The 144,179-nt window shown below is 34.0% G+C and overlaps 1 pseudogene; it reads left to right on the plus strand.

The window, feature by feature from the left end:
• Window positions 1-24,840: 24,840 nt before the first annotated feature.
• Window positions 24,841-97,451, plus strand: LOC149553898 (uncharacterized; annotated as a pseudogene).
• Window positions 97,452-144,179: the final 46,728 nt, after the last annotated feature.

Raw genomic sequence — 144,179 nt, forward strand, 5'->3', positions numbered from 1 at the left:
TACTTACAAGAAGAGTGCAGAGATAAATGTGAAAATGGCAATACAATCATTAGGATGAATAAATTTACCAATTTTCCTTTAGTAAAGGATAATACTATGAATGGGATTGAGGAAGACTAAGTCATTTTAAGAGAGATGCCCTTCCCATCCACTATCATGTTTGCTAACTAATTTGCTTCTTTCTTTCCCTCTTGATATATGTGTTGTATTCTTATTTCCTTGAAACTGTCTAAGAGAGTGAGGGAATTTTTGACCTTAGAATTAATATTCCAATTTAGAGTGTTGTGTTTCCTAATCACATTTAAGATTATTTGGGAATCCCCTTCAATGACTATTTTTCATACCTAGGTCTAAGCTTTGATTAAGTCCCTCCATTAGAGCTTCTAATTCTGCTATATTATTCAAAATAACAACTAATGGTTTAGCTCATTTTTTAATCCAATCTCCTATTTCCAAGTGGATGATACAACCTATCCCTACCTGACCAGAGTTTATGCTTTGTCAAACACTAGTAAATTTGGACCTACTTTTCAATATGGTGGTGGTCAAAATTTTAACACTTCAACATCGAAAGTCAACATCACTAGAATTGTGTCAAAAGTTTGATGCACTCCATGTTCGTCAACTTATCGATAAGAAGATCCATCAAAAATCATCCCCATCTATGTCACATGTCAACACTAGACAACTATTTCAAAACATCAAACTATTGATGCCAGCTCGAGATGATTCAACTGCTATGTTATACCATCAATGACAAATCCCATCAAACTATCGATGCTAGCCAAATATGATTTGACCAGTTTGTCATACCATCGACAACAGACTACATCAAAATTTTGACAATAGCTAGAGTTTTAAGAAAAATGAAATAGTCTCATTGTATATCATACTAATAATAGGCTAACAAGAATGATTAGAAAAATCTCAAAATGATTGATTTGGTTGGAATCAACACACTAAAATAACCTGGATTTTTACATGCAAGGACCAAGAGAAGCTAACCTGATGATTTTATGGATTCTTCTTACAAGATTGCAAAAAATATCAATTATAATGAAGATGAAGTCCTACCATTAGATCTTGAATTGTGTTTGTCCACATAGAAATATCTTGGTCAAAAGAGTAGAGAAGATTGTACTTTCATGAATAACATCTTAAAGAATAGAGTACACAAGTTTCTGATGTCCTCAAAAAAGTCCATGGGAATAAATAAGTTTCTATAGCCATGACAAATGTGAAGGAGATTCATTATTTATCACTGAAATTCAACGAACACTAATCAATTTCATTTTTTACTCATTGAAAAGATTGATCAAAGAATATTATGGTCATTATTCATTTGTATGTTATATTTGCTGACAATAGAATACTATTTAGGAGATCATTAATGACACATATTCATTCTATGAAACTTGTGAGGATCATCATTTTTTCAATCGACATCGTCAACACCCCCATTGATGTATAATTGTGTTATAAATTTAGTACATTGGGGCTATATTTTTTAGATTTATGGTGCATTTGAATCTGGTATGTTAAAATTTGGCTATAAATATTGGAGATACGAGACTCTTTAGAAGATTCCATTATTTGTGATAAACATAGTGGGGATGTAGAAGTTTCTTGTAATTTGTAGGGGGCAATAAAATTTCATGTAATTTGTAGGGGAGCAATGAAAGTGGATCATTTACATGTTGGAGTGAGTTAGGATAGAGGATTATAGAGGAATCAATGAAAATATGGGCTATTACATGGCTTGCCATATTCAGTCACCTAGCTCTGAATGGAACAAGTGTTGCAACTTAGGCTTTTGTAGGACATCCAGGAGAATTAGAATTGGTTGTCATTGCCATACCCACTATTTCATTTTTGGGATTCAATTTAGGACTCTTTGTAAGTATATGAATCTGAATGTAAAATTTTATACTATTCCATTTTACTTTACTCATGGCACACCATGTGTATTGGTCATTTTATGAATTAGTAGTTGTAATCATCTAATTTTTGACATAACAATTTTGACTTAATTATTCATTACTTCTTCCTTTCTTTTGTATGTTTATATAGTCCAATAAACAGTTCATGCAAGTAAATTGGTGTCTTATTTTTGAAGAATAAATGAAATAGATAGCTTCCTTTAGGCCATTTATTTTGTCAATACTGGTCCAATTATTAATATTAAATCTTAATTTTGGATATTATTAGAAAGGAATGAGGACTTTAGGCATGGAAAGTGCTCTGGAGAGCCCATGTGGCCAGATAATATCACATGTTAGGATTGTATATGCAGAGAGTGTGGATTAATTCTTCTTGCCAATGTATTTATTTGCAACCCCAATCTTAAAGATCCTTGGATAGTCAAAATGTTGTAGAATAAATAGGAAGAATTTCAATCTAGCTCATTTTGCAACATTTTGCATATATTTTCTACTTTCTAGTTCAAAGATTTTTGTAGTCCCAGTTGAGAAACATGGTATATGTTTGGATCTTTGTAGCCCACAATTGGTCTTGTCCTTTATGCCACCTATGGGTTTTGACTAGTGACATTGACATGGACTGGGATGTCCAAAACTTATATGCATTTTTCATAAAATCCAATATCCCTATTTTGACACACAATCTTTCACTGTGTCAAGTAACAACTTTGAACTAGCAATAGTTGTTGTTGTTGTTGCAAGTTTTTGTATAGATTCTGAGGAAGCCCTAGCTACAACTATTGGACCTTTAATTGAGGTTCTATTTTTGCTTTTATTGGTACATGTAATAATTTCTTTTAGAAGATATTGGTTTCGAGAAGCTGCTACCAAGTCTAAAAATATTTGACATTGGTTGTGATTGCAAGAGATGCTTCTGCGACTGGCATGTATACAACACTATTAGTGTTTGTTTTATTAAAATTATTTCATACCTGTTACTTAGAAAATGCATGTTGAGCCATGAGGCTAAAAATATATGTCTTTAATAATTTAAATTTATTATTTTGATAGCATTGTTGGTCTTGATTTGCTAAACTTATTATTATCATGTGTATTATTTGTACTGTTTGTTATGTATTATCTTTTAAATGTGGTTGGGTTAAAATGTTTAGATTGACCTACTTGTAACATACTTTCATCTTGTGAACATTTTAGAGAATTGGTATTACAAAATACCGATTTCATTAATAGCAAATTTGCTAGATTAGGTAGCAATTGATTCTTTTTCTGTCTAGTAAAAATAGAGAAACATTTTTTTGTTGAGAAGAAATATGACAATTAAAAAATTGGATTAAAATGTATCTTTGATGTCCTATGACATGTATTTAGGCATTGACTATTTGATGTGATGACCTAAATTTACAAATCAAAGATTGAAGATAGCCATTCTATACAAAACAAACTTCAGGGATTCTTCCAGCTTGCTTGAAATGTTACACAACTTTTAAAATATTTTTAGTGATTCAATTGCTTGAATACATGGGCATGCTCTTTTGTTTATGTTTTGAAGCATATTATTATAAATCAATTATTGAAATGGTCCATCAATCAAATAGGACTTCATGGCAGAGTCAAATGTTCAAACCCGACCAAATCTATTGGCTATACACTTGCACCCTACCTTGGTGCAAGCACTAATTACATGAATTGAAATAACTATTTCACTAACCTATCATGACTCAAAACATAAATAAAATACTTTGATTATTCAACATACCAATTACCAAAAATCATGGCTTCATCCAATTCAACAACTTTAACCTTACTGTTTTCACTTAATTTTTTTGCACTTCAATTGTGTTTATTGTCCATGGACAACTCATTTTGTCTACATTAAGAGACTCCAATTCTATACTGTATATGGTCTTACATTGACCCATCACCATCTTCTTATCATCTTGAACCTCGTCTTGCATGGGGGTTAGCTCTGCAACTTCATTCCTTTGATTGCATTATGTACAATTCCAATATTCCAATGATGCATCCTTTATATAATTAGTTCTTCAAGTGATGTATCTGCATATGCAATTTTATCACCTTGTAAAATTGTATTTGATCCTGCTAGCTAGGAAGATTTGATTGCTCATTTTATTTTACCTAATCTAATGATAATTCTACAAGAATCTATAATCAACCCAGCTAATCAACAAATAGACCAATTTAACTAGGTTATGGCTCGAGCATGTGCTATTCCCATTTATCATATGGTTGCAATGTTGGAGGCAACATTTTTTACTTCTACAAGATATGGAGGAAGAGTAATGGGGTTGGCAAACATGAAAATTCAATAATGCAAAGTCAACTTGAGGAACTTGTGTATGCTCTTGGCAAACGTGTCATAAAAAATGTTCATCGTGATCCTTTTTGCTTCTACATATTTTTGCATGGAGCCTTCACACACCTAGTGCTCACAAATGTCTACTTAACAATGTACGTGAACCTACAATGCACTGTAATGTGGTGAAATATGTAGAAAATCATATAATCCTTCATCATACAAGGTCTTTCACTTGGTATGCTAATTCATTAAGTTAAGCACCCAAGTTTTCATTTCAAATCATGATTTATCTATTTTGGGCTTAAGAACTGGTATGACAGCCTAGAACATTCATCCTTTAACATTCATTAATAGTAGCACATAAGAAAATAACATGTGAAATGAGGTATTTAAACACACGTCAACCATTTATGATTTGATTTTGGATCACCTAGCTGATTAGTTTGGCACTATTAAGTAGAGAATTAATACATACATACATACATACATGGTTAAGTGCTACCTAACTATGTCCAAGGTGTCTACACACTGGAGGCATACTCTGCCTACCAAGCTGCCTACATACTCGTATACATAGGAACAAGACCCTTGAACTACTCACTCTAATAAATATGTAGTGTTGGTTTCTAATTGTTTTGATGTATTTGTATTCCTATAACCATTGGTGTGCTTTACTCACCTAATATAACTCTTCACCATCATACACCCACTCATGTGAATCAGGCAATTTTCTATAATTACAATCCTATAATACCCTAGTGCAACCTTTGTGTTATAGTTTATAATTAATGTAAGGTTAACCTATATATGTCCTAAATCACTCCTTATATAGTTATGTTTAAAGCTTGTGACAATAATCAATGGGTATAAATAGACCAATCAAGTTAATGCTAGCTGGGAAAAGCTGATTGTTCATTTTATTGTACCTAATTTGATGATAGTTCTACAAGAATTTGTAATCAACCTAGATAATCAACAACTAGATCAATTGAACTAGGTTATGACTTGTCACTTAGCATGAGCTGAGTGAGTATTATTGTTTTATTATTTGGATTCTGGAATATGTATGCAACTAGAACAATACTTCTATGGTGCTCATATGTAATAAGCAACTTAAAAAAGATTTCTATGTATATATAAAGACTACAAGTTGTGCATTTTTTCATGTATTGCATCTGCATTCACTTTGCCATTTCTTAAGTTATAAGAGTGTTTCAAGGTTGGGAACCACTTCAACATCCTTTGCATGGTTTAGAGGTGATGTCATTGTGGTAAGGAGAATAACTTTAGTGAGGAGTTGAGTGTAAGGAGTTAATACCTTGAAAATTCAAGAAACATTCAATAACTTATGAAATAATGTATTGAAACATGCCTCAACCAATTATGATTTAATTTTGGATCACCTACCTAATTAGTTTGAAATTTTTTTCTCACCAAAAATCATAAAATGTAAGAAAAACTATGCCAAAAAGAACATAAAAAGATGATTATCGTGCATAATCATTTTTTTTTAGCTCTTTTCGCACAATCGTTCTTACAATTTTTTGGCTCAATCTCCAACTAGCCAGTATGTGTTTTGAAAAATTATTCTTAGACTATGAGTCATGAAAAAGAGAAATATCAAACTTGAAAAAATGTACATAATTGCAATTTTAATTTTTAAACTTCAATTCTATAAACTTACAAAGAGAACCATAGAATTATAAGAAACTATTGTGGTTTGTACTATTTGAAAATTATAGTTACAAGTGATATGTAATGCCTCGCTAGGGAACCCAAAAGAAATTAACCTAACATTTCACTAAGTTTGTCAAATATTTTTAAAAAAAAGATAATAACTTAACAACAATAGAAATAATATAGTGGAAGCAATAACATACACATAAATACATACCATAAAACAAATTACAATTCTTAAGGGTCCCACAATGTTGAATCACATTTGAGTTTAATTCATATTAAAACCAATATATAACACATCCACATTAAAGAATAACTACAAGTATGGATCCATTTAAATAATATACAATTATCTCGAATGCCACTTGGCAATAATCAGAATGCACAATCATCCACTATATAGGTCACAGGGTATGAAAGGCTGAAAGAATATATATAATAAAGATTACATCATCTCTTAAGATCCATGAAATAAAATACAATACAATAGGTATAACCATCCATCATAGTACACAAGAATAGAATGAAAGGAAATACAAAACAAGAAACTCCAGCCACGACATCAAATTGTCAGATCTCAATGGTAAAAGTAAAAAGCACTACCACCTGACCTCATGGTAACCCAAAAAGGGTCCACTCCCACCACTATGAGGAGATAGTCTCAAGTCCCAAATAGGATAACAATCCCAAAATTAAAAATCAACATCTAGGTCAAGGAAATCCTAAAAGAAATCTAACTCAAGGTACCAAGACACAAATGACATCTAAACCTAGAGGCAACAATGACACACAGGGAATCTACTATGTAAGTGGGAAAGTGTCATTACATAAGCCAACACTAAGGTTACCCTAGTAGCCTGATTGGACTGTGACCCCCTAGTGACTCTATGGTACACTAGTATCCTTTCATATTGACAAGGCATACTAACGAAGCAAGGTCACAACCAAGCATCCTCTCTACTATCATACTAGTGTTGGAATGTCCAAAATGGGAAGAGTACTTCTGGGGGGTGGGGGAGGGGGGTGTGAATTAGAAGTACCACACTTTTAACTCTTTTCAACAATTTAAACATATAACTAAAAATAAAATTGCATGCAAGTAAACATATAAAGAAACATGAAGTAAATCACATGCAATAATAATACATAACACTAGATTTGGTAACCCAGAAACCCTCCAGGAATAAGTAGGTAAAACTAAGGTGGGGATGATACCCACAAAAATCACTATAGCAATAAATGTTCAACCACTTTTGATGGTCTGCCCTATGAAAGGCTTGCCCTATTAAAGGGTTTACATTGAGTCAATAGTGACTTGATTAGAGGATTTAAAAACACTTTACATGAGGTGTCACCCTGTTAAAAGATTTACAATAGGCTATTAAACCCACCTAATACATATGATTTTCAATCACCTTCTCCAAAGGTTATCCTACCTAGCTATTAAGCTAACCTATCAATATGGGATTTTCATCTTCTAATACAATGACAAGAAAGTATTAGAACAATTAACCTGATAGTATGCAATCTTTTATTGCTAGATTCAGGTACTTAATCTATTCTTTGATGTGATCCTTGCTTGATCTGATCTCTATTCTTATCCCTTGTACTATTCTAATCAATTGGATGTATAATTGTTGCTCTATTCCTCTAAGTCTTGCTTCCTTCACACTAAATTTTGCTATAATCTCCCCATACACTGTTTTGATCCACATATGCAATGGGTTTTCGATCTCCTTTTAAAGTGTCATGCTCAAAATTTATAGGCAAAAAGCACAATTTTTTATTTTTTTTTAAAGACTATGATTTAGTAAGATAATACGGTCGATAAAGTTTAAATGTTTAATTACAATTTTAATCATTTACTTTAGACTTCATGACATTAATTAACTTCTTTCAACATACTATGTTATATCATAGTATACTAATAGTATATTATAGTAAAGTTAATCATACTATATTATAATATTATATACTATTATATACTATGATAGTATATATTTAGTATGTTAGTATATATTAATTAATCATTTACTTTAGACTTCATGACATTAATTAACCTAAATTATATTCTAAACTATCATGAGATTTAAGTCCAATGTTACAATGCCAATATTACGTTAATTCTAGCTAATTCACAATAGTATCAAAACTAATTAATAAAATGTTAAAATTATTTTAATTGAAGCATTCAAATTTCTAGTTAAAACTTTTCAAATTAAAACTACTTTAATACTCTAACATCTAAAACACTATTATATACTAACATCCATGCCAACATAAAACATTATATCTCTCCTAATGTTATCTAATATCTACAATTCTAACTAAGTTTTAATACCACCCCTATTCAAAATTAAATATAAATTTAAATCCTAACTATCATCTAATAAGCTATCCTAAAAAAAAACTACTTACTATATACTTTACAACCTACAGTAATATTAAAATTAACTCTCATAACAAAAATAAATTAAAGCCACTACATATCGATACAACTAAATTAAACCTAGCACTGATTAATTATGATAAATTATCACTACACATCATATAACTAACTACCCTATACTACTCATCCTACATACTAACCTATACCTAAGCTAGCCCAAAATGTGGGCCATACTCCAAGGGAGTGCATTGTCCCAAGCCTGCGCACTGCAGACTTGGTCCCCACTTCCCTCCACCTTGTGTGTCTTTCAAACCATAGGTAGTGCTTGGAATGGAATGGGAGAGGGGCGGTTGAAAGGTAAGTTTTAAATTTTATTGTTTTGTTTTTGCACACATTACTTTGCCCCCCCAACTTAAATGACATGACATGTCATAAGTGGCGTGGGGATTCTTGCTGACAGAAGATGAAATATCCACGCTTGGCCCTTAAATGGGTAGATAAAACAAGCAAGAAATGGGGAAAGGAAGATTAAGTGGGTGGGATTTTGATATCTTTTTTATTATTAATTGAATAGACTTAATGACCTAAGTCCTTTGCCCCTTGGAGTTAATGCAAAAGTTTTATAGGTGAGAGGTGTCCTCATGATATGCATCTAAATGCTTTAGTTTTAAATGAATTTAATTTCTACTCTTTCTTTTTGGTTTAATAATGTTTTTATTTGTTGCAATATAAAAGTATAATTCAAAGAATATTCTCTGTGGCTTGGGGGGGGGGGGAATTAAAAATGTTCCCATACATTTTCCAAAGAGGTTTTTCACTCCTGGAGATGTGCATTTTTGTTTTGGAGCCAATTTTGTCTAAGTGTTGGCATGGTTCTCATTGCTATATACATATCTATACAAGGAGTAATTTTTAACCCAATAACAACATTGATTTCCATTAACAAGCATACTAGTCCAAGGAAGTGCAAAGGTTATATTTTCTTTTGTCTTAGGAAGTCCTACAATTCATATTTTATCAATCATCATAAACAAAGTGTGTGTCCCATTTATCCAGAATTCAAGTGATGCATATTTCTTAATCAAATATGATTGAGTCAATTATAAAATTTGACAATGAGGGAGTTAACCTTGTGATTACTATGTAGGATTTTTATCTCTTCTTAATACTTAAACATCAAATTGAATCTTTAACATATCAAATTGCTTTTCATTAACATAATTGAAAACTTGAAAACTCATAATTCAAAGTCATTATCTACCAAACTATTTTCTCACTACATATGCAAAATTTGAAATCACATGGGAGCAATACAAGAAGGTTTTTATAATCTCTTTTCTTTTCTCTATTATTCATCCTGGTTCAAGGCTCCATCGGGAAAGAACCAGTAAGAAAACCTAATGTCTTTGCCAATACATCAACATTCAAATACAATTTACATAATATTACAATTCAATTGAATTTTCTTCAAGGGATTTCACAAGGGAACTTTTTCAATGTCTTCATTGCATCAAGGGAACCATGGGAGAGACAAGAACCAACATGGAGGTAAAACAACATAATGAAGCGAACAATTCAAGCATGCATTCCCAACCCGGTTTGCACAATAGGTTCAACAATGAACCAAAATAGGGGGGAGGTGGATTTTCTCAATAGGAGATGTCAATCACCATACCATAACATAGCCCTTTCGGAGCTAAAACTTCAAGAACTTCCATTCTTTTACAAGGCCCTTTTGAGGCTATTTCCTCAAGAATTTTCATTCCTTTCCATATTCAAGAATTTTCAATAACAACAAGGTATGGGATGACAAGTAGGGGTCCATACACCCTACCCTTTTTCCCTCCTCTCACCATGAGAGGAGACTCTACACTATTGAGGTCCAACTAAGGCCCTTCCTCCAAACATGACCACTTCTTCCCTATCCAAGGGTGAGTGATGCCCAAACAATCCCCATGAAATCCTTTCAAAACACAAAACATCAAGCAAGCATGGGAATAACACCAAAAGAAAACAAGTTAAGATCCCTCCCAAATCAACCCCCAACACACAAGCAAGAAATACAAGACTACACAATGCCTTATGCATGATTCAAGCAAGATTCAAACATGAACACATGAAGAAACAATTTCAAGGAGTGAAGAACTCCTACCTTCATAAAAGAGTTATAGCAAATGGTGGTTTGAGAAGAGCTTTCCTTTTTCTTCCTTTAATCTTCAAACTTCCTTCAAAACTATAGGTTGGGTGACAAAGCCAAAACTACTCCAAAATGCCTCTAAGTATGATCCTTAACTCAACTAGACTTCAAGTAAACTCAAGATGGAGTTTTGGGTCACCAACTCAAGTAAAGAGACAATCCATTTTCGCAATCAACCAAAAATAGGGTTTTTGAGTGACCCTAAAAGTCAACCAGGGAGGCTAAAGGGTTGGAAAGTACTCCCCACCCATACCCTTACCCATAGGGTACTTAAATTTAATGTTTTTAGGCCTTAAAGACTAATAGGAACAATTAAAAGCTAGGAGAATAGTAAGACCAAATAACAATATTTAAAGAATTACAATACAAGATAGCACAAAATTAACAAGTGATTTAGTTCCGCCTTTCCATTGAGGTTTCTCGGCTAATTTTTTTTTCCCCTACACACTCATTGCACACATCAGTAGATCAAGAAATCACATGCATTATGTAAATCACATATCAGAAAAAAAACATATAACTTAAAGCATCCATTTTCTAATAATCAATTGTTTATCTAATTCTACTCATATTTTCGGTCATTAGACTTGCATAATCAATATGTTAGTTTTGCATTCATTTACTTCATCATTACACATGTTCATAAAGCATTAAATTATGAAATCAAATAACTGAAGTAAAGCATCACACAATGTAAAATAGCATAATAATGTTCAGTGCATCAAATAATGTTCTGACATATCGAGTCATGAGTATCAAAATAGTAATGTATCATTGATGTTAGGATGGGTCAGGGTGAGGCCTCAAGTAAAGATTTGTGAAGACTTAGGGTTAGGTATGGATCTATGATCCATATTGAATCTTAAGTTCCCACTCATTCCTTGCATGTTTATCATTGGTTGCATGCCTTCTCCATTTTTTTGATTGGTTGCATGCTGATCGCATAGGGAATGTAAAAGATTCATTCTTATCCTTTTTCTCCTTTGAAATCCTTCTATGTTGGCTCCAAAAATGGTTTACATATGAGTTTGTGGGGGCACAAACTCATATGTTGATTCTATGTTACTTGACACATACTGGACTACTGGTGCTCAACATATACTATCTTGGATTTCTTGGCACCTATTACACTCTGTCTTGCTCGGCACATATATGATTCTAGTTCACTCGGCATATGAAACATTATGGTTTTCTCGAAATCAACTATTACTTGACACCTATATGTTACTTGGCACTTATATATTGCTTGGCACCTAAAGTCACTCAGCACCTATTGAAATACTGACTCGGTTCACACTGTGGCTCGACATACATAGTGTACTCGACTTCAATGTAGAAAGTGATTAAGTGTGTTGAAACTCAAATGTGAGAACTATCTAAGAACCAAAAATCTTCCCCTTTGATATAAGTGTCAAAAACACTTAACTAAACATCACTAATCTGTCCTTATGAATACCTTATCCACAAAATTTCAAAATTTGTTCAAAATTTGTTCAAAAATACCTTAACTCCTCTTGAGCTATTTGTACCTTGTCATTCTTACAAACAAAATTTTGTGCTGATGTGCTTGATAATCTTTTGCCTTTTCCCTATGCTTGTATTCTATACATGTGTGTTGTATCTAATCTATCAGAGCTTATGGAATATCTGCATTTTGTATCAGAGAAACTTTCCATATGATTGCCAAAATTTTGTATCTCCCCCTCTTGGATATCAAAATTGTATTCTCCCCTTCTATTATACCTTTAAAGCATATATCTCCCTCTTTCCTTATTATTATTTCTCCCCCTATCTTATTATCTCCCCCTTTTTGACACTTATGTCAAAGGGTTCTAAGGAGTAATACCATAATTAGCCAAAAAATTACTATTTGCCTCCATTATTGTTTTCAGAGCTGCATCCCAATTCTCCAAAGCTATGTCAAGTGACTTGTGCTAGATGGTAGTCTCTACAGCAAGGTGTACAAGTCCATCAAGTTTAGAAAGATTTGGAACTTTCTTCAAAAATGTTTTAGCATACACTTGCTCCTTGTGGAGGACTTCTAGATGAGGGGTTATGGAGGACTAGATCTGCATCAATTTAGCTTTAATATTTGCTTCCTCTGCTGTTAGTATAGGTAACTCCCTTTGTGTGTGAAGCGATTGTGTAAAATTCTTCTCACTTTGAGCTAGATCTCTAGGTAATTTCATGCTAGAGATTTTCAATTTTCTTTCCAAGCTCATTATTCTTTGATTAGTTTCTTTTGTGAAATTGGAAAAATCACACAACTTCCTATACAATGAAAAAATGTTTTCAAGGATAATTTTGACCTTATCTATTTTCTTGGCCAATTCAACTTGTTCAAGTGCAATTCCACTTGATATCTTCTCATTCACTTTTCCTTGAAACTTTCTCTCTGACCATTCCATGAGTTTGACATTGGTATCATGGTCTTCATTTATCACCCGGTCAATTATGTCTGATAGTTCCTCAATTATTAGCTTGGCTTCATCTGGTGACTGCAAGTTGAAGGAATCCATGAAGATGTCCTTGATGTCATGAAGTGCTTGCTTATGTTTAAACTCTTTCCTTAGTATTTCCTGCCTCATCCTTCTGTCTAATGCATTTTGCATTTTAGTCATTTGCCATTGTTATAGTCTTGGAATCATAGGAAGGAATCAAAATATCTTCATCTAATTCAGGGTCTCCATAGTGGAGTACCCTAGCCACTTTGGTTGAGTTTGAGCCTAGAGTTGAAAATTGCTAGGGGATGGCTTCAATGCTCAACTTCTGAATGGTCTTAGTAGGAGTTCCAGTCTTTGGTAATTCTACTAGTGTCTGAATAGTGGCCTACTCCTTTTCTTTTTTGGTATCCTCCTTCTCATCTAATTTCCTTTCTTCTGCACTCGACATCTAATCAATATTACTTGTTGCACTTGGTGGAGGTGGTGGTGGAAGCATCATAATTTTAGTCCTAGTAGCTATGTATGTGAAAGGTGGATCCTTTGGTTTCACCTTTTCCTTTTGTGGTGCAACTACAAATTTTTGTAACTCATCAACACTCACCAATATAGGGCTTGTACACAATTGTGCCTGTAGAGTAGATTGGTGAATGATCTTTGAGAGATCCTCTATAGTTAGTAGATTGATGTTCTAAGCTCACTTGTCAGTAACATCCTTTATGATTATTGTCTCTGCAGGCATAGTGGTTACATGAGGTGGCAATTATGTGTCTTGCACACTCTGTTCTTCTTCTTGCTGCTGATTAGCTGTTGCCATAGTTTCTTCTCCCTTAGCTAATTCTTCTTTTTCTTTCTCCTTATTTTCTTCCTCGTTTTTCTTTTCCTCCTCTTTCTTTTCTTCTTCCTTCTTCTCTATTTCCTTTGCTTCTACCTCTCCTTTCTACTCTTCTTCCTTCTTTTCCTCTACCTTCTATTTGGCACTAGTTTCTGCCTTATTGTTTCCTTCTACTTTATCAGTAGTAATTTTATAAATTATTTTCCACAATTGTGTGGATTTATTTACAACATACTCAATCTTATTCTGAAGGATGCAGAAGGCTCTGTACTTGGTTGCAAACTTGCCACTATATTTCTTATTTGTCTTGGTTATTTGAGCCTTTTTCATGTCAGGCTTCACTTGATCTAGGGTAGATTCTTTGATCTCCCTCTCCATCTTTAGACAATAATGCCATTTATTCTCAACTATCTCATATATTTTTTTGGCATAGTATTGTCAAGCTCTAGAGGTGTGTTTTTAAATTTTGCGATCATGGCATACACAGATTCCTCTACTTTATTATGGTCTTCCCTACCAAGCTTATTGAAATTAAGAGACTTTAAATCATTCAAATATGCATTTTTAATCTTATTGCAAAGTTTATCAATTGTAGATTTTGAAGGGTGGCTTACCACTTTGAATTGGCCGATGTTCTCAAATTATATTCTCTCTTCATCATTTGTATCTGGCTATGCCACATACCTTCTTCTCTTCTTAGGCTCTTTACTAGGTTGATTAGTGACTTTCTTCTTCTCCTTTGATGCTTCTTTGGCCTTTTGAGTGGTTTCCCTTGTAGTGGCTCTTATTGCTGGAGCTGGTTTGGTTTGAGTTGTTTTAGTACCCATTTTAGGCTTCGGCTAAGCTATAGGTTGAGTTTCTACCTTTCTCTTCTTTTTCTTGGAAGGTGTAGGTGCTTCCTTGGCTTCTTCTCCCTCAGAACCTTCCTCCTTGTCTTCTCCTTGGCCTTGTGTCAGCTCAACTGGGCCTTGCCCTTGCTCACCTTCTTCCTCACTATCTCCTTCTACTTCTTCTACTTCTTCTTCTTCTTCTTCTTTGCCTACTTCTCCTTCAATGTATACTCCAAATATCTTCTTTATCTTCCTTACCATTCTATCTTTCTTCTTGATGATAGAAGCTATTTTTAATTCAGTCTCAACTTTAGACTTAACAACATCATATGTCCCAAAGTGAGGAGATGCGTTATCAATTTCTTCTACAAGCAACGTTGTGATTGTTGCTGAGGCTTCATCTATATTAAGCTCATATCCTAATGACCTTAGCCATCTTACTCTTGGTATCATTGCTTGGATGTAGGTGTAGTCAATATCAACCAAGAAGCATATGTCATTGACATGTTTCTCTACTAGTGAAATTGGTATTCTCATTCTTTGCTTCATAGACTTCTTAAAGTATTCAAAATAACTTATCATATGAGCCTCAAAATTGTCACCCATCTGATCAATGAACTCATTGATTTGTGTAATAGTAGTTTTCTTGGGGTTCCAATTTATCTTTCCTATAGAAGGAAATTCTTCCATCACATAAAAGAATATACACATAAGAACTAAGCCAAATTTACATTGAGCACCTTTTGATCTCCTTGTTACTCCTAGGTTCTCATTAATTTGCTGCAACATGAGTTCTGCCAGGTCATAGGTATGATCTTTCTTCACCAATTTGTAGGCTACATCAACTGCTAGACATGGCACACTATTTATTCTATTGGATTGGTAGAATTTGTGAGATATAATTCTCACAACAAAATCTAGAAGGGGATCAATTATAGTATCAATGGTCATTCCCCTATTGTTCCACTTTGCACCTGTTTTCTTCTCAATGACCTCCTTTATGTCACTTCTCAAGGTCTTTGGCCGATCTAGGGTTGGGAATCCCATAACCCTATGAACTATTATCTTGGTAATCTTGACAAGTCCTGTCTCCAACCATAGACATCCATCATGAATTTGACTCAAGACAATGCAAATCCATTCAATTTTGAATCCTATAGCGTAGACTAGGGCATTGGTCAAACCCTTTTTCTCAATTATCTCAAAATCCTTCTTCAGAATCTTGTTCTCACATAGTTTGTCATAAGCTTGGAATATTTCAATGTCACCTATGGCATCAATTTTGCAGTTGTAGCACTTTCTCTATCTTGAACCGTGACTACTTTAGGTGGAATGATAAATAATGCACTAGCTGGGTCATTTCTGTAGGCAACTTTGGGGATAGGCCTAAATTCAGGTTGTTTTACTTCATTACTAACTAACTAAATCTCATGACTCTCTTTTGCTTTGGGGTTTCTTGAGCTAGAGGCCATTTTATCAAACTAGGGTTTAAACGTTCTGAAATTTTAACTTCTATATAGTTTAGTACTTGATAAATACCTTTAAATCGATGAGTTCATGCTATATTACTATTGAAATCTTTGCAAATGGCTGCTAGGCTGTTGCTTGATCACTTCTTCATTCTTCTCATCTTTGCTCTGCATTTGAATGGCTTGAAAATGAACAAAATTCAACCTTATACTTGTCAAAGACCTAGCATTAAATGCTTCATGCATACATCTATAAACTCAGCACTTGAAAGATTCAACATGACTCAGCTCCCATTCTATTACATTTACTCAGCTTCCACTAGACTTCTACTTCACTCAGCTTCAACTATCAGCTCAGTCACTATTAGAAACTTGGCATCCACTGGTGCTTCACTCAGCATCTAAGGGTAACATGGTAGCATTGTTAAAAACTTTGGATTTTTACCTGGCATCTTTACTTATGCAGATTTCTTCCTTGTAGTACTCTTTTTTTCTTTGGAACTAATGTATAATTTGACTTTGTATATTAGTCCCATACACCTTTCTTTTGCTTCGTTGGATGAAGTGTGATCAATTGATCTCTTTGGTGAAGTGATCTATCCATTTGATGTGCTGCATTCACCTTTCTTTTTCCAAGTCTTGTTCATTTTCCCTCTTATTTGCTCAACATCAACCTTCTCTTTTCCTTTTTTGACTTCTATCTTGGGTGCTTTTGACCTTGTAGGGCAGTTCTTGCTGATATGACTAGTCTTCAAGTAACTAAAACATGTAGTTTGACTTAACCTTTTGCTGTAACTTCCTTTAAAATGTGTCCTTATGCAATTTTTAGGAATGCGTCCATACTCCTAACAATAGTGATAGCTATACCTAGTATTGTAATCCTAGTTGTAGTAATGTGCATGGTTGGTTCCTCTTGCAGGTTGATGAGGTGTCCACATAGGCTTTGATCTGCATTCAAATGCTCTATGTCCATACTTTTTACTGTTGTAACAGTGACCTTCAAATTTTGATGTCCTCATGGTCTTGGTTCTACATTCATGTGCTTGATGTCCTTGCTTTTTTCACTTGTGACAAAAGCTTGCATTTGTAGGCTTATCATGTTGATGACTGTTCTTGCTCCTCCACACATTAGAGGTATGTCCCTTTTTACCATAGAAATGACAAGTAGGTTTAGTCTTCTTACCTTTGTTAGTCCTTTCTTCTATAGTCTTGGATGATTCTCCTTGTCCAGTGCTGGTGTACCGAAGTCCTAAAGTATCATTACTAGCCCTTGGTGATTTCAGTAGTTGCTCAAAGTACTTGATAGCCTCATTAGGTTTGTTGTAGCTTTCTACTATCTCCTTTTCTCTCTTCAATTCATTTTGCAATTGTTCATTTTGCATCTTCAAGGTGGAGATCTCAATGTCCTTCATGTTTAGCTCATGATGAGCATTCGTCATCTAACTTAAGGTGTCTAGCTGCATGTTTGAGATCTTTTCAAATTCAATTGTCTTCTCCTCTAGTCTATTGGTAAGATTTCTCTTGTCATCTTCTATCATGGCTTTGTCTTCAATGGCTCTCTTCTTTTGTTCAGTCACTTCACAAAGCATTATGGCTTGTGATTCTTATTCAAGCTGAAGTAATCTAGTTTCTTCAGATTATGCTCTATTTTTCTCCATTAGTTCTGCTATTGTTGCATCAAATTCCTTAGAATCTCCATTGGAAAACACTTGTGTGGTATCAATCTCCTTGTAGTGTATGTCATTTTTAGCTATGGCTATCTTCTTTCTTCTCTTAAAGGACTTTCTCAATTCTTCTTTGGCTTCTTCCACTTTGTGTAGAGCTAGGTGCACATCAATCACCTGATTGTCTATGATCTTCCCAAGTTTGAAGACTTCCATCTTCAAATCTTTTCTCTAAGCTATTAGGCTTCTCCTTGTGAGAACCAATAGCTCTGATACCAATTGTTGGAATGTCCAAAATGGGAAGAGTACTTTTGAGAAAGGTGGGGGGGGGGGGGAGGGTGAATTAGAAGTACCCAACCCCCATTGCAAGCCACTTCTCAACACTACACATAGATAACCTACCCTAGGCTCATGAAATCACAAATCACAAAATCATAGTAAAATAACATCAGTCCTCTACGAGCAACTGTAAAGCAACAAAGATAAGTCACAATAACCATCGGTTCTGAATGAGCAACTGGAAAGTGACAAAGATAAATCATAGTATCCATTAGTTCTCAATGAGCAACCGAAAAGTATCCCAACAATACTAATCAATGACTCAGAATGGTTAAATTAGGTATCTCATAGCATATAACCCACTATCCCACAAAGACACTGAAACATAGTAACCAACAATAAAAACATACTCATCATAAGCATACCATCACATACATGGTTAAGCAATAATAATCAAGATTGAGTCAACATGATACCACACTCACAAAACCCCCGAGCCTCTGGTAGACGTCCTATAATTGGTCAACAAACTAGTCAACCTAGAAACCCCAAAACACTGATAACATGAAGATAAACAAGATACACATACATGCTTGGGTTTGCTTTTACAATAACATGTTTAAGTCAAATATGAGGTTTCAGTTTCATTTCAGAGTTGTTATCAAGTAAGATATATCCTCTATTATCTTATAATTAACTCAAGTATTTGTTTAAGCAAAATAAAGATTTACCCCACAATTTGAAAATCAATTTTCTAAATTTACTAAGGGTAAATATTATATCTGTAGACACTTAAAATCGTCCCTAAAAGACTATATTAATTTATTAATATTGCCCATGCCATTGTAATTAATTATTGATTAATTAATTACATTGCTCACATTCTTCTACTTATTTAGTTATATTAATTAATTAAATAAGTTCATTCTCTTAAGTATTTAAATTTAATTTAAATACTCCTAGCTCTAATGTGTTAAATTAATTTAACACATGATCCTCCATCTTTCCCCCCTTTTTAAAATAAATTTTATTTATTTAAATTCCCCACATCCTATTAATTTCTCTAAACACATGATTAAATTAAGTTTCATTTAATTTAGTCTTAAGCCTAACCTAGAGCCTAGTCTACACCTATCATTTTCATCCTCTTAAGCCTATTTCTTCTCTAATCCCACTTAATCATTCCTAATCATCTTCCTAATCCCCCTCATTAGCCTAAGAGTGTGCTCAAACATGTGTGAGATGGCATGCCTACACACTCTTCTCTCTCACTCTTATTCTCAAGTTTGCTCACACATGTGTGAGAAAACTTTGAATTCTTGACCATTTGCATGGCTTGCATGTCACCTTATGTGGTACCTACTTGGATGCCACCTCACCAAGCCCTCCCTCAAACCTATAAATAGAGGGCTTGTCTCAAGCATTTGCATCTCATTTTTATTGCATTGTTATCATGTTGGTTTGATATTTGAGTTTGCATTCATAGTTTGAGCTTTCATGGTAGTTTGAGCTTGCATTGGTAGAGTTCTCATAGTGATTTTGTAGGTTCATACTAACAATTTGGTAGCTGATTTAGTTTACATCATGCATTGTTAATCTAGTTTTTACATGCATTTGTAGCTTCATTTTAGCTTGCACTTTTATCATAGTTTTCATATCTAGTTAGTTCTTTCATTGCATATCATCTTCATATTTGATTGCCTTCAAGAATGGCTCTCTCCATAGCCATTTCTTGAGGTATTCTTCATCTCATTTAGTCTTGATTCATATCTTATTTGCATACACACTTGCACCCACACACTCAAGAGATTCGTTTATTGTTGTGTTTGGGAGAGCACATCAAACACCCCGCCATCTTAACACACCAACAAGGCCTCTCATGGGTGCCTTTGTTGAGCTGTAGAGGTGGCTGGAAGGTTGGATTTGTTGGTTGCTTAGGGTTGCAAAACCCAAGCAAGCATTAGTTGGTATTTATTCCTTGCGTTTTGATGAATGTTTGATGCATTTTGAAGGTTTTAAACTAGTGTTTGTTTGTTAGCCCATGCTTTTTGTAGGTCACATTTTCTAGCACACATTTTGGCACACTCGGTGGGACTCGAACCCACAATCACTTGATTAGAAGTCAGAATTGCAGAAGAGGATCAACATAAAATGGCATTCACCACCCCATGGGGAACCTTTTGTTATCAAGTCATGCCTTTTGGCTTGAAAAATGCTAGCGCCACTTATCAATGCACAATGACTACCATATTCCATGATCTTCTACATGTCATAATGGAGGACTATGTTGATGATATTCTAGGAAAATCCAAGACAAGAGAATCCCAGATTGATGTCCTTACCATTATTTTTGATAGGTTGGAAAAATATAAAGTGCACCTTAATCCTAAGAAATGTGTATTTGGGGTCAAATCAGGCAAACTTTTAGGCTACATTGTGTCAAGAAGAGGTATTGAGGTAGATCCAGCAAAAGTGAAGGCCATCATGGATATGCCTCCACCTACCACATTGAAACAACTCTGTAGTTTTCAAGGAAAGTTACAATCTATTAGGAGATTTGTGTCACAACTAGCAGATAAAGTCCATCCACTTCAGCATTTGCTTTGCAAGGGAAACAAGTTTCAATGGGATTGCCTATGCCAAAAAGCATTTGAACAAATTAAGACATATTTGGCTAATCCTCTAGTTTTAGTACCTCTAGTTGTAGGATGACCATTGATTCTATATTTTTCAGCTACTTCAGTTTCCTTAGGAGCACTTTTGGCACAATTAGATGATAAGGGGAATGAGCAAGCCATATATTACCTCAGTCAAACACTAGTTGGCTATGAGTTAAACTACACTGCTATTGAGAGAGCATGTTTGGCTGTAGTCTTTTGTACGCAAAAACTATGTCACTATATGCTTAATCATACTACATATCTCATTGCCAAGATAGATCCACTCAAGTATTTGTTATCAAAAGCTTCCCTCACTATCTGAGTAGCAAAATGGGTCTTAATTTTGAGTGAATTTGACATTGTTTATAAGGTTTAGTCATAGGACTATGTCAAGCTATCAGATGGAATATCACAAACCTTCTTGTCTTTGGAGACTCACAATTGGTCATTAAACAAGTCACAGATGAATACCACACAAAGGATGAGAAATTGTTGCCCTACCATAGAATAGTTAAGGATCTCAAGCAACATTTTACAGAGATTATTTTTTAGTAGATTCCATGGGCTAATAATAAAGTAGCAAATTCCATGGCTACTATTTCCTCTATGATTGCCATTCTAGAATATAGTCCTAAATGTGAGTTTCTCGTTGAGAATCTTTTTACTCCTGTTTATGAGCAAACTGATTCAGAGTTGGTGTGTTAGATTGTTGGTCCTGAGTCTTCATGGTACGCTGACATATTTTCCTATTTACATCACAAAACCATTCCCATAGCCCTCACCCCAAACCAAAGCAAAACCTTTGTCTGCCGAACTGCCCGCTTTACCATTCTAGGTGATACACTTTTTCGAAAACACTTTGATGGAACCCTCCTTTGATGTCTCAGTTCAGATGAAGCTCGAACAATGTTGGAAGAGGTTCAACAAGGGATTTGTGGTGCCCACTCTAGCGACCTTATGTTAGCAAAAAAGCTTCTTAGGACAGGTTACTATTGGCCTAGTATGGAAGTAGATGCATATCAATTTGTGAAAAGATGTGTTCCATGTCAGTAGCATGGTGATTTGATACACGCTCCTGCCCAAGGCCTTCAGCCCACCATCACTCCATGGCCCTTTTCCTGTTGGGGATTCGATCTTGTTGGTCAAGTATACCCAAATTCCTCAAATGGCCACAAGTACATTATTGCCACCACTGAGTACTTCACAAAGTGTGTCGAGGCTATTCCATTAACCTACATTACCAAAAAAAAATTTTCAAAGTTTATCCTGAATTACATTATTTGTCATTTCGGTATACCTCAAGATATCATGACTGATAACGGAACCCCTTTCAAAAATCAAGAGGTTGCCACACTATGTAGGAAATTTGAAATCACCTAGCATTTTTCCACCAGATACTGCCCCCAAGGCAATGGCCAAGCTGAAGCTACCAATAAAACCATTTTGAAAATCCTAAAGAAAATCGCTGATGCAGCTGGACGTGATTGGCACATCCAAATTTCTCCTGCCCTTTGCGCCTACCGTACTTCCATCTGCACCCCCACAGGAGCCACCCCATTTTTCCTTATTTATGGTTCCGAAGTCATCTTGCCCATCAAAATTGAGCTCCCTTCCCTCAGAATCTCTCTCAAGAATCTGATATCAGAAGGAGACTACCGAGTTGCTTGCTTGCAAGAGCTGGCACTCCTTGATGAGAGATGGCTGAATGCCCTAAACCACTTTCGCATGTATCAAAATTGCCTTCAGCTTCAGTATCATAAGAAAGTCAAGCCACGGGAATTTGAAGTGGGTGACTTAGTGTTGCAACATAATATGAAGAACCTCTAGAACCGTGAAAAGAAAGGAAAATTTGAGGCAAATTGGCTAGGTTCGTTTATAATTACAACCAAATATGGTTCTGGGGCATATCAGATTGCTACTCCAGAGGGAGATCCACTCCCTGAGTCTGTAAATATCCAACATCTCAAGCGATTCTATGCTTGAGCCTTTGTAGCACCTGTACAGTGTTTATAGTCCCGCAAAAATCCAAAAAAATTAGAAAATCAGAAAATCCAAAAAAATTCATAAAATGTTCCAAAAAAAAGTATGGTTTGATCCATTGTCTATAAGGTTTGTTTTGCTCCATTCTACCCTTCTAATTCCCTTGTGCAAAGTCTTATCTAGCCTTTTGCATTTCATGCATTCAATAAAAGACCTCTTGTCTGTGAGGCTTCATTTCACTTCCATCTTTTGAAAGACCTCTAGTCCGTGAGGCATTTTTTGTCGAGTGATTGTCATCCCATTACGCTGAGTTTTTTCACAATAGTGACCACCCTTGGACTTACACAAAATCACCATTTGAGACTTAATGCTTCAAGAAACTTGTTCGCTTCATAGCCCTTACCGAAAACACACAATTTTATGATCATTTGACATTTCAACTTGACACACTTTCATAGGATGAATCCTCCCTATAGGTGACGTTGTGACATTCACTTATGGACCTAAGGTTCGTGGCAGGAACTGTGGACTGAATGACTACTTGGTCATGAGGTCTCTTTTTGGTTAATTTTATTTGTGTGTTAGTGATAGCCTTTTATGGTGCACCTTGATCTTCCATATTTTCATCGTACCAGAATAGCTATCATTAACTACACATGTTTTTGTGGTATGATCTATTTTTGAGGCTTTATTTCATGTGTGTCAGTTTCAGGTTATGATAATGTGTTGCATAATGGAGGCAACGGGTTAGCACACATCCAACCAAAGATTCCTAAAAGACTTTGGGTGTGACCAGACCTCTCCATTGCGTATATGACATTTGATCCATCATGACTATGCAAACTACACCTATTGTCCTAAAGTCTCTATGGTTTTGTATGTCTAGTCCACACAAAAGAGTCATGCCATTTATGCTTCTATAGCATATAATGCATAAACTCATTTTTGCAAAATCAACTTAAGGTGTGCTCTCCATATGAACACAACAGAATCTCTTGATATCATGTAGTTAGGATGCATGTAGTCTAGGGTTTAATTTGAGTCGTGCTTGAGACAAGGTCCTATTTATTTCCCCCCTCCTATGCTAGGCTACTCGATTTCTATGAGTGATAGTTATGACAGATATTCATTTATTAGTTCATTTCCATTAAGTTGCATTAACTTCTCATTATTGCATTCATTCATTCTCCATTACATTAGTGTTCATTTGATTCATCTCATTTAGTGTTCCTTAGACTTTCTTAGTTCATTTTATTAGATTGCATTAGTTCATTAATTACATACACTTTAGTCATCACATCTAGGGGCATATACATCATCTCACATATATATAGTGCATCCATGAATACATCTCATAAATCTGCATCACACACATGTTAGACATCATATATATATGTATACATCATAGGAAACATTACATAGCATCACATCCTACATCACAAATGTTAATATCCGCATCATAAATCCATACATATGCATCACATACATCCATACACATAGAATCATCAAATCATGTCATATATATATCTCAAAAAATAATGTCTGTACAGTCCATATACACATCACGTAGAATCATGTAGTACAAATGCATCATCAAAAAATCATTGCATCTGCACATATCTGTCAAAAACACTGATCACTCTATAAAATTAGGTTGCTGGCTGTGAGGGCCCTGCGCCCCCTATATCCCCCCTCGAGGAGGTCTCTGATGTCCTACAAACTACTCTGAGCTAGCTCTGCCACCTGAGATCCATGAGCTGGCTCCCCTCTCAAAATCTGGTTGCTGCTGGTCACCAAGCACGACCTCCCCATAAAGTGACCTATAATAGGCTGCCTCTCATATGGCCCATGTCTCTGCTTGACTAGCTGTGAGGGCCTCTTGCATCACTGCGACATCTGCCCCAAGCTGTACTATCTGTATGGCTATATCTCGCTGCTTGCAATATCCATCCAGTTGCGCCTGATGGGTGGCCCACTCGGCCTGTAGGGTGGCTACCTCTACTCGGAGCCTCTCTACCTCTACTTGATCCCCCACCTCTGTATGGGTGCCCATCCCTACAAACTCCCCTGCATCCACCCATGCTTGTAGGGCTGCTAAGGCCTCCTATGCACTATCTCATATGGCCCTCTGTACCTGCAACTCTGCTTGGATGGTCCCCATGGCCTGCTCTAAGCTGTCTTCTCATGCCTGTTGCACCTATGCTACCCCTTGTAGTCGAGCTACCTCTATCCGCAGGCTGTCCCTCTCGGCCCTGACCATGTTTGGGTCCTCTCCCTATACCTGTCCCTGTGGTAGTGCTTGTGGTGGTGCCTTCGAAGGTGCCTACGGTGGTGCTTGGGGTTGTACCAGTGCCTGTGCTGGTGCTTGTGCCTGTGCCTGTGCTTGGGATGCTCTCTATGGTGGCCCCTGTGCTAGTGTTGACCCTGGCCCTCTCCTCACTCGGATTCTATGCCTGTGTAGTCCCTCTTGTGCCCCCTATGCTGGTGGTGGCATCATAGCTTCCTGTCCATCATCTCCTGCTCCATCTCCCTCCCCCTATGCCTACTCTACTGAAGGAGGTGCCCCTGGCACTGTAAGCCTAACCGGCTAGTGGGTTGCCCACCACTATGTGTATGCCGGTGTCATACCTATGTCTCTCTGTCCTGACCATGCACCCATGGCACTACTGCCATCCCCATCCAAGATGCTCGGGCCAATCGTACAGTGGTCCCGTGTCCCCATAGATAACCATACTCTCGCGACACCATAGGGTATAAGAATCTATCTGGTACTGTATCCTGTACCCTGCCAAACTATCATCACACTTGAGAAGGCGTATAGCACATAATCACATGTAGAGATCGACCAATGATCCAATAGTTAGTCTATGTGTACAGGAGGTACATCTGATCCTCTGTGTCATCCTCACCACTCACTGCTAATGTCTACCCCCACCGCTCTACCCTATCATAGGGAGTCCACTCGAACATAATGATCTCATCTATATATCGACACCAAAACTCGATAGACTTTGTAGATGTATACTAGATAGGAGACCAGTATCTACAAGCATATGGCTTCGTAGGCTGCTTGGTCTCTCACTGAGTGATCGACCGTGTGACTCCAATTTGCTCCCATGACTAGACCATCAGTAGCGTCACTCCTGGTCCCACAGTACGCTGGGTCCAATATGTACACATGTGCAAATCATGATATAACTCAGCCAGGATAGTCTATCCCCAGTAGTAGAGTGCTCCCTCCTCCTGTAGCAAAGTGCTCAACACTCGCGCCCACCTGATTGGCCACCCGTGTCCTGCATGATCTGGTAGCATCCACCATATCAATGAGGCTAGGTATACTGCCAGCCTTGATAGCCTCTGCTCTAGTGCACCCCTTGATGACAACCACGATTGTTGGATGGGTAATCTCTATTGCCGCCTACCAAAGCACTCCCTCAAGCATGGATCTAAACCGTCTAGTACATACTCTGGTGATCGATACTCACAGAATCTACCACACATTTAGGAGTGTGACTGTAGTCTCCCTCGTCAGTAGATGAAAACTCCCAGTAGGCATGTTCCATCACTCTATGAGAGTCGATAGTTGCGCTAAATGGCCCCTCAGATCTGGCCACTCATGAACATGCTCTAGCCTACATAGTCACACATGCCCCCAATCTACGTCCGTCAGCCTCTTCTGTATCGTCATGGTTGGAGGATAGTGCTCCCTCAACCTAAACACCACCATGTCCTCCTACATCATAGACATGTAGAGCATCAATTTTGCTAGCCTGTGATGTCCCTATAGTGGGGCATCTTTCCTTGCCTCTCTCTATTCTACCCTAATTGGTGTGGATATTTTTCGGCGCAGACGCCGATATGCGTAGACACCAATCAGTGGAGATGCCGATCTACGGAGCCACTGATCAGCGCAGATGCCAATTTTCCCTAGATGACAACATTCTGTCATCTACGGAGATAATGATGTATTTTTTGTCATCTTCGTCACCCTTGGTCATCCACGCAAATGATAGGTTAAATCCTGTTGTCTCCGCGATCCCTTCTCCCCCTTTTGGCATCTGCACAGACAATAGGATGTATCCTGTCATCTTTGTGGATGCCGAGGTCGTCGATTTGTCATCTGCATAGACGACATAGTAGAGATTGTTGTCTCCACTCGGACCTCTTTTTTAGTGCATTTATGGCCTAATAAATGCTCTTAGTCTAGCCTAACCTACCAAAACACAAAGAGGATCAGATGACTTACTAGTGGGCCCATCTCGACTGCTCGCTGGTACTCTTGCACATGCTCACCAAGCTGCAATCGATCAATGGAGTCCATATGGCTCTATATGCTTTGCTCGTGATGTGACAATGACCTTCTTTGGGCCCCTCAGAGGCTTATATAGGCCCCCTGTGGACCCCGTTTGAGCCTCGCTCTTCCCTAAGCCGTATCTGTCCCTTGTTTACCCGCAAGTCATGTAAATGTTGTCATTTATTCCCTTTTTCTTCTTTTCTTTCTTTCTTAAGACCTTTTTCGCAAGAATTGCCAAAAATTTATTTTTTGTGCAATTTTTGCGAGGGGGTACCCTCCTCCTCTGTCGTCGCCATAGGACTCCTTCCTTCTCTCGGGCAACCTATATTTTCTTTTCTTTGACATGATGTTGTTCCAACATCACATCAAAGAGGGGCAAAATGTAGACGCTTAAAATCGTCTCTAAAAAACTATATTAATTTATTAATATTGCCCGTGGCATTGTAATTAATTATTGATTAATTAATTATATTGCTCACATTCTTCTACTTATTTAATTATATTAATTAATTAAATAAGTTCATTCTCCTAAGTATTTAAATTTAATTTAAATACTCCTAGCTCTAATGTGTTAAATTAATTTAACACATCATCCTCCATCTTTCCCCTCTTTTAAATTTTTTATTTATTTATTTAAATTCTCCACATCCTATTAATTTCTCTAAACACATGATTAAATTAAATTTTATTTAATTTAGTCTTAAGCCTAACTTAGAGCCTAGTCTACACCTATCATTTTTATCCTTTTAAGCCTATTTCTTCTCTAATCCCACTTAATCATTCCTAATCATCTCCCTAATCTCCCTTATTAGCCTAAGAGTGTGCTCACACATGTGTGAGATGGCATGCCTACACACTCTTGTCTCCCACTAACTTTGAATTTTTGACCATTTGCATGGCTTGCATGTCACCTTATGTGGCACCTACTTGGATGCCACCTCACCAAGCCCTCCCTCAAGCCTATAAATAGAGGGTTTGTCTCAAGCATTTGCATCTTATTTTTATTGCATTGTTATCATGTTAGTTTGAGATTTGAGTTTGCATTCATAGTTTGAGCTTTCATGGTAGTTTGAGCTTGCATTGGTAGAGTTCTCATAGTGATTTTGTAAGTTCATACTAACAATTTGGTAGCTGATTTAGTTTACATCATGCATTGTTAATCTAGTTTCTATATGCATTTGTAGCTTCATTTTAGCTTGCACTTTTATCATAGTTTTCATATCTACTTAGTTCTTTCATTGCATATCATCTTCATCCTTGAATGCCTTCAAGAATGGCTCTCTCCATAACTATTTCTTGAGGTATTCTTCATCTCATTTAGTCTTGATTCATATCTTATTTGCATACACACTTGCACCCACACACTCAAAAGATTCGTTTATTGTTGTGTTTGAGAGAGCACATCAACAAGGCCTCTCATGGGTGCCTTTGTTGAGCTGTAGAGGTGGCTAGAAGGTTGGATTTGTTGGTTGCTTAGGGTTGCAAAACTCAAGCAAGCATTAGTTGGTATTTATTCCTTGAGTTTTGATGAATGTTTGATGCATTTTGAAGGTTTTAAACTAGTGTTTTTTTGTTAACCCATGCTTCTTGTAGGTCACATTTTCTAGCACACAATATCTGTTTCGAGTTGGCTAAGGTAAGATTCCTATTGAATCATAGTTCTACTGAAGTCGAATTAATCATCTTAAAAGATTTCATATTTTGCTAATTAATACCCATATTAATTAAACTAAATTTTATTTTAAATAAACTAATGTCTATTTAACATTATTTAATTAATATTTATAAATTAATTTTAAGTAAGTCAATAACTATATAATATGTCATTTATTAGTTTTATAAAATAAAAAACTTTTAATAACATTATTAAATTAATATTTAAAATATATGATAATTATATATATATATAACTTTATTTAAATTAAATTAATAAAATTTAAAAAAACTTATAATAAAAGTCAAATATCACTTGGGTGCCTGTGTTTTAAAATAAAACAGGCACTGTTATTAATAACAGTCACGCCCTTTAAAAAGGTTGTAGCCCTACCACGGTAGTGGCTTGGCGCACAACCTTTAAGGCTACTGACAGTCCACTGTCGTGGACAGTGCCTGCGACAAGGGGTGGGATGTGATTGCCCACCTCCCCATACAATATAATATCTATATATTTTTATTTTTTATTTTTTATAAAATGATTTTAATATAAAAAAATTCCTTGTTCAAAATTTAAATTCATCTCATTTATAAATTGAAATAACTAATTTTTGGTAAAACCAGATTTATTTTGAATGAATATATATTTACTATTATTCATTTTATTTTATTTTTATCATCAAAACTCAGAATAAATCTGACAGATGAATACAATGTACCCATTTTTTCCCCCTTTATTCCTATATTTATTTATTTTCTCTAGGAAGATTTCCCATTTAAAATTCAAACCCTTCCTAGTAAATTTCTCTATCTAGAATCTACTAGAAGTAAAAATTATATTGAACGAATAAAAAAATGTTCCATGTATAGAATAATTTCCAAATATCCAGAATCCACAACATGATATATTCTTCACAAGAATTATCCAGACAATCATCTAACAAACACGAAGAAGACAAGAAAGAAAAGAGTGTATTTAAACTATGCAAAATTCACAAGCATCTACTTGGACACTGATGCTAATTCGCTACACCATAAAAAATCTATAGAGAACAATTCCCCTTTTAGAACCTTCTCCTTTCTAAAAATTTCTTCCTTCCCAAAATTCAAGGTCTCTTGAAAATGAACCCCCAAATTGTGATAAGGAGTTCTCTCCCTAAAATCGAGGCACTAATTGTGCATTCACCCCAGAGAACTCTTTGCTCACACCCTTTTAACTCTTTATTAACTTTTATTTGTCTTTCTTTTATCTTTTCCATGCACGTACAATAATTAATTAAATTACTTTATTTACTTTTTACTTGACCTCTTTTAAATTGATTTATTTAATTTAGTCTCACTCATGTATCATGCAATCATGAAACTTTTAATAAATTAATTTTCTTTTCCCACTTCTAAATTTATTTTTGAATATTAATTTTGATAACTATCTATTAATTTAAATAATATTATTATTTAGCATTTATTTAAAAGTGCACTCTAAATATATTATTATTAAATTAACTAAATATTATCACGTTCCAAATTTAATCTTATAAATTTATCCTCAAATTTAATTCTTTTTATTTGATTAATTTCTCAATTAATTTAAATAAAATAAAATATTAACATATCATATAAATTTTCCACTAAATTAAATCTTTTAATTAGACTTAATTAGTAGAAAATTCACCAAAAACTCATAAAGTAAAATATGAAAATCCATAATAGTAAAACACATACAAAATCAAACTAAGGGGTTACAATCATGAATTAACGTCATCTGATGCATGCAGAAGGTACATGACTCAAATACTTGTCCTAATTTTCAATTAGGATGAATGGCTCAAAGGTTTAGGATTTGGACTTAAGAATTTATCTCCCCTCTCTTACCATTGAGATAATGTGATAGGGTACACTCATCCTACCAATTTAGGGAAGTCGATACTCGGTATGTACAACCTGCATAAAATTCACACATGTACATACACAATATATACTAAGCTAAACAAGCAATGGAAGGGAGTGGTGCATCGTGTAGATCTTGACTAGCAGGTGACTACGACTCCCTTCCTTAACCACATCATAAATGCCATAGATAAAGAAAATAAACACACACACCATACACATGTAGTATGGGGTAAGTATCTATAAGAAAACACATATGATAATCCATCTAGCTAAACATAATCAATAATTTAATAGCATTGTAATAATCATCATGCACACATGAAGTATAGAGTACCAAATAATCTCATCATATATCAACTGAATCTGAAACAATATCTAATAATCTCAAGATAATGCTACTAATCATCAAACATAAAACTGGCCTAAAAGAGTTTGACAATAATAGTAGAAATGTAAACTAGGAAAATGTAGACTAGGGGTAGGCACTACATCCACCCCCCTAGGATTAGGCTTACTCTTGGAAGCCTATAAACAAGTAGGGATATAAATCATGTAATCTAGATGCATCCTCCCATGTAGTTGAAGAGTCATCAATAGGGTCCCATTGGACCCTTCCCTACTCTATGGTTTGACCCCTAAGGGTCAGCTCCTACTGCTCCAGAATGCAAACCGACTCCAAAGCTAGCTACCCATCCTCTACCTACAACACATTCCAATCAAGAATATGCACAACATTAGGGATATACTGCCTAAATATTGAAGCATGGAAAACATCATGAATGCAAACTAGGCTGGGCAATAAAGCAAGACGATAAGCAATTGGACCAATCCTCTCAAGAATCTCAAATGGTCCCACAAAGCAAGGTGCTAGCTTTGAGCCCTTTCCATAACAGATCAGACTCTTTCATGGTCACACTCTCAAGAAAACCTTCTCTCCCAAAACAAACTACTTATCTGTCCTATGTGCATCATTATACACTTTTTACCTATCTTGTGCCATTGTCAAGTGCTCTCAGATATGCAGTACCTATTGCTCCATGTCACGAAGGATCTTAGGACCCAACATGATGTTATCCTCAAGACTGTCCCAACTCAAAGGTGTATGACAAGGATGTCTATATAAAGCCTGGAAAGTTGTCATGCCAATAGAACTGTGATACCTATTGTTGTAAGAAAATTCCACAAGGTAGAGGTAATCCTCCCAATGAGTCTGCCTATCCATCACATACATCCTCAACATATCCTCCAGAACCTAATTCACTCTCTTTGTCTATCCATCTATCTCTGGGTGATATGGTGAACTAAAATTCAACTACACTCCAAGATCATGCTATAGTGATGTCCAAAATACAGAAGTGAAAATAGGATCCCTATTCAAAATGATTTTTCAGGGAATACCATGTATTCTCACAATGTCGTGCATGAAGAGATTAGCTACAAAAGCTTTAGTTTAGGAAGACTTGATTGGAAAAAAATGTGCCACCTTAGTCAACTGATCAACGATGACCATGATAGCATCATGATGATGAGCGGTCATAGGTAATCCTACTATGAAGTCCATAGAGATGATGTCCCACTTCCATGAAGGGATGAGATTCAACTACAAAAGTCCTATTGGATGTTGGTGTTCTACCTTGACTCTCTGACACTCAAGACATCTAGCCACAAAATTATCAATGTCGGGCTTCATCCTAGACCAATATAATAAACATTGTAAATCTACATGCATCTTCTTGACACATGGATGTGCTGAGTAAGGTGCACAATGGGCCTCTGATAGGATCAAGGTGCGAAGCTCATCTAGTAGCGGCCCATAAATCCTTCCCGAATGTCTCAAAAGGACATCTGACTCTAGGACATAGTCTAAAAACTTACCCTCCAAAGGTCATCCTAAATCTATCTCTCTACACACCTCCTAATACCAAGAATTGATAGGAAGTGCTTGAAGTATCTAACTTCTCAAATCAACACCAAGAGTCATAGATGATATCACATGTTTCCTGTGACTCAAAGCATTTGCCACTATGTTCTCCTTCCCTTGGATATACTTCACCTTGAAGTCATACTTGCATAAAAACTCCATCCAACGCCTTTGCCTAGCATTCATATTAGGTTGCATGAATATGTACTAAAGACTATAATGATCACTATGAAGTTCAAATTTGTGTCCCAGCAAGAAATGTCTCCATCTTACTAAGGCATAAACTACCACTGTTAACTCAAGATCATGCATAGGATAATTCAACTCATGATCCTTGAGTTCGCATGATTCATATGCAATCACCTATCCATTCTACATCAAAACCACTCCAATCCCTTCAAGGGAAGCATCTATACACACCATGAAATTACCTACTAGATCATGTACTGCTATGATTGGTGCACTAGTCAAATGCTCCTTGAGCTTCTAGAATGCTTCCTCACATTTCTCCTTCTATAAAAACTTATTTCCTTTCCTCTAAAGGGAAGTGATAGGATGTGCTATTCTGGAGAAGTTTTGGACAAATCTGTGACAATAACCAGCTAGACCCATGAAACTATGAATCTCTGACATAGTAGTGGGTGCAGACCAATCTACTATTGCTTGGATCTTCATAGGGTCTACAGAGATACCTTCACCTAATATGATGTGCCCTAAATATTGTATCTCTAATTGAAAGAATCACACTTCACCACATTGGCATAAAGTTGATTATCTCTCAAGCACTGCAAAACCAAATGCAAATGTTCCTCATGCTCCTTCTCAGACTTAGAATATATTAGTATATCATCAAAGACCACAAGTAAAAATCTATCAAGATAGGAATAGAACACTCCATTCATCAAGCTCATGAAAACTAATAGAGCATTCATTAGCCCAAAGGGTATCACTATGAACTCATAATGCCCATAGCGAGTTCAGAAAGAAATCTTATGAATGTCAACTTCCTTGATGCGAAGCTGATGGTATCCTGACTTAAAGTTGATCTTGGAGAACATTGTAGCTCCCTTGATCTGATCAAATAAATTGTCAATCCTTGGTAGAGGATACCTATTCTTTATTGTCACCTTGTTCAGCTATCTATAATCAATGCAAAAGTGCAAAGAACTATCCTTCTTCTTCATGAAGAGCATGGGAGCTCCCCATGGTGATACACTAGGTTGGATACTACCCTTGGCCAAAAGTTCCTCTAGCTGTAGGCATAACTCACTCAATTCCTGAGTGGTCATATGATAAGGAGCTCTAGAGATGGGCTCCACTCCTGGAGTGAGCTCAATGCTAAAATCAATGTCTCTCTTCAGGGGCATGCCTGGAATCTCACTCGAAAAGACATCCGCATACTCTTGTAAAATAGGATGATCTAGAGTCTTCCTCACAAGATCTTCTTCATCTAGATCATTTACCATAACAACAAATACCTAACATCCCTTACGAAAGCTCTGCTTCAATTGCATAGCAAAAATCATCAGTAGAGATATAGGCCTCGGTATCCCCACAATCTCTACAACCTTCCCTTGGTCATCCTGACACATAATGGTCTTCTTCCTGCAGTCTATACTAGCTCTATGAGAGCTAAGCCAATCCATACCTAAGACCACATCGTAGGGGAATAACTTGAAGGTCAACTAATGTCTCAATCCCTCCTATACTAAGCCCACACTTATGAACTACAGAATTTGTGGAAACTTTAGTCCTTGAGGCTAGTTCCACTTGCCAACCATGATCTTGCTTAACCGCTTCTAGCTTACACTTAACAACTAGAGATGGTGAAATAAAAGAATCTGTGGTACTTGAATCAAATAATATAGAGAGAGGTGTACCTCAAATAGCTCCTATAGTCTCAACTACTATCCCCTAATGGTCTACCAGATGGCGATCTACCACTGCAAATACTCTATGAGCTCTACCTGCATCTCTGATTGTAGGCTCAAATGTTGCTAGCCTAGGCCTTGAATACTGAGGTGCTCACTATGGATAGTGAGCTGCAATGTGACCAATCTGTCCACATGAATAACATCTCGTGCCTCTGCCAGATCCTCTCCCTATAGGTGGTCCATTCAACTACTAGTGGCTATCTCTACTAGCAAAAGACTGGTTTCTCTGTGCAAGCTGAGTGTGTTGAAATTGTTTAATGTGTTGAGCATTGTAATTGTTCTTGAAGTTAGAACCACCACTACCACTCTGTGCCTGAAGGTAAGATCCCTTATGCTACTGTAACTGCTATTGAGACTAATTACCCTTAGGAAAAGGAGGCTTTTTTTTCCCACCTGAGTTGTGGTTGCCCTTAGATCCTACTGTTGTAGGCGCACCCACAAAACCCCCATGTCCAAGGTTGACACTCTGCTCTACAAGGATGTCTCAATGTACCACATCCTTGGGGGTTTTAGGCTCAAATACCTTAACACCCTCAACTAAATAGCTGTTCAAGCCTCTAATGAAATGCTATGCCAACTGTGTTGGGTTGTCACTAAATCCTAAAAAGGGCATGAGCTCAAAGAACTTGCGCTCATACTCTATAACGGTCATAGTGTACCGTCTCAGGTTATGGAACTCATCTGCTCTATGCTGCTTCCATTCCTTTGGTAGGAATCGCTCACAAAAGCTCTCCAAGAATAAATCCCATGTGACATTGTTCATGGTTAAGCCCAACTTCTTCTCTTCAATTGTCCATCAAGTGGCCCCAAAGAACTCTAGGTTGGTAATAGAAAACCTCGCTTTGACATTATTGTCAAAGTCCTGCATAGCAAAAATCTTGTCAAGAACAATAAGCCACTGCTCAGCTACATAACCAAAACCTTTCCTATTAAAGGGCTTGATCTTGGACCTCTGAAGGTCCTTCATCTGAGAAGATACAATGGATCTATGTCGATCCCTCAGAGGGGTCCTAGACTTGGGTCTATGCTCATGTCCTGTCCGATGTGCTCTATCCTGATCATGAATAGGAGGTAGACGATCAATGACAGTTCACATCATTTGCCTCAGATCAACCTCCTTAGAGTTAGCATGCTCCTCCCTATGGTTCTCTTCCTAATGCTCATTGACATGATCTTCCCTATTCCCTTCTTGATGCTCACTACTATGCTCTTCCATATTCTCTTCCTGAATGGGGCTCTCATGGACAGACACATGTACACTGATAGCTCTGCCTCATCCACAACCTCTACCATGGCCAAGGCTATGGCCTCTAATGGAAGATCTCATCACAGATACCATCCTACAATAATATCCAAGATATAGAATACTATAACAACCATAATGCATAATAGTGTAAGGCATATATATAAAAGACACACATCTTGAAAACAATAAAAGTGTCATTTTCAGTTTGAAGTCTAAGTGTTAAAGTATGAAAACTATACAACTAATAGTTTAAGTTTTGTTTCAGTTTAACTAGTTCAACACTAATGGCTTTCCAATATACCTAGAGCTCCCAATGTAGAAACTCAGGTTTTGATACCAGATGTAACGCCTTGCCAAGGGATCAAAAAGAAATAACCTAAAGTTTTACTAAGTTTGGTAGCATTTTTTTTTTCTAAACATGAAAGATAAACTATTCACATCAAACACATAGTAACAGAAGCAATAACATACATTCAACTAAAAGCATACATAATAGGTTACATTTGTAAAGGATCTCATGATGTTGAATCACACTTAAATCTAATCTAAAACTAAGTCCATCAAATACCACATCCATATGAAATAATAATGAAAAGTCCAATGTCCATTTAATATACTTTTTTTTTGAATGCCTCTTGGAAAATTAATTCAGAATGCTCATTCATCCACTATACATGTCATAGGGTATGAAAGGCTTAAGAGAATATACATATGTAAAAATAGAAATACATCATCCTCTTTGGATCCATGATATGAACAATAAAATAAATGAAATCATCCACCATACATAATACATCCATACATCAAAATATATAACATCCATCGTAAAATATAACCATCCATCATGAAATATAACCATACATCATAATGATCCATGAATAGAATGAAGGTAAATGCCAATAAGGAATGCTCTAGAAATGGTGACTACAGATAGATCTCAATGGTAAGAGTGAAAAAGCACTACCACCCGACCGCGTGGAACCTAAATGGCCCACTCCCACCGTGCTGAGGAGATAGACTCAAGTCCCAAATAGGATATCAAATCACATAACACATATACTCTCTAAGTCCAGGAATCCTAAAGTAATCTAACTCAAAGGTTCCAACATAGATCGACATCTAGACCCAGAGGCACACAAAGACAAATAGGAAACCTACTATGTAAGTAGGCAAGTGTCATTGCACATATCATGTTGGAAGTTACCCTAGCGATCCCCTAGGAATCCTGGGTCCCTAGTGATCTTGTGGCCACTAGTATCCTCTCATACTGACAAGGCATACTATGGAATGCAAGGTCATAACCAAGCATTCTCTCTACTCCCATCCTAGTCTGTACTAGCACTCATGGCATGGGCAAGAACATACAATTATCTTGTTAGGTTCATTTGAGTCTATATTTAGGTGAGATGTTTTCACTTATTAATCAACTTACAATGGGTTTACCTTGGCAACCTCTTAGAGCCCCAACCCCCATTGCAAGCCACTTCTCAACACTACACATAGATAACCTACCCTAGGCTCATGAAATCAAAGATCACAAAATCATAGTAAAATCACCTCAGTCCTCTATGAGCAACTGGAAAGCAACAAAGATAAGTCACAATAACCACCAGTTCTCAACGAGCAACCAGAAAGTGACAAAGATAAATAATAGTATCCATTGATTCTTAATGAGCAACTGGAAAGTATCCCAACAATACTGATCAATGACTCAAAATGGTTAAATCAGGTATCTCATAGCATATATCCCACTATCCCACAAAGACACTGAAACATAGTAACCAACAATAAAAAACATACTCATCATAAGCATACCATCACATACATGGTTGAGCAATAATGATCGAGATTGAGTCAACATGATACCACACTCACAAAATCCTTGAGCCTCTGGTAGACATCCTATAACTCGTCAACAAACTAGTCAACCCCAAAACTGCAAAACACAGATAGCATGAAGATAAAAAAGATTCAAATACATGCTTGGGTTTACTTTTACAATAACATGGTTAAGTCAAATATGAGGTTTTAGTTTCGTTTCAGAGTTGTTATCAAGTAAGATATATCCTTCGTTATCTTATAATTAACTCAAGTATTTGTTTAAGTAAAATAAAGATTTATCCCACAATTTGAAAATCAATTTTCTAAATTTACTAAGGGTAAATATCATATCTGTTTCAAGTTGGCTAAGGTAAGATTCCTATTGAATCATAGTTCTACTGAAGTCAAATTAATCATCTTAAAAGATTTCCTATTTTGCTAATTAATACCCATATTAATTAAACTAAATTTTATTTAAAATAAACTATTATCTATTTAACATTATTTAATTAATATTTATAAATTAATTTTAAATAAGTCAATAACTATATATTATGTCATTTATTAGTTTTATAAAATAAAAACTTTTAATAACATTATTAAATTAATATTATATATATAAAACTTTAATTTAATTAAATTAATAAAAAATTTAAAAACTTATAATAAAAGTCGAATATCACTTGGGTGCCTACATTTTAAAATAAAATAGGCATTGTTATTAATAATAGTCGTCGTCCTTTAAAAGGGTTGCGACCCTACCACAGCAATGGCCTGCCGCGCAGCCTTTAAGGCTGTCGGCAGTCCACTGTCATGGACATTGCCTATGACAAGGGGGTGGGATGTGACTACCCACCTCCCCATACAATATAATATATATTTTTTTAAATTATAAAACAATTTTAATAAAAATGTTTTCCTTGTCAAAAATTTAAATTCATCTCATTTATAAATTGAAATAACTAATTTTTGCTAAAACTAGCTTTATTTTGAATAAATATATATTTACTATTATTCGTTTTATTTTATTTTATGTTTATTATCAAAACTCAGAATAAATCTGACAGATGAATACAATGTACCCATTTTTTCCCCTTTATTCCTCTATTTATTTATTTTCTCTAGGAAGATTTTCCATTTAAAATTCAAACCCTTCCCTGTAAATTTCTCAATCTAGAATCTACTGGAAGTAAAAATTACATTGAACAAATAAAAAAAATTCCATGTACAGAATAATTTTCAAATATCCAGAATCCACAACATGATATATTCTTCACAAGAATTATCCAGACAATCATCTAACAAACACAAAGAAGACAGGAAAGAAAAGAGTGTATTTAAACTATGCGAAATTCACAAGCATTTACATGGACACTGATGCTAATTCGCTACACCCCAGAAAATCTATAGAGAACAATTCCCTTTTTAGAACCTTCTCCTTTCCAAAAATTTCTTCCTTCCCAAAAATTTGCGGTCCCTTGAAAATGAACCCCCAAATTGTGATAAGGAGTTCTCTCCCTAAAATCGGGGCACTAATTGTGCGTTCACCCCAAAGAACTCTTTGCTCACACCCTTTTAACTCTTTATTAACTTTTATTTGTCTTTCTTTTATCTTTTCCATGCACGTACAATAATTAATTAAATTACTTTATTTACTTTTTACTTGACCTCTTTTAAATTGATTTATTTAATTTAGTCTCATGCACATATCATGCAATCATGAAACTTTTAATAAATTAATTTTCTTTTCCCACTTCTAAATTTATTTTTGAATATTAATTTTGATAACTATCTATTAATTTAAATAATAATATTATTTAGCATTTATTTAAAAATGCACTCTAAATAGATTATTGTTAAATTAACTAAATATTATCACGTTCCAAATTTAAACTTATAAATTTATCCTCATATTTAATTCTTTTTTATTTAATTAATTTCTCAATTAATTTAAATAAAATAAAATATTAACATAGCATATAAAATTTTCATTAAATTAAATCTTTTAATTAGACTTAATTAGCAGAAAATTCACCAGAAACTCATAAAGTAAAATACGAAAACCCATCATAGTAAAACACATACAAAATCAAACTAAGGGGTTAAAATCATAAATTAATGTCATTTGACACATTCTGAAGGTAGACAACTTAGATACTTGTCCTAATATTCAATTAGGATGAATGGCTCAAAGGTTTAGGATTTGGACTTAAGAATTTATCTCCCCTCTCTTACCATTGAGATAATGCAATAAGGTACACTCATCCTTGCAATTCAGGGAAGTCGATACCCGATACTTGTAACCTGCATAAAATCTACGCATGTACATACACAATATATACTAAGCTAAATAGGCAATGGTAGGAAGTGGTGTATCGTGTAGATCCTGACTAGCAGGTGACTATGACTCCCTTCCTTAACCACATCATAAACATCATACATAAAGAAAACAAACACGCACACCATACACATGCAGTATGGGGTAAGTATCCATAAGAAAATACATATGATAATCCATCTAGCTAAACATCATCAATAATTTAACAACATTGTAATAATCATCATGCACACATGAAGTATAGAGTACCAAGTAATCTCATCATATATCAACTGAATCTAAAACAATATCTAATAATCTCAAGATAATGCTACTAATCATCAAACATAAAACTAGCCTAAAAGAGTTCGGCAATAATGGTAGAAATGTAAACTAGGAAAATGTATACTAGGGGTAGGCACTACACTTTTCTTAAAGCCCGTAGGCTGTAGTGTTGTCATGGCAACTTTGTTGATGCAACAATAGAGTATACTACCTATGGTAGTACTTGCTATCATGGAAGTAGAGTCTATTGTACAGTAGCCATGGTGGCCATCGACAACACTCTCACCATCGTGCTGGGGGAGGGGGAGGGGGGGGAAGGGTGAAAGATAAGGGGTGGGTGTGGGTTGGTGGCCCTGCCCACTAATATATATATATATATATACATATATATATACATATATATATATATATGTATATATATATACATATATATATATATATGTATATATATATACATATATATATATATGTATATATATATATATGTATATATATATGTATATATATATATGTATATATATATATGTATATATATATATATATATATATATATATATATGAGTTTATAAAAAGAAACTACTTGCCCTCCCCCTTTTTCATTTTTTTATTATAAAAATTGTGAAATTAGATCTGATAGGGGAAACATCACTAACCATTCAAATTTTGCATTTAAAAAAAGCAATTTCTCTTCCCAAACCCTACCTGATTAAAAACATTTTATTAAATTAATAAAATGAGGGTTTCTAAATTCTCAAAAGAAGAACAATTAGAATATATGACAAGAGTTTCAATTTAATTAATTTGTTTATAGACATGATCAAGAACAAAAAACACTAAATTTCAACATGAGGGTTTCAACAAAATCTAAAAATTCCAAAAATAGATTTATCTGGACACAAAGAAGACATGAATTTGAAGAACGAAAAACCACTGTACAAATAAACTCACAAGATCCTACTTGAATTTGATGCTAAGATAACAAACACATAGAGCACGCAAACAATTCCCTTTTTATTCTACGAAATTGCTCCTCCAAAACTTGGTTATTGAGAAATGAACTCTAAATTGCTAATAAAGAGTTTTTCCCCAAATTTAGGGCTTTGATTGTGCAATCACGCAAAAAATCCTTTACATTTATTATTTAATTATATCTTAATTTTCATGCACAATCTTTTTTTGCCATTTAATTAAAATATCTTTATTAAATAATTTTCTTTCTCTCTTTAATTAATTCTTGAGACATTTTTTAATAAAGATATTTATTAACTTAAGTGATAATAATATTTAGTATTTGGATTGATGATTATGATTACTAGTGTGGGCTGCCGGCTAGGCTAGGGTTTTTCCCCTAGCCTGTTCTTGGTGTTTGATCTTTACTATTTTTCTGTTCTATTTGGATTGCTAGCTATTGGACATAATTTGCGTCGGTGTTTTTGGAAATTTTTTGCAGTCAATTTTGGATTGGGGTTTTATTGTTTGCATGGTAGGGCCTAGGATTTCTTCTCTGTTGGTGAGAACAGATGGTTCTTCTCCAACTATACATGCAATGCGATCTAAATCATTTTATTTAGGGGAGAGCTCCAAGCTAAAAAAAGTTAATGGTTGTTTTCCATGTAGCCATGATCGCCCTATTCTAGTTATTCCTCCAATGGCTGTAATGGAGGACATTGATTATTGGACCAAGCATGCTTTGATATGAAAATTTCTTGGAATCTAGATTTCCCTATCCGCTCTTGAGGCATGGATCTGTCACTCTTGGCAGGTGGAAGGCGATATGGAGATTATGTTGGTAGGGAATAGTTTTTTTTTTGTTGTATTCTCTTGCATGTCTGATCGTGATCGTGTTTTTGAAGGAGGCCCTTATTTCTACAGCCATGTGGGGTTATTTGTCAAACCTTGGCATTCAGGTTTTAATTCTGCCGAGGATCTCCCTTCAACAGTGCCAGTTTGGGTTCGCTTGCCTCGTCTTCCCTTGGAATTTTGGCGTGAAGACATCCTTCAACAAATTGCTGCTTTGTTGGGGAATTCGGCTACGATCGCACATCAATCCCTTGATAAAAAGGTTATTTCTTATGTTAGAATTTATGTTGAAATTAATTTGAATAACCCATCACCAGATTCTTTGGAAATTTTTCTGGGGGATTCTTCTTAGGTGCAGCAGTTAGATTATGAATCCCTCCCATTTCGTTGCTGGATTTGTCATGAGTATGGTCATTTATAGTGTCAGTGCCCCCGTAACTCGAGTTTCAAAGGAGTGGATGGTTCTACAGCTGGCAATGCTAGTGGTTTGGCAGATACTACAGGGAAAGGACAATCTCAAATGGTTAATACTACCAAGGGGATGAATCCGCAAGATGCTACAGGTAAGGGTAAGGCTCAAATGCATGATAAGGATGGATTTATCCCTGTTTGCCCTCGAATTAAGGGACATGGTCAAAAGAGGCCTTTGAAAGAAAGATTATCTGATTCAGGTTTTAACCACTTTGAGGTGCTAGATAGTATGGTTCTAGAGGAGGGTATTCCTCCTCCTATCTCTTCTGATCCAGTTTTCCCAGATGAGAGATCTGTTCCTAATGATGCTTGTGGGGCATCTCAAGTTGTAGTATATCAGAATTGTGAGGTTCCTGTAGCTCCTATGACAGAGGCTCTGGTGACTCCTGCAGTGTTGGAAGATAATGATGTTGTTTTGGCTGACTTGGTTAAGGATGTGCTACCATCAGGTAAGGGCAAGGGGTCTCCTCTCCCCTTGGGGTTGCTGCCTCGACCCTCTAAGCAGGCTTCTTCTACTCCCCCTCTAAGGAGTGGGTGCAAAACAAACCAAGAGAAGATTAAACTCACAGGAGATATATTGATTGAGTCTGGTTCAGTGAAACCTTTGGATTCTCATTTTCCCAATTCTACCCAATGATGATTATTCTCTCATGGAATGTAAGGGGGTTGAATAGCATCCCTAGACAAAAGGCTATTCATAACTTGGTGGTTGATCATAGTCCTGTTGTTTTTTGTATCCAAGAGACTAAGCTCTCTATGGAGTCTATGGTCCAACATGCCTCTAGTATTTGGTCTTGTGGCCAATGCCAGTGTGTTGGGGCAACAGGCAGTGTTGGTGGTTTAGCTATATTTTGGGATCCTCAAAAAATTTCTCCTCTTGGCTGGATGTCTTCTCGCTCAGCTCTCTCTATGGTAGCTTCTACTCTAGACTCAGGAGAGGTAATCATGGTTACTAATGTGTATGCACCTATTGATCTTGTGGGAAAGGAGGAACTTTGGGAACATATTCAATATGTTAGAAATTGTCATCCTTATCATCCTTGGGTGTTAGCAGGGGACTTCAATTCAGTTTTAAGTCTAGAGGAGAAGCATGGTGGTTTGGCTAGATTGGAGCCTTCTTCTTCTCTTCTTCGAAAACACATATCTCTTTTGCATCTCTCTGATGTTAAGCCTTCTAATGGTCTCTATACTTGGAATAATCACAGGACTGGTGTTGCTACTATCTCAAAACGTCTAGATAGATTTCTTGTTTCTTGCTTCTGGGTTAGTGGCACCCTTACTATCTCTTCAGAAATCCTTGATTGGAGGGGTTCAGATCATTGGCCAATCAAATTTTCTGCTATAGGGGCTTATGTTCCGAAGCATCCTCCTTTTAAGTTCTAGTTGATGTGGCTTCATGACTCCTCTCTTCATGATTTTTTTTTTTGTTGCTGGAAAGATGGCGCTCCTGCATATGGTACTGCAATGTTCTCATTTTCTAAAAGGCTTCAATATGTTGAAAGGAAGCTCAAGATATGGAATAGGGAATGCTTTGGGAACCTTCACTTTATGAAGAGGCTTGCTCAAGAAGATCTTGATGTCATCACAAGGGAGATTAGAGATCGAGGTTTCTCAAAGGATCTTGGCAAGGCTGAATCCCTTGCTTCTAGAGCTCTAGAAGAATGGAAACTTTGAGAGGAAATTTTTTGGAAGCAAAAGGCTAGAGTTGATTGGCTCCAGGAAGGTGATCAAAACACTACCTTTTTCCATAAAATAGTGCAATCTCACCGGAATCAGAACACTATCTCTTCTTTGGTTAATTCTCAAGGTATCCAATTGAATTCCTTGCCAGCTTTGTTCCAGGAGGCTATTTCATACTTCTCTACCCTCTTCTTTGAGGACTCTCCTCCTGCTGATAATGAAGAAAATATTATTTTGTCCTGTATTCCTTCCCTTATCACTTAGGAAATGAATGATTATCTCATGCGTCCTATCTCTTTGGAAGAGCTGGAGGAGGTGGTCTTTGGCATGCCTAAGGGGAAGGCTCCTGGTCTTGATGGCTTTCCAGTTGAATTCTTTCAGGAATTTTGGGACATCATTAATCATGATTTGTTGGAGGTGGTTAAAGAATCCTATGCTAGCAAGCAGATGCTTCAAGCTTTGAACTCTACATTCTTGACTCTTATTCCTAAGAGAGAGGGTGCTAATCAATTGGAGTTTTTTAGACCAATTGCCTTATGTAATGTGGTTTAAAAAGTTATTACTAAGTTGATTGCTAAGAGACTGAAAAGGTGGCTTCCCATTATTATCTCAGAAGAACAAGGTGGTTTTGTTGCTGGCAAACAAATTTTGGATGGGGTGGTTATTGCTACTGAGGCTATTCACTTTATGGCTACTTCAAGAGAGAGAGCCATGTTTGTTAACCTAGATATGGCTAAGGCCTATGATAGAGTTAAATGGAGCTTCCTAAGGAGTATTCTTCTTTCTTTTGGATTTAGCTCTGACTGGGTGAGTTGGATTATGAGTTGTGTTACTTCTGCCTCTTTTTTTGTTCTTATTAATGGTCAACCTTCTCAACTATTTTGTGCTTCTAGAGGCCTCCGCCAGGGTGACCCTCTCTCCCCATATCTATTCATCATCATGGCTGAAGGCTTGGGCAAATTCATTAAGCATCAGGTGTCCCAGAATTCTATTCAAGGCTGGCGGTGGGGTAATGGCTTACCTTCTCTTTCGCATCTTCAATTTGTTGATGATTCTGCTCTTGCCAGTCTTGCTAGGATCAAGGAAGCTGAAGCCTTTTGACATGCTTTGGATGTTTATTTGGCAGCTTCAGGCTAGAAAGTTAATGAGCACAAATATTTCATTTACTTTTTTAACACTCCTAATTCTATTTAGCACAGGATTGTTGGTATCCTACGGTTTCAGATAGGTTCACTTCCTTTGACTTATCTTGGCATTCCTATTGCTGTTTCTAGGCAACCACATCTCTTCTGGCAAAATTTGATTCCCAAGCTTCAAGATAAAGTAAATCATTGGACTCATAGATGGCTTTCTACTGCTGCCCGAGTTACTCTTCTTCAAGCTGTTATCCAAGCTCTTCCTACTTATAGAAGCATGATTCACGCTGCACCTATTTACTTTCTCAAGGAGTTTGATGCTCTTTCTCAACAATTCCTTTGGAGTGGTAATTTGCGTAGTACTAAATGGAGCTTGGTTAATTGGGAAACAGTTTGTAGGCCTAAAAAGGAGGGTGGTCTTGGTCTTCGATCTGCTCTATTGAGTAGTCAAGCTTTGGCTGCTAAACTTTATTGGTGATGGTGCTCTAGACAACATCAACTTTGGGCTCATATTATCACTCATAAATATTTTCATGGTGCTGATCCTTGCTCTGTTTCTACACTTCCTCTTGAAGGTCATGGCTCAATGGTTTGGCATACTTTGAAGATAGGTGTGATGTTGGTGAAGAGGGGTCTGTTCTGGATATGTAAAGGAGGTTCTCAGGCTTTGTTTTGGTTTGATGCTTGGGATGGATTCCCTTCCATTTTATCCATATACCCTCATCTTCAGCCTCTTTGTGACTCTTTTCTTGCCGCTGGATGGGATAAAGTGGCTCATTACAAGACTCCTTATCAATTGGGACCTGTTGTTGGTTACAGATGGAAGCATTCTTCTAATTGGCCTCCTAGAGGTACAGACATGGATCGTCAGGAGCTTTCTCTAATTTTGGCCTCTAGAGAGTGTTCTTCTTTGCTTGGTCCAGATGTTTTGGCTTGGGGCGGTACCTTGTCTGGTAAATATCATGTCTCTGCTGGGTATCAGGAGATAACTAGACAATTATTTGGGGATGCTGAGGTCCCTTGGTGGAAGCAAGTTTGGAATAAAGTTTCTTGGTCCAAGTGCAATTTTTTCATGTGGCTAGTGGCTCACAACCATTGTCTTACCTGGGATAATCTTTGTAAACATGGATTTCAGGGCCCCTCTTATTGTGTTTTGTGTGGTAATGGAGAAGAGTCTGTCTCCCATCTATTCTTCCATTGCTCCTATTCTACTTAGATATGACACCTTTGGTGGAGCGCTTGGGGTTTCTCTTGTCAGCATGCTTCCTCTTTGCCTGAGTTCTGGGCCCGCTTGGGTAGTGCTCCCTCCAAGTCTTCTTCTCTCCATGCTGCTTGGATTGCTGGCCCATCTTTCATGCTTTGGCATATCTGGTTGGAGAGGAATCGTCGCATATTCCAAGATGTTCAGCTTGGTGTTTTGCATCTTTGGTGGAAAATATCACATTCTCTTTAGGAAACTATTCTTGTGAAGTGTGAGCTTGATGGGGGTATGGATCCGGTTGATCTTGCTATCTGTAATCGCCTCAATTTTCATCTGCAGGATGGGGTTGCAGCTCATAGGTTTCCTTCTATGTCCAGGCAGCTTCACCATCAGAGGAAGGGTCGGGTTAACCAGGATGGGCACTAGACTCCTCCTCCCTGTGGAGTTCTAAAAATTAACACTGATGGTTCATCCCGTGGGAATCCTGGTCCGGCTGGTATTGGCGGAGTGGCTCGTTGTAGTTCTGGGGATGTTAAATTTTTCTTCTTAGTTCATAAGGGTGATTATACTAACAATCTCATGGAAGCTCAGGCTATTTTATATGCTATGGAATAGTGTTGCTTGCGGGGATGGAGTAAGATTATTTGTGAGTCTGATTCCTAGGTGGTGGTGAACATGCTTTCTTCGCAAGAGCTTGAGGATGTTAGTTGGCAGCTGGCCACTGTTGTTAAGCAGATTCTTTTCTTCTCTTCCTCTTTTCAGTTCATTAGGTTCACATATATTCCTCGTGAATGGAATAGAACTGCTGATTGTTTAGCCAAATGGGCTTCTAGTCATGATCCAGGTTGGAATATTAGGGATAGGAGGCAATTGTCCTTTGAGATGGTGCAAAAATTTGATGATCTTGTTGCTCAGGATCGAGCTCCTTGTTGAGCTCTCATTGTTGTATTCCTTTTTGTCTTAATAAATTTTTACCCCTCTTTTTGCCAATATTTAGCATTTATTTAAAAATGAAGTCCTAAATATATTATTATTAAATTAAATAAATATTATTATGCCCAAAATTAGACTTTAACTAAATCTTTAAATTTAATTCTTTTATTTAATTAACTTATCAATTAACAAAATATAATTAAATACAAATTTTTTCTTATAAAATTTCTATTAAATTAAATCATTAATTATTATTTTAAATCGATTTAATTATAACAGAAAATCATCACAGACCCACAAGACTAAATATGGAAACCCATAATTAAGTACATAAAACTAGATCAAACTCAAGTGTTATAATCACAAATTTATGTCACTTGACAAATTCGGAAGGTAAACAACTCAGATACTTGCCCTACTTTTAAGGATAAATAATTTAAGGTTATGATTTGGACTCAAGAATTGTCTCCTCTCTTTTACCATTAAGATATTGTGATAGGGTATGCTCATCTTGGAAATTCAAGGAAGTCGATACCTAGTACCTATAATCTACATTAAATCCATGCATGTACATACACATAAATTCTAAACTAAATAGGCAATGATGAGAAGTGGTGCATTATGTAGATCCTGACTAGCAAGTGACTACGACTCCCTCTCTCAACCATATCAAAAACATCATACATAAAATAAAACATATAGGTACACCATACACATGCAAGAATGGGGTAAGTATCCATAGAAAACACATATAAATAATCTATCTAACTAACATCATGAAATAACTGATATCATTATATACTATTGTCATCATCGAATAACAATCATGGATACATGAAATAACTAGTACCAAAGAAACTCATCATATAATCAACTAAGTATGAAATAATATCCAACAATATGGAAAAAAAAAATGTTGATTATCATCAGACATAAATATAAAGTTGGCCTAAAAGAGTTTGGCAATAATAACTAAAAAGAAAACTAGGGGTAGACATTACATGATAAAGTTATTAACCTTTCATTTAGAGAGCACAAATAATGGAAATGAAGTATTGTCAAAGGTGCAAGCTCAACTGCTCCCCCAACCCCATGTAGATGACACTGTTAATTAGAGAATAGTTACATGCATGCATACATGGCTAAGTGCTACCTAACTATGTCCAAGGTGTCTACACACTAGAGGCATACTCTACATACTAGGCTACCTACATACATGTATACACAAGATCAAGACCTTTGAATGAATCACTCTAATGAATATGTAGTTATTATTTCTAATTGTTTTGAAGTAGTTGTATTCCTATAACCACTGGTGAGCTGTACTCACCTAATACAACCTTTCACCATCATACACCCACTCGGGTGAATCATGCAATTTTCTATAATTACAATCTTGTAATACCCTAGTGAAACTTTTGTGTTGTACTTTACAATTAATGTAAGGTTAACCTATATACATCCTAACTCACTCCTTATATAGTTATGTTTAAAAATTTGTAAAAATAATCAATGGGTCTAAATAGACCAGTTAAGTTAATGCTAGCTGGGAATAGTTGATTGTTCATTTTATTGTACCTAATCTAATGATAGTTCTATAGGAATTTGTAATCAACCTAGCTAATCAACAACTATACCAATTGAACTAGGTTATGGCATTTCACTTAACACAGGTTGAGTGAGTTTTATTGTTTTATTATTTGGATTAGAATTAATGTCATAATTTTATTATTTGGAACCACTTCAAACACCTATGCCAGAGTTGCAATGCAATGTGTAGTTTATTTTAGATATTTTAAAGGAAAAAATACAACATAAATCATTCCCAATTTTATGTTCACAACTCAAAACCTCTCCCATGGCCTGATCTCTTTGTTGTGCTAAGATCTCTATGTTTATATACATACATAAATACATATACAACAATCACAAGGGCAAGAAAATGAAATCCTAGATCTCCACTGATCTCCACAATCCACAAGATCTCTCTATATATACACGTACATACATATATACATATACATACATATACATGCATACATATATACACATACATCCATGCATATGTACATACATAAATAAATTTGCATATACAATTTTATCACCTTGGAAGGCATTGGAAGGCATTTGATTAGAAATATGGAAAAGTTGCAAAAATTAACAAAAAGTTTTCATGCAACAAATATTGTTGTTGAGCAACTTTTTTTGCAAATTTGGAAGGTCAACAATTAGACTTTTGTTTTGATTGAAAAAGTAGGAATGAATATGTAAGGTAAGAGATATAGCCTATAAATGAATGTTCTTCAACCTAGGAAAGGGTTGGAGTTGATATGTATAGATTTTAACCAATAAGAAAGCAATTTTGCTGGGAAAATATGTGAAGATAACAATAAAAATTTAAGATCTCCTTGTAGTTTTATAGTAGGTACATGCTTATATTATTAAAAGTTGTATTTTTGCTTCCTAGAAAGGTTATAATTAGTTTGAGGTGTGTAGGTTAAGATTGAAGTACTTTTGATTTATTTTTTGTCTGTTGGTTACCCTAATATGTCCTTAAGGTTTTAATTGAAATGGAGTCTACTTCCTAATCCTTGTGGTCAAAAAACCTGAATGTTTTTTGTGTAGAGGGGTTATAGGATGGAGATGGATGTTTTACTCTTTATTTTTAGAACACCCGCCTTCTTGGAGTACCTAGTTCAAGGGCAAGTAAGTAGAGATAATGCAAGAGATGAAGCCACCTAAGATGTTTTAAGATGCTAGCTTGCAAAGACATATAGTTCCATATAGTCAAAATTCTTATGAAAGCATGAATTGCAAAACCCATTAGTTACAATGATAGATTCCTTATATAATAATAAAAAATGAAAACATGTAAAATTGGCCTTCTTAGATCTCTTGTAAGTGTTGTCTTGCTTGGGCAATAAATAGTTTGGCCTTCTCAGCTTTTTGTGGCCACCCATACACATTTCTTGTGTCTTTTTAACATCTTTGATAGTGTGGTGAAAAAAATCATGACCTTTATGCCTTGAGTCCACAATATATATCTCATGTACACCAATATCAACTTGAGTACAAACATAAGAAGACTCAACCGTGTTATTGAGTTCATGTGAAATGGATGCTACCTCATGATCAAAAATATTTTTACAAAAATCAAAATAAATGTCATACCTTGGTTACATGTTTTCAACATCTGTAATGGGCTAGGCCATTATTGTAATTTGATCTAATTTTTGATCAACATGAATTCTCAATGGTGTACTATGTGCCTCCTCTTGATCCAAGGCTTTTTTTCTTCTTTATGGATACAAAGTGATGATTAATTTTTACATTGATTTTAATAAGTTGTAATTCACAATTTGCAAACAAGCGACCCTTTTCCTTTCCTTGTTCTTGCACAATTAATTCTTCACTTCTCCCAATGATTCATTACTATATTTATATTTTTGTTTACTTTTTACATTTGATTTGATACCCAAAAATTGTGTCAATGAAGGCATGTCTTGTATCTTATGAGGAAGGGAGTGATACTTATCATAACTAGCCACAATTTCTTTATTTGTTGGTAAGGCTACAAGAATTAGCTATTTTTGTAGATGGAGATGACGCATTAGTGTGACTAATTTTCCTTTATTATCCTACTATCTATTATCCTATATTTACTAGAAGATATAACTTTATAAACCATTTTAATTTTTTGGCTTATAGCACCAGTCTGTCATCCTTTGGTACTATTTTGTGGTTGAATTTGTTTATTCAGTGCATATTATGACTAATTTTGTTTACATGGCTAGAATATTTATAAATATTTGTACAACCATGACCAAGTCCTATGGAACATGGGACAAAACCATTAGAAAACCACCATACCATATCCCTACACATGTAACCAAACCCATATAAGGACTAACAACTTAGCTAGAAGATCTTCTATTCATATTTTAGTTGGTGTATAGTCTAACACAACATACATTGAACTTTTTTAGAGCAACCTTTGTCTTTAAAATAACTCCAAATTTGCATAATTCCATAAAATCATGTTCCATTCCTAATTTTTGATTTGCTAGCCACCTACTAGTCTAGTAGACCATATTCGATAATTGTCAATTTACTAGCCACCAACTGGTCTAGTAAACTATATTTGGTTAGTAAGATGGAGTTATGGCATGTTAGAAAACCCCAAACAAATAGTTAAAGAGCTTCATGGTGTTAACGATGTTCTAAGCTTGCTATTGCACTTCCAATAGTTTGGGCTTTAGCAATATATTCAATCTTATTGTTTAAAATTTTGAGGATGGAAAGGTTCTAAGCTTGCTACTGCACTAACTAAATGAAAGAAAATAGTGAATCACAGGGGTTGTCAAGCAGTTGTTTAAAAAAAATTTGTGGTTATGAATGATTATAAATTTATGGATATAATTTTAACTCTTATACATTATAGAAGATAGAAGCATAGAAATATCAGAATCACCTTATTATCCAGTAACTGTCCCAGTAATAAACTTCTCTAAAGCATGAGCCGAGGGTAATGAGAGCTTCCATTAATGACAGAAGGGTATGGACATCCGACTCTTCACCCACACTTTTATTAAATTTATTTCTTAGAACATTCCAAAGGTTTGTAACACCTGTTTAAAATCCATCTAGCTCTGTGATAAAATTTGGAAGAGAATGAACACCCACATCATCTCCTGCCTATCCAAAATACTTGCTGAGAAAATTAGAGAGGGTTTTTTTCAGTATGGGCTAAGGCAAGGCTAAGAAAGCATGTGTAGCAATGGACAAAGTATAGCAAAGAGGCAAATCGACATAGAGCTTTGGGTCAAAATCGAAGGAGCCTAATGTTTGCAATGCAGATTGGTTCAATTGTTGTAAAAAAGACAATAGAGTATACAAATTTTCCACCGGGCTATTTTTAGTTAGGAAACTGGCCTTTCCTCCTATCTGACTGAAAGAAAGTGCCAAAACAATGATTATGGTAATGTATCTAGTAGAAATGAAAGTTAATCCATGAACCCTTACCTTGAAATCAAGTTCCAAATAGAAGAGGATGAGAATGAAAGTTAATCCATGAACCCTTACCTTGAAAGCAAGTTCCAAATAGAAGAGGACAAGAATGAAAGTTAATCCATCAACCCTTAATTGAATGATGTTGAAAAGATCTTTGTCACACCTTTGAAGCCTCCCGTCCAAACTTTTCTATATGAATAAATGAAGTTTTACTTTTCTTTTTTTTGTTTATATCCCCGACAACATCAAAATTTTGATGATAAACTTAACGATTGTCAAAATTTTGACAATAAAATTAACTGTCATCAAAATTTTGACGTTATCAGGATCATTTTTTTTTTAAAATGAATTTGACAAGCCAAATTGGTCTGCTATCAAAAGTTTAGGTAAAAAATGAACCCTAAATGTACTAGTGAAAGTTCAATTTAGTCCATCCTCTCAGAGGGTTCCTATCTGCAATCCTCTCTCACTTTCTTATTTGTCTTTGGGTATACCAATGGTGGGTTAATAAGATTGATTCAGGTTTTTTGCATGTCTACATCCCAATCTGAAAATAATCTTTCTTCTTTGGCTATATTTCTTAAAGTTTTATTAATAACTTCTATAATACTAGCTTCTACTTTGTTCAGGAAGGAAGAGATGGTCATTTCAGAGTCATTGAATATTCTTTTGTTCCTTTTCTTCCATATTTAATACAAGAGAATAGGAGTAATGTTCCAAACTTTGCTATATACTTTTGTATTTCTAAAATTAGGCCAACTATTTAGATGGTTCTCAAGGTTTTTTGGAAAGGTTGTCACCAAGTTTATTTTTTTACATAGCCAGTGCCAACTAGTTCTCATGAAGGAGCATTGATATAATAAATGGTATGTTGTCTCTAAGTCATTTTTATAAAGAGGACATCTTGATGGGCCCTTGAAGCCTGCCTTAGTGAATCTATCCACTGTTAGTAGTCTCTTTTGTGTTGCATCCAATAGAAATATGCCCACCTTGGGTAGGCATGATGGATCCCAACATGATTTAAGAGGTATATTTATCATCATCTTTGAGATTTTATTATGAGATCACATCCTTTCTTTACATTGTATTGCCTATCCTTAGATGCTCCCCAAATTAGTTCATTTTTTATATTTTTGTGATTAGTTTTCCTTTGAATAAGAAAGATTTTAAAGGCCTCTTTTTCCTCTATTGATAAATTAGTTCCTTCTACTAATTTCCATATCCAAGATTCTTTTCCATCTTCTTTTATTACTTGCTTATAGTTGCAGACATGCTTACCCCACAAGTCGACTAATGTGTTTTTTATATTTTCTAGAAGATCATAAGTGTTTGAGGTTGGGATTCCATCCCAAGATTCTTCAAAAATAAGGCTTCCTCCCCTTTTCCTATATCCCATGTAAGATTATTATTAATAATTGGATGACATTGTAATATGAAATTTCATGATTTGGAGCCTTTTAGTGGGTTCCTCATTCTAAAAAGAAATATTGGGTATGTATTATCAAGATACATGTGATAGAGAATTTTTCCACTTGCTTTCTTCCTCTTGATACATTCACTAGACTAGTTTGGCTCCCAAAGCTTTATTCTAATTTTTTCTATTCCTAAGCCTCCTAATTCTTTTGGTTTATGAATGTTTTTTCATCTGATCAAGGCTAGTTTCTTCTTTTCTTCTATCCTTTTCCAAAAAAAAAATTGAGTTTTCTCTCTAATTTCCTTTTAGCCCCTTTTGGCAGGGGGAGATAGGAAATTTGATATGTAGGTATTGTAACACCCTACCAGGGAACCCAATAGAAATTAACCTGTCAAGTCACTAGGTTTGCCAAACTTTTTTTTTTTCGAAAGATTAAAAAACAAGAGATAACATAGTGGAAGCAATAACTCATATTCATATAAAGAAATACAATAATAGTTACATCTCTTTAGGGTTCCATGATGTTGAATCGCATACATAAGTTTTCTTAAAATTAAATCTGATACATAACAAAGTTCACATCATAGGATAACCATAAGTACGAAATAAAATAAAATAATATACAAGTACATACATGGCATAATCAAAATGCATAATTATCCTCTATACAAGTCACATGGTATGAAATGCTAAAAGATTATACAACATGATAAGATACAACATCTCATAGGATTCCAAATAATCATAGTACAATAAATTAGAATATGTCCATAGAACATAATCATAGGATCGAAAGAATAGAACAATTGCACAAGGTACATCTAGCAATGACATCCAACTATCAGATCTCAATGGTATAAGAAGCACTACTATCCAACCTTGTCGAACCTAAATGGACCACTCCCATTGTGCTGAGGAGATAATCACAAGTCTCAAACGGATAACAATCCAAAAGTCGTAACAAGAATCTAGGTCAAGGAGTCCTGATAGCAATCTATCTCAAAGGTACCAAGTACACAAGTAACTTCTAATCCCAAAAGCAACAAAGAAACATAGGAAACCTAATATGTATATGGACAATTTTCATCACACGAGTTAACTCTTAGGTTACCCTAGTAGCCTCTCTGGACTCTGACCCTCTAGTGACTTTATGCAACATCAGTATACTTTCATACATACAAGACATACTAATGAGGCAAGGTCACAACCAAGCATCCTCTCTACTCCCATCCTAGCCTATACTAGTGTAGAACTAGAATCAGTGTGCAAAGAACATTAACAAATAAAGTAAACATTCACAAACCAAAAACTAAATTCACATATATGCTTAGACAAAGGAAGAAAATAAGAAGTGCAAACCTCACAAGAAAAAGCACTCCATGCTTTCTTGATTCTGTAGATGTGTCCTTTTGTTGTGGATGTATGCTCAAGATGCTCAAAAGCTGCTTCAATGGAGATGGGTAATGGCAAATTGGTAGCTTTGTGAGCTCTCAATTTGGCATTATAAGGGTAATATTGATGGCTTTGGTTCTCAAAATAGCATGGTAACTTTAGCTCAAAGATTGTTGATGAAATGGCTTGGGATGGGATTCAATTTATAGGCTAAGGGGTAGAGGGATGGAGGGCTTAGATGCAAGGATGGATGAAGGCTTAAGGAGGGCTAGGATGCACTCAAAGGAGAGCACCTGGATTGTGCTTGTTTAGCACCAATGGGAAGGTGACACTTGTCACAAGGAGGATGAGTGTGAGAGGGTAGGGTAAAGGGTTAGTTAAAGGCATGATGAGTGGAGTTGAGTATGTAAGAGGGATGTAAGAGGAATGAGTGTGGAAGAGGGAAGAGTGTGTAAGATGGATGTAAGAGTCATGAGTGGGCTTGTAAGAGTCTTTTATGTTTTGTAAGAGCACTCATGACTTAGTGGTTGGGTTTTTTGAGGGGAGACTTTGGTTTGGATTAGGAAAGTCTTAAACTTGTTTAAGGAATGTGACAACATGAGGGGGTGGATTAGGCTTGGGTTTAGGATTAGATTAGGGATGTTAGAGATGTGCAAGTGGATGTCATTAATGAGGGTGGGTGAGTTAGTGGCTAAGCTTGGTTAGTATGGGTGGATGGGGTGGATTAGGCTAAATGGAGGATTAGAGATAGATTAGAGGTTTTTGAATTTGAGGATTTCATTTATCAAATAGATTTATTTAATAAATGGGGATTTTTGAAATTTGAGGATTTCATTTGAGGATTGATAAATAATAGATTATTTGATTTATCAATTAGGACTATAGATGATTAATTAAATTAATCAACTAGGGGATGACAAAGGATTAATTAAATAGAAATTTAATTAATAATGCCTTTTTAGATAACTAAATAGGATTACTAAAATAGTGTAATCAAATTTAGGTGTCTACAACTAGCACTCGAGGCATAGGCAAGGTAAAACACTGACTCTTGTTAACTCATTTTAACCCATTTAATACAATTTTATCACTTATTAATACAACTTAGAATGGGTTACACAGACAACCTATTTAGGGCTCTAGCCTCCATTGCAAGTATCTCATAAAACTAAAATATTCACCTCAATCCTATACAAGCAACTAGAAAGCACCAATAGATAACATTCACCTGAGTCTTATATAAACAACTAGAAAGCACCAATAAATAATTGATAAAAAACCTCATAGGTTACACCAAGAAAATCACAATACATGAGCTTATAAAAAAGAACTCGATCTCATCAAACAAACACATGAATATAGCACATTGATTGGGAATAAAATAATCATGACAAAACAACATCACATAAAAGTATCACGAAAACAACCACTTTTCAAGCCTTTGGTAAACATGCCTATCTGGTCAAACTACTAGGTTTCCCCCAAACCCACCACAAAATAAAACATGACATTTCAACATGCATTTAAAACAAGTGTAGTTATTTAGTCTTTTTTTAGTTTAAAAAAAAATTATTATTATTTTAAATATAATTCCATAAAAATGATTTATATCAAATTCACATTTTCATTTGGATAAAGGTTTTCAATCATGCAATATTATCATGTTATTAATTTAAATAATCTTAAAATCATGAATCATATAATTAATAACATAAATATATATTATTAGATTAAATCTTAATATCAATTTCATTTCTAAAATATTAATTTGACTTCTATTTAAGTCTAATATTAATATTTACTTTTTCTTTAATTCATAATGCAGCTTGAGATAACCCAAACTTGAAATTATAATTTAATTATCTACAATTTCTCTCATAATATTAAATATTCATAACTAGATAATTAAATAGTGAACTCCACTATAACTTCTCTTAAAATATAAACACGTCATAGTTATATATTTATTATTTTGTAACTCCACTTGCATTAATAAGTATATAATAAGTTATATCCCACTAAGAGTTTAGAAGTAATTGATATTAAAAACCCACCTATAAAAAAAGTCTTTATTTATTTAATTTTCAAAACAACTAAATAATTTTTTTTAAAAAATTAATATTTTTTAATTTCCAAAATTAATAATTAATCATAAACAATTAAATTTTTTTTAAAAAACTGAAAATTAAATTATAATTTTAGAAAATAAAAATAAATATATAATTAGTATTTCTACATACCTTTGATCTCTTAAATCATGCAACCATAATATACTTAGTATATTTGTTTCACATGAATGTATAAGTTTAGCTACAACATGTTTTTGTCTCAATCAATCTTTTGCTTTTCCAATAAATTTTGCAATTAAATTATTTTAGATATAAGAAGAATATTTATCTTTATTTAGAAAACTCATGATGATCACATGACAAATCTAAAGTTCAAACCCTACCTATTCAATTTGTTATTTTCTTCCAATTTTCTATAATCAAATTAGAAAAGATTTTTAAAAGAATACAGTCATAATAATTTTTAAAAATTTTCTACATTTTTCCTAGTCACGTTTTCTTAATTAATAAGTTTTCTTTTTCAAAATGTACAACATAATTCTTTATCCAAAGATTAATACAATAAATTAATAAGCATTATGCAAACACCTAGGAACACACAAAGTAGACATATCTTTCAATAAAATTCTACAATGGGTTTTCAAACCCTACGTACAATGGGTTTAAAAATGATTTGCGTCAAATTCAAGTTTTCATTTCATAATCTTGGATAAAGGTTATCAATCATGCAATATTATCATGTTATTAATTTAAATAATTTTAAATCATGAATGATATAATTAATAACATAAATATATATTATTAGATTAAATCTTAATATCAATTTCATTTCTAAAATATTAATTTGACTTCTATTTAAGTCTAATATTAATATTTAATTTTCTTTTAAATCATAATGTAGCTCAAGATAACTCAAACTTGAAATTATAAATTAATTATCTACAATTTCTCTCATAATATTAAATATTCATAACTAGATGATTAATAGTGCACTCCACTATAACTTCTCTTAAAATATAAACACATCATAGTTATATATTTATTATTTTGTAACTCCACTTGCATTAATAAGTATATAATAAGTTATATCCCACTAAGAGATTTAGATGTAGTTGATATTAAAAACCCTCTTATAAGAAAATAAATAGTCTTTTTTAATTTAATTTTCAAAATAAATAAATAATTAAAAATAAATTTTTTTAATTTCTAAAATTAATAATTAATCATAAAAAATTAAAAAATTGAAAATTGAGTAATAATTTTATAAAATAAAAATAAATATTTAATTAGTATTTCCACATGTCTTTGATCTGTTAAATCATGCAACCATAATATACTTAGTTTTCTATATTTAGTATATTTGTTTCACATGCATGTATACATTTAGCTACAACTTGTTTTTCTCTCAATCAATCTTTTGTTTTTCCAAGAAGTTTTGCAATTAAATTATTTTAGATATAAGAAGAATATTTATATTTATTTAGAAAACTCATGATAATCATGTTGCAAATCTAAAGTTCAAACCTTAACTATTCAATTTGTTGTTTTTTTCCAATTTTCTATAATCGAATTAGAAAGGGTTTTTAAAAGAATACAAGCATAATTTTTTTTATTAATAAGTTTTCCTTTTCAAAATCTACAACATAATTCTTTATCCAAAGATTAATACAATAAATTAAGAAGCATTATTAGGAAGACACGAAGTAGACATATCTTTCAATAAAATTCTACAATGGGTTTTCAAACCCTACCTCAAAACAAGTAAAATCTTAGACAACTTGTGAATGCATGAAAATCCAAACCCTCCAAAATTTTCAACAATTCTTTTGCTCCAATTCCAAATTTTGCTTCCCAAAACCAACGTGTGGAGAAATGAGCTCTAACCTCCTAATAAAAAATTTCTTAAAATAGGGTTTCGGTTTCACGAACATGCAAAAAGCTTTTTCTTTTATTATTTTAATTTAATTTTGTCCATACTATTTACTTTTTAATTATAATAAAGTTTATTTAAAATTTCTCATTTTCTTTTATTAAATAATATGATGTATTTAGAAAGTATATTTATTAATTTAACTACTAATAATATCTAGATATCATTATTAAAATGAAACTTTTAAATTAATTATTACTAAATTGAATAAATATAACTACGTCAAATTTGGTCTTTTAATTAAATCTTTAAATTTATTTCTTTTATTTAATTAATTTCTTAATTAATTAAATATAATATTATTTTTATTTTTATTTATAAAATTTTTATTTAATAATATCTTTGTTTGATTTAATTATAACCAACAATCAAAACAGACCCACAAACTGAATAGAAAAACTCATCTAAAAGACAAAGTATGAATTTAAACTTAAGGGTCAAAATCTTGAATTCATGTCACTTGATGAATTTGGAAAGGTAAATAACTCATATGCTTGTCCTATGTTTTAGGACAATTAGCTCAGGTTTAGGATTTGGACTCAAGAACTATCTCCCCTCTTTACCATTGAGATAATGAGACAAGGTATGCTCATCTTAGCAATTTAGGGAAGTCGATGGTTGGTACTTGCACTCATAAAAGTTGAACATATACATATGTATATAAATCTAAACTAAATAGGTAATGATAGAGAGTGGTACATCATGTAGATCCTAACTAGAAGGTGACTAAGACTCCCTCCCTCAACCACATCAGAAATGTCAAACATAAAGTAAAACATATATGTACACCATACATATGTAAGTATGGGGTAAGTAACCATATAACTACATATAAATCACTCATATAACTATCATCATGAAATAACTGAAATCACTATATGAACATAAAAAGTATCATCATCGAAAGAATAAATATGAACACATGAAATAATTAAGCATCAAGTAGCTCATCAAATAAACAACTAAGTATGAAATAACATCAATCAAATCAGGTAACCAAGTACCACTAAATCATAACACATAATCATAAAAGATGACCTAAAAGAATTTGACATTATAACATGAAAAGTAAACTAGGGGTAGGCACTACATCCTCCCCCCAGACTTAGGGTTACTCTTGGAAGCCAACTATTGCTACTAAGATAACAAAAATAAAATATATAGTCACATAATAATGTTCTAAACAACAAGAATTATGAATCCAATTTTTATTTTCATAGTTCTATTGTTTCCAAAAAAAATTGTTTAGGCTTCCTCCCCTTTCCCTATGTCCTGTGTAAGATTGTCACTAAAAATTGGATGGCATTATAACATGAAATATCATGATTTGGAGCCTTTTGTTGGGTTCCTCATTCTGAAAAGACATATCAGGTATGTGCTATTAAGATACCTGTGATAGATAATTTCTTCCCACTTGCTTTATTTCTCTTGATACATTCTCTAGACTAGTTTGGCTCCCAAAGCTTCATTTTGCCAACTGAAATTTTTTATTTCTAAGCCTCCAAATTCTTTTGGTTTGTAAATGTTTTTCCATTCGATCAAGGCTAGTTTCTTCTTTTCTTCTATCCTTTTTCCAAAAAAAATAAAAAAAATAAAAAAAATTTCTCTCTATTTTCTTTTTAACCTCTTTTAGCAGGAGAAGATAGGACAATTGATATGTAGGTATGGTTGATAGCATTGCTTTAATTTTTGTTGTTATGCTTGCCTTAGTAAGTCAATTTCCTTTCCATCTTTATATATGTTTATCTACTCTGTCTAGGATGGGGTTGATATAGGAGCATCTTGGGTTTTCTTGGTGGCTACCTTAGAGTTCATGGGAGGAGGCTCAGTAGTTGGTTTGGAGGGTGCTTGGAGTGTTACTCAGTTAAAGAAGTGGTGCTTGGTAGAGGTTACTCGGTCATCTCTTAGTAGTTCTTAGTTGAGAACTCAATGGATGAATGAAATCAAAAATTTTGGAGGAGCTCAATTTTTGAAGGAGCTCGACATAGCTTGGGGCACTTGGTCATCGAAGGTGCTCAATGATGCTTGCAAGAACTCGACACAAACTAGGAGCTTGGTGAAGCTTTGTTATAGTGTTTCTTGAGTTCCTCGATCTTTGAAGGAGTTTAGTTGCTAGAGAAACTCGGTCTATGAAGGTATTGCTTGACATATACTATGGGAGCTCAGTTATGCTTGGTGAGATGCTGATACTTGGCATGATTTCTTTGATGCTTGGTTTGGTCTTGGTTCTGTGTTAACCAAGATGTTTATGGGCTGACTTGAGCATTTAATTTGGGTTGTAGGTATTTAATATGAGTTACAACTGACTTGTGGCTTGCATGGGCATTTGATGTAAGAGTTTTTTTAAATTTGTATTGGGCTAAGTCGACTTGTGTCTTAGTTGGGTATAAGTAAGTGGATCTTGTAGCATCTTAGGCAGTAAAAAGAGTGAAATCTAGTTTAGAGTGGCAATTGGAGCATAGTTGAAGGGCAAGTTTTCTTGAGTATGTGAACTGACCATCGAATGTGAGGCACTTTATAATAAGATTGTGGTGGAGTTGTGAGTTTGAGAAGGGGTAGTAGTTGAGATTTGGAAAAGAAGGAGATTGCTTGGTGGACTCATGAGTGCAAGTTTAGATCTTCCTTGGAGGTTTCTACCAATGTGAATCTGGGTTAGCTAGTGTTGGGATTTGATCTTGAGGGATCTTGTAGAACTACTATTATATTTGGTCACAATTAGGAAGGCCTAACAACTTGGCACATTACATGTAATCAATTATTTTATGAATAAAGAGTCATGTTTGGTATCAGATCTTGTATCTTGCATTGTGTTTTCAATGTGTGGTTATTTTTTGGGGGCTAGGACATCTCCTTTGGGGATTCTCCTACCTTGTACTGCATCAGGGATTCTAGGTCTTGGTATCTCTAACACTTTTTTCTAGATGGATTCCTAGATATTTGCAAGGAAATGGGCCTTTTATAAAGCCCATAATGTTGCAAATTTCATTTTCAATTTTTGGAGATGTATTAAAAAAGATCTCTAACTTTTCAACACTAACCTTTTGCCTCAATGCTTCCATATAAGTTTGTATAATTTTTTTGAAGTTTTGTGCTTCTTCTACTATGAGTTCCCTAGGTAGAATCATGTCATCTGCAAATTTTTGGTGTGTTACATTAGAAATATTTTTTGTTATAATTTTCCCTTCTCCTTGAGCTTTTTTAATTGCTCTCCTAAATGCTTTAACCATGATGATAAATAGAAAAGGTGAGATCGGATCTTGTTGTCTAGTTCCTTTAGATATGCTAAAGAATCCTCTTAGAGAGTCATTAATGAGAAGGGATATTTGAGGAGTGGTGATACAAGTGAAGATAAGGTTTATCCATTGGTGTATGAAACCAAATGCTTGTAGAGTTTTGCACAATAATCTCCAATCCACCTTGTCATATGCTTTTTGGATATCTAGCTTCATGAGTGTTCATGTAAATAAGTATTTACTCATTACACTTACTTAAGTTTTACTTAGGTTAATGCATTATTTAATTATTATTTTAGGTGAGAAACTTAGGAGTTTTTGTACTCTCATTGAGTTACGCAACTCTAATTATGCACATGGTGTCTACAACATAGGAGTATGCATCATTCACTGAGTTGTCATGTTGACAACACAATTATCTGCACTCCTCATTTAGCACATGTTGTCTACACCATTGATTTGCATGCTACACCATTATAGGCTTATCCTCACATCATCACACTTAATCCTATGCTCAATGGAGGATAACCCATATTTGGTGAACATGTGCCTGGTTGTATGACATATCATGATGCTGACTTCTATGCATTCTAGAAGCTCTCCTGAGGCCTTTATATTCAGGCACTCCTAGTGTACTCTTAATCCATTTATTGAATGAATATCGTCATTCTAATCATACTCTATCTATTTTGGTCTACTGTGTGCTTGTGCTGATTTCTTTAGTTCTTGGGTGAATTGTGGCCTAAGCCAAATTCTTACATGGTATCAGAGCCAAGGAGGATTCTTATCATATAGCCATTTGAGACCGTTCATGCTTTAGCACCTCGACACAAATTTGGAGGATCCACAGAAATTGGGAGCATCTAGAGCCAGATTTGACCTCTCTATTGTGTCCGAAGCATTGATTCAGTGAAGATCGACTATAAATTTGCCTATCTTGGGTGAAAGTTGATCGTGAGGAAAAAAAATTTTGCAAACTGAAACCCGAAGGCACTGATTTGCAATTGGGTATGATCATTTTAATTTGATCTGATTATTGTATTTTCGGATCTGAATTTATTTTATACTCTATATTTTTGGGTTTTTTCTGAATTTTTATTTTCAAATTTAGTTGCCCGGTCAGAAATTTTTTTTTTGTAATACTGGATCGTCACACCCCAGCCTATAGATTAGTTTATTATTTATTTCGCAAGGTTCTTTATTCAATTTTTGGCCTCATTAATCAGAGGGCCATAACCCTGCAAATCTCACAAACTTGGCGCACACTAGCGGTCATGCACATAATTTTTGGCATGCATAGCTCCACCGGCGACAATCCCAAATCCGGCGAGCTTCAACTTTATTTCATTCAGTGCAGGCAATTATTTTTAAAAAGTGCTTCATGCGCAATCCCAACGAATGTGGGACTAAATCCCCATAATCCAACATCAACTTTCACAATTTCGGTGCACACTATATTCATCCCAACATCAGTTATCAAATTCTTGATCACAGGTCAAAGCTCCAGCAGCGCAGACAAAATCCAGTCGACTGCACACTCAACGCCATGCAGGGCACCAACCTGCCAGGTCAGCGCCAATCCCAGTTAGCTCCCGCACGTACAGTCATCAGACACATGGCTCCAAATCATCTGCCCTGTCAATAGTGACTCAACCAACATGCAGGCAGCCATGTGGAGAGTCCGTACAATTTCGTACATGATGAAATCGTCATGACATCTTGTTGACATCATTAGAGGCCAAGGAGATACTGACATCATCAATATATGAGCCTAAATTTGAAGGCCATTTTGACATCAAAAAAAGGCAAATTATAATTGCTGTGATGGTCGTATGACCGTCAAATTTAACCTCACAATTCGCTGATGCAACCCCTCTCCAGATTGATTTTCATTTTTGCAATTTGAATTCAAGAGGCAATAATTTGCACATTCGGACTCCAAATCAGGTGCAATTTTTTTTGAAATTGGGTAAAATTTTCTAAAGTTTTTAGTGGTGCAACTATTTTCTAGTTTTGGTGCATGAATTGTTCAAAAATTGCATTTTTTGGTGACTATACATGGATAATCTTACATTTTGCAACTTCAAACACTCCGTACGTGCACATCTAGAGTCGAAATTAGGTTTCATTTTTTTTTAAAGTGTGTATTTTTTCATCTACTTTCCAGATCTGCTATCAGATTGTAGTGTTGTGTGGAAAAAAGTGTCACTTTTAGCAATAGGGCTTTTTTTGCTTTGCAATGCTTCAAAATTGTAGCACATTGTAAAGTTTCAAATTTGTACTCCATTAAGAGGTTTTAACAAGAAAAATTAGAAGTCCACCAAGGCCAAAATTCAAGAGGCAATAATTCGCACATCCGGACTCCAAATCAGATGCAATTTTTTTTGAAATTGGGTAAAATTTTCTAAATTTTTAGTGGTGCAGCTATTTTTTGGTTTTGGTGCATGAATTGTTCAAAAATTGCATTTTTTGGCAACTATACATGGATAATCTTGCATTTTGCAACTTCAAACGCTCTGTACGTGCACATCTAGAGTCGAAATTAGGTTTCATTTTTTTTTAAAGTGCATATTTTTTCATCTACTTTCTAGATCTGCTATCATATTGTAGTGTTGTGTGGAAAAAAGTGTCACTTTTAGCAATAGGGCCTTTCTTTGCTTTGTAATGCTTCAGAATTATAGCACATTGTAAAATTTCAAATGTGTACTCCATTAAGAGGTTGTAACAAGCAAAATTAGAAGTCCACCAAGGCCAAAATTAGCAAGTGGCCCATTGTAATCGCACTACTAATAAAGTGCCCAAAGCATGTATTTTGGAGGGGTTTCTTGATTTAGTGAAAAGGGAGGGTGTTGTTGGTGTCGTGTTCTCTCTTTTCTACAATTTTCTTTCATTTTCTACATTATGGGTAACTTTAAGTTTCCTAAATTATCTCCTCATATCTATGCTTCGTGGTCAATCAAAATATTGTATCACTTAATGCATAATGGAGTTTCATAATATGTAGATGCTCTTCCTAAACCAACAAGTGATAATGTATCAACAAGTGAAATTTCAGATTGGGTAGCCGTGGAAAGGAAAGCCCTAGGTGATATATGTTTGGGGGTAGATGATAAAATCATGTATCAAATTAAGAAATTTACTACATCCAAGGAAGCTCGGGATACCCTCGAAAGCCTTTATGGGAAAGTGTCTAAAAAGGATGTGTTCAAAATTGAAGATGAGCTTTTATCCTTAGATCCTAAGTCGTATGACTCAATAGAAGACTTCATCATTAAGGTCAATGAATTAAGGACAAAGCTTACTAATTGTGGGAGTTCTATAAAAGATGACAGACTGATCCATCTCATACATAAGAAGCTACCATCAAAGTATTCCACATTTGTATCTTCTTTTAACACCTCAAAGACTACCTTAGGGTCTACCTACAAGAGAGTCACTTTTGATGAATATGCTAAACTGTTGGATGATGAAGAAAAGAAGTTGAAATCAATGGGGATTCTCAAATCACCTAAGTCCAAAGCATTGGTGGCCAACAATGAGGGTTCTCAACATTCAGCTGGACAGTCTTCAAATAAAGGAAATGGTAAGAAGAAGTGGAAGAAAGATAAATCTGAGGATGCAGAAAAGGAAACACCACAATCCAATCAACAAGGCAAGTCCTCAAATTCCAACAAGAAAGGGGACAACAATAAGAAGAAGAAGAAGTGTGCTTATTGCAAGAAATCGGGTCATGAAGAGCATGAGTGTTATCTTAAAAAGATTGATGAGTTGACTCACATCATGAAGAAACATAATATTCCATTGCCTAATGCTTATAAGGACAAAGGATCATCTTTAGATTCTAAGGGCAAAGGACAAGCATTCATGGAAAATGCAAACTCTTCAAAGGAATGGATATTTGACTCTGGTGCCTCATATCACATGGGTTCTTCAAAGGAGGATTTTTCTTCAATGAAGCACTCAAGGGTACTGCACATCTTCATGGGGAATGATAGCAATATGGAAGTTGAAGGGAAAGGAAATGTGGAAATGCAAAATGGAGAGTTTTAAGAGGTTATTTATGTTCCAAACCTAAGTTCAAATCTCCTTTCAATCTACCAAATCACTCACTTTGGAGATGGACATAGAGTTGAGTTACTTCTTGACTCAGTAAAAGTGCACAGTCTTCAAGATAATTCCTTGGTTGTAGTGGGGAAAGTGAATGATCACAAGATGTTGTACTCTTTCTCGCATTTTGTACCCAAGTCTTCTTCAAAAGCCTTGTTAACTCAATCAAATTAAAACATGCAATTATGGCATGAGCGATATGGTCATCTTGACTATCACTATCTTCTGCAACTTTGCACATACCATATGGTGAAAGGTCTACCTCAAATCAACTTTTCTAAGGGTGAGTGTTCAACAGATTCAGTGGATATGCATCCAGAGGGGAAGTTACAAAGAGGGAAGTCTTCAAGAGCAACAAGTGTTCTACAAATGGTTCACATGGTATTAGCAGGTCCTTTTGCATTCAGCCAGGGTCACTACATACTTACCTTAGTTGATGACTTTTCAAGGTTCACTTGGGTCTACTTTTTGCATAGTAAGAATGAAGTATTGGACAAGTTTCTAGACTTCAAGGCTCGTAGAACGAAAATCCAAGAAATCCATCAAAGTACTTCGAATGGACAGTGGAAACATGGATGTGAACAGAAGACTTAAAGACTTTTGTAGACATGAGGGAATTGATCTTCAGACTCCTTCAACATTCAATCCGCATAAGATAGACGTTGCAGCATTGAGGATCCGAACTCTTAAGTTTATGGCAAGTTGCATGATTCATTCCAAGTCTCTAGATCCATCATTAGAAGTCAAAGCAATTTCCAGTGCCACTCACATTCTTAATCATTCTCCTCATCCAACCTTAGATGGAAAAACTCCTTTTGAGGCATGGTGTGGCAAAAACCTATTGTGACACACTTCAGAGTCCTCGATTATCTTGCATGGGCAAATAGATCTTCCAGGGGATGCAAGGCACAATCATCTCAGCCTTGTACCTTCATTGGTTACGAAGACAGTGTGAAGGCATATAGACTTTGAGATCCAGAGACACATCAGATATTTGTGGAGAAGGATGTACATTTTGAGGAAAGTTCACCCAGCTTGTCCTCTACTCCTCTTCACACATCATACAGTGTGGATACTGATAGTGATTCCAGCAATAGTGCTTCAATAGATTTAGACATGTGGAGTTCTATCAATAGTTCTAGTGAGAGGTCACTTCATCAGTTCATTCTGCATGCATACATTGCCACAGTGATAGGTCTAGAATAGCAGGGTACTTCTAGTCTTCCAGATACAGGTTCAGTGACAGATTTGGAGGACAATATTCATGATCTGCCTCTTCTTCTTGATGTAGAATTACCTTCTTTAGTTGTCATGAGGGTTCCATTAGACTCTCTTGTTCATTCTCTACATGATCAATCCTCACAAGTTGAAGTGATTGTAGATACTTATGATTAGTACTTGCAGCAGGGTTCTTCATTAGTTGCAGAGATAAACAGTTCTTTGGGACAGGTTCTTCACTCAATTGAACAGGTTTCAGAGACATCACTCATCCATGGGATTCTTTGCACACATAGCGGAAGAATCTCATTTGTACCTTTGGCATTGTTTCTTCCTAAGGGGAGGAACACCATTTTTTAGTCTTGGATCGGCTTCTTCACTGGAGCAGTCATTGTTTGACATTCTTCTTTCGAGGAGGGGGAACCTATCCTATCTCTCTTCCTCTTGTCATCATTCTCTTATGTATATACTAGATGTATGTTCTAATGGGGGGGTCTTGATTACTCCATCCATCCATGCATCCTTATTTATCTCTCTTTTGGGGGGAGGGTTTTTCCCATGAGGTTTTCCCTCTTTCCCTACTTTATGGGAGATTGCATATCATTATGTACATGGGTACCTAATATGGCCTAGTAGCCAAGACCCATATTGCATTGCATCCTAGATTTCGTAAGCTTAAGGGAATTCCCCTAAGTTGCACTTAAGGGGGGTGTTGCTGTAAATAAGTGTTTACTTATTACACTTACTTAAGTTTTACTTAGGTTAATGCATTATTTAATTATTATTTTAGGTGAGACACTTAGGAGTTTGTGTACTCTCATTGAGTTACACAACTCTAATTATGCACATGGTGTCTACAACATAGGAGTATGCATCATTCATTGAGTTGTCATGTTGACAACATAGTTATCTGTACTCCTCATTTAGCACATGTTGTCTACACCACTGATTTGCATGCTACACCATTGTAGGCTTATCCTCACATCATCACACTTAATCTTGTGCTCAATGGAGGATAACCTGTATCTGGTGGACATGTGCCTATTTGTATGACATACCATGATGCTGACTTCTATACATTCTAGAAGCTCTCCTGAGGCCTTTATATTGAGGCACTCCTAGTGTACTCTTAATCTAGTTATTGAATGAATATCGTCATTCTGATCATACCACTACTACATTTAACCTCAATTTTTTGACCAAAATTTTCGACCATCAACTAAATAAGTTTAGGTTGGTCAGAATGTTAAGTCAAAAATTTATATTTTTTACATGTAAGCCCCGTGTTGGTCAAAATTTTAACCAACCTGGGGGTGGGGGTTGAAATTTTGAAATTTTCAAAAAAAAAACAAAAACATTTCTTAGTTCGTCTTTCACGTGTGGGTTCATTTGGGTTTTTTTTTTTTGTAGAGGGTAGGGCTATTGTTTAATGTCAAATACAATCGCAAGCTCACATGATCCTTTTATTTTGGAAAAAGATGAATAGAAAGATGAAGATGTGTAGGAGTGTTTCACGCCTAAGTCACGTCGGCTCCTCCTACAACTCCATATGCATCGACTTTTTCAGGTTAATCTTCACTTTCAGGTCAAATAATCATGAGAAGCAGCATCAATAAAGACTTATCATATGCAGGTGTTTTCTTGTACTATTATTCAACATCAGAAGAGTGTAGATCTAAGCTGAGAATAGAAGAGCAAGGATTTAATCTTGTTTCTTTGGTTTTCAGTATGGCTTCAGAGAAAAAAGCATCCTTATCAAATGTCGAGGTTTGGGCAATGAAGGTAATTAGCTCTGTGGGGATCATAATGGTTAATAAACAACTTATGTCTGGATACAACTTTAGATTTGGTATGTTTGAATTATTTGTATTTATTGAATTTCATTTGAATAACTGCTTAATGGATACTTTCTCTAGGAAGAAATAGCATGGAAACTGCTTAATTTTTAGCTTTTTAATTCATTCATTAAGACTAGGATCAGTAAAATTGTAGTTGTATTATTTTGTCTCATAGTGACAGGATATGTTTATTGTTCATATTAATTACAATTTAAGATATGAATATAAAATCCATGGTCCTAAAGTGTACAATCCTATTTAATGGTCTTTTACTATCATTGCCTCATTCTCATTTATTCTGTAAACACTCCTTATTTCATAGAACTTGCAATTTTCTAGTTAGAAAAACTGATACTTTTTATAAAAAATTATTTAGGTATAGATGGAAAATTACTAGCTGCACTCAGAAGATGAATAAATTCAACCAGTTGTCAGACCACTAGCTAATTATTGTCCTGCTGAACTAAGTTGCTCTCCTATTTTTGTAGTGTGGATTGCAGAGTGTACACATTTGGTTAGCCTCATTTTTGTTTTGAGTCCAGGATTGTACTTCTCTAAATACGTATGTATTATCAGTGTGCATTATCACTATGTAGACTGTGTTGTGTTTGTAAATAAAATAATGATAATGTAGGGAAAGAGCCCATTTTATGTATGTTTTCTCTTCCTTGACATTTTGATTGTGTGGCAAATATCCATTTCAATTAAGTTCTTTTTATGTCCAAATATGGCATCAGCTAGTTTTTTCTTGAAATATTCTTGTACCAGTTCATTTTAGAACAATATTCACTCATTGACATCATACAAGGACATTGGGAATCGAATCCTCATTTCAATGGACCCAACATAATTATGGCTAAACATTGTGTCATATTATGTTTGCCATTACCAAACAGCTTTGGTACTAATTAGAAATTGTACTTGTATAATTAGTTATTACAATTACAAATGCTATAATTCTCCATACCATTTAGAATTCAAATGTAAGCAAGCTAAAAATTTGTTTGTGAATGAATAGTTGATTTTGAATGCAAAGTTGTAAGCTCAACAAAGATTCAAAGATAGAGTAGTAAGCTAAACCAACCGAACTCTGGTAGTAAGTGTTGTCTCTATTATTTATTTGTTGAAAATTTTTCATCATAAGCTGTAGAAGCAATTGTAACTTTTCTTGATATTCAACGGAGATAATTACTGATGGTTGATGACATTTGGCTATGGCTTTAATCAATGCATAAAAAATACCACATAAATTGCAATAATGTAACACATTCAAAACCTAAGAAATATAATTTAGTTTTCTAATTAGATGAAATGATCTATATACAATTATAAAACACTAATACAATCACGCAGCATGGCAGTATAACTGCTAGAAGTAGCAATAGCAAACTAGCAAAGCCTGCTGGAAAAAAAATAGTAGTAACAAGAAATTCAATACTTATGAGGGGAAGTATTGGGATTCATTAATTAAACCCTAAATAAAACACATATTCATCGTATGATTGAGGTTATGGTACATAGGCTCTACAATATTTTCTTTTAACTTTAACATTTGCCTTCCATTAATACAAATCTGAGATGAATACTTTTTAAAGAGTAGAAAAAGCAAATATTTAGGGATACCAGTTACAAATAACTTCTTAGCCACATAAAGACCTGTCCTTATTGAATCTCAGTTATTTTATTAGTACAAATTGAAGACTTATTTTAGCGATGTTGTCACCAAATTTGTTTCAGCAATAGTCAATAACGTGGATTTCTTGATGGAACATGGTATAAATGTCCATCTTGCGATAAAACAACGTAGTAGTGTATTTGTTATATTAAATTACTTTAAAAAATGATATATAGCTATTTAAGTAAAAGATAGGTAGAATAGAATCAGACCAACTATTTGGTGAAGTGTAGACAAAAGAGAATTAGTTGGATTGTTGTTATTGGAGCTAGTTGAATAGGAGATAAGGGTCACAATGAGGAGGTTTCCCTGGCCATATTGGAGGCCTTGGCCATAGAATAAGCTTATGCTTGTATCCATTTCTCTCCTTTTATTGATTGGTAGGACACAAGAAAAGACGAGACCATAGTTAGTGAAACTTTACACTATCATGTCAGCCAAGGATGCTATAGTCACATAGATCGGCCATATGATGGTGGAGAGCAACTTTAAAATTCATGTTAAAGGGACTTGAGAGATGTGTGAAGGGAGTATTGGAAAAATATGAGAGAGAAGTTCAAAAAAAAAACTAGTGTCCCTTTGGTAAGAGAAGTTTGAAAAAAACCTAAGGGAGTATTGGCTAAACAACAAACTAATGAGTAAAATATGTGAGAGAAGTTCGAAAAAAACTAAGAGAGTATTGGCTAAACAACAAACTAATGAGTAAAATATGTGAAAAAAGTACCAAAAGGAAATTTCGAGTCTGAAGGATGAACTTGATCAATTAAGGAAGGGTATTATTGTGACAACTAATCAGGAGGAGCTTATGACATTAAGGCAATAGGTCCTTTCCTCTAACCAATTTGTTACTTTCTCCCTGACATTGGGATGTCTTGTGTATTGCATTTTTGAGTTACATTTATGTGATTCAATTTGAATGTTTTTTTTAATGGTAGCCAATGATTATAAATTGTGTTTCCCCCCTTTTTTTTTACAATTAATCTATTTTGAAGTTCTTATTCATGACTCATATAGTGAAGAAATTTGGAAGACAGTGAATTATCTCATTGCACCTATATATATCTAGCCTTTTAGGTAGTTATACTCTATCGTTAATGAGTCTAAGAGTTGTACACTGTGAACAACTTGAAGTTGGCCAAGTCAAAATGCAGTCAAGGTTAGAAGAAGGGGAGCAAGCTAAGGTAGCACTTATGAGTAGAATCCAGAGGCTGACCAAGCTTATCTTAGTATCTACAAAGAATGCAATTCCTACAAATCTTTCAGATAGCCTTGCTCATCAGCACAAACATTCTTTTGGTGAAGATGAGGTAATTATAATTTATATTCAAGCCTTGCAAATTTCAGATGCTTCAATCGATTTGACAAGTTTTTGAAAGATCTGTGTGTGTATCTTTATAGATTAGTTTTTTGAAGCGAACAATTTACAAACTTAAATCTCAATTGATGCAGCTAGTCAAATCTCAAGCTTATATTTGTTCATCTGATCAATAATGAATTACATGGATACATTTAAGTATGGCAACTTAATTAAGTGCTCACAAGTTGTAACCAACTTGATAGAATGTTAGGAACATATGCTGCAATAAGTAGTCTACCTTTGCCAAAAGACCTATATCTACTTGTCATACCTAAATGGGAAAACTGGCATTTTAGATGCTACTTGATTATGTTTTGAAGCATATCCCTCATACAATGTAGGTTTGAGGCTTTATCACATGTCACATAAGGATTCATCTTTTGGGCAAAAGATAATTGCTATAAGAATGCATCATGATTTCAAATCACTTAATTGGAGAGCCCCTCAAAGACATTGCAACCATATACCAATGCATACAGACTATTCTCTCATAGAAGGATTTAAGGACTGAATAACCTATAAAAATGCATTAAGACAACAATTTTATGCCATAGTTCTCTTTATTCATGCTTGGAACCTACTTAAAAGGTTATCTATGCACAATTTTTGAGTATGCATGCTTGGTTCTTGTCTGTTACACTAACATAATTAAGATCACATCTAGATAAATTAAGAGCCATTCCAAAAGCATCTTGATTTACACACTCTTTAAGTTTATACCTATTGATAAAATTTTGTATGATAATGTTGCCTAGGCCTTTGCTATTTTGATGCAGAGGTGTATTTTAATTCTGACAGGTATAACAGATATCTTAAGTTCTTGATTCTTCCATCATTTCTGTAAGATATAAATATATTTGAGCCATTCCAAAGGCCTTATTCATTGCATGTTCTTCAAGTTTGTGCCTATTGGCAAAGGCTTGCATGATGATGTTGCCCAGGCCTTTGCCTCAAAGATGCAGAAGTGTCTTTTAATTCTGACAGATATAACAGGTACTAAAAGTGCATTGTTTGTATTGTAGAATGGAAGGACCAACTTATTCCAGATTGAATTGATACTTATCTTTATCATTTGATTTTTTGAATTTGAGCCAATGAGAACATGGCTCATATGTAGCTTTGTTTTTGTTCCTATTCAATTGGTCTCAAGCATTAACACCATACTGTATAAATATATGTTCCTCTTCTAATAAATAATGATAGAATCTTTAGCTAAATGCACAACTAGCATAGTTTTTCAAAGGTTCTAATGGCCAAGTTGATAAGATAAGAAGTTTTGTGATTGTTGTGGTTGTAATCCTAAATCTATAGTCTCATCTACATAGGATTATGAAATATCATTTCAAAGTATAACAATGATTGTAATAGTGCATACATACAGACACCTTTTCACAGGATTAGTGATCATTTTCTGTAAATGAATCATAAACACTAGCAATTCTAAGGAACCACAATATGACAAAGGGTCAGGGGTTACTTAAGATGAGACACCTAAGCGATGTGGCTCTTTTTCCTCTCCTAAGGAAATCTCTTATGAATCCTCAATTTATCTATTAAAGTAAATTGCCAATCTTTTAAGAAATATTAGTTTCCTACAAGCAATAGTATCTGGATTAGAGAGGAAATGTGGTAGGGAGGTGCATGTTAGAAGTAGTAATCTTTCCTTGGTTGTATTTATTTATTTATTGCGATAAACCAAGGTATCCCTTATGTATTATTTATTTGTTCTCTAGTCCACATGTAAAGGACATGTCATTCTTATCCTATTGTCCACTTGTGAGGACAACTCATTTTTGTATTTCCTTTAATAAGGAAAATAGATATTTCTCCTTAAGAGGAACTTGACACATTGCACACACCTTTTATGAATGTGGCATTCATAGAAATGGGAGTTACACATGCAAAGACATGCAACTCCTTTCTCATATCTTTAAAAGAGGTGCTTCTCTCTCTCATTTTCATCTAGTCTCCATTATTCACATCAAGTTTTTGATGCTATTGTAAATGAGCTATTTTGCTTTATTTCTTCTCTCTCTCTCTCACATTCTTAAGCTTTTGCCTCATTCATAATGCTTACAAGGGGCTTTCTTTGCTTTCCCCTTATCAAATCTTTGTCTCTTGTGTTGCTTCCTCTTTGGTATTGCTCCATTGATCTTGTATCATTTGTATGGTAAAACTCTTCTTGCTCTCTTGGATTAAATCTATTATTTCATGCTATTTCATTTTATTATATTTTATCATTTCAATCACTTTTTCTTACATGGTATCAGAGCTTTCTAATCCTTGTTTTGAGCTTTTGTGAAGGTTAACATATTGGAGAACTTTGTTGAGAGGCGAAGTAAAGAAAAAAATTCATTCCTTTATTTTTGCAGATTTTTTATTCAATCTTCAAATTTTTTTTCTAACCCTCTTTGGAAGGTTTACCACCAAAGAGTTCTTCATTTTTTATTTTTTCTAACCTCTTTTGGAAGGCTTTCCGCCAAAGGATTCTTTATTTTTAATTTTTTTATTATATCTAACCCTATTTCTATTGCAGGCTTTTTAAGTTTTTGAAATTCAAGTTTTTTTTCTATTTTTTGTTTTAGAAAGAAAAATACAACAGTTCGTATTTTTCTTATATTTCATAATCTATGATCTAGGTTTGGTTAAAATTTTAACAGCATTTAGAAAACATAAAAATGAAAAAACCTTTTAAATTTCATTTGTATCAGAATAGTATTGCAAAATTTATTGTACTATATGTGCAGTATTATTTATTTTTTAAGTTTTAAGACAACAGTTCGTATTTTTATGATATCTCTCAATCCATGATCTGGGTTTGGCTAAAATTTGAACAACATTTAGAAGACATAAAAATGAAAAAACTCTTCAAATTTTATTAAAAATAGAGTTAAATTAAAAAATTTATCGCTCTCTGTGTGTAACACTTTTTTTCAATTTTTTGAAATTTTTATTTTTCCTTTTTTTCAATCTGACCAGTGGTTTTGCAGGGAACATTTTAGTTTTTAATTTTGACTCTCTAAATATCTTAATAATTATTTAACATTCTTGTGGATAATAAGTCTCACTTTTTTATTTCAAATCTATTATTTAAATTTTAAACGTAATTTTTAAAATCATTTCGACTTTAATTCCAAAAATCAAGTTAAATAACTCAAACTATCATACTTGGAAAACTCATCTTTCATTTATATTCCATTTTAAGCATATTTTAGATGTTGCTACTGACCCTTCTGTAGTTCCTTGTGCCTCAGCTACACAAGATGAACAAAATGCATGGAATACTAAAAATGAGGAAGCCCTTGGCCTCATTGGTATATCTCTTAACCCATATTTATATGTTCTAATTTCTCATTGCACTAATGCCCATGAAGCTTGGGATATTTTAAAGCAAACGTATGATAGGCCATCTGAATCATGCAAGATTCAATTGCAAGATAATTTGGAAGACTTGAGGTATATTATTTCAAATCTATGGATGAATTTTTACTTAAATTTGATTATATTAAAAGTCAACTAATTGGATTAGGTGTTACTCTCACTGATATTAGATTAATTACAATTATTTTAAAGAAATGTCTTCCTAGACAATTTCAACAATTAATTACTAATGTTTATTCTCAACTTGCTATTCCTACTTTGTCTACTCAATTAACTTATATTAGTTTTCAAAATTTGTTACGTCAAGAGGAAGCTAAGTTGTTACAATTTGGTACTCTTAGATCTAATGAACATGCTTTTGTGTCTAAAAGTCAAAATCAGGATTTCAAATCTTCTAATAATGATTCTCCCAATACTTATAATAATAATAATCACAATAATCATCTAAACATTCATCGTAATAATACTCATCCCAATCAATTTAATAAAAAACCTCACTATACTTATTGTGGAAAAGATGGTCATGTAACTAATAATTGTTTTAAAAACCAAAAAGATAAGCAAATTATAAATAATAATAATCAAAACTCTCATCCATCTCGTCATGCTTTTACTATTAGTTACAATGTTGCTAAAAATTTAGAATGGATTATTGATACTGGTGCATCTCAACATGTTACTTTTCATAAAAAAGTGTTTGATTATTTAAAACCCGATCCTTCTAATATTCCAATTCAATTAGTTGATAATCATAGTTGCAAAGTTGAAGGATTTGGTAATGTTAGTATTTCAAAAGGAAAATTACATGATGTCCTTTATGTTCCTGAGTTGAAATACAATCTTCTTTCTGTTGTAAAATTATGTCAAAATTACAAAGTTGAGTTTCATAGGGACATGTGCTTTGTTATTGATCCTAACACTAATGAAGTTGTTGCTAATGCTAAGTTAGGCCATGATAACTTATTTAAATTTTTTGGGTTCACCTCTTCTAGACACTCTTTGTACAAAGATATTACTTTTAATATGGAGCATGAAAGGCTTGCTCATTTGAAAAATGAGCATATCTCATCTAATACAATTGAAAATTTACCTCTTATTGCTTCATCTAAGATGGCATGTACAAAATGCATGAGTGAAAACATGAAAAATACCAAAGGTTATCAAGCTTATAATCCTATTACTAATAAAGTGCACATAGCACGAAATGTTTGTCTTGCAGGAAATGGTGTGCATGATTCTTCTAATGCTCAAAATGAACAAGTTCATGGAAGCAGAATTGTGTTAGTGGAGGACCAACCTCATTCTCTAAACCCTACTCCTCATATATCTACCTTTATTCCTCCTATTCTTTCTTACAATGATAATGGTAATGATGCATTTATAGATCATGGTAATAATGTTAATATTGATAATGGCAATAATGCTAATGTTGAAACAAATGATGCATTCATACATCATGACTCTTTCTCTAGTGATAAATTTGTTAAAAGAAAAAAATAAATGGTTTCAAAAAGTACTTAGTAAAAGAGATCAATTTTTAGAATGGGTGGACTTCAACCTAGGAGGATTAATTACTGCAAATATTGTTTGATGTTAATACTTCTCTTTCATCATCTTTGGCATTTCTCTTTAGTATGTTGCCTAGAAATTATGTTCTATATATGATCTTAATTCTATTTGCATGATTTCATACCATGATAGTTTAGGTATATCTATTCATGTGTATATATGGGGGCCCACATATATATCCTGATAAATATACAAATTATTGTGTCTCTTGTGACTTATCAAATATGAGTGCATTCTTTATTTCACATAAGTAAATTTATTTTATTTATTTTTCTTATTCCTTGGGATTATGAGTTATTATACACTATTGCCTTCAACATTTATTTTGTTCTACTGATTGGCACATAAGTGCAGTTTATGCTTTTTTAGCATCATTCTACTGCCATATTGGCACTTTATGGTTAATACCATTTATTATTGGAGTTTCCCTCTAATTTTAGTTAATTTGACCCATCTTGAAGGCATTTTACTCTTATTTGAAGGCAGTCAATAGTTAATACTCATACTTCTTCCCTTTGACATCTTTGAAAATATGTCATATAATGTTATGTATACTTTATTGCTTCAATCATGAGTCATGCAGGCTATGGATTGATCACCCATTAACCTGTTGTGAAATGACTTATTAGTGGACTGCCTATATCCATGTGATTGATGCATTGTTGATTTTGGTTTCATTATTTGGCCTTGTCTATGGTCATTTGTGCCTTTTATATTCCTTTCTTGAGGTTTTTGATAACGTATTTGTTTTTTGTAGGATATGATTTATCTTAATTTCTTTGTGGTACCAAGTTACACTTATATTTACATTATGAGAGTTTACTTATACATAAAAAGTTTCTAACTTGAATATAAGATGAAATTATCCTTGAGGATAGTTGCCTTTTTTCTTGTTTTTATGTTTCAGGTAATCCATCAAGGCACATACAAGACATCATTATTTGTTGTACAGATCCTATGCCACATGAATCCAATTGAAGATGTAACACACTTGAAGGACTATCCACTTCTCTTGGCTCTCCAATGATGTACCCACAATAATAAGAGACCTCTTGCACAATGAAGATATTTCAAAAAAAAATCAAGTTGTAATATTGAAAATTGAGTTTGACACCCTTTGATAAAATCTCCCCAAGTAAATATTAAAGGGGGATGTTAGAAGTAGTAATCTTTCCTTGGTTGTATTTATTTATTTATTGGGATAAACCAAGGTATCCCTTATGTATTATTTATTTGTCCTCTAGTCCACATGTAAAGGACATGTCATTCTTGTCCTATTGTCCACTTGTGAGGACAACTCATTTTTGTATTTCCTTTAATAAGGAAAATAGATATTCCTCCTTAAGAGGAACTTGACACTTTGCACACACCTTTTATGAATGTGGCATTCATAGAAATGGGAGTTACACATGCAAAGACATGCAACTCCTTTCTCATCTCTTTAAAAGAGGTGCTTCTCTCTCTCATTTTTATCTAGTCTCCATTATTCACATCAAGTTTTTGATGCTATTGTAAATGAGCTATTTTGCTCCATTTCTCTCTCTCTCTCTCTCTCTCTCTCTCTCTCTCTCTCTCTCTCTCTCTCTCTCTCTCTCTCTCTCTCTCTCTCTCTCTCTCTCTCATTCTTAAGCTTTTGCCTTATTCATAATACTCACAAAGGGTTTTCTTTGCTTTCCCTTTATCAAATCTTTGTCTCTTGTGTTGCTTCCTCTTTGGTATTGCTCCATTGATCTTGTATCATTTGTATGGTAAAACTCTTCTTGCTCTCTTGGATTAAATATATTATTTCATGCTATTTCATTTTATTATATTTTATCATTTCAATCACTTTTTCTTACAGTGCAGCAATGCTAGTTTTCCCCAATTGAGTAGCCTGGCCCAACCTACTCAGTTCGTGTCCCATGAGGCAAAATGACATGGTTGGTTAGTCGATGCTCACAACTTGGGTTTAGTTGTGAAGAACTAGTATCTAGGCTTCCTTCAATTAAATAGCCAACATCTAGTTGGTTAGCTTATGGACCAAGGGGTCAATTGACTTGGTTGGTTTTTCTGTTCTTTTGGGCTTAATTGTGAGGAACAGTCTCTGGGCATCCTATAGGTCATTCCCATTAAACTCTTAATATGGTTAGCTATTGGAAATATGCAAAGAATTGGATTCAGTGCATTTAGGATATTATATTTTTCAATAGGAATTATATGTATATGATCTACATCCTTGATTTTAATGTTCAGTATTAATTGATTACAATTCTCTCTAAATTGAATTTCAATTATTTACTAGAATGCTAATCAAGATCAAGTACATCCCTAAAGGGTACATTATAAAGAATCTGCACATCTATATATAATTGTGTTCATTTCCTTGGAATTTGTGTATTGTTCAACACTCTGCTACTTGTGATACATTTGCAGTCTATATATGTAAAACTCACACACCACTTGAATCCATAATATACACGCCCTAACTGTGCATTTATATCCCAGGGAACCCTCATACCCTTGTTTTTATGGCAAGCAATTGCATTTTTGTTGTATTGCACCGCACCCACAAACCCTGCACTACACATATTTACTGCTAAACCACATTCTCTTTATAGTTTGAAGCTTCCTGTGAGTTTATGATGCAGAGAAACTACATAAAATTATTTCTATGCTAAGGAGTGATTTCAAACAACTTACAAATTTTCCAAATCTGCATATCCACTTTCATTACATGGTGGGTAAGTACGTTCAAACACATCCTTGAATATCTCTAAACATTTTAGGGAGATCAAAATCTATATTCAACCCAACTTGAGATCTTTAGTTCATAACCTAAAACTTTCATAAATATATATGTCATCTAGTTTGATACAAAATTTCACTCTAAATTCAAAATAACTTCCCGAATCCTTATACCATCTTGGACTCAATATCAGTATTACAGGACTTCCACATCCATGCATTCTTTGATGAACCAATTTAAAGTTCAGACCAAAATCAATCTTGCATTCATTTGAATCAAAGATCAATATCAACTTTCTTGACTTGCCCCAGAGATTCCCATCTCTAGGCATATATCTTGATTCTTCATTATGTCAAACACTTGGCTCACTATGTTTCCCCTGTTATTGTTCTACATATTTCTCCAAGTTGATATTTGTTAAATAGTTGGAATACAACAAGGCCAATTCCTTGCAACACACTATATTTCCAAATGCCAATTCTCTACTCCAATAAAACATAGCATATAACATGAGGACTTTTCTAATAACATCTATCTCATCTAACTATTTAAAACATAAAATATGCTATACTTAGAATGTTCTATTTAAACTAAACCAATTTATAACTATTCTATTTTTCCCTCCATCTATAATGAAAGGATAAAGAAACTAGTCTTATTATTCCATTGGTAAATGTTGTAACAACATCAGGCAACGAATGATGATAATGGAAATTTAAGTGCATCCATCAAGGACATGCTTGTTTAACTTTAATTCGGTTTGATATTTTTGGGTGTTACTTTGGTTAATTGACTTATGTTGTTATTTATGGAAGTTTAATTGGATGTAGTCATAAGTTATATCCATGGATGAAGAAAAAAAGTTAACTGGACTTAAGAAATTATTTGAAGTGTTAAATCTAGAAGGCATTCTCTAACTTGTAACTTTTTAAAATAAATAACAAGCAATAGATATTAGCAAAGCAAAGCAACAAAATGCCAAATTTGATAATGTTAAAAGCAACAGAATGCCAAGAGCCATAAATTTATGGGAACTTAAAATGATGTTTTATCCACAAGAGAGACCATATGGTTGAAGTCCAAGGAAGAAAAGGGGTTGCCATGTGTTTACTAGTTTTTCTGTGGGAATTGGACCCTCTTCTTTTCGATGGAAGAGAGGAATCTAGGAGTACAGCCTAATATTCCTGTTGTCTTAGTTTTTGATAACTAGACTAAAGAACTATTTGAAGTTTTAAATCTTAGAAGGCTTTCTCTAACTTGTGATTCTTATAAATAAATAGGAATCAATAGAAAATAAGCAAAGAAAAGCAACAGAACACCAATAGCAAGAAAAAATTCTTGGTAAATGTTGTTTCCTCCACAAAAGAGATGTTAAGGTTTACGTCCAAGGAAGAAAAGGGTTTTCATGTCTCTACTATTTTTTTCTGTTGGGAAATGGATCCTCTTACTTCAGATTGAAGAGAGGAATTTAGTTGTATTGGTTGATATATTTGCTGTCTTGTTTTCTATACCAAACTCATATGAATTGTCTTGGTAAACATATTGTTTATGGCCCCAAGTCCCCTTCTATTCTACACCTGGACATATGATGCAGAGATATTCAACCTACTAATGTTCCTTGTATCTCTTTTACATTATATTTGTATTAGTTTACTAAAAATGGTTAGTATTAGCTTACTAAAAATTTTACAATATATATGGGTCAAATGGGTAGCACAGATTACAAAACTGATGGAACATAATTAAATAATAGTGAGGAATAATCTAGCACATACATGATTAGTGGGAAAAGTGTGGAATACGAAGTGTACACAACCACCTAAATTGAATTTTAAGTTGTATGAAAAGGGGTAAGCATCTTAGCAAGGTCCAAAAGCAACTTTAAACATTTTATTTTAAATCATTATTAACATCATTTGATATTATCTTAGTTTCTCGCTAGTATCCCATTTGATCTTTATCCATTGCAAATTTCTTTGCTAACAATATTCTATTCTTTAGCTCATGATGAAGTGCAGACTCCTCCTTTGATTGGCGGTCCAGTATTGCCTGCTACATTGTCGGCAACAAGGACCATGCAAACATCATTGTCTATGCCAACTAGAACTGGTAAAACCTTGTTTTGGTATATTTTGTAATGTGCTATATTTTGTAATGTATTTCTACAAGTTGATGAAAAATGAAGTAGCATATTAGTGCTTAAATGATGTCTACAGAAGCCTGCATACACACAAACACATGCATACACACACCACGCATACATACATACATACATATATACCCACACATAGAGAGACATGGACATAGGCAGGGAGATAGACCAACAGAGAGCAGTACTAAAATTGTCATTTAATTTTTATGATGTTTCAGGTGATAGACCAACAGAGAGTAGTACTAAAATTGTCATTTAATTGCAACAAACAAAGGAAAATAAGATTAACACTAGTACATTTGACCCCATTTTTAGACCAAAATTTTTGACCATCTATTAAAATGTTTTTGATTGGTCAGAATACGGAGGAAAAAATATGGTTTTTTTAAATCCATGCTCGTGTTGGTCAAAATTTTGACCAACATAAGCTTAAAATGTTAAAATTAAAAAAGATTTTGGCCTAACATGCGCGCGGGAGCTGTAATTGTTGTCGAGAATGTCAAGGGTTTTCCCAGTGGTCGATCGACAAAAGAGAAGAGCAATGGGGTGGGAGAGCAACATGGAAGGTTGGATGGTGCAATCACCTACGACAAGATGGGAAATGAAAGAAAGATCAGTGTCTTTAGTGATGTGGTGGTCAATCTAGTCTCCATAGGATTTGATTTTGAAATAAAAATTCAAAATGGACTGCTTTTAGTGTTTGATCTTTTATTAGTGGGGGTTAATATGTTTAATGACTTCTTTGGGGCTAAATTTAGATTCGAACTTCCCTTGATTCTTTGAAAATAATTATTTCTTCATCTGTAGGTTTGTTGTGTTTGTTTGGTTTTAAGTTTTTAATGGTCATGCTTTGATATACATTATGTTAAAGCATATTCATCTGGATCTTTATTACAGACAATGTACATCAATATATCATATAATATGAATTAGTAACTAAAAGTTTATAACAAAGGAGGGTATTATGATCATGCACAAATACTAGAGAAAACATGACTAAACAAGGGAAAAGGAAATGAAAAGCATATGTAAACATAATAAGAGATAGGTAAGTGGTTTCTGTCGCTTCAGGATAAAATTCTTACTTTTAGAAAAAAAAGGTTTAAAAGATAAAACTAAAAGTTAAAATACAATATCAAATCTCTATTTGTATCACATTCATTTCCATGCTTAATGAATAACGTTGAAATTGGGACTTTGTTTTCTAGATTTCAGTTGAGAAATTGGTTGGATTGGGGTTCGCAAGAAAGGTGCATCTCTTCAATTAGTTGTGATTCCATGTATACCCTTTATCTTCTTATTTTTTGATTTCCTTGGTTAAATGGTATTTTTTAATCCTTTGCAGCTTGCACTAGCTATCCTTTACCCATAGGCATTCCTAGACATGGGTCACTCCTATACTTGGAGAAATTTTTAGTGTACTAGCACTTATTTCCAACATTGAACCATTTCGCTACATTCACTTAAAAAGCCAGGAAGCATCACATATCCATTTGGACATGGCTCTTAATTATTAACTATGGTGCTGAGTAGTATCTCAGTCAAGTTCCATGGAGTGATTAAACACAAAGGCATAATGTGGTTGAATGACAAAGCTGGGAAGTGCCTATCTACTGCCATATTATTCTATTACAAGATGTGTATAGCATTTAGACCAAGATTTGTCAATCCATTTAAGGAAAAGTTTATGCAATTGAATAAAAAATTAAAAAATAGTCCAATTCAAAACCAAAATTTGCCAATCAATTCATTTTTTTGTACTTGAGTTGATTTATCTGTTATCCAGCTTACTTGGGTTATATTCTTGTGTAATGTATAGGCTCAATAGTTATGGAACGTATGAAGCTACGTGGAACTGTAATATATTTTGACATTCCACTAGAAACAAATTATTATGCATTCCATAGGGGAATGAGGATCATTTTCTTTTCTCCTATTAGTTAATACTTTTTTTTGTGCACATCTCCCCTGTCAGTTGTTAATATAGTATCTATGTTCTATTAGTTTGTAGAAATGGCCTCTAATGGAGTGTACTTATGGGATTTAATTTGGTTCTATTGCATGTGAATGACATATGTAATATATGTGTTGAGAATGATGAATTTGGTTTTGAAGCAATCCACTCATCTCTTGATGTCTGAGAATATTTTACTCACGAGTTTTGTATGCTATTTAAAGACATTATTTTTGCTAAGTTGTAAGAAGAAATCTAAGTAACAATGTTCATTTTTTATTTTTTTTGTACTAGATATAGATGAAGTCCACAATGATATCAAGCTCATCAACTTAAGAGACTAGATCAACTGATATATCTCACAAAAAAATCCAAAATATGTTAGTACATATTACATCATGATCAATACATAAATAACATCCCTGACTTTCTGTAATAGCAAATCAGCAAAATAAAATATCACTAACTATTTGAAACTATACATCAAAGCTTAGTTACTACTTTCATTGTAATCTTCCCAACTCCAATGTCCATGAGGATGGGAAACAATTGACAACTTCTCATATCAAAATACCTTTTTCTGTTGAAGAAGATCTTGTTTCTTCTTATATCCTTCTTAGATTTTTCCTCTGTTTCCTTTTCCTTTTCATTGGATTGGTTCTAGAATTCCATTGTTTGATTATGGAAGGAGGGATTCATTTGTTTGTTGTATGATCATGTATGGCCATATCTCATCTCTTGCTTGTGTGACCCTTACAATCCCATCTCCAAGCAACTTCAGGAACTTAACATGATTTCCATTGTCATAGCTACTTGTGAAGCAACATTGTTTGAAGACCTTGGACCCAATAGGGTAACGACCTACCTATAGGTAAGGAGATCACTAAAAGACAAGTCTTTTTAAGTTTATAGTGTTTTTCACCCTTAGAAATAGCAAGAGCAATGTTGTTTCTCATTAGCACTTTACAAGGTTCATTGCCATAGATAGTAGGATGATAAAATATTTTGATGAACTTGAATAAGGGAGAGACACCGCCTATTCCAGCCTTCCAAATTTTTTCTCCACATTATTCTTAACCCATAGCCACATATTCTTTTAGTTTTGGTTAACTGCAAAAGAAATTTCAAAGCATCTCATCTATTAATGAGGCCTGCCCATTAAAAATCACACTTTTTGCACTAGCTTGAGGGGACCTTCTCATCAACCTAACATATTAGATTATGTCTTAGATATTCTAGCACCAGGGGCACGACAAAGGAGGTCCAATTTATTAATTAAGATATCAACATTCTCTTCATCTAGCTGCACAAGCAAGGCTGTATTGTTGGTAAACTAGATATTTAGGAGGTCTTCATATTTTGGTAGCATAATACTTTTCATTCTAGGAGATCTCACATCATCCCTAAGGAGATGATGTACAACATCAGCTGCAGTAACAAAAAGAGCAAGAGCTAGGGGTCAGCCTATCTAATAGATCTTTCCAAGGGGAAAGCCTCTGATAAGACCTCATTAGCATCCACTTGAGCAGAAGCACCTTTTAGTAAGATACTAACCATCCTGCAACTTTTCTTAGGAAAGCCAAATGCCTCTAAACCATCATCAAGATAGTGCACTCCACCCTATCCTATGCTTTTTCAAAATCTAATAAAATAACCTATGTTTATCAATGTTGTAGGGCTTACATTATAATATTGGTATCTAAGGTTGGGGCCTAGAAGTATATCACTTTTACATGGATAGCATATTATGATTTAGCAGGCAAGTTTATATTAGAATTATAGTTTATAAAATATCTTAATATCATATGTTTGTACTCCAAAGTTGAGTCCCAAACATCTTTGTTGGTATTTGTGCTTTTGAAGTTTTCTTTTGTGTTCATTTTTTGCTGTATTAGTTAGTTTTCTAAATAAAAATTGGTTCCCATATTTAACTTTATTCTCACCTGAGAACTCACTAGTGTTATTACAAGAGTTTTAGGTAGGAATTGTAACAAAGCAAGCATGTGCTGAATCAATTTTATCAGTTTCTATGAAGTTTTATACTGATCTGAATTACAGCGTTCATGAGAATCCAAAATCTTTGTAGTTTTTTTAACTGAATTTCTATAAAATGTGCTCCATAAAAGTACTTTTGAGGATGAAAGTGATGATGATATAGATCTGGATGAATAGTTTGGTACTTTAAGCACTACACCAAAAGTGCCAGAAGAAAATGTCACTGATGATGAGATTGTTAAATTAGACATTGAACTTGACAATGAAGGAGTTGTTGAACTAGGCAATGACCCCCCAAAAAAATTAAGGCTTGGATTTATAGTATTTTCTATTGAAAACTAAAATATGTATGTCATAGTACATTTTGAGTCTGAGTTAGTATTTATTTTAGAGATTCTACATGATTGATGCTGTTAACATCAACTCCTTAATTAACATATGTAGTTACTGATAGATGGGAGATCCCTCTATTGAAGTAACTAAAGAGCAATGAGATTCTAGCCAAGCAACCAAGGGCAAAGCAATGGAGGCAATGTCAAATGGTATAAACTCTTTGCTAATAAAATACCTAGATTGGATGTCATATATTATTTCTGGAAGGGTATCACATAGATTTCCTTTTGCATTTGTTATAATCTTAGATTTTCTTAGGTGATTTGGAAGAGGCTATAAACTATCTTACAGAAGCCATTATGTGCAATCCCACATCTACAATCCTATATGCTAACCGAGGTGAAGGCATAGCTACTAATTTAACGATTCTTTAGTCTACTATATTGGCATAATTTTTAGGCTACATGAGAGATCGTACGAGATCGAGTTACTGATATGAGACAACATAATGATTTTGCAGTTGTTGTATATGTTAAGATGAGGAAGCCCAATGCAGCCATTCGGGATGCTAATGCTACTATTAATGTTTGTACAACTTTTTAATAAGGCTTATGAAATTTGTTTTTCATCCTATCACTTTGTTAAGGCATTAATGCACTTCACCATTCCTTGGTTTTGCCTCCAAACCATATTAAAGTCTAGGGGAATGTGCTTTTTTACTTCAAACAATCTAATCCAATGTTTATAATAGTAGAGTTCTATTTATTAGAATATGATACATTTTCTATTTTGGGATGTCCGGGTTACATACTCCATATTTGTAATATATGGTTCGATTTCTTTTTTTACTAGTCTAGTTTTAATTGCTTTAAAAAAAATTAAATGACTATTGTTTGGAATTATCAAGTATAGATTAACCTAGACTCTACCAAAGGCCATAAAGCATGAGGAATGGCAAGAGCAATGCTTGGTAATTGGGAAGAAGTTGCCAAGGATCTGCATCTAGCATCAAGTCTTGATTATGATGATGAAATTGCAATTGTTTTAAAGAAGGTAACAAGGCATTTGCAATTGTTTTAGTTAAGGTAATGAACAAACTATATGCATAGTAACAAACATTTAGAGATGGTGGGCGATAATCATTTGATATGTACACACAGGTTGAACCAAATGCACATAAAATTGAAGACCATCATAGGAAATATGAGTGACTATGCAAGGAAAGGGATGATAGAAAGAAAGAACGTGATAGGCAACATCGTCGAGCTAAAGCTCAGGTAATATAAAGTCTGCACTATTATCCTTTTTTGTAACTTTCATAATGCCTATAGCTAATAATGGCCCTAATTCATTTTAAGGCTGCCTATGAACAAGCCAAGAAACAAGAGCAATCTTCAATAGGTAGGAAATCAGGTGGAATGCCTAGGGGCTTCCCAGGTGGAATGCCTGGCAGCTTCTCTGGTAGAATACTGCGTGGAATGCCTGATATGAGAAAGATCTTGAATGTTTTGTTGATCAACTTATATGGATGGTTGATTTAACATCTATTTTCTAGATTTCAATTGAGAAATTAGTTGGAGTGGGGTTCGCAAGAAAGGTGCTTTGTTGATCAACTTATATGGATGGTTGATTTAACATCTGTGTTCACCTTGCTTCTTGTTGATTAGTATTAGTTAGTGCTTTTGTTCCACATGTCCTAAATTAAACTTGGTTCTTAGCAATTTTCTTATTGTTTTTGGTCCATATATCTTTTTTTGAAAGGTTAGATTGAGCTTCTAAAATAATTGAAGTTTTTTTCCTTTTTATTTGCAATCGGAGTAGAGAATAATGTGGAAGAGTTCGTAATGTGTAATTTAATTTTTTCAATTTTCCTTTTGGCCTGATTAAATTGTAGTTTTATAACCCAAAGCACATTCCCCCAAAGGAGTTCTTGAAACCTATCTTGTTTGTTTCATCGTAATCATAAACTAGAATTTTTTTATTTATCTATCATAATTTTATATTTTTTCATAAGTTAGCTGTATGTTGTACCTCCTTCTGTTTGCAAAGCTCGTGACATAAAACTTCATTGCTTCGTGACATAATGCAGTCACACACATTAGCAATTCACTGACAATACAATTTCAATTATGATTGCAATTTATTAGTCAATGTCAATGCAAACCCACTTGAGCAATTCACTAACAATGCAACATTATGTAGGTTTGCAAGTAAAGGAGAAGCAAAGGTAATAAAGGCAACCCTTGAAAAAGATTACCTAGCTTCAAGACAACATATCAGTTAAAGGAAATTAAAAAATTTCCTCTTCAACTCTAATCTAAGGGAAAAGAAAGAGATGTTCACATCTTTGGACTCAAACTTAACTAGCTTCATGGCAACTGGTAAGTATCTTGACAACTCTTTGTTTGCAGGGGGCTAGTAAATCAGCACTGTAGAACTCACTTATTTCAAATTGCAATTTAGAATCAGCATCTTGAAGGGCTAATGTCTATCCTACTAGTAGAATCTTAATGGTCAAATTACTTATCCTAGAATCCCCATCCACACTAATTCCACGTAAATTAGAGGGATCAGAGATCTGACTATATTTTATCAGACCCAGTGTGTGAGAGTTTCCATCAACAGTCACAAATACAGGTGGAAAGCTTAATTAAATTGGCAGAAATCACATCATTCTTTGAGAACTTATAGCAGCCAATATATTACCTAGGTGATCATAATAGATTCCAACCACATCACATGTGCCCTGTCATCATCAAACCTTCTTTACACAAAAATTAAGGAGATGGCAGGTCTGTAGCATTACAAGAGCCATCCAGCAGAACACTCACTCTCAGATCTTGTAGGGAGGGCATCAAGATACTCTAAATTACCTACTGGTGGTCATGGTCCAAATCAGCAAGCATTGAGTCATCCTAACAAGTGTGCAACTTCAATACACCTGCATTATTGACCTACCTGGGCAAACTAGCAATAGCAATAGACCAAAAAATATATTAAACTTGACCATAAGTCTCATTGTGCTTAGTTTAACTTCTCCCCTTCCATGCTTGGTAATGAAGGTACACTCTGATACCACTGATGGAGGGCCACACCACCCTTACCAACTCACAACCAATAATGCAACAATATGAAGACAATTTTATTATACCTGAAAATTCAATAGCAATTACAATAACATTTTTTATAAGATCTCTCAAGATCCAATCCAAACCCAAGCTAGTCCAGATCCACACTCTGGTAGAAACCTCTAAGATCTCAACTTGTACTCGCAAGCCACCAAGCAACCTCCTTGTTTCTAAACCGCAGTCACTAGCTCTTCTCACAAACTTAATCCAAGATCCAAGTGTAAACTGCCTCACATTCGGCGCTCTGTCTACACACTCACAAGTCTATCACAATCCTGCTGTAAACTGCCTCACATTCGGCGCTCTGTCCACAGACTCAGGAATAATCACTCTTCACTTCCTCCTTCTCTTTCACACCTTGAAGCTTTCCAAGCTTTCCAAGCTTCCACTTCTCGAGCTTCTCCTCCTCAAGCTTCTACTCCTCAAGCTACTCCTTGAGCTTCCACTTGAGCTTCTCCAAGCTTGATTAGAAATGTTCATATGCCTTGCTTAAATAGGCACTTACCACCCAATACATGACTTATCCGCAACCTTCTAGAATTCCTCCACAACCTTCTACAACTTCCATAACCTTCTACAATATCCACAACCTTCTACAACTTCCAAAACTTTCTACAATATTCATAACTTTCTAGAATTCTTCTCACACACCTCGATAAATGGAATGGCAACCATTTATTTTTATTTTTTTCTATTATGCCACCTATGCACCTCGAAAATAGAAATCCCCTTTTCCTTTATTTTCTCCTTTTTCCCCTTTTTAATTTTTTTATTATTTCTCCTCTAATTTTCGTCACTTTCTCTCTCCTCCAATAAATTTTTTTTTTTTTTCAATAATTTTTTCATGAAAGATGCTCCTGCATCAGACTCCCTCGGTAGATAGAAAAGTGTGTCCCACACTTTGACGCCAAAAGAAAGATCTACCACCATCTTCATCTTCACCAAAGATTTCCACCTCAATAGGGACAACAAAACCACCATGCAAATCCTCCACATCTGCATTACTCTATCAAACACCAGAATCTCAACCATCCAATCAGCATGCTCACTCCCAGGAACAAACTGAACATAATTCTTCATCAACAAACCCTCATTCACATCAGCAACTAGTGAATCCACACCAATAGCAACAAACCCCGCATCAGCCACAACAAACTTCATATCAAAACCAACATGTAGATCTCCATCAATACATGCCAAACTCTCAACACCAGCAACCTCATTGCTCACAAAATGCTCTGCAATACATAACTCACCACCAACAGTAATCGGATCATCCACGACCAAGTGCTCTGCAACATACAAGTCATCACCAACATCAACTAGATCATCCACAACCAAATGATCTGTAGTCTCCATGTCAAACTCAACCAACTGATCATGAGAACCAATCTCCATCCCAACATCAACAAGGTTAGGAATATCTTTAGCAACAACCTCTAGTTGCTCTACAGGTTCTGCATCAGGCTCCACAAACTAATCAGCAAAACCATCCTCTTCCACCTTGACCTTCTTAGCTTGATCAGCCAATCTAGCATCCAACCGAGAAAACATCTTAGAAAAATTCCTCTCCACTATATCATGGATTTTTGCAATCATCTTAGGGTCCAATCCTCTCAGGGCCATCTCCCAAGATCTTCATAAATCCTCTGCAACAAATCCTTCCCACGCTGCTTGTGAAAACCTTGAATTGTTTGCAAGTCAGATCACAACCTGCCACCTTGCACGAACAATCAGGAACCACATCACAAGTCTAGGACCACGGATTTGCAATCCACAAGCTCTCTACGATCATGCCTCAACAAGTCCAGTCTTCCATCTCTACATCCATTAGTCCATCTGCATGTCCTCCCAAGGTCCTGGTGCAAACTGCCTCAGCTTCGGCAATCTATTTATATGCTTAAGAACCCCCACTCTGATAAACTTCACCCAACCAAGGTCTTGGAACAAACTGGATCACACTTCGGCGATCTGCTTGTACACTCAAGAACTCCTGCTCTGATACCACTAATGAAGGTACGCTCTGATACCACTGATGGAGGGCCACACCACCCTTACCAACTCATGACAAAGAATGCAACAAGATGAAGACAATTTTATTATACCTGAAAATTCAATAGCAATTACGATAACATTTTTATAAGATCTCTCAAGATCCAATCCAAACCCAAGCTAGTCCAGATCCACACTCTGGTAGAAACCTCTAAGATCTCAACTTGTGCTCGCAAGCCACCAAGCAACCTCCTTGTTTCTAAACCGCAGTCACTAGCTCTTCTCACAAACTTAATCCAAGATCCAAGTGTAAACTGCCTCACATTCGGCGCTCTGTCTACACACTCACAAGTCTATCACAATCCTGATGTAAACTGCCTCACATTCGGCGCTCTATCCACAGACTCAGGAATACTCACTCTTCACTTCCTCCTTCTCTTTCACACCTTGAAGCTTTCCAAGCTTTCCAAGCTTCCACTTCTCGAGCTTCTCCTCCTCGAGCTTCTACTCCTCAAGCTACTCCTTGAGCTTCCACTTGAGCTTCTCCAAGCTTGATTAGAAATGTTCATATGCCTTGCTTAAATAGACACTTACCACCCAATACATGACTTATCCACAACCTTCTAGAATTCCTCCACAACCTTCTACAACTTCCATAACCTTCTACAATATCCACAACCTTCTACAACTTCCAAAACTTTCTACAATATTCATAACTTTCTAGAATTCTTCTCACACACCTCGATAAATGGAATGGCAACCATTTATTTTTATTTTTTTCTATTATGCCACCTATGCACCTCGAAAATAGAAATCCCCTTTTCCTTTATTTTCTCCTTTTTCCCCTTTTTAATTTTTTTATTATTTCTCCTCTAATTTTCGTCACTTTCTCTCTCCTCCAATAAATAAATAAAAAATTTATTATTTTTTTTTCAATAATTTTTTCATGCAAGATGCTCCTACATCACTTGGAGCCACATCATTGTAACTATAATGTGCTAGGAATCTATATACACCCCTAGGCTCAAGTTTTGCCACAAAAAACCTCTCCTCTAGAAATTCTATTGTTACTGGAACAATTCTTGTAGTCAAGATAGTAATAATTTCATGAAGAGAACCCACATCATTTGTGTAATGCCTCAGAATTAACAACAATCTGTAAATTAGATCACTACACAAGAAATACACTCTTGGAGTGCGCAACCTACATTGGCTACAAGAGTATGAAGATCCTCTATACTTAATTTTCTCTATGTTGTACGCTATTGCTTGATCTACCTTCCTACTTCCAACAGTGCAATATCTTCAGAAGATCGCTTGAGATTGCAAATGGTACCCAACCATCCTTTGGCACTTTGTTCAGCATTGCTAATAGATAGATTCCCTCTAAAACCAAATACAATAAAGAAAGGGAAAATGTATAGAACATGAAAGTTCTAAACTACTAGCATCACCAAGATAACTAGACATGTTGTAATTAACATGACTCTAGTGATAGTGAATCCATAGGCATTTCTGATTTTGGATTTCCCTTAAATTCTGACCACAATAGCAAGACAAATAACCATGAGGACATAGCTATCTTCTGGAGAGAAATTTGGCCCTCATGTTTCTTTTATTTATGTAACATTTTCACTAGACGGAAACAACCAAGAGCCATTGATTTTTTTATGATTGAGAAACTTGCTAGGATCAATGGTTCGTTGGATAGAATTACCGATAATTTTGCAATAATGAACTTGGGCCAGTACACTGCACTTGAGATTGTAGCACAAAATGTATTTTTCATATCTCTAGGATTCTTGATCAAGTAAGTTTCTTGTCCAGTGTAAGTACTAATCACAACAGGGTATACCAAAGAAGTGAAATCATTTTGAATGTATCTCTTATGAAAGTGGCCCAAATTAGAAAACATCACCTCAACACCTATTATACAAGATTGAATGCCAAAGCCAAGTTTTTGACAGATTTCATGCTGTTTGTATCCTTCAATCATGTGAACAGTCATTAGTTCTGAAATTTCTTTGTAAATAGGGGTTAGTAATATGTGTTAGCTTTGTTTTTCATAGGTTTTGATTGCATTTTATTGAGCCTAATATGTATTTTCTTCAAGGTCATTGAATGCTACTAGTTTTCCTTCATAACTTGGCAATTTTTACAAAATACAATCTATCTCTATTTTTGACAGCTGAAAATTGATGAAACCTTGGGGAAAAGAAGTAGACTTGTTGTACTTTATAATGCAAAAGGTTGGAGCTAAAAACATTCAGTTTGTGAATTTTACCAACAAGCCCTAGGCGGGTTGACAGTGAATCCAGCTAGAAATGAATGGCAAAATAAGCCTGGTAAATGCATAGGAAGGAAGATTGTGACATCATTTCTTTTGGAGATGAAAGAGCAACAAATGGAGGCCCATACACAATGCCTTTATCCCTAAGATTTTTTCTAAAGCGAAAGTTTGTGGTAAATATTGTCCATAATTACTAGCAGACATAAGGATACTGTTATTGATATGAAGATTGAAGTGTAAACCAAATTAGGGTTTGTAATTAAATGATTAAGGAGGAAACTATTTTATTTGTAAATGAAATCATTAGAAATTATAGGTACAGAAGATGGAGTTTCCTCTCATCTATGAATCCATCACATTTTATTGCACACATTATTTGCATGATGTGTTTTCTAATATTAAATAAGGATCCAATTATTTTTGTAGATAAATTTGGTAATTTTTTAGCATCTATAACCATACACTTGGATACATTAGATCTCACCAATAATTTGGTCAAGGTTATATTTGAATCGATGATACCTTCTCTTATAAGGATCTTGATTTAACTATAGGTTACTGTGCCCTGGATTGCAGTTGGTATGGTAGGTTTCCATAGAGAGTCCTTTCTGCACCATCTTGCATTACTATGTTGTAGAAATTAGACATTACCTTTTTCCCCAGAAGAACACAAGCACATTTTTCATTCATTTGAATATTGAATATTTGAGAAAAGCTTGCACAATAAAGTTAAAAAAATGCTCAACAATATAAGATGGTTGGAAAGAAAAGAATTTTTTAGCGGTTTAACAGCAGCAATTTCAATTTTTAGGGTCTGGTATCAAAACAATGTAAATGAGAGGAAACTTAAATACAAATGTATACCAACCATTGATTAAGTTTTCAAACTACATCTCTAAGCAGTCATCATTGAATTTGACCTATTCCGTTTACATCTGGCAAATATGAAAAGAACTAGAAAATTGCTTTTTTTTTGCAGATTTGTGGTGCTATTTACCATAAGATAAGTTGGCAAATTTTTTTGATTCCCACTGAGAAAACTGTGAATTTCTTCCACTGATTTGATCCATGAGTCTCTGGCAGGAAAAATCACACCTCATGCAAGAACTTTATGTGTTTGTAAACTATGGACCTAAATTGATATAGCTCTGTTCAAACAATCTTAGCTTCTAATCTAAACTTTTGTTCTGTACTCAATAAACTGGCTGTATGGTAGTACGTTTTTTGATTAGCACTCATAGCTTTTACCACTAGATCATTAGATGTGCTAATAATTTATTTTGAGTATTTTGTTAAATTTTATATCAATTTTTTGCTAGTGTCTTGTTGAAGAATATGGCTTATCCTAGTTTCTCAGAGATAATTACAAGAAAGGACTGATTAAGAAATAATTGTGTACAATATATTGAATTACCATTTTGGTCTTTCATTGTGCTATGATTCCAATCATTGATCAAGAATATTTCTTACATTCATGCTAGTGATTAAGATTTTTCTATCATATATTTGGAACCTAAATGGTAATAGTACTAAATGAATGTTTAATTTTACTATTTAATAGGTATAAACATGGTATATGTCCAAATGGAGCTGATTGTTGATATAGGCACCAAAAGATGCTTCGTCCACCTCCTCCTATAGAAGAAGTTTTCCAAAAACTTCAGCAGTGGGCGATAGTGACAAATGGTTCCTACCCAAACAGATATCCTCAGCACAGGCAAAACAATTATTATCATCAAGCAAAAAAGGGCCAGCCTTCACCTAGTGCTTCTCAAAGACTACTAGGAAGTTCACCTTCAGGTGACAAGTCCAAGAATCAGCAACAGAAAAGGTCACAACGTGTACCACAATATCAGACAAATTAGAGTCAAGGCTAGCCAGTGAACCCTTCAGCAAATGGATTCTCAAATCAATCGAATGTTGTATCTGTTGTGTTGCCACTGCCATAAGGAATTTCTAGGTTCATTGACATGACTCAATGCATGGTTGTTCTTCTATGGGACTATTTTATTGAAATTTAATTCCTAAGTCTATGATGTATGCGTACTTAATTATTTTTTGCCTTTCCTCAAGTGATGTTGGGGGTGTGCCATTGGAATTGGCTGTTAGAATTATATTGGTGCTCGATGTATACATTTCAGCTTCAAAAGTTCTTATATGTACCAATTTCATTTTCTGTGCTTCATTTAAATGTACATGGATACCAATCAATACGAAGATATTGTAAATTTTTTTGTTGGAGCATTATAAGCTTTTCCTTGTAAATAATAGTTATATAGCTACCGAATCTTATGTCTGTGAAACTTTTGAGTAATTTAGTCTATTCCAGGAAGTTTTATTATCAGAGCAACAGAGTTGATTGCAACTCATTCTACCATATTGAGAATAAGTGTGGGCATTAGGTTCTTTCTGTTGTAACCCGTAAGCTTGCCTTTAGTCTGGAGAGATTTCCATTCTATATACATTTGATCACATTATTACATTGAATTTCCTTTTGATAAAGGATTATTTTATAAAGATAGAACAGACGATGTATTGTCTGCAATTGGGTGGTGTGGGTGGTGAAAAATCATTCTGCTTTTAGAAGCTCTCATATAATTCTCTTAAATATTGGTTATTTTGAGGCAACATTAATTATTATTTTTTATTAAGACTATATTGATTATTGTTATAGCAAGCATTTCATACTATTTATTAATGGGTGTAACATTGTGATTATATCATGCAGCCATGGCTAAGTATGTCTTCTGTTTATTATGAGTAGTAGCGAAGATATCTATTTTATGCTTCTTTTATGTTCCTTTGTGTCCTCAAATGTATTAAAAATAACTGAGGGCACTCTTAAGTATACTTCATAGGTCTTCTCTAGTGCATTGGTTTTTATTTGAGCTAGTATCAGTAATAGATAGCTTCATAATTGTTACTTATATTATGACTTATTGACATTGGTGGCCAAAAGCATTGGAGGATACAACAAAGATCTTTGTAAAGCCACAAAACCCTTATTATTGGGAAATGTGTTGTACAGGCAGTATCAAAGGTCCAAACCACCAAAACCCTTTTCAAAATCCAAATGGGTATCCTAAATTGTTGTTTGTCTTGTAGGTTGTTAAGAAAGTTTGCAAGATAATGATCAAAAACCTACATAGGAGGGCTAATTACAAAAAGGGCTACAAAGAAGTATATAGCTAATTTGGAAAGTGATTGGAAAAAGGAGTTTGGAATTGTTTTTGGTTTGGAATCTTTTTGTTGGCATTTATCTAGGAAGAAAGAATGGTGATAGAACTGCTTTCAGAGCTTTTTGAAAAGAAAGTACACGAGGAAGAGCTTGTGCAGAATGGATCAAAGAAACAAGAAGCTTCACATCCAGAACATGATTTACTAAAAGATTTGGCACATTTTATGGCTAAAAATAAAGTTGAATAGTCAACTTGGTGAGCCAACCAAGTGAGCTGACATGGTGAGTGGGCTTAGAGAAGCAACTCAATGGGGAAACTAGGCAAGCACACATAACGAGCCAACTTGCCAAGGCAAGGAGGTAAAACCACTGGGTGAGTTGACTTGGTGAGTTGACTTAAAGAGTCAATTCGTTGAGGTGATTGGGTGGGGGTGACTTGGTAAGTTGACCTAGGGGGCAGAATTGGTGAGCAAACATAAAGAGTCGACTTGGTGAGCATATTTGAATTGTCGGCTTGGCGAGCTGACCAGGGGAGTCGGCCTAGCAAGCTGACATGGTGAGTCGACTTAAAGTGGCGAGTTGGTGGGGCAAGTGGGGGTGACTTGGTGAGCTGACCTAGAGAGTTGGCCTAGGGGGCAGACTTGGTGAGCGAACTTAGAGAGTTGACTTGGTAAGCGTACTTCAATTATCAACTTGGCAAGCTGACTTGGGGAGCTAGCCTGACGATCTAACATGGTGAGTGAGCTTAAAGTGGCAACTTGGTGGGGCAAGTTGGCAAGCCGACTTAGCGAGGCCACTTAGAGATGCGACATGGCGAGCTAACATAGTGAACAAGCTTGATGAGTGGACCTAAAGACTGACCTTGATGAGGCACTTTGGTGGGGTGACTTGATGATCAAACTCAAAGAGTCAACTTGGCGAGTATACTTGAACAGTTGACTTGGTGGGGCAAGTTGGCGAGCTGACTTAGCGAGTCCACTTGGTGAGGCGACTTGGTACGATGACCTGGCAAGCTGACTTGGTGAGCAGACTTAAAGACTAACCTTGATGAGGTGTTTTGGTGGGGTGACTTGATGAGAAAACTTAAAGAGTCAACTTTGTGAGCGTACTCGAATAATCAACTTGGTGACATGACTTGGTGGGCTAGCTTGGTGAGCTAACCTAGCATGTGTACTTGAAAAATAGACTTGGTGAGTTGATTGAAAGAGTCAACTCACTGAGTTGACTGGGTGGGAGTGACTTGGCAAGCTGACCTGGAGAGTGACTAAAGTTAAGAGCCTCTATTATTGAATTCTCTTCTCTATCACCCATATTCATTTCCTTTGCTATTCATACTTCACATGGGAGTCTTTTTATATGATGATCTATTGTCAATCATGTCCATTCACTACCAAAAAATTCATATTCTACAAATTCAAGATGCTAGAACTTTTGTGGATGTGTAGGCCATTGGAACATACTGTAGGGAGGATGATGAACTTATTCTCAACTGTCAGACTCAGGAAAGTGATACAAATTGTAGAATCTTAACATATGGTTGTTCAAATTCTATATCTCCTAAATGATTTCCTTTTAGTGTATAACTTGTTGTGCATAGTTGCCAAGTTTTCTTATTGTATTGGGCATATTAATGAAGAAGCATATTAGTTACTGTCGATATTTTTCAGGCATTTTATAAAACAATTCACATGCCTTGCGTCTGATATAAGATTTTGCATGCATCCTGCACTCTCTCATCCGGCTGATGATGGATTACGGAGAGTGATCTGAAATGATGACACTAAAAAACACATAATCAAATCCAAAATGAACTTGCATTACAAATGGATTGTGGAAATATGATATTGTTGATTTTGTGTGCATGTCTATAATCAACAATATCATATTTCCACAATCCATTTGTAATGCAAGTTCATTTTGGATTTGATTGTGTGTTTTTTAGCGTCATCGTTTTAGATCACTCTCAGTAATCCATCATCAGCCAGATGAGAGAGTGCAGGATGCATGCAAAATCTCATATCATATGCAAGGCATGTGAATTGTTTTATAGAATGCCTAAAAAAAAATTTACACCCAAGCATTAGTAGAAATTTCTACCTTCAATGGTCAAAATTTTTGACCTTTATTGGTCAAAATTTCTACCTTCAATGGTCAAAATTTTTGACCTTCATTGGTCAAAATTTCCACCTTCAATGGTCAAAATTTTTTACCTTCATTGGTCGAAATTTCTACCTTTCTTGGTCAAGATTTTCTACCTTCTTTGGTCAAAATTTCTACCTTTATTGGTTGAAAATTTCTTTCTTGTTTGGTCAAAATTTTGACCAATTCCTGACAAAACTTGCACAATGGCTATGGAAGTTTTTCGACCAAAGTATTGGTCAAAATTTTGATCGAAAAATTTCTGACCAATGGGTTGGTAGACTTTGGTCAAATTTTGGTCGAAAAGTGGGTCAAAATTTTGACCAATAATGGTCAAAAAATGGTCTCAGATGTACTAGTGTACTCTGTCTATTTTGGTCTACTGTGTGCTTGTGTTGAGTTCTTTAGTTCTTGAGTGAATTCTAGCCCAAGCCAAATTCTTACAATGAGTATACATGCTTCCTTGTTATTTTGAGTTGAATGTATTATTTCTTGGGTGATGATAATCCCATCTAAGATAGATTTCTTAGAGTATTTAGAATAACTAATGAGGGGAGGGTGAATCAATTATCCAAGGTCCAAATGTACCAATTGAACAAACAAACACTTAAATAATTTCAGATTGTATAATTCCATTGCTCTGTCTCTACTATAAATTGTTTGCAACATTAGCTAGTTGTCCACTTTTCTAAAATAACAGACTTGTTGAATGTAAACTTTAATCACTAAAACATCATAATAACATCCACATAAGTTTGACACTAGGATTTAATGTAGAAACTCAATTTGGGAAAAACCACCAGCAACATGTCAACAATTTTAACTTTTTTGAAGTGAGTCATGTTAGGAGTCAACCCTGTTAAAGGTTACAATACACACACTATTAAATGTGACCTTGCTAAAGGATTTAATCACCTTATTAGGAGTGGCCTTGTTAGAGGACTTTAGAACGTTCAATTAGAATGTGACCTGGTTAAAGGATTTGTATAGACTATTAAGTCCTTATGATTTTTAGGTCAACCATGATTAAAGGATTTGAAATACTATTCACAATGGTTAGAAAGTAACAACAAGTTTAATCTATTAAGTAAAATTCACTTTGCATATACAAGTCTCTATTCAGCTGCCATGTACTGACTCACTGTCTGACCTCCATTGTGATCTCAAACTTAGATTCTCTTGGAAACCCTTCAAACAATCACCCTTCACTTCTTCTCAACTCAATTAATCCTTCTGCATAGATTCTTTAGTGAACAACATCAGTAACAAATCCAACTCTCGGGAACTCCTTCACACACATATAGCATTTATGTACTCTTACACTTTACACACCTTACAGAAAGAAGCCTCTATACCTCCTTAAATAGTTAATTCTAATCTTTTATCGCTTAATCAACATAATAGATCTTAGGGTTCTTGATTCAATCCACCAAATTTAGTGAATCTGGTCGACAATATATTTGTCTGATTGACATTATGTTTGTTTGAATCTTTTACAATAACTGGGGGGGGTGAATCAATTATCCAATGTCCAGATGTACAATTAAAACTTTTTACAGCTTAGTGAACCCACATCCATAAAATATTTTCATCATATATGGATCCATTAGATTATGCAATCACTCAAACTTGTAGGATACTGTCAAATCAACTTTGTAAAAATGTAAACACGAAACATAATAGATTTAATAACACATTTGACACTATGATTTAACATGGAAACCCAATTTGGGAAAAACCACCAGTAACATGCTACTCATTCTTACTCTTCTAAAGTGATTCCCTATGAAAGGCCAACCCTGTTAAAGGTTATAATGAACACCATTAAATGTGACCTAGTTAAAGGATTTCAATCACCCTGTTAGGGGTGAGCCTTTTTAGAGGACTTTAGATCATTCACTTGGAATGTCACCCAGTTGAAGGATTTATAAATGACTACTAGGTCAATCTTAATCCAAAGGATTTACCCTATACTAGTATAATGATTAGAAAGTAGAAATAAGGCTTGATTTGATAACAATTTACAACTCCATTTGTAGATTATAGATCTTTGTTTCAGTCCTTTATTCTACTTGGCTTTCACACACTTCAACTTTGATAGCTTGTTCACCCTTCAAGCATCCATACCCTTAAGCCTTCGTGCTTTGTTTGTCAATGCAATCTCTTCTCTTAGTTCGTTGAATGAAGCAATACATTAGACTCCTTGTCTTCCTTAGGATCTCGCATGTGACAACCTTTGCTTCTAAAAAACCATCTCTATAAATAGAGAATTAAGAATTATTTTTTTCATTCATCCTCCATTGTCCATGTAATGGTTAGGTTGGATTAGGTAGGATTCAATGAATCTACCCCTCATTTCATTTAATTCCCTTCTAAAAACTTCTTCTTCAATACTCTTTAAATTCACCTCAAAATGGTTCATCTTGAATTCTGTTCCACCAACTCATCAAGCTTATCTTCCACACAGTCTACACAATCCAAGAAATCAAACTTTTTAGCTCAAATTTATCAAATTCACAATCTTTCTCATAATGATGACACTCAGAATTAATTGGCTTCTAATGCTCAACACATGCCATGTTACTCAACATCCTCTATCAAAACACTTGACATGAACTAAAGTTCACTAGTGCTTGACATCAACTAAACTTTACTTGGCTTACATTGTTTCACTTGGCTTATACTAAAATTGAGTTTTCTCGACTCGAATTGATTTTCTACTCGACTTACACTAACTTCACTTGGCACCTACCGTGCAGATTGTTAAGCTTGGCAAACATAATTTGTTTAACTTGTTCTTCTGAACTTAATCAGTGTAACCATCCTTTGCAACCTTAAGTAGATTATCAATGCACTATAATACCATTGTCTTAACTGATCCTTGTACTTCTTTTTCATATCATAACTCAACCTTGCCTTTAGGCGCTATTGTTACCTCATTTGATCAAATCCTCTTCATCAATCAAACAAATGATATTACTTAAATCATACAAGCAATTTTCTTACCAGCAAGTAACATGTTTGACATTAATGAAAAAATAATGATTCAAACACATATTCATTCTTGTATCAATCTATTTTCAACAATTCTTATATCTTCTTTTCTAGAAACTTCTCCTTGAATTCATCTCTTAGGTCAAATACCTAATCCTCTCCTTGACTTAAATGATCCAACTCATCAATCTTTATCTTCAACATGATTTCCATATCCCAAGAAATCAACTTAATCAACTAGAAATTATGATTCCTCATAAATAGTTAAAATGTTGTTCCTTGACCAACACTATGTTCTAACACTCAGTCATCACTGGGTTAATCAATCTCTATAAAAATTCTTGCTCAGCACATGCATTGTCACTTGGTTGATACTAGTGCTTGGTCAACACTAAAATTTCTTAGCACTTATTGGGCTTGGTTGACACTAGCATTACTCAACATGTTCATCAAAATTTTTTAGTCTTTTACTCTATTACTTAGTTAAGCCTACACATTTGATCTATCTTTGTTCACACTTTCAAGACTTGAACATTGTTGTCTTCTCCTCTTGCAACATGATTTAGACAATCACTTTATCTTGTCAAAGTCCAACTAATTAGATGTCCATTTGTAGTTTCCTCTTCATAACTCAACTTATCCTCTAGATGCTTTTTTCATGAACAACTTCTCAAATCCACTTCATAAATCAAATAGATATGATATTTGGACTAGAAAGAAAACTATCTCACCAATAGATTTGACATCAGTGACAATATAAAAAATGTTTCAATTGTAGTTTCCAACAATTTTTTTACAATAAAACATGTTTTTTCTTCTGATATTAGTTTAGGGAGAACAATTTTAAGTTCATTGACTAATGCTTTTGATAAAATTTTGTATATTGTGTTACACTATGCTATCAGTCAAAAGTCTCTAGGTTCCTCATGGTTTGATTTTTTTAAAAATTAGTGTTAAAAAGGTATTATTAATCTTAGTCAAGAGCGATCTTCTATTTATGGAGGCTTTTATTTCTTTCCAAACGTCAAACCCTATAATATCCCAACACTTTTGAAAGAAAAAGACTCAAAATCCATCTAGGCTCGGTGATTTATCTAGATTAAGGCTGAATAGTGTTTTTTTATTTCCTGTATTAAGAAGGGTTTATTTAATGATTCATTATCCCCAATTGTGATAAGTTTAGGGATAATGTTTACCATAATTTTTTGTGTAGTCCAGTTAGAGCTATCAAAATTGTTTAGGATGTTCTTCTAAAACTCACAAAAACCTTAGCTATTTTAGTTGGCTCTTCTTCCAAGTTTTCGTCATTATTTTTTATTTTAGAGATAATGTCAATATTTATATTATTAATAATGATATTATGGAAAAACTTTTGTATTATGATCCTCCTTGGCTAGCCATGTTTCTCTCCACTTTTATTTCCAAAAAATTCTTCTTTTGCTAATACGTTTTCTTGTTTGGCTAATAACTCCTTTCTTTTATGTATTTTTCATTCTCCATTCCTTTTTTGAATATTTATTCATTAAATTTATTTAGTTCTTCTTCATTATATAATTTATCTTTGAATATATTATTGAAGTGGTCTTTATTTCATTTAAGAATGTCTTCTTTAAGCAGTTTTAGTTTGGAGACAAAACAATACATTTTGAATCTCTGGAATGTACTTTCTTGCCACCATTGTTTGATATTATTCATAAAGTTGTGGTACAAAAACCGCATTTTTTATAGTTGAATGGATTTCTTGACATCTTTTGGGCTTCTTCAAATTTTATTCTAACTATGAAGTGGTTTGAACTAGCATTTGGCAAAATTGTTGAATGAAATGCTAAATTCAAAGTGTTTAGATCCCCTTTAATATGAATCTACCTAATCTTTCTACAATGTGACAAAAGCCAAATCTCCTATAGTTCCAAGTATATATTTTATTTCTTTGTGGGTTATCCATTAGGCTATTCCTTTCAAACCATTCTCTAAAATCTATTATGACCCACGATATTGTTTGAGATCCCCCATACTTTTTGTCTAGGTTGAGGATTGCTTTGAAGTCCGCATAGATACAAAAATTATATATTTATTTGGCTTCCATAAATGTGTTGATTTCATTCTAGATCTCTTTCTTATCTGCAGTTTGAATGGGTCCATATACATTAATGAGAATTAACTGGATATTATGTCTTAAAATTTTGACTCTTCCCCCCATCCAATTATTGTTTGAGACTATTTTGATGAATTTTTTTAGGATTCCATATAATACCAATGCCTTCTAATGTTGCATCAGATTCTACTAGTTCTAACTTCCAATTGGCCAATTTCTTTCCTAGTTTAGTTCCTTCATTATTTAATTTAGTCTCTTGAATTAAGATAATCTCGTAATAATATTGGGTTAAATTGCACTTTAATAAGCACTTGTTGTTAGGGGCCTAGCATTCCACATTGTTATCCTCATTTCTTCATGGGAAGGAACTTCCCCTTCCCTACATTCAAAATATCACTAATCTTTTGTTTATTCTTTGCCTTCCCAAATGACATATCTCAATTCAATAAGAGGCTTGCTTCCTCACTTCATTTTTTATTTACCACATCTTAGAGCCTCTAGACCATCTTGGTTGATTGAAATACCTAGTTTTTCAATGTGTTCATTAGCATTGCTGATACTAGTAATTTTTGTATTATCCTCTATTGCCTCTTCTTCTTCTTCTTCTTCTTCTTCCAATTCTTACATTATCTAATCCCCTATATTAGTTTCTTTATTCTCTATTTCCTTTCTCTCTTCATTTTGAAATTCCATATTTTTAATAAGAGAGAGGCATCTATTTTATAGAGATGAGAAAGGAGTTGAATGTGTAACTCCTATTTCTATGAATGCCACATTCATAATAAGTGTGTGCAAAGTTTCAAGATCTTCTTAAGGAGGAATAACTATTTTCCTTAATAAAGGAATTGCAAAAATGAGTTGTCCTTACACATAGACAATAGGAAAATAAAATGACATGTCCTCTACTATGGTCTAGAGGACAAACAACATAAGGGATACTTGTTTTATCCCATATAATAAATAAATACAACCAAGGAAAGATTACTAATTCTAACATCATCTTTTAATATTTACTTGGGGATATTACATCAAAGGGTATCAAACCCAATTTGCAATAATATAACTTGATTATTTTAATTTTCATCAATTGTGCAAGAGCTCTTTTATCAACATGGGTACATTGTTGCAGATCCAAGAGAAGCCGATAGGTCCTTCGAGTGTGTTACATCTTCAAGTGGATTCATGTGGCATAGGATTTTACAACGAATAATGATGTCTTCTATGTGCCTTGATGAATTACCTAAAACATAGAAACAAGAAACAAGGCAACTATCTATAAGGAGAATTTCATCTTTTATTCAAGTTAGAAAATTTCTAAGTAAACTCTCATAGAGTAAATTGGAATAGAGTGATAAATGTAAATGTAACCTGGTACATAAAGCAATCAAGATAAATCATATTCTTCAAAGAACAAATATGTTATCAAAGCTCTCAAAAAAAAAAATACAAGGCACAAATGACCATAGCCAAGGCTAACTAATGAACCCAACATCAACAATGCATCAATCACATGGATATAGACAGTGCACTAATAAGTCATCTAACTACAAGTTAATGGGTAATCAATCCATAACTTGCATGACTCATGATTTATGAAATGAAGTATGTGGAACATTATACATCATGATTTCAATTTTACCAAAGGGAAGGAGTATAAGTATCAACAAAAATTGCCTTCAAATAAGACTAAAGTGCCTTCAATATGGGTCAAATTATCCAAAATTGGAGGGAAACTCCAAGAATAGCATCTTCTTCATGAGGGACAACAACATGAAGGGAAACTCCATATATATCGACCTTCAAAGTAGAACCAATAGAATTAAATGGAGGGAAAATCCATATAAACCTCAGCCTTTCAAAGTGGAACACGTATAGCCAAATAGAGAGAACCACGGTATAAATAAATGGTATAAACCATAAAGTTACAACTTGGGCATAATTTATGATTCTATAAAATCATATAACTACACCATATTAATGTTGAAGGCAATTTTGTATAATAACTCATACTCTCAATGAATTAGAAATGGCGGAGAAATATATATAAATGATACCTTTATTGAGGGTGAACAAGGGTACATTTTGAGGTCCAGATGAAGAATAAAAGATATTTACATTTGTGAAACATATAAGAATGCACTCATAATTGATAACTCACAATAGATATAATGGTTTGTATATTTATCAAAATATATATGTGGGCCCCCATATATATACATGAATAAATTTTATCATGGTATGAAATCATGCAAATACAATTAAGACCATATCAAAGTCACAGAAAGTCAGTGGTCAATAGAACATAATTATTTGAACTAAATTACTATCAAATGATAAAATCATCATAATAACATACTAAGGACAATGAAACTTAGTTTTCGTAGAAGGTTGAGGATTATTAGAATTCATAAGAGAAGACATTGTAGTACTTAATTTTCCTAGGCTTAAATCTACCGATTCTAGATATTTATCTCTTTTAGTAAGTAATTTTTGCAACCATTGAGGTGTTTTCTTAGTAGTAATAGATTTATCACTATGAGCTATAATATTATCATCATTAACAAGATTAGAAGGAATAGGAGGAATACAAGTAGATACTTGAGGAGTAGGGTTTGGAGGACGTTGGTCCTCCACTACCACAATTTTGCTTCCACTAAATTTTTCATCTTGATGATTGGAACAATCATGCTCTTCTTTTTCTGCAACAATACAAACATCTCTTGCAATTTGCACTTTGTTAGTAATAGGATTAGAAACTCCATAACATTAAGTACTTTGTATTTTTCCACTCATACACCTAGTGTGTGTAATTCTAGATGGAACAATAGGAGGTAATACTTCAACCATATTAGATGAGATACAATCAAGATTCAAATGATCAAGACTTTCATGTACCATATTAAACACAATATTTTCTTGCAAAGAGTTCCTTGAAGGGATAAACTCATAAAATTTAAATAAGTTATCATGATCTAACTTAGCAATAGAAACAATGACATTAGTTATATGATCAATAACACAACACTTGTCCTTATGAAATTCAACTTTATAAACTTGACATAATTGAGAAATAGAAACAAAATTATATTTCAACTCAAGAACATAAAGAAAATCATGTAATTTTCCATTTGAAATACTAATATCACCAAATCCTTCAAGTTTGCAACTATGATTATCAGTTAATTGAATTGGAATTTTTGAAGGATCAAGTTATAAAGAATTAAACATTTCTTTATGAGATGTAACATGTTGAGAAGCACCACTGTCAATTATCCATTCTAAATGTTTAGAAACATTGTAACTAGCAGCAAAAGCATGATGAGATATTTGATTATATTGATTATTGTTATTGATAGGTTTCTTATCATTTTGCTTTTTAAAACAATTGTGCTAGATGACTATTTTTCCCACAATAAGTACAATGGAGTTTTTTATTAAGACTGTTATACTGATTAGGATGGTTATCATTACGATTTGTATTTTGATTATTATTGTTATTAAAAGAAGGCCTAGAATTAAATCTAGTACTATTATTATGATTATTATGATTATTATTGAAATTGTGATTATTAAAAGTTTGATTATTATGATCAGAAGATGTGAGAACCTGATTTTGAATTTTAGACAAAAGACACTTTCATTAGATCTAAGAGTATCAAACTGTAATAATTTAGCTTCCTCTTGATGTAATAAATTTTGAAAAATACTATAAGTTAATTGAGTAGACAAAATAGGAATAGCAAGTTGAGAGTGAACTTTAGTAATAAATTGTTCAAATTGCCTAGGAAGACATTTCTTTAAAACAATGGTAATTAATCTAATATTAGTTAGGGTAACACTTAATCCAATTATTTGACTTTTAATATAATCAAATTTAATAGAAATTTGTCCATAGATTTGAAATTAGTATACCTTAAGTCTTCCAAATTATCTTGCAATTGGATCTCACATGATTCTAATGGTCTATCATATATTTGCTTCAAAATATCTCATGCTTTAAGGGAAGTAGTGCAATGAGCACTCAAAACATATAAATTGGGATTAAGAGATATACCAATGAGGCCAAGGGCTTCCTCACTGTTATTGTCCCATTCATCTTTTTCATCTTGTCTAGTCGAGGCACACAAAATGGAAGATGTGTTAGTAGCAACATCTAAAATATGCTTAAATCAAAAGATAAAAGAGAGATGTGTTTTCCAAGCATGATAGTTCAAGTTATTTAACTTAATATTAGGAATTAAGGTTGACATGATGAAGGAAAAAGAAAAATGTGATCTTGAAATTTGATGAAAAATAGTTTAAATTTTAAAATAACACCCTTCTATTGCCTAAAGAATTTGTACATTAAAAAAACCTTATCTATTAAAAATCAAATATCTCTAATAAATTTGAATTTGTTTTTAAAAATAATTAACCTTCACCCTACAAAAATAATTATTAAAAAAACTTTAATAATGCAAAAGTATATCTTGAAAATAATCACCAGCTAGGAAGCCATGAACTAGGCTAACTACTCTCACCACAACTCTGCTATGTTCCTCCTTGACTTTGAAAAAGCCTATGACTTAGTGGAATGGAGTTTTATCTCCATGATTCCTGAGGCCTTTGGTTTCCCTACTACCTTTTGCAATTTAGTGTGTGTACTTCTTAATGATGCCTTTGCCCAAGTTGATGTTAATGACTCCCTCTTTGATCCCTTCCCCCTTGGTAAATCCATTAGGAAAGGTTGTCCTTTGGCACCTACCCTTTTTTTCATAGCTTCAGAAGCCCTATACTACATCCTTAGGGATAACTCTTTATCCCTTGTTGTTAAAGGTATATATCCTTCCAATAACGATGATCTTATCAACTGCTAATTTTCTAATGCCACTGTCATTTTCTTTGAAACTAATGCTAATAACTTTGAAGCCTTACAAACCAAGCTTAATATTTTCTACACTATTTATGGTGCTCATTTATTTAAATCTAGATCCATATGTTTTAGTTGGGAGGATCAACCTCCTAATTGGTTTAAGCATTGTAAATTTTAATAGGGTGGTCCTCATAAAATTGTTGGATATCTTGGCATTCCTTTTTCTGTTGAGCCATCCCTCAAAGACATGTGGTTTTGGATTAAGGATAGGATTGTTGTGAAGCTGAATAAATGGCATAATAGATCCCTATATTTAGCTAGCAGAGTTCAAGTTTTCCAAAAGATCATGTCCTCTTATAATGTCTACTACTCTTCTACTTGGATGTTCAATAATTACCAAATCCTATAAATTCAAAAAGCTATCAAGAATTTCCTTTGGTCTAATGGTAAAGTCAATAAAAAGATGCATGTTGTTAAGTGGGATTGGTGCCACACTGATAAGCTCCTTGGGGGTTTGGGGTTGAAGGATCTTAAACTTCAAGGAACTGCTCTTTTTACCAAATGGATCTTTCACTTTATGGATGGTAATGATCCTTGGAAGGTCCTTGTTCTGCATAATATTGAAATGGGCTTCCCTAAATATGTTGTCTTGGAAGAATCTTCCCTTTAGTGATTTGATTAATTGTAACCTCCCTATTTTTATTCAAGGCTCTATTGTCTTTAGATCCATATGGAAAGCTAGAGATCATGTCAGAAAGTATATTACCAACAAGGACTTCTATGATGCTAAGCATCTTTATGGTGAAAGATCCATCTAGTGGAACTTAGTCTTGTCTGAGAAACTGCTTTCCCTCTCCCAAGGTTGCTCTACTCAGTTGGTTGACCTTTTCAATTAGGATAAGCTTATTAATTGGGATGATCTTAGGAACAGATTTGATATCCCAATCTCTCAAAAGAAGACTTACAATATGATTGTTAAGGTGTCTAAGGACCTACCTATTGCCTATCATGTGGAATCTCATAGGTACTTAAAATGTAAATGGCTCAATGGGGTCATTATATCCAAAATCGAAGACAATAATATATAAAATATTATTAGGCATAATGAAACCATCATTGACCATGCTACTTTTGTCTAGTATTCCTCCCTTGATAACGGTTCTTGAAAGAAATACTTTGAAATTCTTTGCAAATGTACTATTGAACCTAAAATTAAATGCTTGATAGACTTCCAATTAGGAAAGATGCTTCCATGAATAATTTTTGTAGCTTATGTAGACTTCCTGAAACTGGTAGACACATTCTTATTACTATATTTTTACTAAGGAAATTTGGAATATTTTTGGTATCACTTATCCTGTAAATGTGAATATTCTTCAAATTATCAATAGTAATATTGATGGGCTTAAAAATGATTCTAATCTCTTTTGGAATATTCTCTCTTCTAACATTCTTTGGCAGATCTAGAAATGCAAGAACAACGAAAGGTATCAGAGCAACCCTAGAGTTATTCCTGAGTATTTTTGTAAACTCACCTATTTAAATTTTTTTCTTCAAGTTCATACTACTATGATGATGGACAAGGACAACCTTAAGAGGTTCCTAAAAGATGGTTATGCCACCTTCTTCATCTATGAGTTGAAGCATGGCTACGAATGGAGAAGAAACATTGATGATCTTCAGATGTTTGAAAGGACTTGCAAAAAGCTCAACTAGGAGATTAAAAAGAACATCAAGTCTAAAAAGGACCAGATCTACATGTTGTCTCAAATCCAGGAGCATAAAAATATTGTCTAGATGGAAGGTCCTAGGGGGTGAACTACCTAGGTGGACACCCATGATGATATCTTGCACTAGTCCTTTGTCTTCCTTTCTTATTTGTTGATCTTTTTGTCTTGTACATTGTATTATAAGTTGCTTTTGTGAGGTCAGGCCTCTTCTCTTATTCTTTCTAATGTAACTAAACTGGATATTTTAGTTGTTCCTCTTTTTTGATCCTCTTATATATAATACAAAAAAAATGTATTCAATTTAGTATTAACCAAAAAAAATTTAAAATATTAAATTTTTGAAGAAAAATAAAACTTTTAGTTTGATTTTTTTAATAATTATAAAATTAAAATATTCTAAATATAAAATTAAAATAATTTAAAATTTTCAAAGTACTTGTTCATTAGAAACAAATATTTTATAAATGTAAGATTTTCAAAAATAAATAAGCAAAATATGAATGATCCCCTTTTTGTTATTTTTAAAAAGGAATTTATTTATAAAAAAAATTATGAATGGAGTTAGATAAAATTGAACTTTTCATTCAAAAAAAATATAAAAAATATTAAGTGGATTCAAATTTTAAATTTAAAGAAACCTCTTTGTTTTTTTCCTAAACTCACATGAAGCTTGAATAGAATTGATCTTTAAAAAAAATATAAATTGAGTCCCTGCCTATGCTCTGCCTATACTGGGGTAGGAGGAAGGAATTTGGAGATTAGCTTTGGCAAGTTGAAGACCAGACAATATCTAGAGACTGATTAACTAATTTTAAATACATACATATCTATGGCCAAAAAATAATCTATAGTAGTGTTTCTGATACAACTTTGAGTGACAATGATGTAACTTATCTTCCATCAAGCTATCACAAATCATATTATATTTGATTGCCATCTAGTGTTGCTAGTTCCACACAATGAAAGTGATGCCAAAATACCAACATTATTAGGAGGATTCATTAGGCTAACACCTTGTCACAGATATTGAAAGGTATTGGGGTTGAATGGTATGGTAGTAGGGGAATTGTGATAGCATGTTGTAGCACTAGCAACTAGAATGGTCCCTCTTAATAGGGAAAGTAGTGCAGGATTGGAATGGTTTAAGAAACACAAATAAGTGAAACTTTCTATGTAAATAATAATAGCAAGTCAATATTATAGAAAAGGTAGGAAAGACACATTTGGATGGAATATCACATGGATAAAGACTATGCAACCTAACATTTCTACCATAGCCATTATGTGTAAGTATAGTAAATAAGATTTAAAATTGATGTCTCCACTAATGAATATTTGAAGGTACAAATATCTAAGCATTGAAAAACTAAGAGTTAAAACTTAAAAGAAATGATTACATATAATTTTATCAAAAAACTATAGCTTTTAGATATGATAAATGTGTGCAAATCTAGGCATTGACATGAAACTCATATAGTTTGAAAACTGGTACAACTAAAATACAATTATAGAAAATTTGGTGAAGATGACTCAAATTTTGATATATTGGCTAAAATTGAAAAGGGAAAAAAGTTATTTATGAAACTCAAGAGAATATTAAGAAAAATTGAAGACAGAAAGCATAAAATCACATCCAAAATTAGAATAAGCGAAATTGAGAAACCTTAAACCTAATCAACATTTAAATTTTATCTACGTGTGTGTTACTTGTTCTTATGGCTTAGCTTTATATATAGCCAGATCCAATTGTATCTTTGATACTTCCACTTAGTAAACATGCTAAACCACATAGACAACCATGGAACCCATGAGGATATCTAGCTAACCCATCTTCAACATACTCAAAAATAACTCTTGAAAGAAGGATGTTTGATTCATTGCAAAATAAATCATCACGTCTAGTTAGTTGTGAAACGCATCTATCTATTGATATTGTCAAACACATTTGGAATGTGAATATCCAATTTGTATTTAGAGTTTTATTTGTCAGACAAATGAGGTAAATTTGATTAGCAAATTTTGATCACAAGTTAGATTTTTTTGCTTTTCACTAGTAGAGTTGTTGTGTAGTTTGTTATCAAACAACAAACAACTTACTTTGCTCATTGTGTGCCCACCTAAAAATAAAATATTGTAAGAAACCAAATCAATGGGAATGGCTATTGATAAGATCAATAATAAAATATATATAAATGTTTACCTGAAAGAGCCATCAGATTTGTGAACTTTAAGTTTTTGAGAGACAAGACTCTCATAAGTCTAGTTTAGTTCAAACTAGACAAAGTTAAATTGTCAAGAACAATTCTTAAATTTTTGAAGTTAAGGTTGTCTCTCCTCACTAGTGGAAATGGATAGAATTTTCCTCTAGCTTTCAAAATAAACACTAAAATTCTATTATAAAAAAACCTTCAAAAATCTGGAAAACTTAATCAATAAGATGAAAAGTATGGTTGGAATTAAAAAGTTCAAGACCTCGTTGATAAATTCACAAGCAACCAAAACCAAGATGTCTATGTAGTACATGATTCCACTACAAACTACTTCCACTCTTGCTTTTATGTCATTAAATATTGTGAATGTCATCGCTTGCAATGATACATTTAGCAGAGTCACCCACTCATTTGATGTCCCATTCAATAGCACTGAAATGTCTCATCCCTATCAAATTCATACCACAAAAAATTGATTAACCCATAAATACCTAAAAATACATGTAACTAGGGTATTTATGAAAATAAGTGTGCTTGCACGAACAAAACGTGGAAATGTAGTCTGAGCAAGCCAGTCACCTGTGTATTGTCTTGATTGGGATAAAACTCATTATGATCTCTCAACATTATTGAGATAGATGAATAAAAATTATAATCCATCTTCATATGACTTGATCATATGTTGACTCGAGAGTAAATAAAATTAATCATTTTTTGGCAAGCTTCTTAGCATGTTAGCATGAAAAACATGCAAGTGGGTCGACTATTGCATATCAATCCACTTTTGAAGGTATAGTGACCAATCTTGCTTTTGCTAAATTTTCCATTGCTAGTTCGAATGTTAGGTCTAATGCTAGTAGCACTTAATAAGCTATTACTTATGTACTGATGTTGGTCTTTCTATAGGTAATGCTTCAATAGAAGAATCACTTGCTTAGTAAATTATTGAAACTACTGACTAAACTGAAGTGTAATAAACAAACATTCATGCATAGTGCCATGGTCCATGACTCACACACCTCCATTTGTTATTATGAATTCATGCATAGTTCCATTTGTATATGGTACCTTGCCATACTCCATCAGTAAGAAAAAATTTTCTCATAATTTTTTGTGGAGAAAAAAGAAAGACTACTTGCAAAAATGGCAAGGAGCCAATGAGAGGGCAGAAAATTTGAATGTAAAAATAGTGTTTAATGGAAAATTTGAACTGATCATGTTTTTTATGGGATTGATTTCCTATTTTTACTATTCTCAAGACAAGATTTAATACCAAAATTTAGGGAAAAACATTAGTCCCTGCCTATAGGCAGCAGGGACTAACAATTTAGAGTTAGACTTAAAAGAAAGAAAATAAGCTCACATAATGGTGATACAATATATACTATTGAAATGTGTTGGAGGAATAAGCATAGAAACCAAGAATGTTACTTATGATTCATATTGATAAGGAATAAAACATATGATGAATGACAAAACTGAAGAAAAAATACGTAACACAAATGATTAAAAAAGAAAACATTGAACAAGTGTAGTTGAAAGGTGGATAAATTAATTAAAAATGAGATAATTGCATGAGTAACAATAGGAACAAATGTTAATTAAGATGGAAACAAAATAATGATAGTGTAGGAAAAAAATGATACACTTATAGGCGCGGAAGGTCATATTGGTCACTTTTTAACTTTTGGGTCATATATGGCAGACTACAAATTTGTGGGATTGCATTGCTTGACATGTTAAATTTTTACAAAACTGTCAATATAATATTTAAATTTATAAATAAAATGTCAAAATTCAGTATAGAAAATATTTTAAAAATATAGTATATAAGTTAATTTTGTCAATTTGAAAATATTAGTATGCAAGATATAAACTTAGAAACTTTCTTAAATTGACATATATTGTTGATTTATAATTACTTTGTAGAATTTTATATTATTTTTTAGACCGTACAAATTTAGAAACTTTGAGATATGATGATTTTGTAAATAGTACTAATTTATTCATATATTATATTGATTTTTGACAATCAATATTTATCTCAAAACGTAAAATAAAAGGCATAAATATGACATCGTAAAAAAGCAAGATGACAAGTGACTATCAAATTCTAGACCTGTTGGTGGATATAAAGTGTTGCTATCAAATATGGTAAAATAAATGAAATGAGATTTTGGAAAACAAAAAAGATTACAAATATTGAGTTTAGCACGATGATGAAAACAATAGGCTGCCAATATGCAATTCTAGCATATGCTTGTAGATATCTATTACACACACACTTTGAATGGATGGATGAAAAAGGTATAAAAAGTCTTATAAGTGCAAAGAAAATGCTAATAATTCAATGTCCGCAAGGTACCGACAAACAAAAATGGGTAATAGGTGGAACTCTTAATAGGGTGAACAGGGTGGGTTATGATACCAAATACATTGTGGATAAGTTGATATAGAGATGAAGAAAATAGAGTGTAGATGGATACAAAAAAATGGTATGAAGAGAAATATAGTTTGTGAAGACTACTTAGAAAAAAGAAAGAAAGATATAAATGTCAAGCTAGTGACTTATTCAAATGCCAATGGAAACTAGTCATAGACTTAGAACAAAATACAATCAGAGATCTAAAAATTTAATTCTTATCAGAATAAGATAGTTTTTCATTTAAAATATATATTTAGTGATATTTAGATTAATTTACTTAAGCTATCACAGATTTTTCAGGACAATAATAACAAATGTAATTATATAATATTTGATAAAAAATTCACAAGTGCATAAATGAGAGGTATAGAGGAGAGGAAATAACAACTAGATTAACTTGAACTACTAGAGATTGAAACTTGAAGTTATAGAGATAAATATAGGTTTCTTTTATAAATATGTAAAAAAATTATTATTATAAATTTGCAAGTGCAATGTTAGAAAAATAAAATAAAAGCAAAATTTATCTTTGTTTCCAAAACAAGAGAAAACAAATTAGGTTAGATGAAAAAGGAACTCTTTGGTGGCAAGCCTTCCAAAGAGGGCTACAAATTAAGACTTGTAGATTGAATAAAAAAATATGCAACAACAAAACAAAATTATTAATGAAGCTAATGCTTCACTTCACCTCTCAAAAATGGCCTCCAACATGGTAAGCTTCACACAAACTCAAATCAAGGATCAACAAGGTCTGATGCCATGTAAGAAAAGATAATGGAGAGTGAGGAAACCAAATTAATCCAAGAGAGACAAGTGGGAAAAATGTTACCATCAAATAACCAAGATCCAAGAGTATAAATCAATGAAGAGCAACAAAGAAGACAAAGATTTTGAAAGGGAAAAGAAAAGAAAAACCCTCTTGAGTATTATGAATGGAAGGCAAAAGAGGCCTAAGGAAAGGAGAAATAAATAAGGTGGAGCAAAAAGCTCTTTACAATAACATCAAGATGATGTGAAGTAGTTCTTCTAATAATGAGACAGAGGCACCTCTTTTATAGTGATGTAAAAGGAGTTTCATGTGTAACTCCTATTTCTATCAATGCCACATTCATAAGAAGTGTGTTCAAAGTGTCAAGATCCTCTTAAGGAGGAATAACAATTTTCCTTAATAAAGGAATTACAAAAAATGAGTTGTCCTTACATATGAACAATAGGACAAGAAAATGGCATGTCCTCTACATGTGGACTAGAGGACAAAGAACATAAGGGATACCTTGATTCATCCCATATAATAAATAAATACAACCAAGGAAATATTACTATTTCTAACAAAAAATGACCCCTAGGTTGTAAGGTTGGGGCACAAATCCCAAGATAGTATTATACAAGTGTCCATCTCTCATAAGGTTTTGTTATTTCTCTCAACAACACCATTTTTTTGAGGAGTGTGTGGTATTGTTTCAAACCATCCTCTGTGTAAAAATCTTTAAGAGCCTGATTCACATACTCCCCCAATTATGTGTGTATAATCATAATAGAAAATCTAGACTACTTCTCAACAAATTTATTAAAGATTCAAAATGAACCAAATACATCAAACTTAAGAAATTACACCTATGTACACTTGTAGAAGTCATCAATGAATGTGGGTACATATCAAACCCATGAAAAAGAAGAATGAAAAAAGGCATGAGATTGTTATGTACCAATTTCAAGGGTGCCTTAGCATGTGTAACTCTTCCTATAAGAAAAGGGATCCCAATGACATTTTCCAAGAACACATCTGCAACAAATACAATTTGTACGAGAAATATGTAGTATCCCAATAATAATTTCCTATGTGCTCATTTTTTGTAAATATCCATAGTTAACATGGCCAAAATGCTCATGCTAAAGTCTTCTCACTTAGTTTGCATGTACAATAAGAGAGACAAATGAACTATATAAACTCCCAAGTTCATCAAACCTATATAAATGAGACTCAAAATCAACACTCCCACTAAAAAAAAACCATTTTAGGATCATGGAAATCTCAAATAACCACATCATCTGGTGAGAACTCAACTATTTTACCAAAGCAAAAATGAAAAAATCTAAAAAATAGCAAGGAGGTTCGTAGAAATATTAGGAACCAAAAGAATATCCTGGAGAGAAAAAACATCCAATGAAACATAACTAGAACCTCTATTCAAATTTATAAGGAGTCACCAAATGTAATATATGAAGTATCACTATAGGAAAGTAAGGTGACCAAATCATGTGAGTGTTTCATATGGTAAAAAACACTAAAACTAATTATCCATGAAGCATTAGAAGGAAGAGCATGTGCATCAAGAACATTTACCTTTCCTATGGAAGGACGAGGTGGCTTCAAAGAAGTAATGTGATGTTATTTCATGGCCTTCTCTAAATCCTCTAAATATTTCCAACACCTGAAGATTGGATGTCCTTCCTTTGGAATGAAACTATAAGGATCACTTTTATACTTCTTATTCTTCGAGGAAGGCTCACCAAACTTAGTGGATTTACCTTTCATAGTGGGTTTTCTCAAATATGATTTTGGAGGTGGCATGGAGAAACTCCAATTTCCAAGTGAATATAATTTGGGCTTCACTTTATAGCTCTTCTTCCCTTTGATGGTTGAACAACTAATGCTTGGTTCTTCAATCCTATTAGATAGTCCAACTATGTAAGCTTGACCTTCTCTCTAATCATTTGATCACAAAATCCTTAAATATAGTCATGGTATATGTAGGACCCAAGGCATCCATAGTGGAATGAAAGGTAGGGAACTCATATTGATTGTATTCTTCTCTACCTGGTCATGGTCTATTTTAGTGGAGGTTCTCTACATCATTAGTTACTTTTTTATAGTGTTTTGCAACTTCATCATGCTTCAATGGTGTTCTTCATGATTATTTCTTTATTCCTATTCCTTTGATTCTTCACTAGTCTTCACATTTTTTAGCATTATTTTCATCTCCTTTTGAAGTAGAGTTTTGACCACAACTCTGGGTCAGGGACATAGTGCATCCCTACCCCAAGACTTATTTTGGGTCTCCTTCTTGGCCCTTGTGTCAGTGTTGATATGAGACATCATTTCATTTACTTGTTTACTAGTAGGATAAAGTTTATTCCAAATCCTTTATAATAATGGTCATTTTATCCATTTTTCATCCATTCATACATCTAGATCCATCTCTCCATACATGCACAACAAGCACCCAAGTATTCAAACACTCAAGCCATCTTCAAGTATATTCAAGGATATCCTTTTGTAATCCTTTATAGAGGATAACTCTTGTATTCAAGGTGATTTCAAGAAATTTTAAAGGAATTTGTTAGTGGGATTCATCATCTATCTTCCATTCTCATGCCACAACATTTCAAGTGTTAGATAACTAAGACAAGGGAAGGGGGTGAATCAGTTATAACTAATTATCCTATAGGCCTTAAAAATAATTTTGTACAAACTTCAAGCTCATAAAATTTCAAATCAATAATTCAATAACCACATCAAATATCTTAAATAAAAATTATAAAAACTTCACATCAAACTTTTATCTCATTGTTTCTTAATATATTGAGTATTAAAGTAATCATCTAGCTTATAACAAGTTGTAGCATTAAACAATTAACTTGAAATAAACTTTGCAACACAATAAGCATTCACACATTTCACACAAGTATTTAACATAGAAACCCTATAAATGGAAAAACCACCTAGGAATTGGTAACCCAAATATTTTCACTCTTCTAAAGTGAGCTATGTTAGGAGCCAACCTTGTTAAAGGTTACATGCACATTTTTAGTGTGACCTTGTTAGAGGGTTTTAACCAAAGGTCACCTAGACCTTATCATTCCTTGAAATTTCTAAAGAGTGGTCTACTTTAAAGGACTTAAAAACATTACTATTGAATGTTTCCATATACAATTTAAAAGACTTGTTAGGTCCTCTTGGTTAAGACATTTTTCAGCTACAATGGTAAGAAAGTAACTGTGAAATGATCTATTAGGTTTTAGCACTACATTTCTTGTTCAAATCTCTACTTCACTCTGTCTCTTCTTTATGATCTCTTTATGACTAATTCACACACTCACACTTCCACTTAGCACTTCCTTTACTTGATCTTCACACTACTATTTTTCTTAGTTCACCTTATGTCTTCTTCTTCCACTTCAATTTTTATCAACAACAATTGCTAATGATCAGCGAGATCAAGAATAATTCTCCAACAATTAGCAACGAGGAATCTTGTTCATCCCTTTAAATAGACAAATTTCTATATTCCAAAGTATTCTATATTTTTCCACTTAATTATAATCATAGATCTTAGATTCAACAAATTTAGACACTCAGAAAATAGATTTTTTCTATTTTATTCTTTTTTTAGGTAATTGGCCAAAGCTTAGATTATTTATTATTCACTATTATTATTATTATGTGTTAATCATGAGTAGATTCAAACCCAAGACCTCCCCATTGAGAGGCTCACAATTTATCGATGTGTTGTAGGCTCTTGCCTAAAAATACCTTCTCGAACTTTGTACTTTGTTCCAAATTGTTAAATCTTCTCTATTAGATCTTCTTTGAATTATTCTAGCCATTGATCTCATAACTAACTTCATCCTTATCTTTTAGAATTCTTGGAAATTCTTAATATTCACCAAATGCTAGCCTCAGATTAATTACAAACTTGTTCTTCATGTTCATGCTTGGTGAACACTACAACTTAGTCAATACTTGACTTGGTTAACACTAGAACTACTCAGTTAACACTAGAATTCAACACTTCTTCCTTGGGTACGAGGTGACAAAGATCATTTAATATTGTATTCCTTCATTTATCATTTAGTCTGGTCAGTGTACCTTGAACATACACCTTGCTTAAGATCATGTACAAAAATCAAACCAACTTTATATTGTCAAAGTCTTACTCAAGAAAGTTCTCATTGAGCACCATACACTTATCAACACTTATATCACCATACTTTCTTCAAATCTTCTTCATCAATCAAATAATATGAAAATATAGTGAATTATCACAATGAAAACATAATAATTGATATGACTCTTACTTATACATTATCAATTGGGGATAACAATCTCCCCCTTTGCCATTGATGGAAATACATAAACATAAGATTTTACATTACAAGACATTACATCGTAAGATAATCAAATGTATGTATTGACAACAACAAAAGTTTTTAGCTCTCTAACTTTATTTAGGTTCTCTTCATTAGGTTCATAATTTCTATCTCGATGCTCACTTAAAAAAAATTCTTCCCCTTTGGGTATATTTCACTTTTTGTTCATATTAGCATCACTTCATATCAATTTCTCCCCCTTAGGATACCATATTTATTTCTTCTTGTAGATTCTCTCCACCTAATTAATTCGTCTCTCTTCATACAGATTCTGTCTCACTTTGGAAATAGTGCCAAAGGTAACTATAAGTTCTAATTTGAAACTTATAAAATCTTGTAGCTATTCCTTGTACCTTGCATTTTATTATTATAGATCAATTTCACTACAATCACTTTCACGACTTTAGGAAATAGTCCCTAAAGAGTGAACACTTGCAACAACTCCAAAAATATATAAATGTTCATCCATGAATTTATGCAACATGAATCCCTTCTTAGTGAAAGGGGGAGGACCCCTAACTTACCTCCTAGAAACTCAAAATCATCCTTAGGCAATGGATTTGTGAATATGTCTACAATTTTTTCCTTAGACATCACATATTCTAGCCTTACTTACTTCTCTTGTACTTGTTGCCTCAAATAATGATACTTGATAGATATATTCTTGATTTTTGTATGTATCAAAATATTCTTGTATATATTTATTACACTCATGTTATCACAATAGATAGTAATAGGATCGATAACTTGTTCTTGCATTCTTTCTAATAATTGCTTGATCCAAAAAATATTTGAACAATTAAATGTAGCAAAAACATACTTAGCCTTGGCTATAGAATGTGATATGAAAATTTATTTCTTCCTCAACCATGTAATTAGTCTTTTTCCTATAACGAAATCTCCACCACTTGTACTTTTCTTGTCATCAACATTTCCAGTCCAATCAACATTAGTGTAAAATCTAAGTTAAAAATCACCTTCTTATTTGTACCACAATCCATATTCTTCTATTCCTTTCGGTTATCTAAAAATCCATTTAACAACAATCATTTTTGTTTCCTTTAGATTAGATGGAGAACTTGTAACTATACCAACTAAATATGCAATATTGGGTTTGCTATGCACAACATACTATAACTTTCCAATCATTGATCTGTATTGCATCTCATTCACCTTAGTAGTAGTACCTCCTTACATAATTCGCATCTAGCCACCATAGGTGTACTAAATGACCTTGACTCGTCCATACCAAATATTTTCAAGATCTCCTTAATGGACTTAGATTGTGTCACATATATACCTTCTATTTGATGAGCTTACAAACCAATGAAAAACTTGATCTTGCCAAACATAGACATCTCAAAATCCCTATTCATCTAATCAACAAATGAGTTTCACAAAAAATTATCTTCATAAAAAATGATATCATCCACAAATATTTGAGCAATGAGTACCTTGTTTTCAACTTCAGTCTTCAAGTGATATAGGTTATTGTTCTCACTTTTTCTGACAAATCCAATGTTTATCAAATATGAATGTAGCCTTTCATAACATGCTATTGGTGCTTATTTTAGTCCATATAATGGTTTTTTCAACTTGCATACTAGATGCTTCCGATTTGGCTCTACAAACCCTTATGCTTTTTTAATGTATACCTCTTGTTCTAGTATTTCATTCAAGAACACAACTTAACATCCATTTGATATACCTTGAATTCCTTATAACTTGCATATACCAATAGAATTTTGACTCCTTCCAATTTGGTTGTGGGTACAAAGGTCTCACCATAATTAATACCTTCTTGAGCATAAACTTTACAAACTAATATGACCTTGTTCCTTACAACTTCTCTATTCTCATTCAATTTGCTTCTAAAAATCAACTTTGTTCCAATTACATTCTTGTATTTAGGTCTTGACACTAGTGTCCATGTATTGTTCTTCGCAATCTGATCTATTTCTTTATTCATAGCATTGATCCAATCTTCATTATCAAGTACAACTTTCATAGTTCCTTGCTTAAACTCATCAATCAAACAAGTATTACGATTTAACTTACTTTTGGTTATGACACCAATGCTTTTATCTCAAATGATTTGTTCAAGTGAATGTTTATTACATACTTTCCAATGTTTATGGCTTCTCTCCAGAATATTTGTGCAATACCTTTTTCAATCAACAATATTCTTTTTTTAGCAATCTCATTCTATTGTGGAGTTTTTGGTGTAGATAATTGTATGTTAATTCCATTGTTAATACAAAATTTAGTGAATTCATCAGACATTAACTCATCACCTCTATTAGATCTTCGGTATTTCAATTATTTACTTGTTTTTTTTCATTTCTAGCTTTATACCATTTGAACACTTGAAAAGCATCATATTTTAACTTCAAATAAATTATTGTCATCATTCTTGAAAAATCATCCATAAATAATATGAAATATTTATCTCCATAATATCTCTCAACTCTGATTAGTCCACATAAATCAATATGAAATAGCTCTAGAATATCACTAGTTGAATGTTGTTTGATTGAAAAAATAGATTTAGTCATCTTACAGAGTTGACATTCTTTGCACATAGCATTCTCATGTCAATGCAGGTTTGGTAAGCCTCTCACTTTCTTCATTCTACTTACTTTGACCATATTCTCAAAGTTGGCACGACATAGTCTCTTGTGCCATAGCCACACATTTTCAACTTTTGCAAATGTACATGTATTAATAGTAGGATCAAGATAAAATAGATTACCTCTAGTTTTTTCTCCAATACCAATCAAACTCCCATTGTCATCATAGATCTTTACTTTTGTGTTATAAAATTTCAACTCGTGACCTATATTATTCAACTTAGAAACACCTAATAGACTATATTTTAATCCTTGAACCCAATATGCATCATCAAAACTGATTTTATTGTTTAGCATCAATATACCTCTACCTTTCATAAGACATGGAACATCATTCCCAAGTTTAACAGTTCCACCATCATATTTCTCAAATTTATCAAAATTACTTATATGATGTGAACATCCACTATCAATAGTCCATGTGTCACTCTTATTAACATGAGAAATAAGATATTAGTGTCCTTTTAGTCCTTGTTCTTTTTGTATTTGTGCTCCTTCTTATCATTTTTATCACTCTTTTTCTTGTTAGGACATCTAGAAGCAAAATGACCAACTTTATTGCATTTAAAAAATATTAGGAGCAATTTTCCTTTACCTCTACATTGTATCTTTGCAAGAAATGCTTCAACCTCATTTAATTTTTCCTCTAATTTTGAATCACTTTCATCCTTATTGGTCTTCTCTTTCTTTAAACTTCCAATGGTTAGTGATGAATTGAGTGCATTCTAAACTTTCACACTATTATCATAATTATTTAATTTAGATGTAGTCAAATGACCAAATAAACCTTCAAGAGTAATATCATTACTAGACATAGCTCTGAATTCCTAAATTGTGAATAATCTTACAACATAAATAGGTAAAATTGTATGAGAACTATACTTACAACTTCTTCATTTCTAGTGGCTCTTTTAGTAGCTTTGATAAAACTAACAAATTCCTTGATTCAGATGACATAATGCATAATGTTTTCTCCATCTTTCATCTTCATTTCATCATATTTTCCTCTTAAGATTTATACTTTGGCTCTCAAAACATTCTCATATCCTCCATGCACAAGTGTTAGCTTGTCCCGCATTTCTTTAGCAATAGAAATTTTTAACATTATCAAACTTACCATCATTTAAAGTAGAAGCAATCTCAATCATGAGTTTATTTTGTTCTTTCTCCTAGTTCATCTCATCAACTGTAATAGGCTCAATGGGAGGGGTGTACTAGTTGTCAAGATAGAATAGTGCATTATCTCTAATACCAGATAGATGAAGTATCATCCTACTTTTCCATGAAGATAAATTTTCCTTGTTCAACTTTGGTACCTCTCTCTTATATACATCTTCAAATCTTTACCTCAAGTTCCTTCAAACTCCTTCCTTCAATCACTTAGCTCTGATACCAATTGTTAGATAATTTGGGGGGGGTAGTAGTGAATGATTTATAACTTGTTATCTTAAAAATGGCTTTCTACCAACTTTAACTTCATAAAATTTCAAATCAATAGCTTGATAACCACATCAAACATCTTAAATAAAACTTATAAAAACTTCACATCAAACTGTCATCTCAGTGTCTCTTAATATACTGAGTATCACAGTAATCATCTAGCTTATACCATGTTGCAAAATTAAATAGTTAACATGAAAAATACTTTGCAACACAATAAGAATTCACACATTTGACACAAGAATTTAATGTAGAAACCCTGTAAAGGGAAAAAATCACTTGGGAACTAGCATAGTGAACCTTAAGAGGACCCTTGTTGATTAAAATTTCATTTACATCTAGTTGAGCATAGTGAACCTTAAGAGGACCCTTGTTAAAATTTATCTATTGTTCCTAGTGTTGGATGCTACTTCTCTTACAAGTTTCTCACATTCTCTAAATGATACAGAATGAGATTAGGGATGAAGGTGATGTGCCTAAGTGGTTTCTTTAGCATGGTATATTTTATGTGTTTTTATGTTGTGATGTGCTTCCCCCTTATTGTTCTTGCTATATGTTTATCTATATTTCTATAAATGACCCATGTTGCTCTATTGGAAAAAAAGTGATAAAGGAATTGAAATGTCATATCATTAATCTTTTGTATCTCACTTCTTCTATATGTATTGATAAGTTGTGTTGTACATGTGCTAGTGTTTGTAAATGTGTCCTTCTATTTGTCTACATGGATTTGTGACATGTTAGAACCAATCTTGTTTTTGTCTCTATGATGGTGGTCCAAAAAGACTCTTCTTCATAACTCATGCATGTCTTTCTTTTGTTGTGTTGTAGTTATGCTTCCTTTGGGGAATGATGAGATTTCATTTGCAATAATATGCATATGTTATCTCATGATCATTCTAACCCTGAAGTTAGTAGATCCCTTTTGTGATCTTTATATATCATGTGTTTATTTCCCTATATTTGTCTTCTCTTGAGGTTATTTCATAGCAAAAATGTCTCTAAGTGGATGTACATATACTATGTTAAAGTGTTAGAAATGAATTTAATGTGGGGGCATATGCTTTTTGCTCACTTTTTGCACACACATACTTATTTGATAACTTAAACATGCACTTTTGAATCCATTTATGGATTATGAACAATCCTAAAGAATGGATTCTCCTTTCACACCTTTGATCCCTTAAGGATGTGGGTATCCTAAGGATTGGGTCTATTTTTCTTTTGTACATTCAATATTCTAAATACCATACATGGGTAACACATTCAAATTCAATATGCTAAATCCTATATATGAGTAACACAGTCAACTTCAATATGATAAATCCCATACATGGGTGACACATTCAAATTCAAACATGTTAAGTCCCATACACATGTTACAGACGTACACTTCTCATTGAGAAATCTAATCACAACCCTTTTTCTTTACTTTCCTCCATCAATGATTTCTCTCTCATAATGATCTTAGAGTTATAAAATACCCAATTCCTTGAGGGCTTCATGTATTCTTTGTCTCCTTGATTGTGGCAAGATCATTTCATTCCTTCTGCTCTACTTTACCAAGAGTTTGGGTTGAGCCCATGCTCTCACGAAAGTGGAGGATAAATATATCATCTTAAATTGGAATGACTTCAATATAATGATGGATTACCACCCATTTAATTTTATTGCATTATAATTATAATTTTATCATTTCTTCTTATCTCTTTTTATTCTTCAAATATGGAATTGGGGTAGTATCTAATGGATCCTCCTTGGTATTCCTATTCTAATTCACAAATCTCAAGGCAAGACCTATCCCCATGGTATCATTTTTCATCTTCCAATCGCCAAAATCTCTTTTCGTGCACTAAAACAAGGTGTTTTAGGAGAGTTGCACCTAATTTCCCAAAATTAGCACATGTTTTGGGAACTTGGGGGAATCCTGGAGCTTTTTAGGTCCTAGGTTAAGGATGTATTATGTCCCCACCCTAGGTCAAGGATTTAGTGCATTCCTACCTCACGTCAAGGGCATAGTGTGACCCTACCTTGAAGCCTATTTTGGGTCCCCTTCTTGGTCCTTATGTTAGGGTTGATACATGACATCATTTATTTTTCTTAGTTGAGTTGTGAGAGAAATTTTATTCTAAATCCTTTATACAAAATCTCATTTGTTTTTTTTTGCATCCATCCATACATATATGATCAATCTCTCCATACACACATAACAAGCACCTACAATTCAAACATTCAAGTACTCAAGCAATCTTTAAGTACATTTAAGGAGATCCTTTTGCAACCCATTAGATAGGAAATATCTTACATTGAAGGTACCTTCAAGGAAATTCAAAGGATTTTGATAAGTAGGAGATAATTTCCAAAGCAAGTCAAATTGTGATATTGCTAGTCAAAGGATTTTTTTTGGGATTCATCAACTATATTCCATGCTCATGCCACAACCTTTCAAGATATAGCTTCCTTTTTTAGTGATAATGGAGCTTATTATCAAGAGAGGGTTTCAACATTCATCTTCTTCTACACTCACATCCTCTTGATCTAATCAATTAATAAAGTGATCTTATTGCATTTGATTGATAAATCCTACTATTTTAAAGTGAATCTTCGCATTTACTTTACATTTCCAACATTGAAATTATTTCAATTTTAAGGTTAATTCCTAAACTCGAGTTTTTCCAAGGCAAACCCTCGATCAATAAAATAAAACTATTTTTCTTGCAGGTTACAAATCTCAAAGGTAGAACATATCATAGATCTGGATAACCTTTTTACAAAACTTTAGAGATTTGAAATCAATTTTTTGATCAGACATAGATGGTTAAGGACACACTACATTCTCACCCATGTAGATTGACCCTATCCTAGATTGAAACTATCCCTAGAGGTTAACTCTGACTTGGAGCCGAATAATTTCAAGATTTTTTAGATCTTTTGTTTTTAAGTGTCAAACTATATCTATTTGATATTTGGGGAAAAACATTAGATCTAATATTCCACTCACTTTTTAAGGTTAGTCATTTATTTTCTCATTTCAAAAAATTTACTTTATATCTCTATAGTCTTAATTGCATTTCATATTTTCTTACTACATTACGGCTTGAAGGATCATGCACTCTTTCTTTAATTTCATAATCATTAGATATTTTTTGCATTAGTACTCTATCATCATTTGGATTACATTAATATACTTGGATCTTATAAACTTGGAGTTGGAATTGAAAGGATCAATCCTCTTAACTTCCCTTTGAGGTATAAGGTCCCCACTAAACCAAAATGTGGAGTAATTGAGACCTTTTCTAATGATTCACATTTCACCCTTATACATGAGAAAATTATTAGAAATAAGGAATACTGAGGAGCGGGAGGGGTGAGGGGTGAATCAAGATTCTACAAACTTTTGTCACCAATTGGATATGATTAATTACTTTGAACCATGTATAAGAAAGTAAACAAGTAATGTTGAACAATAATAATAACACCATATTTTGTCAACTAGGGAAACCTTGGCCAAGGGAAAAACCCCAATGGGGATGATACCCATGAGATAATATACTGATATATATGTTCCTTGTTAGATGATGGACCCTATTAGGAGTCAATGAGAAAATCAAGTATAGAGAGTCCCTATTAGGAGACTTTGAATCCCTATTAAAAGATTCCAAACCTATTAGGAGTTGTAGTACAATGGATGCAAGAAGAGCTCACTACCCAAATATGCACTTACAATTACAAGAAGAGCTCACTGCACAAACAAGTAATTAGTCCTCAAGTATATAGATGTTGTATCTTCTTTTTTGACTGGTCTCTAACATCAACTCCATCTCAGATCATGAAATCAAGTTCTTGATACTTCACATATATCACTTCATAAAAATTTCACATATCACTTATCACACTACAATCGCACACTGCTTCTCACAAGATATCCTTTGTATAAATATTGTGCCTTTTCAAAAATTTCTACTAGGTCAGCTAAGACCACAATATACTTTTCCAACTTAGAGTAAACATCTAGGATGTCGACCCTAATTGGTCAAGTAATTATTTTGTAAATAAAATAATTCCTTTCCTTTAATTTTGCTATTTTGTTTCACTTGGTAAATCATGAATATCTCTTTTCCATACAATTCGTAATGATTTCTAAGGTTATACACATCATCATCAACAAGTATATTTTCTCCATCTACCTTTGCTAGTCATAATATGATGTCAGAAACATTTTACATATAAAATAATGTACTATTGTAAACTAATTTCATACTTAGAGAATTTTCTTAGTATCAAAAGCTAAGTATCTTTATTACCAAGGTTTCCTACATGTAAGTACATCATGTGTTGCCATTAATGACAATAGTCGAATCACTACATATAGCCAATTTTCAACAATCTCCCCCTTTGTCATTGATGCCAACAAAGTAATAAAAATTGACTAAGTGACAAAAGCTTAACACAAACTTACAATACTTATACTATTGCATTACAAATGCTCAATTACTAATTTTCTTCCTCTTTGAATATGATTGCTACATACATAACTTACTATACAATTTTCTTCTACAACTTCTCCCCCTTTGACATCAATGATAAAGCTCAAAAAATCCAAAAACTATCAAAAAAGTTGTCTGACTGTTGTCAAAACATTGTTTTTCTTCCTTAAGCTATTAAAATCTTCATACAAGCATCAAAATTTTCTTTCAAACTATTCATACCTTTCTCCCATGTGTCTTTTTCTACTTTGGCAGTAGTGAGAATTGCATATAAGGCATATGATGCAATCTCAACTGCATTAAGGTCGAAGTGGGTGAAGTTTGCATATGTGTCTTTTTCTTTGACACATTCTTCCAATTTTCTTTCCACGCCTAATATCTTTAGAGAAATAGACTCTCTAAATTTTGATAGTCTTCTCAAAATTAGTTCTTTTTCAAGTTCCAATTTCATGATGTCTATATGAACATCGACAACTTATCCTTCCAATTCATCAACTCTACAAGAGGGTTATTGTATTTGACTAGTTAGAGCTTCCAACTCATTCGACTTCCCTTGAATCTTTCTATCCACATCTTTGGTCAACTTATGAGATAAAGTAAAATTTATGTATAGTACCTTGCCAACTTGACATCTTTGGAGTTCCTTGATACAAGTATCAAGACTCAACAAATCATTTTGAATATTCTGAAAAATGGTGCTAAAAAGATTAGCATCATGTGAAATTTGAGCCTTAGACTCAGCAAAATTTAACAAATTTGTAAATTCATCATCAAAAGATTTCACAACTGCTTCAACTCTCTATTTGGGGTATGCTTCAATGTGTTTGGTTGAGAGAGTGTTGTGCAATCTATAAGTCATCCCCATTAATGCTCTTTTTAGACTTTTGTCCTTTTTATTCTTCTCAAATAATTTTTTCAAGGATGAGAATAAGTTGGATCGATCATCATCATCACCTGTAAGGTTTGTAAGAGATATAGGAGAGGATGAGCTAGATGCCTCATCTTCCTTTCATTTCTTCTTTGTTGCCTTCTTTGATTTGCTCTCTTCTTCTGTCTTCTCTTCTCTTCTCTTTCTTTTCTTTTTCTTCCTCTTTCCTCATTTTATCTTCTTTCTTCTTTTCCTCTTCAATTAGTTTTAGCTTGGTTTCTTCAATCTTATTCTTTTCTTCTTCAAGCTATCTTCTCTCTTCTTCAATCAGTCTTAACTAATCTTAAATATCTTCAGAGAGGGGCTTAGGTTGATGGAACGATTCTTCATCAATGTTAACTATAATATATTTTTGATCAATCTACATAGTATCACCACTTACTGATACTTCCAAAGTTTTCTCTACAGTTGAAGGTTCTACCTTTAACTCACTCATAAAATTTGATTGATGGCTACTGTAGTTTTTCTTCTAGTTACATTTTTTCTCTTCCCATGAATAAAAATGGCCTCATCTTACTTTGCAAGTAAGGTTCTAGTTTCTTCATCAATTTCTTGATTTCATCTTCATCATCTATATTGCATATAGTTCTTAGCATTAACTTATGAAGTTCCATGTCTTCTTCATGAACTAGTGCCTTCTTAACTACAAGTATGTCATAGACTTTTTGATTCATCATGCCTTTAATACTCTCAAGTTTCAAGTTATTAAAAATTATATATCTCATAGTAAATATATCAATTCATTCTTTCTCCATATCATTATACAAATCATAGAACTTATTCATCTATACAAAGTTCCCTTCATTAACAATAGTTGTGTTAATCTTCTCTATCTTTGGTTTCTAGGGTTGCCTTGTTTTATCTACTAGCTGCTTGGAAACAATGACTTTCTCTGGCTATTTGTCTTCTTGTTCCTCTTGTTCCTCTTCATCACTGGAGTCTTCAATCATCAACAATGCCTTTTTCCTCTTTTTTGGTCCAATAGCTTGTTGCTCAACTCTTTTAGACTTTTAAGTCTCTACTAACCTTTTAGACTTTCTCTTAGATTCACTTGTTCTTTCTCAAGACATATCTTATAAGATGCATAAATGAAGCCTACTGACAACTCATCATTCTTGGAACTTGTACATATAGAATATGTAATGGTTCTACGCAATAATCTTACATCATGTTGTTTAATGGTGCTGATCACCATTGCTTTACCATTTTAAACTGCCTTTGTATAACTTTCAACCTTTTTCTTAACTAATTTCTCACCAATAGGTACACTACCTTGTTTGCTAAGACCAGTGTCTTCATGAACAAGGTCAGCAGAGATGTCAAATACATTGTCTCCCATCTAAATCTTTCTATTATGATTCTACTTAATATGATCTATGTCTATTCTTCTATATCAAGTTCATGGTAAAAATGATATTTGACTAAGTACAAGTCTTTTAAATGCTCATATCCAGACTTAATAGTCATATCATGATTGAAAAAAAATTTGATATCCTTGTTCATAAACTCACTTCCAATAGTTTCAAACTTACTACATAGATAGCTTCCTACATTTCCAATAATACTACGTTGTTTGGAGTAATTGATAAGGTCAAATTAGGGTTTTCCTCTAAGAGTTTCATAGGAACAACCTTTAATTTGGGTCGCTCAACATTTTCAACATTTAGAATAACTAACATATCCATGATTACACCAAATATAAATTTATCAAAGAATTTTAGTGCAAAGAATGATAAAATACCTTTTTTAGAGTAGGATTTTGCACAAAATCACTTTTGCCAAATTGCTTCTGGGTGCTCTAAGATTTTGAGATGATCACAATGTAGAAATAATCAAGTTCATACTCCTTTTATTCATCTAGAACTTGCATTAATTGCATACTTTTCTTAATCAAAAAAGTTATTTACTTTGCTCTAAAATCAAATATCTACTCAAGATCAATTGTTCAATCTTTAAATACTATCTGAGGTTTACCATAGCTTTCGTTCACCATGAAAATGCTCCACAAAACTTTGCTCCACCAAATTTGTTGTAGAAACATAGATTTCATCTTCTATCACAGAGTAACCTTTCTCTATTATAATAGTAACATTTTTTTTCCTTTTTAACTTGTTTCAATAAGCTCCAAATTGCAAGTGAGCTTAACTATAGTCCAAACTCATTAAGATACATCGTCTCTCAACCTCGCTACTCATAGATCTATCTCTAAATGAAGTTTCCAATTCTAGTGTTGTGAACAAGATTAATTCAACTTGGTTGAATCAAACTTGATTACTGACTTAAATTTTCCTATCTTAGATTCATCTATCTTTTCTTCTGAAATATATTATCCCTTTAAAAATACCTCATTAAGTTCTTCTCGAAGTTCATTGACTATATTTGTTTGTTCTCCATTGTCTTTCTTAGTTCTAGAGTTACCTTCATGATTCCTTTTGTCATTTTTGAAGTTCCTTCCATTATTGCTTCTATTTCCAAAGTCTCTTCTATGATTCCTTCTATCATTTCCAAAGTTTCTTCTATTACTGCTTCTGTTCATTCTATAGTATTTTGTTGTATGTCTAAAGTTGTTGCATAACTAACATTTTGGGGTTGTGCTTCTAGGATTCTGTTGATCAATAGGTGCTTGACAATTCTAGGCTATGTGTCCAAAGTTATTACACTTGTAACACATGATCTTCTTCCTTTCTTCATGAGGTATACTTTATCTTGATGTTCTTTCATTAGATCTTTTTCTATTTGTAGGGTTACCATTTCTAGACATTCTACTATTTCTTCTATCATTATGATATTAGGTTTCCTATAATCAATTACATTATGACCAATACCATAACAATTATGACAGTATAATTTTGTAACAAGATTAAATGATTTATTTGTACAATCTCTTTTCATATGACCTATTTCATTACATGTAAAATATTTACCTTTAAATTCATACTTAGTTTCCTTAGGAGATTCCACTTGCTTAGGTTCATCCAAATTCAGTTTCTTTCTCTTGTCCAACTTTTTTGGATTTATCAGAAGATTGACTGGATTCAATCTTATCATCAGATTTATCTTTCTTTTTTGGATCTGATTTACTTTCAATTTTCTTTGTAGACATGTTAAATAAATAACCAAGATCAGTCTTATCATAGGTAGGTCTTTGTATTGACCTAGATTCATCAAGCTTTTCTTTGCTAGTGTAAAGCTTTTCAAACTTTTTCTTGCACTGAGTTAGTTCACCTTTCACAATAGTGTTGTACTTATGAAGTTCATCATGATCTTCTTTCAATGATTCAAATTTAGATGTCTTCTTTGCTAGACTCGCTCTAAGATCTGAATTTTCAGTCTTCAAATCAAATTCAATTTTTCTAGGATCATTCTTCAAACTCAACTTTAAATTGTTAATCTTTAATTCATGCTTCAAGATCTTGTACTCTATTTTCAATTTACAATATGCATCATCACTAGTAGATTAAGGCTTGGATTTGAGATGTTCAATCATGTCCTTCAATCATCCAATGTATGCTTTGGAGTCTTCATATTTATCCTTCAGCTTATCTCTTTCTTCAGTAAGGAGACCAATTTATTCAAGTGCCTCTTCAAGGTTATTCATTAACTGCTCCATATCCATAGGGATCTTACTCAAGTTGTTAAGCCTCTTCTGAGTAAATATGTTATGATACCAATTGTTAGAAATAGGGAATACTGAGAGGGGGGGTGAATCAGTATTCTAAAAACTTTTGTCACCAACTAGATATGATTAATTAATTTGAACCATGCATAAGAAAGTAAACAAGTAATATTGAACAATAATAATAACCATGCATAAAGAGAACTCACAACACCATAATTTGTTAACTTGGAAAAGCCTAGCCAAGGGAAAAACCTTGGTGGGGATGATACCCACTAAATAATATACTGATATATATGTTCCTTGTTAGAGGATGAACACTATTAGGAGTCAATGAGAAAATTCAGTATACAACGTCCCTGTTAGGAGACTTTGAATCCTTGTTAGGAGATTCCAACCCTATTAGGAGTTGTAGTATAGTGGATGCACGAAGAGCTCACTTCCCAAACATGCACTTCCAATTACAAGAAGAGCTCACTACCCAAACAAGTAATCAGTCCTCAAGTATATAGATGTTGTATCTTCTTTCTTGACTAATCTCTAAGCTCAACTCAATCTTGGATCATGAAATCAGGTTCTCAATACTTTTCACATATTGCTTCACAAAAAGTTTGCATATCACTTATTACAATACAATTGTACACTAGTTCTCACAAGATATCCTTTGTATAAATATCATGCCTTTTCACAAATTGCTACTAGGTTGGCTAAGACCACAATATACTTTTCCAACTTAGAGTAAACATCTAGGATGTTGACCCAAATTGGTCAAGTAATTATTTTGTAAACAAAATAATTCCTTTCTTTTAATTATGTTGTTCTATTTGATTTGGTAAATCATGAATATCTCTTTTATATATAGTTTGTATTGAGGTTTGAGGTTATACACATCATCTTCAACATGTATATTGTCTCCATCTATCTTGACTAGTCATAATATGACGTCAAAAACATTTTACATATAAAACAATGTACTGTTGTAAACCAATTTCATACTTAGACAATTTTCTCAGTACCAAAAGTAAGTATCTTTATTACTGAGGTTTTCTGTGAGTACATCATGTGTTGCCATTAATGATAATAATTACATTACTACATATAGCCAATTGTCAACAAAAATTAAGTCATGGGATAGAATTATGAACAAGTTGAAGTCTAAGTTCTTGTGTATAGGTTACCATGTGAATTTGTTTAGAAAATTATAGAGCCTAGGGAAGAAAGATCTTAGTTTAAAGAAATACATTGAGGGATTCTATAAGTGGACATTATATTTGGTCATATAGATGATAATATTGAGAGGGTTGGAAGGTATTTAAATAGTCTAAGGGTTTCCATTTAAGATGAGATTAGTTAATCAAATTATAGAAATCATAGGAGGTTTATCTATATTCCCTAAAATATGAGGATAAATTGAGCAGAATGCAAAAACAAATAAAAATAGGATGGGGTGGAAGATTTAAAAGAGAAAGAAAATTTATAGAGCGAATATCTTATGAATATCAAAACAAAGTAGAGACAAATTTTAAAGAAGAAAGTTTGTATAGAAAGGGTGACAAAAAATTCCATAAAGGAGGTAGAAAAAATTGTTATAGGAGAGATGATAGGAGAGTATTTGGAGGTAACTATTTCAAATGTGGAGGGGATGGTTACCAATCCTTTGAGTGTAATCATGGGAATTAAAGCAAGAGGGTAAATAGTAAAGGTAAAACTACTTATGTGGAAGAAGAAGCTACTAAATCTTTGTATCAAATAAAGGATGAAGATACCCTAATGGTGAGAAGAGCCTTATTGTTGGTTCCAACCAAATTTTCCTATTGTTTACAACAATTATCTTGCGCTTGAAACTATTTACTAGTCTCTTGACTATTACAATAGTTATAAATGTGATTCAATAAAACTATATGAGATCACATAAGGAGGTATACATAAATGAAAAATATATTTATGCATGGAAACCCCCAATGTGAGGGTAAAACCATAGTGGGAGTAATATACCCATTAGCTTTTCCTTGCAAGTAAAAGGGTTCCCTATTAAAGGCTTACATTTTATCTTTTTGAACATAATTTGTTATGATTAAAAAGCTTGTTAAGGCTACCTTTTAAGAGGATTTAATCTCTTTTTGAATGATACCTTGTTAAAGAATTTCAAATAATTATTACAACTTTTTCATGTTGGAGGGTTACAATAGTTGTAATGGTAAGAAAGAAAACTAAAAGTTAGATCTAAGAATATGGCACACCTTGCCTTGTAGATACAATGTGATTACCTTCAAACATTCTGTGATCTCCTTCCTTTGTTTTGTCTTTTCTTTTTGAACTCTCTTGTTCACTAATCCCTTCATGTGTTCATGCATTGGTCTAATATTTTCTCATTACCTTTCCTCATTTATTACCTCTGTCTTCTTTATAGATATTAAAGAATATCCAACAATAACCACAAGAATTTTGAGTGTCCTTAAACATAATCATTCAATTTGGGTGTTGAAACCCTAAAGTTATCCTCCTCAAAACATGTATTCAAAATTTGAAATCCATAAGTGACCATAGTCACAAAATACCCATGACTACTTATAAATACATGTTTATTCATGCAGACCTACCTATCCACTTGTAAGTCTACATCTTGGTTTCTTCATTCACTTCTATCATTTCTCTCTATGTTTATGTCACATCATAATTATACTATCCTCTAGTCCTATCACATCATTTGTGACTCAACTTAGATGATCCATGATCAACTAAAATCTACACCTATCTACTAGTTGTAGGCTTGACTATACCATTCCTCTTGCTGTGATTGATATGTCAATCTACTAGTGGTTGCACTACCTTGCAATAGTTCTTTCTCTTGTTAACCACTTTCCAATCATTTAAATGCTCCAAAACTCACTTTAGTGCTTACTCAATGCTTAAGGATGTGTGATGATACAACTTGGTCATCACCATTCTATCAATCTAATCATGTCATTGTGAATGTTGGTGTAACTATGTATTCACTATTTACACTTACTTAAGTTTACTTAGGTTAATGCATTATTTTATTATTTTATTTTGTGAGACACTTAGGAGTTTGTGCACCTTTTTGAGTTGTCATTTTGACAACACAAAAGTACGCAACTCTATTTTAGCACATGGTGTCTACAACACTAATTTGCATGTCACACCCTTGTAGGCTTATCCTCTCATCACCACACTTACTTCCATGCTTAATGGACGATAACCCATATCTGGTGGACATGTGCTTGGTTGTATGACTTATCATGATGTTGATTATGAGGCATTCTAGATGTATCTTAGAGGCCTTTATATATAGGCACTCCTAGTATACTTTCACATTGCGTATTGAATGAATTTATCATCATTCTGATCATACTCTCTCCTTCTAGTCTATAGTTGTGCTTGTGTTTGAGTTCTTAGTTCCTGGATGAATTTTTCCCTTAGGAAAATTCTTACATGGTATCAAAGCTTGGAGATTTTCTCATCACATAGCCATTCGAGACCATTGTTGCTTCAGCACCTCAACTTGAATTAGGAGTACTGAAGAAATTGGGAGTGTCTAGAGCCATATCTGACCTCGCCATTACGTCTAGAACATTGAATCGGTGAAGATCGACTATAAACTTTTCCACCTTGGCCCAAAGTCAATTGTGAGGCAAAAAAATTTTGCAAATCGAAATTCAAAGGCCCCGATTTGCAGTTCAAATATGGTCATTTTTTGCATATTTAATTGAATTATTTGGATCTACATTTTTTTATTTCTCTGTAATTTTTTGTTAGAATTCTCAAAAAAAAATTGTCAGAATTCTCGAAATTTTTTTGCCCTTTGGACACCCAGCAGAGAATTTTTTTATAGCAAAATCGAGCAGTGACACCCTGGCTCTGCCATTTGGAGGTTTTTTTTATTAATCACAATTTTGTGATTTTAATTCATGTGGGGGGGGGGGGGTGGGGGGGGGGGGGGTGTACTATGCATTTACACAAATCCCATCCATACCAGTAAATTTCACATATTGTAGCAGGCTTCTTTCATTTTTTAGACATTACCAAACTTCTGGCCACTGCATTCACTGACCAAGCAACCGACAGGCTTCATGTTTGCTAAGTTTGTGGGAGGCCTAGCTTTTAAACACCTTCAAGTCCCAACCTGTATTGCATGTGGAAAAAAAGTGTTTGAAACTTGGTGAACCATTTTCAAGTTTTGGTGTGTGCAAAAGAATTTTGGTCACGCACTGTTGGAAATATGGTCTCTGGCAACATCTTACCATATTCCAGCGCATAAAGTTCTTCGGCATACGAAAGTGATTCTGTGGCTACCGTCTATGATCTCCAATAGTAGTTCTACATTTATAGCACAAATTCTTTTCCAACCAAGCCCAAGCCTGCTAAATCCTTATCCTGTAGGGCACACATTTTTTGGCGATCAACATCTCCGACAAGCTTGCGGTATATTCTATCAAAGATGAAGTGTTTTAAGAAATTTTTTTAAAACCCTCTCCTGCACAATGTTTGTCACACTTTGATGCCATTTGGGATATTATGGCATGCATTTTGGCCACTCTAGCAGCTGCATTTGATTCTGACATCGTAAACTTCAAACTCTCACCCACACAGTAAAATTTTGGCACAAAAAAAGATTTCCCAGCCTGTGCATTCCTATTTTTGACGTGCTGTGTCTTCAACTAGTAGAAATACTTTTGCCACATGACATTACATGGGGACCCTTGTGCATTTTCCATGCATCACAAATTGCTGACAGAGACTACCACATAGGCAAATCCAACACGATACATGTCACCCATGTAGACATGCGTACAATAGATAAGTGCTACCTCAGCCTCCACGCAAGACTGAACATAAGAAAATTTGCAGCCAAAGCCCATGTCAACAAGACATGTAGACTACCACATTGCATATTCTATATGGACACGTGCCAAATTTGTATGACCATACGGTCCACGTAGTTTGACACGTCAGCATGGGGCTCTTTTTCGTTGATGTCATCTAGGAACTATGTTAAAATTAATAACCGTTTGACCATCAAATCTAGGAATTTTATAACTATTGCAATAGCCATTTGATCATCAAATTTGAGCATGCAATTTTCCTTCCAGACCCCTCTCCAAATTGCTTTTCATTTTGGCAACTTGACTTTGTGAGCCCATAAATTGGACATCCATACTCCGATTCAAGTGGAATTTTTTTTGAAATTAGGTAGAATTTCCTAAATCTTCCTGTGGTGGGGTTATTTTATAGTTTTGGTGCAAGGATTTTGTAGAAATTGTATTTTTCTGTGACTATACCTACATAATCCTACTTTTTGCAACTTCAAATGCTGTGTACACGCACATTTATTCACTTTTTTAGGTTTTTTTTTTTTTGAAAGTGCATTATTTTTCATCTACTTTCATCTACTTTTCAAAATTCTTGTACATCTGAGCTACAGTTCTTAGTGACAGCTTTGGGCCTCAAAAGGCAATTGTAAAATCAAAATAAAAAAGTCCACTTTGTTCATTTTGACAAGTGGCCCATTATACATGAACTACTTATAAAGTGACAAAAGCATCTTTGTTGGGGGGGTCTTTTGATTGAGTGAAAAGGGGGGGGGGGGGGTGTTGGGTGTATTGTATCTCTCTTTTGTGTTCTTTTCATTTTCTGCATCATGGGTTTTAAATGCCCTCCTCTAACTTCACACAACTATTCTACATGGAAAGATATTGCATGGAGTAGATTAATGGAAAAAGGATATAGTCTTTATGTTGATGGTACAATCACCAAACCTACTAAAGATAAGGAACTCATTGAATGGAAAAGACAAGACCAGCAGGCTTTAGGAGCTATCAGGAGTTGTGTTCATATAGATCTTTTCTTTCACATTGCCAGTTGTATAGAATCCAAAGCAACTTGGGATAAACTTAAACAATTGTATGGTAAGGTGGATGAATAAAAGGGATTTTAGATTGAGGATGATCTACTTCTCTTGGATCCAAAGAATTTTGACACAATTCAGGATGACATCAAAAAAGCCAATGAGTATAGGGCACTTCTAAAAGATTATGGAAATCCCATGAAGGATGACAAGTTGATTCATCACATCCTAAAGAGGCCACCTTTAGAGTATGCTTCCTTTATTTCAAGTTTTAATACTCACAGGTTACCCATGGGAACAACTTACCAGAAGCCTTCATTTGATGCATTTGTAGAGATGTTGATTGTTGAGCAATCTCGCGTGATGGATTTAGAACTTCTCAAATCATCAAAGACCAAAGCCTTGGTGGCTAGTGATGAGAACCAATCAAATCAAGGAGGGAAAAGCAACAACAACAAGAAGTAGTGGAAGCAGAAATCACAATCTAAGACACAACAATCCTCCTCACAACAAGGCATTTCTTCTTCCAACAAGAAGGGAAGTAATGAAAAGAAGGACAAACTATTTTGTGCATATTGCAAAAAGTCAAATCATGATGAGCATCATTGCAAGCTAAGAGAATCGATGAGTTAGAAAACCTACTCAGGAAGAACAAGATTCAAGTGCTAGGTACTTCCAAGGATTCAACTCCAACCTCTTCAAAGGGTAAAGGGCAAGCATTCATGGCCAATACAAGTTCTTCTTCAAAATGGATACTTGACTTCGATGTCTCTTACCACATGGGTTCTTCAAAACAAGACTTTTCTTTATTGAAGCAGTCAAAATTACCACACATCTTGATGGGAGATGATACTAAAATGGAAGTTGAAGGGAAAGAAAATGTGGAAATGAAAAATGGGGAATTCAAAGATGTTCTCTATGTTCCAAACCTTAGCTCCAATCTCCTATCATTTTACCAAATCACTCACCTTGGAGATGGTCATAAAGTTGACTTCCAGATTCAATGATGGTGTGAAGTCTTAGAGATGATTCATTGGTTGCAGTTGGGAAAGTCAATGATGACAAGAGGCTTTATTCCTTCTCCCACTTTGTGCCTAAGTCTCCTTGTCAAGCCTTGTTGACTCACTCTACTTCACAAATCAGTTTATGGCATGAGTGGTTTGGTCATCTTGTCTTTCACCATCTTTAGCAACTTTTCTCAAAACACATGGTCAAAGGTCTACCTAATATCAAATTTTCTAATGGTGAGTGTTCATCATGTTCAGTGGATATGCATCTCAAAGAGAAGTATGATAAAGTTAAGTCTTCCAAAGCACCAATTGTTCTCCAATTAGTTCATATGGTTTTAGCAGGACCCTTTGTAGTGACTTCAGTCAGCCAAGGCCACTACATCCTCACATTTGTTGATGACTTTTTGAGATTCACTTGGGTCTACTTCCTTCATCACAAGAATGAAGTGGTTCACAAGCTTCAAGACTTTAAGACTCATGTTGAACACAAGTCAAGAAAACCCATCAAGATGCTACGAGTGTATAATGACAATAGATATGTGGATGAGAGACTTAAGGACTTTTGCAAACTTGAGAGGATTGATCTTCAGAACCCACCAGCATTCAATACGTACAAGAAAAATGTTGTAGCTATGAGGATTAGGACTCTCAAAACCATGGCAAGTTGCATGATAAAAGCCAAGTCTATTGATCCTAATTACAAGTTGAAGCCATTAGTAGTGCTACTCACATACTTAATAGGTCTCCTCATAATGCCTTAGATAGGAAGACTCCTTTTGAGGCATGGTGCAGTAGAACACTAGTTGTGAGTCACTTTAGAGTCTTCAATTATCTAGCATGGGAAAACCTATCTTCCAGCAGATGTAAGGCACTAGCATCTAGGCCTTGTACTTTCATAGTATATGAAGATAGAATAAAGCCTTATAGACTTATGAATCTAGAGACACATAAGATTTTTGTGGAGAAGGATGTACACTTTGAATAAAGTTCACCCAGCTTATCCTCTACTCCTCTTTGCACATCATACATAGTGGAAACTAATAGTGACACCAGTGATAGTGCTTTAACAGATTCAGACACGTGGGGTTCTATCGACAACTGTAGTGAGAGGTCACGTCATCAGTCTAGTCCACATGCTTATATTGCCATAGTGAAAGGTCCAACACAACATGGTACATCTCGTCTTCCAGCTCAGCTTTAGTTAACTTGGGAGACAGCCTTGAGGAGTTGCATATTCTCTTTGATGAAGGTGATCCTTCTACAGTTGTTGCAAGGGCTCACTCTAACCCTCATGTCCATTCTCTACATGATCAATCTTCATAGGTTGGTGTGATTGTGGATACTTATGAACAATAGTTGTCAAAGGTCTCTTTGTCAGTAGAGGAGACAAATGGTTCATTGGGATAGTTTCAATAGACATGCTTGCCAGATCTACATTCATTCTTTTCAATACAGTTGGAAGGGGCAAACATCAGCATCAACATAGGGATACTTGATTAGGTTTTAGGGCTAGCTTACATCTTTAGGATAGTACCTTTCCCATTGTTTCTTCCTAAGGGGAGGAACATCATTCTGCATTTTTGGACTAGCTTCTTCATCTGAGTGGCTTTCACTTGTTAGTATTCTTCTTTGGGGGAGGGGAGCCTATTCTATCTCTCTTCCTCCTCTCATCATTCTCTTATGTATATATAGGATGTATGTCATAATGGGGGGGTCTTGATTACTCCATCCATCCATGCATCCCTATTTATCTCTCTTTTTGGGGGAAGATATTTCCCATGAGGTTTTCCTTCTTTCTCTACTTTATGAGAGATTGCATTTCATTATGTACATGGGTACCTAACATGGCCTGGTAGTCGAGACCCATTCTACACTTCATCCTAGTTTTTGTAAGCTTAAGGGCATTACCCTAAGTTGCACTTAAGGGGGGGTGTTGGTGTAAATACATATTCACTATTTACACTTACTTAAGTTTACTTAGGTTATTGCATTATTTTATTATTTTATTTTGTGAGACACTTAGGAATTTGCGCACCTTTTTGAGATGTCATGTCGACAATGCAAAAGTACACAACTCTATTTTAGCACATGGTGTCTACAACACTGATTTGTGTGTCACACCCTCGTAGGCTTATCCTCTCATCACCACAGTTACTTATGTGCCTAATGGAGGATAACCCATATCTTATGGACATGTGCCTAGTTGTATGACTTATCATGATGTTGATTACGAGGCATTCTAGATGTATCTCAGAGGCCTTTATATACAAACACTTCTAGTATACTTTCACATTGCATATTGAATAAATTTATCATCATTCTTATCATACTCTCTCCTTCTAGTCTATAGTTGTGCTTGTGTTTGAGTTCTTAGTTCCTAGGTGAATTTTTCCCTTAGGCAAATTCTTACAGTGAATACATAAATCCAACAATATCTCCCTTTGGCATTGATGGCAAACCCTCTTCTCAAAAACAAAATTCCATTAACAAGGCTTACATAATTTCATGGGTTACATTCCCCTATCTCTTCACGTTGAGTTTCATCTTTACCTCTCTATGGCCTTAAGATTTTATTCTCCCCTTTGTGGGTTGATAGATCTATATGTTTCTTCTTTTATGGATTTTCCCCCTTGTTCTATATCTTCATATCTCTCTTTAACCAAGTCTCCATGCTCAATATTCTCCTCATTTTGTCATTTGATCCTTCATCCTCCCTAATTAATGTTCTCTGCCCCTTAGATTCTTCTCTCCCCCTTTTTTTTGTCAAGGACAAAGGGACATAGGGTTCCAAGGGCTTACAACTTTTCAAATATGTCTTTATATCTCTCACTTGTTTTGAGGTGAGTCTCTCACAAATCCTTAAGGTGACTGAATGTAAGTGCTCCACTCATAAGCTCTGTTAGTTGCATGTCCACACCTTCCTTTATATCTACCATTGGCTTGCAAATCTAGTCTACTACATCTTTCTTGTCTTGAATAAGACTTATTTATTTGTCTAGATTTGTTATTAGAACATGTTGTTCCACAAACTTGGTTATCTTTTCTTCCTTCTTGTAGATATGATCTACATGAACCTTGATCTAACTGATCAAATTATCAACTTTCTTTTACAAGTCTACAGATGCCAATTCCTTGAAGATGTCTCTAGCCTTTACTAGTGTTCTTTCCCTCTCATGTCTCCTACTAGATAAGTTCATTATTTTTTACTTCTTCATGAGTTTTGTATACTTGTGTAACTCTATATCATTGAGATTTTGAAGCTAATTTCCCATTTCAATTATCTTATCAAATATATTATTTATTCTTATTTATTCTTAAACATTATCATAATATAGCTCTCCCTCATCCGTAGTTGTGGATGATGAGACTAGTTTAGGGGACTCATGTCATCTTATGTGCTTCT

The sequence above is a fragment of the Cupressus sempervirens genome, chromosome 6, assembly GCF_028749045.1.
Source record: "Cupressus sempervirens isolate cs-2001-9-10 chromosome 6, ASM2874904v1, whole genome shotgun sequence".
Lineage (NCBI taxonomy): Eukaryota > Viridiplantae > Streptophyta > Pinopsida > Cupressales > Cupressaceae > Cupressus > Cupressus sempervirens.